At 38.4% G+C, this 142,157-nt stretch overlaps 13 protein-coding genes across 26 annotated transcripts in view; 6 read left to right on the top strand and 7 right to left on the bottom strand.

The window, feature by feature from the left end:
• LOC129723023 (homeobox protein six1b) overlaps window positions 1–11,867 on the bottom strand; it is a 17,611-nt gene extending 5,744 nt beyond the window's left edge. The window contains exon 1 of the mRNA XM_055676954.1: window positions 11,539–11,867. Coding sequence (XP_055532929.1) covers window positions 11,539–11,653 — 115 coding nt within the window. The 5' untranslated portion in view covers window positions 11,654–11,867. The remainder of the gene's footprint in view (window positions 1–11,538) is intronic.
• A 35,705-nt stretch (window positions 11,868–47,572) lies between these two features.
• Window positions 47,573–49,741, top strand: LOC129721770 (uncharacterized). Its single transcript, XM_055674701.1, has 7 exons — window positions 47,573–47,741; window positions 47,814–47,911; window positions 48,088–48,213; window positions 48,286–48,399; window positions 48,458–48,652; window positions 48,717–48,925; window positions 48,983–49,741. The coding sequence occupies exons 1-7, from the start codon at window positions 47,714–47,716 to the stop codon at window positions 49,023–49,025; spliced, it is 813 nt and encodes a 270-aa protein (XP_055530676.1). The 5' UTR covers window positions 47,573–47,713; the 3' UTR covers window positions 49,026–49,741.
• A 9,379-nt stretch (window positions 49,742–59,120) lies between these two features.
• Window positions 59,121–60,825, top strand: LOC129720582 (uncharacterized). Its single transcript, XM_055672070.1, has 4 exons — window positions 59,121–59,199; window positions 60,026–60,240; window positions 60,302–60,510; window positions 60,569–60,825. The coding sequence occupies exons 1-4, from the start codon at window positions 59,121–59,123 to the stop codon at window positions 60,609–60,611; spliced, it is 546 nt and encodes a 181-aa protein (XP_055528045.1). The 3' UTR covers window positions 60,612–60,825.
• A 1,164-nt stretch (window positions 60,826–61,989) lies between these two features.
• On the bottom strand, window positions 61,990–92,537 carry LOC129723000 (uncharacterized). Of its 2 annotated transcripts, none has more exons than XM_055676914.1 (4): window positions 89,945–92,537; window positions 64,806–66,366; window positions 64,592–64,745; window positions 61,990–64,257 (listed from the first exon to the last, which is right to left on the bottom strand). In XM_055676914.1, the coding sequence occupies exons 1-4, from the start codon at window positions 91,976–91,978 to the stop codon at window positions 64,104–64,106; spliced, it is 3,903 nt and encodes a 1,300-aa protein (XP_055532889.1). In that variant the 5' UTR covers window positions 91,979–92,537; the 3' UTR covers window positions 61,990–64,103. The 2 variants fall into 2 exon arrangements, with proteins under 2 accessions (XP_055532889.1, XP_055532890.1); XM_055676915.1 differs by having other exon boundaries at window positions 64,114–64,257; window positions 64,608–64,745.
• A 3,503-nt stretch (window positions 92,538–96,040) lies between these two features.
• Window positions 96,041–97,001, top strand: LOC129724598 (40S ribosomal protein S12). Its single transcript, XM_055679599.1, has 4 exons — window positions 96,041–96,156; window positions 96,396–96,415; window positions 96,473–96,806; window positions 96,868–97,001. Exons 2-4 carry the CDS (start codon window positions 96,399–96,401, stop codon window positions 96,937–96,939), a joined length of 423 nt encoding a protein of 140 aa, XP_055535574.1. The 5' UTR covers window positions 96,041–96,156; window positions 96,396–96,398; the 3' UTR covers window positions 96,940–97,001.
• LOC129724597 (zinc finger MYND domain-containing protein 10 homolog) lies at window positions 96,951–100,852 on the bottom strand. 2 transcript variants are annotated; one of them, XM_055679598.1, is made up of 6 exons: window positions 99,718–100,852; window positions 99,133–99,663; window positions 98,423–99,077; window positions 97,331–98,362; window positions 97,131–97,271; window positions 96,951–97,072 (listed from the first exon to the last, which is right to left on the bottom strand). In XM_055679598.1, exons 3-6 carry the CDS (start codon window positions 98,512–98,514, stop codon window positions 97,009–97,011), a joined length of 1,329 nt encoding a protein of 442 aa, XP_055535573.1. In that variant the 5' UTR covers window positions 98,515–99,077; window positions 99,133–99,663; window positions 99,718–100,852; the 3' UTR covers window positions 96,951–97,008. The 2 variants fall into 2 exon arrangements, with proteins under 2 accessions (XP_055535573.1, XP_055535572.1); XM_055679597.1 differs by having other exon boundaries at window positions 98,423–99,663; window positions 99,718–100,851.
• A 238-nt stretch (window positions 100,853–101,090) lies between these two features.
• LOC129722564 (uncharacterized) lies at window positions 101,091–103,125 on the bottom strand. Its single transcript, XM_055676137.1, has 2 exons — window positions 101,834–103,125; window positions 101,091–101,769 (listed from the first exon to the last, which is right to left on the bottom strand). Exons 1-2 carry the CDS (start codon window positions 102,653–102,655, stop codon window positions 101,176–101,178), a joined length of 1,416 nt encoding a protein of 471 aa, XP_055532112.1. The 5' UTR covers window positions 102,656–103,125; the 3' UTR covers window positions 101,091–101,175.
• Window positions 103,126–103,652: 527 nt separating this feature from the next.
• LOC129724338 (uncharacterized) lies at window positions 103,653–105,122 on the bottom strand. The gene is made up of 3 exons (XM_055679101.1): window positions 104,569–105,122; window positions 104,087–104,508; window positions 103,653–104,028 (listed from the first exon to the last, which is right to left on the bottom strand). The coding sequence occupies exons 1-3, from the start codon at window positions 104,912–104,914 to the stop codon at window positions 103,813–103,815; spliced, it is 984 nt and encodes a 327-aa protein (XP_055535076.1). The 5' UTR covers window positions 104,915–105,122; the 3' UTR covers window positions 103,653–103,812.
• Window positions 105,123–105,603: 481 nt separating this feature from the next.
• Window positions 105,604–106,278, top strand: LOC129724339 (protein anon-73B1). Its single transcript, XM_055679102.1, has 2 exons — window positions 105,604–105,864; window positions 105,925–106,278. The coding sequence occupies exons 1-2, from the start codon at window positions 105,706–105,708 to the stop codon at window positions 106,027–106,029; spliced, it is 264 nt and encodes an 87-aa protein (XP_055535077.1). The 5' UTR covers window positions 105,604–105,705; the 3' UTR covers window positions 106,030–106,278.
• Window positions 106,266–108,831, bottom strand: LOC129724336 (porphobilinogen deaminase). Its single transcript, XM_055679100.1, has 3 exons — window positions 108,259–108,831; window positions 107,918–107,990; window positions 106,266–107,857 (listed from the first exon to the last, which is right to left on the bottom strand). The coding sequence occupies exons 1-3, from the start codon at window positions 108,313–108,315 to the stop codon at window positions 106,395–106,397; spliced, it is 1,593 nt and encodes a 530-aa protein (XP_055535075.1). The 5' UTR covers window positions 108,316–108,831; the 3' UTR covers window positions 106,266–106,394.
• Window positions 108,832–113,898: 5,067 nt separating this feature from the next.
• On the bottom strand, window positions 113,899–116,581 carry LOC129721802 (uncharacterized). Of its 5 annotated transcripts, none has more exons than XM_055674801.1 (7): window positions 116,441–116,581; window positions 115,831–116,096; window positions 115,483–115,770; window positions 115,390–115,407; window positions 114,779–115,258; window positions 114,482–114,723; window positions 113,899–114,427 (listed from the first exon to the last, which is right to left on the bottom strand). In XM_055674801.1, the coding sequence occupies exons 2-7, from the start codon at window positions 116,080–116,082 to the stop codon at window positions 114,076–114,078; spliced, it is 1,632 nt and encodes a 543-aa protein (XP_055530776.1). In that variant the 5' UTR covers window positions 116,083–116,096; window positions 116,441–116,581; the 3' UTR covers window positions 113,899–114,075. The 5 variants fall into 5 exon arrangements, with proteins under 5 accessions (XP_055530776.1, XP_055530779.1, XP_055530778.1 ...); XM_055674804.1 differs by having other exon boundaries at window positions 116,497–116,574; XM_055674803.1 differs by lacking the exon at window positions 116,441–116,581 and adding an exon at window positions 116,270–116,434.
• A 4,503-nt stretch (window positions 116,582–121,084) lies between these two features.
• On the top strand, window positions 121,085–124,026 carry LOC129721768 (probable ATP-dependent RNA helicase DDX27). Its single transcript, XM_055674694.1, has 5 exons — window positions 121,085–121,303; window positions 121,365–122,219; window positions 122,417–123,252; window positions 123,318–123,746; window positions 123,807–124,026. The coding sequence occupies exons 1-5, from the start codon at window positions 121,163–121,165 to the stop codon at window positions 123,964–123,966; spliced, it is 2,421 nt and encodes an 806-aa protein (XP_055530669.1). The 5' UTR covers window positions 121,085–121,162; the 3' UTR covers window positions 123,967–124,026.
• A 9,224-nt stretch (window positions 124,027–133,250) lies between these two features.
• Window positions 133,251–141,389, top strand: LOC129722843 (heat shock factor protein). 8 transcript variants are annotated; one of them, XR_008727663.1, is made up of 12 exons: window positions 133,262–133,508; window positions 134,216–134,324; window positions 134,380–134,717; window positions 134,794–134,910; window positions 134,971–135,062; window positions 135,571–135,651; window positions 136,060–137,106; window positions 137,164–137,269; window positions 138,756–138,833; window positions 139,057–139,192; window positions 139,982–140,124; window positions 140,432–140,568. XR_008727663.1 is itself a non-coding variant. In XM_055676629.1 (11 exons), exons 1-11 carry the CDS (start codon window positions 133,404–133,406, stop codon window positions 140,584–140,586), a joined length of 2,364 nt encoding a protein of 787 aa, XP_055532604.1. In that variant the 5' UTR covers window positions 133,251–133,403; the 3' UTR covers window positions 140,587–141,389. The 8 variants fall into 8 exon arrangements, 6 of the variants coding, with proteins under 6 accessions (XP_055532604.1, XP_055532606.1, XP_055532609.1 ...); XM_055676629.1 differs by lacking the exon at window positions 139,982–140,124 and having other exon boundaries at window positions 133,251–133,508; window positions 140,432–141,389; XR_008727664.1 differs by lacking the exon at window positions 138,756–138,833.
• Window positions 141,390–142,157: the final 768 nt, after the last annotated feature.

The raw sequence follows: 142,157 nt of genomic DNA, 5'->3' as shown, positions 1-142,157 counted from the left end.
TTGTGATTAATCCACTAAACAGTGAGAACCGAATTTTTCTTGTTTCATTTTTGCATATAAAAATTTACTTTGTTCGGCAAAGTTGTAGTACATTCTGTAAACAACAACTTTGTCAAAGACACCATACTTCTATCTGCCTAATCCAATAAACGTTTGTGGGGTTTCAATCAATTTTTTCAATTTAACCTCAAGTAGTGATTTTCCACACAATTTTTCAATGTTCTACAAATTTTGCTATAATGAAGCAAACAATTCCGTCAATGAAAGTATATTTTTATGTTTTATATTTCTTTAGTTGTTGACGATATTTTTGACGTAGAATATGTCTTCCGGCAACATATACAGGGACCCAACTTCAATACAGAGAACCAATTTCAAAACCGAAAACAACGAGAGCGTCACGTTAATTGTCCAATTTCAAACGTTTCAAACTCAGTCAGTTTCCAACCGATTTCTGTCATTTTTGCAGCAATCGATTGGAGAATCATTTAAGCAGCCGTCCATATGAAGAAAATTGTAATCTGATTGTTCGAATTATTGTACTATTGAAATATATTGAACATTGTCGAAACGCAAATGTCGACTTTTGATTGGTCGCTCGCTGCCTTTCCCTAAAAAGGACGACAGAATGGAGTACCTAGTTAGCCGGGAATGCATTCTTTGGGCTATATAAGAGACTGTTTCTCCTCAAGTAAATCAGTTTACTAGCAGCAGGCAGCAGCAGCGGACATCAACACCGATGGCAGTAGGCGAAGACAGCGTGGATCAATTCATATATCGTTGGGTGCACATAACGTGTGTGAATATCTATAGCGTGCGTGGCTTGTTATATAGCGTGTGGCTAGCGTGCGTGGATTGATGTATAGCGTGTGTGGCATGCTATATAGCTTGCGTGGCTTGCTATATAGCGTGTGTTGCTTGATATATAGCGTGTGTTGCTTGCTATATAGCGTGTGTGGCTAGTAGTATAACGATTAAAATTTTCGTTTATAATCGCAAATGGCTTAGACAAACACAACTAACCTTTTTTGACTTCAGCCAAGCCTCAAAGTTTATCTGAAGAATTTTGGAGCTAGTGAGCTTGAATCAAATTATTTTTCGCTCAACTATTTGCAGCAATCAGTTTTTAACTTTTTAGCTTACTATTTGCAGCAATCAGTTTTTAAATTATCTACGCTAAAATTGTTATTTGAACTGTTATACTATTGATAAGGAATGCACTATTTGCCCTCGTCTATAGCCTCTTCGTAGCCACTGCCTAAATTAAGATATCTGAGTGTAACTTGATACAAAAGACAGCCTCAAAACAATTCAATTTCATTCTTGTTTTGAATACGGCAGCAAGTGAAACCGCAAAGCTGCACATAACTTCTGCTGTTGTTCATTGTCGTTACCGAGCAGAGCAGAGAGTCCATTAAATTAATTAACCCCAATTGAGTGTATCCCCAAACCTATTCCAAGAAATGCATTGACATAAGACAGGCTGTCGTATTCTACGTTAACTCTGCGGTAGTGCCTTAAAAACAACCTCTTCAACTTTTTTGAAACAATGCACTAATTTACTAACAGATATCTTTATAAGCTGCAAATAGCTGCAGACAAGTAGAACATCATTCAATCCAGTTATGAGCATTTGTCTCTTTTGTCGCTGTCTCTTGTGTAAATATCTGTAAGTTAATAAGTGCAACAATAACTAAACAAATATTAGAGATAAAAATAAACTTTCTTAGGTGAACTTATGTGTTTTATTACAGAAAACAACATTGTAGAACATTGAAAAACTTTAGAAAATCACTATAAAAGGTTATAATTAAAAAAATGATTTTAATGAGCATTCTCAAGATAACACCATAATAGTTTATTAAAATTGGTAAATAGAACTGCGGTGTCTTGGACAAAGTTGTTTTTCATAAAATGTGCAACAACTTTACCAAGCAAACTTTCATAAAATGAAAACTAATAAAAAAAACTTTACTGAAGACACTATGGCTACAAAATCAATATATTTTGAGTAAAATGTAATTAGTGTAAATTAGTGCATTATTTAGGTAAAAATGTCAATAGCCAAAAAATATGTGAGATGGAAATAAACTATCTTCGAAGAAATTGTTAGTTTCATTATAGCAAACAACATTGTAGAACATTGAAATTGTAGAAAATCACTGTAAGAAGTTAAATTGAAAACAATTGATTTTAGGGGTGATCTTTAGAAAACTCCACAAAAGTCCATTCTAATAGGTATATAGAAAGATGATGTCTCCAACAATGTTGTTTCTTTTAAATATTGCTACAACTTTGCCGAACAAAGGGGATTTTTATGTTTGAAAATAAGATAAATAAAATTAGTTTCTCACTGTTAAGTGGTTAAATCACAAAATTGCAACTTCTCTAACATGGAGAATAAGTAATGGAACAACTTTGCTGAAGACACTGCGGCTCTAAAATAAATATTTTTGGGTCAAAATAATTTCGATCACGTTTTGCTGCTTTGGAAACAGTATGCGCCGTGAGCGGCGAGTCATGAATAAACGGTTTCTACATGTTAGGTAAAAGTCTGTCATAAGGCAGTAGTTTTTAAATCAATACTTCATTGGAAAACTGGAAGACATTAAAAAATCAGAAGAATTGTGTAACGTAGAACTACATAAGGCTGTTTGTTACATTACTTTTTCCAAGTTACATATGATATGTTTTTTTTTCAAATGTAATGCGAATGTAATGAAAATTAACCCTCTAGTGCCCAAATTAATTTTTAAACGGACTTCGATAAAATCATTATAAACCATTATAAACACTTTTTAAGTATTTATCAAAGCTTTTCGGACATATACGAATATAATACGAATACGAGCACGTACGCTAAGGTAAATTAAAATAACTTAATTATAATTATCTAAATCAACTTAACTCTAAGGTGTAATACGTAAAGCAAATATTATAAGTTATTCACCGAAAAAATCACTTACGGAAAAAGACTAGACGTCAATTTCGCCTAATAATCGTTAACCTCAATTAGTATTGAATTTGTAACCAAGAGATATTATAAAACTTACAGGAAAATAATAATCTCCCTTATGAGTAAATCCCAACTCACAGTCGTTTTATTTGAGATTATTCCGGAATTTGTCCCAACTGTTGGCCATTTCCAACAGTTTTTTTTTTCATGTCGGATGGAAGCAGGTAGAATGGGGGTCCAGCACTGTCAACCACGCAACAGTTGATTACGCTTTTGTGTATTGCATATTACACTCAAGCGCCTGAGGGACAAAATTCTGTTCGTGTGACATAGCCCTTTCCGACCGAGCCCACACAATTGTGTAGGTAAAAAATGACGGATAACAAAACCTAAATCGAAACAATTCCTATATAAAAACATTTGCTTGCTCTGGTTTTTTTATTTCTCGCAGCAGCTGCGATGTTGACACTAACGTTTTGAACAATGAAACAATGAATAGGACGTTCAGAAAGCGAGAGAGAAGGTTTTGTTTATGTCACTTTCTACCTACGCAAAACTATGGGCCCGGTCGGAAAGGGATAAAAATAGATAGCAAAGCTGTCCACGTGATATGTGGATGGCCCCTTACCAAAAGTAGATTGAATTGAACTGCGGATGCTGCCCTATTGATAAATATAGACCTCGAAATGTAGTCCCCCAAAATATTGAATACTCCTTTGATGTTTGTTTGAACAGTGAAAGAAATATTTATTTTTGATCTAAAATTCACTGAATTAAAAGGCAGGGGCGAAGTGGAATCGAACCGAAAACTTCAAAGTACGATGCAAGTTCGGGCCGGACTGTAACGGAGCTATCTGGACCAGGTAATGCTTTCAGGATCCGAAAAAGTCCTGTATGAAATCAAACTCGACGTGATTTAAAGATGCCGTCGAAGTTAATGGTTCTAAAATGACGAGTCAAACGACGGGGCAACATAATCTAAGATCACCATGTCCTAGAACAGAATTTTTTCATTTTTCGTAAGAACGTATTCTACGCTTGCATGTAGGGTTTTTTGACCATTTCCGTTGACAAAAAATAGCGACCATTCGTTTTTTTATTCGAAAGAATGACTGAAATAAAAGGATAAATAAAAAACTAATGAAGTTGTTGACAAAGTTCTACATACGCGTTTTTGGTATTCAATAACCTTAAAAAAATTTGGTTGCAAAATAATAAAAATTTGGAGCAGTGGTTCCCAACCGGTGGTCCGGGCCGGCAAGGGGGCCGCGAGACCCATCTAGGTGGGGAGGGAGGGGGGTGTGGGGCGAAGTTCTTGGTAGATTTGACATGTATTTAAAAATTTTTCTAGATATCTCTGTGAAAGCAGATTTTTAACGCTTCTGCAAATTAGGACCATGATGTGAAACAACTGAGACTCGCAGGACTATATGAGACTGAGAAACGCAGGCTCGTATTGTGAAATTTGTATCTGAAATTCTTTTGTGGGGCCGCGAAACTCTCTGTGCTTCGCAGGGGGCCGCGGAGCTTTTTGTGCTTAGCGAAAGTGGCGTGGAGCCAAAAAGGTTAGGAACGACTGATTTAGAGTGTTAAAAAAATCGTGGAATCCGCATAAAAAATATTATTTGTAAAAAGTTGTTAATCATGTCTGCCAAACACTTTCGGGTTTAAAACGAAAAACCATTGAATATGTTTTCCAAAATATATGTTCGTCAAAGCAGCGCAGTGTGCTAGAAAAATATTTCTATTTTTCCAATGAAAAGCTAATAATAATCTCTTGGAACGTTTAAAATTTTAAAAAATAACGTCAAAACTTCATTAAATATAGATATGTAGAGTGTCTTGCCATTTCTTTAATATAAAGTTTTCTCTAACCGCCAGCTTCGTCTTCGCCTTAAACCGCTCTGTCGAAAAGTGTCATAATTTAATTACAGTATATTATTGCTAAAACAACACCAGACGTAAAGGAACATTTTTGAACAGTGCTTCATAACTTTTCTTCGATTGGGGTTCAGATTACGCTATGGAAGAATGCGAATAATTAGTACTGGAATGCTGCTGAGGAAATATCCCTCCCTCTAAAATGGCATTATGAACAGAAAAAACTATCGGTGCAGCTGGCGACGGAGAAACCAGTTGTCAACAGCGGACCCGGTGGTGATGTTAGAGGCAGGGGTGTGTTCAGACGTCCTTCTATTAGATGGCCGACGAAGCAAACTTTCAAATGTTTTACCTTAGTAAACAGAGCAATGGTGGAGGGATAGAAAACACATATTTTCCATATTTTCAACTATACTGCTACGAACAATAAATATTTTTCTAACTGCATAGACAAATCTTCTTTAACTTCTTTTTCACATAATATTGATAGCCTTTTTGCCTTTCTCCTAGAAAGGTATAGCAATCACTGGAAAAACCAAAGGTATAGAAGTGGTCCCAATGGCCGAATGTCATATACCACTCGACCCCTTTCGACGAACTGAGCATTTTCTGTATGTATGTATGTGTGTATGTGTGTATGTGTGTGTGTATGTGCAACTTTTTTTTCTCACTCACTTTTCTCAGAGATGGCTGGACCGATTTTCATAAAATTAATCGCAAATGAAAGGTTTAGTTACGCCATAGGTTGCTATTGAATTTCATTGTAATCGGATTTTTAGTTTAGAGGTTATGTATCAAAATGTAAAAATCACAAAACATCAATATCTCAGAAACCACATAACCGATTTCAATAAAACTGGTTTCAAATGATCGGGCTGTCTCCAAAACCCTTAACTTTTAAATTTTGTAATGATTTAACATGTGGTTCAAAAGTTATGTGAAGAAAAGTTATCCTGAGGTTGTTTAAACTCACTCATTTTTCTCAGAGATGGCTGAACCGATTTCCACAAAATTAGTGTTAAATTAAAGGTCTAGTTGCCCCATCGGTTGCTATTGAATTTCATTGTAATCGGATTGTAACTTTGTCCGTTGTTTATAAAAATGTGAAATCGCATAATGAAACCAAACATATTGACTTTCTCCTAACGATCACTGGCTAATTAAAAGGTAGAAAAGTGACCCAAATGGCCGAATAGCATATACTACTCGACTCAGTTCGACGAATCAAGCATTTTCTGCATGTATGCATGTATAGGTGTACATGTGTGTGTGGGTTTGGGTGTGTACGTGTGTTTGTGCACCTTTTTTTTCCCACTCACTTGTCTCAGAGATGGTCTGACCCAGAGTTGCCAATGTTCCAGTTTAAACTGGATTCTTCCAGTTTTTTCCAAGTGATCCAGTCAAACAGTTGAATCCCAAAATCTTCCAGTTTTTTCTTATATTTGCCAGTTTCATTCAGATTTTTTATTCACTTAAGCTCTAGTTCGTTTTAGAAAAAAAATTCAGAAACGTAAATTTTTTATATTCTTAACGGCATTCTCAGTATTTTTCTTCTCGCACGAAACACGGCCAAATTAAGGACTGCATGGCGGGGTTGAGATAAAAACAAACTAATAGTTTTACCAGATCATGAAAAAAAAATCTTCAATTTATTTTCTGTTGTGTAGCAGTTTAAAAATTGTTAGAAGAATTGGATAGCAAGCGAGAGCGAACTCAACAATAATTAAAATTGTTGCAACAATTCTTTTATTAAAAGTGACAGTAATTAAAAAAAGTTTTTTTTTCTTTATTTGAGATAGATTGATTGCGTAATTTTAAATTTTGCTGCTGTTAACGCATTTTTTTCAGTTCATAATTTTTATAAAATGTAAGCTCGAAAATAAAAACAGACTCTGGATTTAATCACAGAAAAGCTCTTTGGAATCCAGTTTTCTCCAGTTTTTTCTTCAGCATTCTTCCAGTTTAATCAAAAATTTTATTGGCAACTCTGGTCTGACCGATTCTTTCTATCTTGGTGTCAAATGAAGGGTCTATTTGCCGCTTAGGTTTCTGTTGAATTTCATTGTAATCAAACTTTTAGTTTTGGCGCTGCGTCGAAATGTGAAAATCGCTCTTATATCTCAGAAGCTATGAAAATAATTGAATTCGAATTAATGGGTTTTTAAACCCTTAAACAATGAATTTCATAATGTTTGAACATGTGGTTTGAAAGTTATAGAAAGAATCGTAACCCGCAGACTGTTTAAAACTACAGCTACGATCAAAATATGTGGCCTCGACATCATTTAAATTTGATATTGTACCAAAAAGGGCCGAATGTCGTTTATCACTCGACTCAGTTCGTCGAGCTGAGCTTTTTCTGTATATGTGTGTGTATGTGTGTGTGTGTGTGTATGTGTGTGTAACGTCCTCCCAATCTCACTGGATTTTCTCAGAGATGGCTGGGCCGATTTCAATGAAATTAATTGCAAATTAAAGGTCTGTTTGCCCCACAAGACCCTATTGAATTTTATTGTAATCGGATTTTTAGTTTAGAGGTTATGTATCAAAATGTAAAAATCACGAAACAACAATATCTCAGAAACTACGCAACCGATTTGAACAAAATTAATTTCAAATGAACGGGCTACCTAAAAAAACCTTAACTTTTGAATTTTATGAATATTGAACTTGTGGTTCAGAAGCTATGGAAAGAAACGTGGTCTGGAGACTATTTAATCTCACTCATGTTTCCCAGAGATGGCTGGACCGATTTTCACAAAATTAGTGTCATATGGAAGGACTTGTTGCCCCATAAGACCCTATTGATTTTTTGCAAACGGATTATTACTTTGGCTGTTATGTTTGAAAATGTGAAATCCAGCCATGAAAAGAAACATATTCCGAAGACTACTTGGACTCACTCACTTTTCTCAGAGATGGTTGAACCGATTTCCACAAAATTAGTGTCAAATGAAAGGTTAAGCTGCCTCATAACACCCTATTGAATTTTGCTGTAATCGAACTGTAACTTCGTCTGTAATGTATCGAAATGTGAAAATCACGAAACTTCATTATCTCAGAAACTACACAACCGATTTGAACAATATTGATATCAGATGAACGGGCTAGTTAAGGGTTAACTGACGAGTTATGATTGAACACGTGGTTTCAAAGTTTGACTGCCCTATACGTTCTCTATTCATTTGATTGTAATCAAACTTAGGCAACCGTTATGTATTAAATTGTTAGAACAACGAAAGTCTATTATCTCAAGTATTACACGACTTGTTTGAACATAACTAGTGTCATACAAACGAGTCATCTCTCAAACTTACAAATAACAAACTTCATAACAATTTGATATGCTGTTCAAAAGTTTGAAGTGAATATACCTCTATTGGATTTAAGCATTCATGTAAATCTATTTTTACAAATAATAAGTTTGAATGAGAAAGGCTGAGTCTGACCGCTAGGTGGATAAATTTAGGTTTTGTAAACAAATTGCAAATTGCAAGAGCCGGCAAAAAGAATTCAGTACTCGTTAAAAAATTAAAACAAATCGGTATGTTTTTTTTTTAAATAGGTGCTGTCTATTTATAGCATCCTTCTTCATAATGTGCAGTTTTCTACATAGACTGACAATATGAAAATTAACAACACTTTAATGAAAAACTTTTGGCAAACAGTGTATGTGAGTTCTCCTCATGCAACCATTATATTTCAATGTGGTTTTGGTTTTGTACGTGATTCCTTGTAACCGACAAAGGGTTAACAGTTCAAATTGGTTTCCGAAACCCACATTCCTAGACTAGTGAGTCCACAAAGACCTTAACAACATGCGACGAGTTTTTCTACATGTTGTTCACACCTCCGCACAAGATTTTTTTTAAGGACAATGACATTACTTTAATATGAATATCATTCAATGGGATTCGAAAATAGTTTCTTCAAAGAACGCCATTGGTTGCTCTTACGATACTCAGAAATATTGAACAACCATTTCATTTGTTGCAATTTTGGGCAAACTGATTCAAAATGCACATTTTATAATACCTTGACTTACAATTACAATATCAAAAATTAACAGTGCAGGAAAAATGCTAAAAAAGTCAAAAAATCTAATATCAGGATTAAAGTCTCTTATAGTTAAATTTCCAATATAGAATTGTTTTTCTTTATTAATACCTGGAAAAAGCCGTAAGGTGCCGCCACACGGACACTAATACACCACTGCAATAGTTTCTAAGTCATAGTTGATCGTACAAAGCTTTTTTTTTATCACGGAATAGTAGGCTATGAACTATTCGGTCCTGACGGATTAGTTTAGAGTCTCTATGTTATTGCTTTTGACAGTACCAGAGTTGCCAATAAAATTTTTGATTAAACTGGAAGAATGCTGAAGAAAAAACTGGAGAAAACTGGATTCCAAAGAGCTTTTCTGTGATTAAATCCAGAGTCTGTTTTGTTTTGTTCGAGCTTACATTTTATGAAAATTATAAACTGAAAAAAATGCGTTAACAGCAGCAAAATTTAAAATTACGCAATCAGTCTATCTCAAATAAAGAAAAAAAAAACATTTTTCAATTACTGTCACTTTTAATAAAAGAATTGTTGAAACAATTTTAATTATTGTTGAGTTCGCTCTCGCTTGCTATCCAATTCTTCTAACAATTTTTAAACTGCTGCACAACAGAAAATAAATTGAAGATTTTTTTTCATGATCTGGTAAAACTATTAGTTTGTTTTTATCTCAACCCCGCCATGCAGTCCTTAATTTGGCCGTGTTTCGTGCGAGAAGAAAAATACTGAAAATGCCGTTAAGTATATAAAAAATTTACGTTTCTGATTTTTTTTTCTAAAACGAACTGGAGCTTAAGTGAATAAAAAATCTGGATGAAACTGGCAAATATAAGAAAAAACTGGAAGATTTTGGGATTCAACTGTTTGACTGGATCACTGGAAAAAACTGGAAGAATCCAGTTTAAACTGGAACATTGGCAACTCTGGACAGTACAATCCCGCGCTATACCGTTATTATGCATACTTTTGAGCAATAGGTATCATGGGAAACTATGCCATAGTTTTCGTGCTTCGTGTGGCAGCACCTTTAGTATCATTTTCATAGAGAATGATCTAAAACATGAAAATTAAATGTTTGGATTCTCGATTTGAAAAAAATAAAAGTAACTGTAACTGTCGAGTGGAATCTTACTAGCTGTAACCAGAATGATAAGAAACACGTTAAAAAATCATAACTCATAAACCAAATAACATCAAATCATGGTGAATTCGAATGAAAACATTCTTTGAATAAACCTTGAATAAAAATTTTCAAAACCAAACTTTTTTTTCCAAAATTAAGCATTTGGAAATGCTCAGTATGAACTATTCAGTATGAACTATTGTTTGTTATTATCCAATTATCAGTAACTACTAAATCAATTCAATTCAGAAACGATCCTCTTTTTGTTATTTCAGAATGTATTCATATATTTTCACTGTTATCGGCACAAATTTGCCGTGAAATGTTTATCATTCTAACGCAAAAAATTAAGCATGAAGGCCCAAGCACAATGGATACGTTTGCGTTGCGTTGACGTTAATTTGACAGAAAATGTATGGGATAACTGTCAAATTGCCGCAAACGCAGCCGCAACGTATCAATTGTGTTTAAACCTTGAGGCTTATTTTGAACTGGCTATTGTTGAGCGTTTTAAACGCATATTATATAGGATAACCGCTCCTATATTTATCTCATCACTCTTATTCGTCCAATTTACCGTCAAATTTTACTATTTTTTTCAAAGTAGAAGTAGTTTCAATTTTTCCTCCCGGAAGTTTTACCTTGGAAAAAATAGTCAAATCTGACGATAAATTGGACTAATAAGAACGATGAAATGAATATAGGTGTTAAAATGAGTATGGAAGCATTTGCAGTGCTCAATCGTAGTAAATATCTTAGAGGACTTGCTATACTAGAACTTGTCTTCGGAAAAGTTATAGAGAAGTAATGTACAAAATTCTACAAAATAGAAATAAAAAAGGTCAATTGATAAATTAAAATGAGTTCAAATTGCATTTAGTAACAAGATCTGGAGCAAGCTTCAATCACCGGCGGGTGCGAAAATATTTTTGCAAAAGAAAAATCGTCACTACCAATTTAATTTTATATTTTCAACTGAGTGATAGTTTAATGTGGTCAGATTATTTCTTTTAAGTTCAACCAGCTTGGCAATTACATTACAGTGCTCCTGTCCAGGGTAACGAAAAAGCTTAATAAATTAAATTTACTGACATTTCGTAAAATACGTAATTAATTATGCTTATATTTTGAAATAGACATCGGGTAGCCAAAGAAAAATGCGCGAAATGCTTTCAATACATATATCAAAATTAGGTAAAATTTGTTGATCTCATCAAATCTGTTATTTTTTAACAATCAAAAACATCACAGGGTAATGAAAAATTCAAAGGAAGAAAAAATCCAACGGCGCCGTATTTTTCGTTCGAAATACACGACACTAATCAAATTTATGCAAAATAACACTGAAAACATCAAAAGGCGAATCAATCGGGTAACGATTTTATTTTATTTTCAAACACTAATTAGCGTCTCAAAACGCAAACCTATTTCAAAAGATCAAAAACCAGATCAATCATCACTCAACTGTCACCGAATCAACTATCATACACAAAACTAGACAGGCTTGTTCAATTACCATTCGGCGCCACATACAAGTTAGAACCGAAATGGTTCAACGAGGAGTTCACACCATCCGATCCGCCGGAGTTGGAATCCAAATCAGCTAACGGCGATAATCCTGTACTATCCATTCGGTCCGGCGTAAATCGTGTATCCAGCGGTTTCTTTTTTTTTTTTTGTTTTCCTGCTTCACTTAATCCAAACCCAAATCACTACACAGCAAGAATAAGAACCCCCGTAGTGGTTATCACTGAAATATCACTCAAGGTTGCCCGGAAGCCGAACCGATCCGTACATCTGCCCTACTCGAATATTAAAGTAAAACTAAACTGCTTCAAACGATATCTTCATTCATGAATTTTCACTTTTCCCGCTCCGTGTCTGCATAAAGCTTCCTGTGCCATGCCACCTCCTTTTGGTTGGCTCCAATCGAATGGCACGGTCGCCAATACATACGTTTTAGGGTACTGTATGTGTGTGTGTGCAAATGCAAAAATAAAGGGTCTCAATCGAAGAGTAGAGCGGAGAGAGAGCAGAAACAGTATAATGAAATTGTAGAATACAGGATAAACAGAAGCGTGCAAGATAAACAAGCAAAGCTGTAAAACAGGAGTTGTGGTCCGGGCCGTAATGCTGCGCATTGCACATATTTATGCTGTTGTCAAGGGTAACGAGGCGCGCAATCTACGAGACAGAGAGACGATATGCTCCTCCTACTGTTTGTTTAGTCCTCGCGCTAGCGAAAATATGCTTACAAGCATGTTTGAGATTCATGAAACGGTAGATTTATGTGAACAAAGCCGTGCTAAAATTTACACATAAAACTGAAAACAAATCTTTCGAATGTGTCATTCGCTGCTTGAACGGAAACATGAGTAAAACGACACTCATAATTCTGGATATCAATTTCATCGTGTTGATATTTATTTGCTGAACGCTACAATAAGAAGGATGCCGAGTGCGATCGATAAAAATGAATGACAATCATTTGTTTATCGTAATTACTGACTTAATGCGATATTTGCATGCCACTGATTGTTGTATTTTTTGCATCGAATCAGAACTACACATGCAATCGGCATTATTTATAAACAAAGCTCAGATTCTAAGAATAATCTAAGGCAGCGCTTGATCCACTTCTGTTGCTTGTTGCAATATTTCAATAGACGAAAAACGGTACAGTACGGTACGAAAGACAACAAATTCTCTACAGCCAGTGCACAACATGCGTGCTATCTTTGTTCGTTTCTCCTCACGTGCTACCATTGGCTGTTTCCCGCTGCACAGCAGAGGCGTGGCTTCGTATCCTCGCTCGCTCATATCCTTAGCTGCGATGTTCGGAAACATGCGTAGAGCAACAACAATAATTCAATAACAACAGTTATGCTAATCCCCACAAACAAATCGAGAAGTGTCATAAGTAGGTTCGTTTTAGGAAAATTCATTTAAACTCATTTAGTGTTACCTGAGCTAGATTTTATCCTCAAGCTGACATTGGCTGGCACTATGTCTGCTGGGTGTTGTAACCCGATCCGCATACACTTACCGTTATTCGTACAAGTTCTCCATAGGAAAGGAAACTCGCTTATACCAGCGAAAACCCCTTCGGAAGCCAACAATAGTAGAGGAATAATACTGATTGTGACACGATACCCGTGAAAATAAATGCCGCGTCCTACATAACTTCCCAGTCACTGGCTGACGTCGCAATAATATTCTTTTTATTTCATTGTGCTGCGGGAGCACAACCGTTTCATGGTCAAATAAATGCAAAGTTGGAGTTCAATTTTATTCCTTTCGAACGGAACATAGATTTGGGCTAGCTGCTACTGCGCAGCGGAAATTTATCGTTATATAAACAAAACTAATTCCGTCGTAAGAAGCATAATGGAATGAAATAATATAATCAATTTGCACGCTACAATAATGTTACGGAATTATGTAAAAAAAATAGCTAGATTATTGCTGGGGAATCAGCAATAATTGAAAAAAAAGGAATTTTGTTTAATACGGTCTATATCCGCAATAATCTGGACACCCACAGCTTGTAATAGAACAGTCACAAAGCTTTGAAGTTCTGAAGTAACTATTTTTTATTTATTCACTGGTCTTCGACAGTATCGTTACTTTCAAAATATTCTAGATTTAAAAGTAGGTAGTTCTAGTTATATCGACGTCATAGTAATCTGACAAAACATTAAATACACGACAGCACATATCGCCTGGATTGTTCCGGCCAAATTAGGTTTGGTGCATTGAAAGAACTAAACGTCGATTAAAGATCGTTTATAATCGATTTTGTTCTAGGAGCTTTGAGTTATCAACATTGTTTCCCAGAAGATCGAAGATAAACAAGCGTTGTAGTAGACTCCTTTTGTTAGTAAGAGATGGCATCTATATAAGAATGCAGCAATGTTTATAGGAAGGCAGACCAATTGGATCGTCCCATGGCAGTATTCGCGAAGGGTAGGCCGAACGAAATTACGCTGGATTCGTTTAATTTGGTTAATTTGAACAGCGCAGTGAGGTGATCATACGATTACTCCGTGCTAATAAACATCAGTAAACTGCTACGTGTTCCTTTTGATGAAGCCGAGTACAGATTAAGGTTTACCAGTAGTGCTGCAATGGCTGAGCAAAACACAGTTTGCTGTCCAGCAGGACGCTCAAATCTTTTACGGAATTCCTTCAAGTAATGCTGACTGTTTCCATCCTGTAGTTGAGGCGATTTGCTTGTTTCTGCAGAAAAAGATGATATTAAGCTTTATGATTTGAAATTACCACTAGAATTATTTTAGATTCTTAGACAATTTTCTCAAGTCTAGTCTAGTCTAGTCTAGTCTACACTCCAGTACTTGAACGGATCCTGGAAAATGATGTCCACCATATGATTTCCATACATTTTTCTTGTCGACGGCCAGGCCTACTGTGTAGCGCAATATAATACAATATAATCTAAAGCAGGTTTTAGACGAAGCGAATATTTGCTATTTTTGGTACGATTTTTATTTGCACAAAATAAAATCCGTACTAAAAATAGCAAATATTTGCTTCGTGTAATACCTGCTTAAGAACGGGGACAATCCGTACCAACCGATCCTTATGTAAGAAGTAATATACACTAAGGTCGCTTTTTACGCGGTTTTTCACGCGGATTTCGGAATTTACGCGGTATTTTTTAAATCTGCCCGGCTCTTACCTAAACCCGGCTATGGTCGATTGGCCATCACAATGCAAGTTGAGCCTGGCTCGTGTGTGTTGCCGCAGGTCTGCTAGATGGTGTAACCATCTCCGTACGTATGAACCGATACTCCCTTCCAGCAAAGCTCCTGCAGCGTTACAATGTCGAACTTGCAGACCCTCAAAAAGTCGGAAGAGCAATTCCACAAAAAAAAAAACGGGCAACCAATTTGATCGACATTGCATTGTTTAGATAATCTTTTATAGTTTTTATAAGAAAATAGATTTTTAAAACATAAGCTTTTTTAGATAATTATTTTTATTTTTTATTTTAACTTTTTTTTTTCAAAAAAAAAATATTTTTTTGAGCGTGTATATTTTTTTGGAAAGACAAAATTATTATAACTTTGCTCAAGACGTCACACCAATCAAACAAACCGTTTTGGCCCTAAAAATTTTTGTTATCATCAATACCTTTCTAAAATAACATTTTTCAATAGCTTCTTGAAAATAAGTCGTGTCCCGAAAAAATAAACCAATAGCACAAAATGACACCTTTTGCCTATATAAACGTCTATGCAAAGTTTCAGCCAAATCAAAAATGACAATATAAAAATTAAACTGGGACTACGCGGAAAGAAAGTCCAAAAAGTTAAGCTTGTAGTGTGTAGAAGCCACAAGGAAGCCACCACGTGGTTGACTACGAATTTTCATTGGCATAAGACTCGGAAATAGGTTATGCGACAGTCATGAATAACTGTCTTATGTTTTTATAACCATAACAAACATAAGGATATGTTTTCAAATGTTACGCATTACCTATTACCGAGTGGTATGTCGCTGAAAACTCTAAGTCGACCACGTGGTGACTCGAAGTCGGCAATTTGTGGCTTCAACACACTTTCACCTTAAGAGACTCGCAGTTCCATGATCTGAGTTTTCAGTCATTAGGGGACGAACCATTAATGATGTCGCGCAAAATTTGGTAAAAGTTAAGTCCCCCCTCCTCCTTGTCACAAACTGTCATAACTTTCTTGAACCCTCCCTTAATTACGTCACGTTTTTATATCCCTCCTCCCCCTCCTTTGGTAATAATTGATTGAAAATCGAGAAATTCGTTAGGAATGCATTTTATCTTATTAAGAACGATTTTACTAAAAGAAAAACTGAAACTAAAAGGAAAAGAAGATTATAGAAGATAACTAGAAATTTGATTTTGATTTTTGGAAGACCATCAATATTTAGTTCTTCTTCTTCAATCAATTCGCAATCCAAATCTTCTCCACATGTTACAATAGCCAAGCAATTTACGTCTTGTCATTTTTGACGCAAAATAATGAAATTGCGCTGTCATTCAAAAACGAACATGCACGGTAAAACAGAATTAACGAACATTATGCTTTTTTAACGAGAAAAAAATTATCAAGCAAATCTTAAGCAAAAAAAGGGATCGTAGAACTATGAATGAATGATGCAGATATCATAAATAGTTCTGAGTTGAACTCTGTGGTTAGGTATGCGACTTATTTATTTATTTATTTATTTATTTTTTGAGTTGAAATGTGATGTCACACTCAAGCTAAAGACCCCCTCCCCCCCTCCCATGTGTGACAAAATGTCATAATAATTGACGTTTGTCTCGAATTCGGCCGGTACAAGACGTGAAGGCGCGCAACGAGCAAGTTAATTGGTCCAAGTGAAGCAAGATCTCGAAAATGTAGGACGTTCAGAAACTGGAAACAAGCTGCCATGGACCAAATGCGTTGGCGTAGCATTGTGACGCAGGTGAAATCCTGAGGGATGTTTCACCTGGAAAGTAAATAAGTAGGAGATATTATACCGATCAAACAAACCACATTGGCTCTGAAGATATTCATTTTTTACATAGCACTTCTACGCAGCTTCCCGAAAAAGAGTCGTGATTGAAAAGAAATGTAAAAACAAATTGGCATCTATTGCCCATGACACCATCTGTGAAAAGTTTCAGTCAAATAAAAAATGTCAATAAAAAAATGTTAAAACTGGTACAGTTTTTGTGGAATTACTCATACGATTCCATCATTTAGTCTACTATTATGGTTATGGTCACGTGGAAAACTTAGGGAAGGGGTAGGGACTAGATTACCCTTGCCCGTTTTTGGATGTTTTTTTTTGTTTCAACCTTTTTTGGATCACATTTCATGTTAAGCTATTTCCGGATTATTTCCTCTCCGACATTTGCTTGATTTTAGAGATGATTTTCAGCAAATACTTTTGTATGCTTTATTTATATTTTTTGTAGCTTTTGGCCTCTTCCTGACCTAAGGTAAATTTTAGCCTAATGTTTTCCTGTCTTTCTGAGAACCGACAATTTTAAATTTTAATGCATCATGCAGAGCTGTTTAAAACGTTCAATTTGAGGTGCAGAAACAATTATGTTAACCACGTTTTTTTGTGAGAAAGCATCAAAAAACGTTTAAAACTGTACTACTTTTGAAAATTTTTGTTTCAAAATGTTATTTTTTACATTTATTTAGACTCAAATTACTCTAAGTGGTATACATTGTGAGTTAGAGCCGTTTTAGGGAAGAGTATTCAAGAAACTTAAAAGTTGAATAACTGTGGATAGATTAACGTTAGGGCATATGCGTAGAAGTTTTTTTTTCGTCAAATGTGTGTGTGTGTGTGTGGAACCTCTCTAGAACCCACTGTCTGGCAGTGATATAGTGAAAAAAAGACAGTTGCAATTATATTTCAATTCTGCAACTATCTTAGTTTCGGGTTCTAGAAGGTGTTAGCTCTACCGACCTTCCAAAGACCCTTTACAGAATGACTGAGTACTTGCAGTACATTCCGGAGTAATTTTCCAATCGGTAAGCCCCGCCTCAAAATAATATTAGAATCTTACAGATTTTTTTAATATTTTCAGACTTTCAATTCGTTTGATACATTTATATCAAAAAAATTGACCCGTATTTAATAGCATGTTATATTTAGTGCCAATTAGTAAAATGAATAAATTTTACCATTTATACGTACCAAAATATAACCTATGTATGTACCAAAATATTACCTAAAAGCTGATGACAAATTGCTAAACTTGTAATAAATAATGTGTCAATCGGTCGCCTACGCAATTGCTACAATAAGAACTTAAAATAATAATGATAAATTAAGAAATATAAACAAAAAAAGACATTTATTTGCAATGCATTTGCTTCATTTATGGTGGAAACCGCAGCACTGTGTCCACTCGGACCTGCACACAAGCTTGCATGCAAGCCTTAATGTGGAAAGCAAGCGACGCTCGTTCCAATTGTCACTTTCTATGCATAAACAATTTTGAAAGTAACAAAAATATCACTTTTAAACTACCTCCCGCATGTTCACTATACTTATCTTCAGCCGCATCGTTTTAATGTTCACTTCCTCTATCACACGGGATTCGGTAGTCCCAATTGCACCACTAAAATTAGTTTTTTTCTACGACCCGATACAGGATCGACTCTACACTTCTCAAAGCAGTGTTCATCAATCCATTCATTCGTAATACCCTTTAAACACACTGGACTCTGAACGAAGGCTTCTCGACTATGACTACAACACGAATTACACTTTCCACGTATTATGAATCACGACAAAACGCGACAACTTCGGACGCAATAAACGAAGACAAAACCCGCTGCAAACGACCGTGGCGCCAATCCCATATGCTAATTCAGCTATTTCATCGAATAATCTTCACGGCACGGCATCAAGTAAAAGTTTCGCAGCACACACAACATCACAAACATTCCTGAAAAAACTCACTTCGCGATATTAAACAAATTTTCTTTCGAAAAATCGCACGAACGAAAATTTTGACGTCCGAATCCGGCCATGGCCTGCTTCTCCCCAGTTTTTTTTTCGTCAAATGTGGCAGTAGTCTGCTCCTCGTGCGAGTCGACGAGTACACCTGGTGCAGAGAAATGCCAAGTCTGGGAACAATTATGTTAACCACGTTTTTTTGTGAGAAAGCATCAAAAAACGTTTAAAACTGTACTACTTTTGAAAATTTTTGTTTCAAAATGTTATTTTTTACATTTATTTAGACTCAAATTACTCTAAGTGGTATACATTGTGAGTTAGAGCCGTTTTAGGGAAGAGTATTCAAGAAACTTAAAAGTTGAATAACTGTGGATAGATTAACGTTGGGGCATATGCGTAGAAGAGTTTTTTTTTCGTCAAATGTGGCCCTTTATTAGCCCTTGAAATACTTCCGACTTTTTCGACTTTTTTAGTTCAACCTAGAAGATTCTTTTTTTTTTTTTTTTTCAAAAAACCTTTCCAAGCTGAATTCAGGATTATATAAAGATATTTTTTCTCGGCCTTTTTATTCTTTTGAGTCGAATTCGTTTTTTTTAATTTATCGTTTTCAAACTTTTAATGATGAGTATTAAGCATCTTCAGCCAAGTTGTTAGTTGTTGTTTTAGCTTTCTAAGTTGAGTGTTGAACAGGCGTGTATTAGGAATCAATCAAAGAAATAGTTATCGGTTTCCGTTATACTCTACTAAATTTTTTGGAAATAAATATTGAAATTCAGTCCGCAAATATATATTTCGACTGTGACGTACAGTCTTCCTCAGTGCTTATGTGGACTTAAAGAACTGAGGAAGACTGTACGTCACAGTCGAAATATATATTTGCGGACTGAATTTCAATATTTATTTCCAAAAAATTTAGTAGAGTATAACGGAAACCGATAACTATTTCTTTGATTGATCTCAATCACTCTGCTAAGACGCTCGTTATAGATTTTCTAGATTTGTGTATTAGGAAGTTGATGAAAGTATGAGTTGGACATTCGACTTTGGTTGCTAAGTTTGTTTATTCATTATTATCATTTCAGATTTTGGTTGCTGTCTAAATTTTTGGTCGTTTCCACCTGCATTTAAAATCTGTTTTTTGACGTAGAATACGTCTTACGGCAACAATTACAGGGACCCAATTTCAATACAGGGATCCAATTTCAAAACCGAAAACATCGAGAGCGTCACAAAAATTGTCCAATTTCAAACGTTTTAAACCCAGTCAGTTTCCAACCGATTTCTGTCATTTTTGCAGCAATCGATTGGAAAATCATTTAAGCACCCGTTCAAATGCAGAAAATTGTAATCTAATTGTTCAAACTATTGTAATATTGAAAATTGTTGAACAATGTCGAGACGCAAATGTCGGTTTTTGATTGGTCGCTTGCTGCCTTTCCCTTTTCAGTTGACTAGCAGCAGGCAGCAGCATCGGACATCAACACCGATGGCAGTAGGCGAAGGCAGTGTGGATCAGCAGCGAGTAACAGCGGCGGTGGTAGTGGTTAGCTGCAGTCCTACCTCTTTCAGTTCGGCTCCCCTTCGATCTGAATTGGACCCCACCAGCGGTAATCCGATTCAGATATCGTTGGGCAAATACAACCCGAAACTGAAAGAGACTCGCACCGCCAAGTGGTTTGAGAAGCCACCATCATCCAGCGTATGTATATACAGGGTGTATGCACATAACGTGTGTGAATATTTGAAGCGTGTGTCCCTAATATATAAGGTGTGTGGCTAGCGTGTGTGGCTTGCTTTAAAGCGTGTGTGTATGTTTATGGCGTGTATGCATGCCTGTAGCGCGTGTGTGCATGTTTAGAGCGCGTGCGGCAGAGCCACCACCACCGCCACCACCATCGCCACCGCCACCACCACCGCTGACGCCGCCACCACCGCCACCACCACCACCGCTACCGCCGCCACCGCCGCCACCACCGCCACCACCGCCACCGCCGCCACCACCACCACCACCAGCTATATAAGAGACTGTTTCTCCTCAAGCAAAACAGTTTACTAGCAGCAGGCAACAACAGTGAACATCAACACCGATGGCAGTAGGCGATGGGATCAGAAGCGGGCAACAGCGGCGGTGGTAGTGGTAAGCTGCAGCTCTTACCTCTTTCAGTTCGGCTCCCTTTCGATCTGAGTTGGACCCCACCAGCGGTAATCCGATTCAGATATCGTTGGGCAAATACAACCCGAAACTGAAAGTGCGGCGCCGCCACCACCACCGCCATCGCCACCACCGCCACTATCGCCACCATCACCACCACCACCTATATAAGAGACTGTTTCTCCTCAAGCAAAACATAGGGACGAATGACCCTTCAAAAGAAATCAATCAATCAAGCAAAACAGTTTACTAGCAGCAGGCAACAACAGCGAACATCAACACCGATGGCAGTAGGCGATGGGATCAGAAGGGGGCAACAGCGGCGGTGGTAGTGGTAAGCTGCAGTTCTTACCTCTTTCAGTTCGGCTCCCCTTCGAACTGAGTTGGACCCCACCAGCGGTAATCCGATTCAGATATCGTTGGGCAAATACAACCCGAAACTGAAAGAGACTCGCACCGCCAGGTGGTTTGAGAAGCCACCATCATCCAGCGTATGTATATACAGGGTGTATGCACATAACGTGTGTGAATATTTGAAGCGTGTGTCCCTAATATATAAGGTGTGTGGCTAGCGTGTGTGTATGTTTATGGCATGTATGCATGCCTGTAGCGCGTGTGTGCATGTTTAAAGCGCGTGTGGCTTGCTATATAGCGTACGTGGCTAGCAGTATAGCGGTTGAAATTTTCATATATACACTACCCGTCTTAAGTTTGGAATCGCTTTACTGAGTATTGCAGCACCCAGTTTGAATATTGCAACACCCCGAAAAGTTTAGTATCACTCAAAATGGGCAAATTTCTGTAACTGTAACTGTAATATGCTTGACCAGAACTGGTGGCACAAGCCGAACACCGTAACTTTGTGGGTAGTAATGATCACGCGATAAGTTGAAGTCTAAATATGAAAAACTCATGCACCCTAGCGCCGCAAAGCGGGGTAATTCAGTATTAAATTGTCTACCATGTAGAAGCCTTTAGCCTTCTGAACAAGTTTGCTGAACACCGCAACTTTCTGGCAGGTCGGAATCGTGAGATTAGTTAAGTTCAAAGTACGACTCATTGTGTGCCCACTAGCACCACATAGCGGTAAAATTTCACACTGAATTGGCCACCATACCTTCGGAACAAGTTTGCTGAAAACCGCAACTTTCTAGGTTGTCAAAAACACGAGATATCCGCCGATTCCAGGTGATGCTAAACTTTTCGGGAGGCGTTGCAATATTCAAACTGGGTGTTGCAATACTCAGTGAAGCGATTCAGAACTTATGACGGGTAGTGTAATTGCTAACAAATCACCTCATGATTATCACTGTGAATCATTCAAAACTAAATAAAAAAATTGCCATGTTGAAAAAATATTCACTTGTTAATAAATGGCATTGACAAACACAATTAACCTCAAAGTTTATCTGAAGAATTAACCCCAATTCAGTGTATTCCCAAACCTATTCCAAGAAATACATTGGCATAAGACAGGCTGTCGTATTCTACGTTACCTCTGCGGTCGTGTCTTATAAAGAACCTCTTCAACTTTTTTTGTGGGCCTCTGAATATATTTTTCCCATTTTTTGACTCTATTTGTCACATTTTTCGTCCATCTTTTCTAACGTTTAGAACTATTCCAAACCATTTTGAGGTAAATTTATGATTCCTTTTTTATTGTATTTTGATGCCTTTAAAGCGGTTTTTAGCCAGCTTGAGCAATTTAAGTTAATTTTGAAGCCTTATTATATTTATCGTTGCTTTTCGAAATGTTTTTAAACATTCAAAGCCTCAAATGGAATTATTTTTTCCGATTTCTTCTGACATTTTGGAGTTTTTTATTGATTTTCAATGCAAAAGACTACAGATATATCCCTTTCCGATCGAGGTCACATTATTGTGAATGAAGAAGGTGACTTAAACCTTCTCCCACACTCTTTCAATGTAAAATTCATTGTTTTGTCATCTTCACTGTTTTCATACGCTAGTGTCAACATCGCAACTACCACGAAAAATAAAAAACTGGACCAAACAAGTGTATTTATACAGGAATTACTTTGATCTAGCTTTTGTTTTCCGTCTTTTTTACCTACACAACTGTGTAGGCTCAGTCTATTTTTTTCTACAACAAAATTTTTCCACATTTTTATTTTGGTTGATCTACAAATATAAGTTGGAGATTTGATTTTTTGCTATTCGCTTTGGAAACCCGTAATATTATCAATTGATACTGCACTTGCCATGAGGCAGAACAAATTACCAGACCAGTCGAAGCTTGTAAAATATTAATCGTTTTACATTTAAATAATTGTTCAATTATTTTTGTGCTTACGTTTAATAATAACATACGTAACGGTCACATTTGTAGTATTTTACGTGGGATATTCAGATAATTTAGATCACTAATGATAATATGTTATGTAACGTCAAAGCATGGTAAGGTATGGTTATGATGTGGTAGGATACAATATGGAATATTCCATTGATTCGGCTTCTTCGCCCTAAGATACATACAATTTAAAAATTAATAAAATTTTGTGTTGTATCTTGATATTTACACAAAACACTCAGGCTCTAGAGGGTCTAAAATGACCGCAGTAATCCTTCTAGTAGTGAAGATTTCCATCGATTGAATAGTTAAAATGTGTGTCTTCATTAGGGTAGATAAACTTAATCGATTTGCCAGAATAAAGTTTGTTGTTCCAATTCGGGTCCCTAAATATTTAAGATCTTCTGCAATTGATTGCATATGACACGAAGACTTCTTCCGTTTTCGGAAATGTGTCATCACAGAACAAAAATTTTGTGCATTCTGAAGGTAAATCAGGAAGACTTGATTGTAACTAACAACACCTGAAATTGGCTATTTCAAGTTATTTGAGGTCATTACGATTTTATGCGTCTCTGTACTTTGTTTCAAACCAGCTTTTCCATTTACTTTGTTGAAAACATGTAACATTTAATATTTTATTATTTCGCCACTCGAAAAAATCTCAGTTTATTTTATCGTACCACGTTTCGTTATTGTACGAACAGTAAAAATCGCTAAACTATCCGGCAAACAATCAACATCGCACATTTCATGCGTTACATGACACTGGGCAAAAATTAAATCCGATTTTAATTAAACTGTTTTCTTCCCTCCGGCTCAAATATCCTCATTTTTTCCTACTTCTGTCTCGCACTCTCTAAAACGCTCGATGAAAATTCAGTCGAGAGAATACATCAAAGAGGTCGTTGAAGGATAATGCTGAAATATGCTACGCATCTCGAAGGGTAGACCGTGTCTCTATGCGACGACGAGCGAACTTCTCCTCGTTGTGTTTTTCTCCTGTACATACAGTTCGCAGCAGTTTGGGGTCGATGATGTAGCCAGATTCGTCAAATTAGAGATCCAGATAGAAGAAGTTCATAGAAGAGATTTATGGGTGAGATCGTGTTACATTGGAATATACCTGACACCAACCGGAAAATTGGCTTTTCCCGCTTCGCCTGGCAATTCAGCTGACAAGGTATGGCGAACCATCAAACACAAACCTGGTGGTGATGGAGTGTGGAGAGTAGAGAGAAATAGAGCATGCAGCAACGTTTGTAACTAATAAGATTATCAGCAACACGTACAGTCGGGGTGTGAGCTGCAATTATTGCTAAAACAACAAATTTAGTTTTCAACTTCTAATTGATTTAATTGGCTGCTTCGTTATTTTGTCCAAGCAGCAGTGCTTTTTTCGACGATATCACAGCAGTCATGGTGATTATTTCCCCGTGCGGAGTTTGCATTTAGGGTTAATTTTGTGGAAAACCCTCAAGAGACCTAATTTAGCTGTGTTATCGGATTTGCGTTGCATATGGGAGAGAACATGCTGTAAAAATGATTTACAGTGATATCGGATGCAGGACATAAAGGAATATAAAATTAAATTAATAGTGTACAAGCTGTAATTGAGCCCAAACTGAGAGTCGCTGATGAGGATAATTTCGGACGGTAAAGTCCGTAATTACCTACAGGAATAAGACCATGGTTAAAAAAGTCCCTATGGATATGTCGTAGGTTGCTGTAGTTCAGTATTTAACTCTCTGTAAAAATACTATTGAATAAACGTTGGTAACACTTCCAGAAGATCTTCTGTCGACTATCTGCAATTATTCTGAAATCACAACGGAAAAATACTGTTATTGTATAAATATAAACGTAAGTTAAGCCTACAATTAACTTACGTTTATAATCCGTTGTGATTTCAGAATGATTGCAGTTTGTCGACAGAAGATCTTCCGGAAATATAACGGATTTCGGGAATAAGTTAAGCATGGAAAGCTAATGTTAAGAAGTGTGCTTTCCACTGAAAGAATATTTATAACGAAAAATATTTTTTGATTTTTACTGGAAGTCAATAATTATTCTATAACTTGAAATTTTACGTTTTAATTCAAAAGTAATATGATTTGAACACGGATGTTGCACGATACTAGACATTATAGTCTACAAAGCTTCTACGTTTACCTCAACTGTCAATTCCCTGCCCAAAGCTCACCACATGTGTCTACAGTTACTGAAAGTATCCCCCTTTGACCTTAACAGCTTCGATTGCACTTTTTGGCAATGACTCCTGCTGTTACCCTCCAGAACCTCTCTGTCATCGATAAACTTACCAGTACCACTGTTTAAGGGCAATTGAATGTAATCTCCGATTAGAAGGCGATAATCTGAAAATTACGACACTACATGGCACCGTATCTGTTCCCACCCGTCGTGACATATTATTATTATTCATACAGAAGCATTTGCTTCTGGTGGTGCAATGTTTTCTATATTCGCTACAAATGATTGCACCCTCATGAATGGAAATCTTTTTATAGACTTGCTCTTTTTGGCCACCGTAGAGCGAACACAAATAACAGGAAACTGCATGCCGACGCAACAATCATCAATGTGGGTTATTCTTGCAAAACCCTCTTCAAATATTGGTTTTACCTTCTTATTTCGAGGTAAATATAGCAACAAAAACGCACGCAGAAAGACAATCGTGAAGGACCTTTTCGGATAGTACCATAAACATAATCGGAAAAAGGTGTCAACATGATTTTACCTTCATCCTAAAGGTATTTGCGCCAGTGAAGAGGATTAAATGCACTTCTATATCGCAAGCAAGATCTTTCGGATGATCACTCAAATGGTAAAAGGACATAAATGTGCAGTGGCCTGTGTACAAGTCACCTTCCACTTTCCACACCATACTGCTCTAGATTTGTGTATATTTTCGACATTTCTTTGGCTTACACAGATAGCTGCTCACGGATGATAACTATCGGACGACAAATTCTTCGGAAGCACGCTATCCTCACTTAAAAATCTCACCCAACTTTGAGACAGAAAGAAAAACCATACCAACTCTTCATCGGAGTTCGTGTAAGATTTAACAGCTTAGCTCAATTTTCAAAACACACTATCAATTTAGTTTTATCTTGTGCCCAGAGTGGAAGCAAGCGTAAATATGCACACTGTTCTTAATTTCAATGTTTACCTCAAAAGTTCCGTTCTGTTAAAGGGTCTATCATTATTTACTCAAACGATAGCATCTGGCCAACAAATTTAAATCGGTGGGCGAATATTATTTGTGCGCCTATCATTGTTTGGGTACTGCTATGCTAATATTTCGTATTCAAATTGTTGAACAAGCCTTTTTGTTTGTCGCTTTTCTGACAAAAACTACAAACAAAAAATGTACAATTCAATAGAAATCATCGAACGGATGAATTTTTTAATTTTACCTAACAGTAATCGTCAACGCTTGAATGGTATGCCGATTTGCTCAATTTTTTTTTTAGCGCAACACCACGTATTTCCTGTAGGTTTATTGGTCCAATCCCCATCACACTTATAAAACACACTCCTACTTCAAGTTACTGATATGAAAATAATCGGTTTTATCTCATGTTCCAAAGATCACAATACATTTGTAGCAAATTGTTGAATATCTTTTTTTCCGTAATGTCGATAATTTGGGTTATGTTAAGCTAACGTCGCTAGCGTACGTTTCAAATTTTTATATTATTTGTTTTTATATTAACCAAGGGATGCGGAGAAAATCATTTTTGATCGGAAGGGTTGGTAGATATTTTTTACCTTTGTTATACTAAACAAAGGTTATAAAATCGGTCGAAAAACGCAAAATAGATCCATGATCCGGAGGGCCGAATCGTATATACCATTCGACTCAGCTCGACGAACTGAGCAATGTCTGTTCGTGTGTATGTGTGTGTGTGTGTGTGTGTGTGTGTGTGTGTGTGTGTATGTATGTTGTCTGTATGTATGTGCCGCAAAATACTAACGCACCTTTCTTACAGAACGCAATATCCTATTTTAATGATCTTATACGCAAACGAAAGCTACTGTGCTCCCCAAGAATGCTACCGAGTGGATTTTCGATTAGTGGCTTAGATTTTAAAATGTTGATCAAAAAGTATTTTTTATATAAGAAATTTAATTTTTAAGGCAAAATTAATGGCACGGAGAGCCATGTGTTGTATACCAATTTACTCAGATCGACGAATCGAAAAATTTATGTATGTTTGTGCATGTATGCCTGTACGTATGTATGTGTAAATATGTAGTTTATATGTGTAGTATATCAAAATCGACCCAAAAAAGAAAAATAACAAAAAAAAAAACTCTCTTTACAGAACGCTTATTCCGATTTTGATGTTCGCATGCTCAAATGAAAGCCCCAGAGATCTTTGAAAATCATACTGAGTGCGATTTTTTATTGGTTGCTTTTTTTTTTCTTCATCTATAGTTTATTTGACACGGCACAAATACAATTCAATGTTTAACGGCGCCAATTATATCTGGTAGCTTACTTTCTAAAGTATCTTAATAACTAAAAGCAAATTTTTTATCCTCGCTGCCGACTACGAGCTGAAACTAAATCTAACTTAAAGCTAGAATATTTTGCATTAAAAGCACAGGTTTGCTGTTTGATGGTTTTCATTGCCATAGGTAAGCAGCATATTAAATTTGTTCCGCTGCTGGGCCAAGATATTACGGACTGGCATATTGGGTTGTTTCCATCGGGCCTTGAGAGTATCGTGCGGGTCTGATTGCTGTTTCCGGATCCGGGGTCTTAACGTGTTCTTGTCGTTTGGTTGGATGTAGGCGAAAGGGGATAGGACTAAACTGGGGCGTGGATGGATTTCAGGAAAACGTATATAAGGGACATGTAGGATAGGTCACGGCTCGCCAAGACATCACGAACAGCAACAGCCGGCTGCCTACCTTCGGCCTGCAGGGAAGCTATTAATCTAGACCTGGCGTCACGGTGTACAGGGCATGACCAAACAACGTGCTCTATGTCGTGATAACCTTCACCACAGGCACAGATACCACTCTCCCCGAGCCCAACACGACGGAGATGCGCGTCAAATCTATAGTGATTGGACATAAGCCGGGACATCACGCAAATGAAATCCCGACTTACATCCAACCTCTTGAACCACGGGTTCGTCGATACCTTGGGGATTATGGAGTGTAACCACCTTCCCAGTTCCCCTTTAGTCCATGAATTTTGCCAACTGATGATCGTATTCTGACATACAAATGCGAAAAATTCATTGTAAGCAATTGGTCTTTCATAAATATCGCCGTTTATTGCACCCACCTTAGCCAAAGAGTCCGCTTTCTCATTGCCCGGTATCGAGCACGCTAAGGTAATCTGAAACGATTTTTCGGATAAAGCACTCAAATGTTCCCGTATTTTCCCCAGGAAATACGGAGAGTGCTTAACATCTTTCATCGATCGGAGAGCCTCAATGGAACTGAGACTGTCCGTAAAGATGAAATAATGGTCCGTGGGCATTTTTTCGATAATCCCTAGGGTGTACTGAATTGCAGCTAATTCTGCGACGTAAACAGAAGCAGAATTATCGAGCTTATGGGAGACGGTTAAATTGTTATTGAAGATACCGAAGCCAGTGGACCCATCAAGAAGTGATCCGTCAGTGTAGTACATATTGTCGCAGTTGATGTTTCGATATTTATTGGAAAATTTTTTAGGGATCTGCTGCACGCGTAAATGATCCGGGATTCCACGAGTTTCTTCTATCATGGATGTATCGAAAAACACAGTAGAATCAGAAGTATTTGATAAGTCGACACGATTTGGAATATTCGAAGAAGGGTTAATATTTTGGGACATGTGATTGAAATACAATGTCATAAAACGGGTTTGAGAATTAAGTTCGATTAACCTTTCAAAATTTTCAATCACAGGACGGTTCAAGACCTCACATTTGATAAGAATGCGAGAAGACAGGCTCCAGAAGCGGTTTTTCAATGGTAGTACTCCAGCTAAGATCTCCAAACTCATCGTATGGGTCGATTGCATGCAACCCAAGGCGATACGCAAACAACGATATTGTATTCGCTCCAGTTTGATCAAATGTGTGTTTGCTGCGGTGCGGAAGCAGAAACACCCATACTCAATAACAGACAGTATCGTTGTTTGGTAAAGCCTTATAAGGTCTCCTGGGTGGGCACCCCACCATTGTCCGGTTATTGTACGAAGGAAATTCACTCTTTGTTGACATTTTTTCATCAGATACCTCACGTGACAACCCCAGGTGCCTTTAGAGTCGAACCAGACACCAAGATATTTGTGTTCCAAAACCTGAGAAATCGTTTTACCCATTAATTGTGTTTGAAGCTGAGCAGGTTCATGCTTCCTAGAAAAAACTACTATCTCAGTCTTCTCCGGAGAGAATTCGATACCTAGCTGTAAAGCCCAAGCGGACAAATTGTCCAAGGTATCTTGCAAAGGTCCTTGCAAATCGGCAGCTTTGGCTCCTGTAACAGAGATTACACTGTCGTCTGCAAGTTGTCTTATCGTGCATGAATTTGACAGACATTCGTCGATGTCATTTACATAAAAGTTGTAAAGAAGGGGGCTTAAACATGAGCCCTGGGGAAGACCCATGTAGCTAATGCGAAAAGTTGCCAAATCGCCGTGCGTAAAATGCATGTGCTTTTCGGACAACAAATTGTGCAAAAAATTGTTCAAAATTGGAGAAAATCCTTGTCGGTGAAGTTTACCCGAAAGAATGTCAATAGAAACGGAATCAAAAGCCCCCTTAATTTCCAAGAACGCAGACGCCATTTGTTCTTTGCGAGCATACAATATCTGTTGAAAGCAACGCAAGACAATCATTCGTCCCTTTGGCGCGGCGGAAGCAGTATCTGATAGTAGACCATTTGATTCGACCCAATGGTCTAAACGACGGAGTATCATTTTTTCCATCAATTTCCGGATACAGGATAGCATTGCAATCGGCCTATAAGAGTTGTGATCAGAAGCTGGTTTCCCTGGTTTTTGGATGGCGATCACCTTCACTTGCCTCCAATCCTGCGGTACAATGTTTTGCTCCAGGAACTTATTGAACAAGTTCAACAAGCGCCTCTTGGCATTGCCGGGTAGATTCTTCAACAAGTTGAATTTGATTCTATCTAACCCAGGCGCGTTATTGTTACAGGAGGGCAACTGAAAATTCTGCCATCGTAAAAGGTGATTCTATCGCGTCGTGGCCCGGAGACGCATCGCGAACAATGTTTTGCTCAGGAACAGAGTCCGGACATACTTTCCTGGCAAAACCAAATATCCACCGACTTGAAGACTCCTCGCTTTCGTTGACCGTTACGCGATTCCGCATTCTTCGGGCTGTGTTCCAAAGAGTGCTCATCGATGTCTCCCTCGACGTCTCGTTCACGAACCGACGCCAATATCCGCGTTTCTTTGCTTTAGCCAGGCTTTTAAGCTTGGTATTAAGCTCCGAATACCGTATATAGTCGTCGGGTATACCTCCCTTCTGGAAGGCCAAAAACGCGTCGGATCTTTGCGTGTAGACATCGGAGCACTCTTTGTCCCACCACGGAGTTGGAGGCCGCTCTTTGATCGTTACGCCGGGATATTTCTTCGTTTGGGCTTGCAACGCGGCGTCGAGGATTAAGCCCGCGAGGAGGTTGTATTCTTCAAGTGGTGGGTGATGTTGAATCGACTCGACCGCTTTTGAAATCATTTCCTCGTATAACTTCCAATCGACATTCCGTGTGAGGTCATACGGAATGTCAATTGGTCGCATGCGAGTTGACCCGTTTGTAATTGAAATAAGAATAGGCAGATGGTCGCTACCGTGAGGATCGAGGATTACCTTCCATGTGCAATCCAACCGTAGCGACGTCGAACATAAGGATAGATCCAGAGCGCTTGGGCGCGCTGGAGGTTTCGGGATACTTGTTATTTCACCGTTGTTTAAAATAGTCATGTCGAAGTCATCGCAAAGGTTATAGATTAAAGAGGAGCGGTTATCATTGTAAGGGGAACCCCAAGCCACACCATGAGAGTTGAAGTCTCCCAAAATCAAACGTGGCGAGGGAAGAAGTTCTAATAATTCAAAGAGCAGCCGTTGCCCAACCTGTGCTCTGGGAGGAATATATATTGAAGCAATACAAAGCTCTTTACCTTGTATTGTCATTTGACATGCGACAACTTCGATGCCTGGAATCGAGGGGAGGTTAATACGATAGAAAGAATAGCACTTTTTAATCCCTAAAAGTACTCCTCCATATGGGGTGTCTCGATCAAGGCGAATAATATTAAAATCATGGAAGTTGAGATCAATATTTGAAGTAAGCCAAGTTTCACAAAGGGAAAATGCATCGCATTTGTTTTTATTTATCAAAACTTTAAATGAATCAATTTTTGGTAAAATACTTCTACAATTCCACTGTAAGACAGAGATAGAATCCTTCATATACGCAGTTGAATTAGGCATCGAAGGATACAATCGCTGCAAGGAGAGGCCATTGGGCAGTCAACTGCTTCAAAAATGATCTAACTGTTGGGAGGAATGCTGTAAGAAAAATTTTAATTGGATCAGGTACATTGAAATTTTCAAAAATCCAGTCCACAATGTCAGAAAATTTCACTAATCCAGAGTTTGTTTCATCAACTGGATGTGCAAAAGGAACAACTGGGGTTTTAGATGTTCCTGGCAGTGCTGGGAACTCCTTCTGGGACTTTAAATTTGCAAGCCCAGGAGGAGTTTTGCTTCGGTTTTTCCGCAGCACTGTTTGGTTTGTTCGTACTTTTCATTACACTTTGGGAAATCTTAGGACCTTTACGGGGAAGTTTAGGAGAAGAAACATTTTTCCTCTTCCTAGACTCCCCAGTATTGGCATAAGATGTTCCCGCTGATGAATCATCAGAATCGGTTTCATCAGAGGACAACAGATCAAAGGGGTTCGATGTTATGGTAGGAGTGGTCACGGTCTTCTTCAGCATCTCAGCATAAGAACGCTTTGAACGCTCCTTAAGTGACCGCTTGATTTTATCTCTGCGCTGCATGTACACCGGGCATGTGGAGAGCTCATGCTGGTTTTCCCCACAGTGAATACATTTTTCAGTATTTACACTGCAAGAATCTTCCGCATGAGTCTCCCCACACTTGCTACATCGTGCCTTATTGCAGCAGTAGGCGGCTGTGTGGCCTAACTGCTTGCAATTGGTGCAATTCATAACACGGGGTACATACAATCGCACAGGCAGACGAACCCGGTCGATCGAGACGTGGCTAGGGAGTGCAGATCCGGCAAACGTAACGCGAAACGAGTCTGACGGAGTGTAAACTTTTTTACCGCCGACGAGAGACATGGACCGCAATTGCTTACAATCCAAAATCTTCGCCTGTGTTTCGGTATTTTTCGACAGACAGACTCGAATCGGTTACGACACCGTCGATCTCCACGTCTCGTGCGGGTATGTAAACGCGATACTCGCGTGTGAAGAGCTCAGAGCAAGCGATAGCATTGGCCTGTGCCAGATCACTGACCACGACACGGAGCTTGTTAAGTCGGACCTTGGAAATTTCGGTCACGGCCTTGTACCCCTTCGTCAGGTCTTTAGAAATTTGCAGTATGTTTAATCGCTTTGAATTCACTCCTGCCTTTGGACGAAAATAAACAGTATAGCTGCCCTGTTGAGATCCGTCCGGGTAAAGCCTGGGGCGAGGGGGGACTGGAGAATGAACAGGGGAGGGGGTAACAGAAGGGTCAGGGTCAAGGGGGTTCGGGGATGGTGTCACGGGAGGCGAGGGATCTATATCCATCGCGCTAAATGTAGCGCACTAGCGCACTAGCGCCGACAAGAACACGTACCTATTTACTTCTTCCTTCCAGCAGTGGTTGTCCGATCGTTCGAAGCTGCACCCAAAGCAGCCAGCAGCACCAGTACAGCAGCACCAATACAGCCACCAGCAGTGAGCCGGGTGTGAGATCACTCAGCACAGCGACACGACTCGACTGTCAAATGATGGCCTTGAATTAGAAAGATCTATTCACTGTGCACAGATCAAAACTGCAGCTGGTATTTTGCACCAATACAGCCAAAGTTGCGAGCCGGGTACAGAACGTATCGACACAACTCACAATCTAGTTGGCCTTTAGCGCGAATAATACACTCTTTTGTTTGGCTATTCGTACACACGGACCGGATTGTAATAGAACGACCACTTTGCACGTCCGTTTCTGTCGAGTGTTCGACGCGGAATGATTTATTGGTTGCTTGAACTGTAGAGTTTTGACCAAAGTATATTTTAGACATGAAATATATTACTTTCTGGATAATTTTTCTCTCTCACTGCTCTTTCCTTTTCTCTATCCCTCTTTTTTCGTATCGCTATTTATCAACAATCATGGACAACTTAACATAATCTTTACACTCTTCGTAGTGCATCTTAACTGGTGTAAATAAATTTCCCTTTTTCTTGGAAATTTGAACCAGATTTTATAAGAAACTTCAATGCTTACTTAGCTCCTTTTCTTCCGAAGCTCCCGTTCTCACTTATTATAAAATATGTACTAAATTGTACGTTGAACCTAGATTTGCGAAGAGTAAGAAACATTTACAGCTTTTGGGAGCCAAGCATTGTAGCAAAATCTGATCCCACAGTTTGCACAAGAGAAAAACCTAAATTAATCCACCTAGCGGTCAGACCAAGCCTATCTCATTCAAACTTATTATTTGTAAAAATTGATTTACATGAACGCTTCAATCCAATAAATGTGTATTCACTTATTGGGTTCTAAAATAATGATGTTGTAATAGAAGTATAAAATATGAAACTTGACGTAATGTAAATGCTCAAGAAATAGCGAAATAGAAAAAATGACTCTTAATTTCGAACAATTCAATCACGAGCGATACCGGGAACATTCAAATGGTACGATATCACATTTAAATTATATTGTGGCCACATATATTGATCAAAGCAAGTATAGTTTTAAATAGCCTTTGAATTTCTTTTCTTTCCATAACTTTTGAACCACATATCAAATTGTTATGAAGTTTGTTATTTGTAAGTTTGAGAGATGACTCGTTCGTATGACACTAGTTATGTTCAAATAAGTCGTGTAATCTTTGAGATAATAGAATTTCGTTGTTTTATTAACAATTTAATACATAACGGTTGCTTAGTTCGATTATAATCAAATGAAATGGGAACGTATAGGGCGGCCAAACTTTGAAACCACGTGTTCAATGATAATTCATCAGTTAACCCTTAACTAGCCCGTTCATCTGATAATACTATTGATCAAATCGGTTGTGTACTTTCTGAGATAATGAAGTTTCGTGATTTTCACAATTCGGTACATTACAGACGAAGTTACAGTTCGATCACAGTAAAATTCAATAGGGTGTTATGAGTCAGCTAGACCTTTCATTTGACACTAATTTCGTGAAAATCGGTTCAGCCATCTCTGAGAAAAGTGAGTGAGTTTATGTATTCTTCGGAATATGTTTCTTTTCATAGCTAGATTTCACATTTTTAAACATAACAGGCAAAGTAATAGACCGATTGCAAATAAATCAATAGGGTCTTATGGGATAACTAGACCTTTCATATGACACTGATTTTGTGGAAATCGGTTCAGCCATCTCTGAGAAACATGAGTGAAATTAAACAGTCTTCAGAAGACGATTCTTTTCATAACTTTTGAACCACATGTTCAATCTATATAAAATTCAAAAGATCAGGGTTTTTAAGATAGCCCGTTCATTTGATACCAATTTTATTGAAATCGGTTGTGTGGTTTCAGAGATATTGATGTTTCGTGATTTTTACATTTTCGGACATAACCTCTAAAATAAAAATCCAATTACAATGAAATTTAATAGGGTGTTATGGGGCAACTAGAACTTTCATTTGCATATAATTTCATGGAGTTCGGTCCAGCCATCTCTGAGAAAAGTGAGTGAAAATAAAAATCTGCACATACACACACACACACATACAGAAAATGCTCAGCTCGTCGAACTGAGTCGAGTGATATATGCCATTCGGCCCTTTGGAGCACTTTCATATCTTCGGTTTTGCAAGTGATTGCTATACCTTTCCAGGAGAAAGGCAAAAAGTTGAAAAAATTATTAATTAGGAGTAAAATATTCGTGCTGAAGAAATAGCGAAATAAAAGAAATTACTTTGAATTTCGTACACTTCAATCACGAGCAATACCGAGAACGTACGAATAGCTCAATACCAAATTTAAATTTTGTTGGGGCCAAAATAGTCTTTGAATTTCGTGTCTTTTCATAACTTTTGAACCACATATCAAATTGCTATGAAATTTCTTACCTGTTAGTTTGGTCAAATTTTCTTTGGTTAACTCTCTGAAAACTATCTTTCAAATCCATTTCATTCATTATTGAAATTGGACTTATGATGGTATAAGATTTGTAAGTGACTGGCCCAATATGTATAAAGTAATAGTTAGTATAACAAAGGTTTCTGCACCACTAGGTGGATTAATTTAAGTTTTTATTTTAAAACTGAATTTGTATTAATCAGCAAATGCAGCCAATTTAATTTTAAATTTGATAGATGTAGTATTCCTCAGAGAATTTTTTATAACCGTTTTGATTCAGACATTGAAAAATAAATACGATTGTTCGATTAAAACTGAGAGATTTGAAACTGTTTCCGTAAAAATGTTATTTCTCGAGATTGACTTATATTACCCGAGGGAGATAACGTGAAGAACGCGATTAACCTATCATATTAAAAACATTATTTTCACATATTTTCTTGTATTATTCGGGCGTCTTATGCCTATGTATTGTAAAAAAAAGAAGTCGTGTTCAAGTGGTACAATATGCTGTAGAATTGATAATTCGATCATACGTAATGCCCTACTCACGGCAATTAATGGGCCTTCAGGCCTCTGAGCGTCATTCTGGCTCAAGAAACACTCATATTTGAAATCGGAGGATTCAATCTTTTTTTTTCTGTGTGGACTCATCACTGCGACCAGAAATTAGATCTATTGTGATATTGCCCAGGTGTTTTCTGTACTCCGCACTTCCTATCATTGTCAGTAACACTATTGAAGTAAGTGATACGCTTATCATTCATATCCGTGCTTGTGTATAAGTTTTACCTTTCCGTTTCAAGCTTACTACTCTACTATACCGAGATTCTGTCCCTCCTAACAATATCGCCTAGTTATAATTCCCTGGAGAAAACTTTCATACGTTACTCACACCAGTTTTATTATAACAGGGACTGATTTTTGTTAGAAGGAGAGTCAACAGAGGTACTGTAGAATTCAGATTGAAGGAAAGGTACTTGGAGGGAAGCCTGAGAATAAACCGATGCTTAAGTCCTTTGGCAACCTAAATGGCCTGATTCTACTAAGATTCGAACCCACGACCACCCGCTTACCAAGGCGGACTCTGTAACCTTGCGACTACGGAGCTCCCTTCCATCTTAGTAAGCCCATTCCTGGCACTTAACTGAGCTTCACTCGGCCCGGCACGCTGGTGCCCCTGCCCATTTTGATAGCTGATCTGGCTTTTCCTATCGCCTTCCATGTCGACGGTTTTTTCCTCGTCGTCGTCATCGGAATCATCGAAGATGTAGGTACTACTTCATTACTTTCATTACTTTCTACACTGTTGATATTCTCGGGGCGATCGAGATTTTCCTTCGTAAGCTTGCCAGGCTTGATTGCCTCCGGAGATTGCTTCGAAGTACTTGCTTGGACGTCTTGGCATCCAGGTTTCTAATTTTTAGCCTTCGACTTTTCCTGGTCTTTCTTTTTTTCCATACGCCTTTTCAGCTCGAAGATCTTCTCGCGATGCTCGCCTTCATTTGCTCGAAGTGCATTTGTTTTTCCCGCAATTGCGTTTCGAATAGCGTACGTTTTTCCTCCATTTCCATTTTGCGAAAGTCCCTGGCGGCTTCCAGCTGCTGTTCGTGTAAGATCCGCTCTAGGCGCATTTGCTTCTCCTTCAGTGCATTGTATAAGAACGTATAAGGTAAAAGAGGGCAAGTGAAATGATGATGTCATTAGCTTTTCTTAAAGTTTAGCTCAAGTACCCAAAACTGTTATAAGTTCCATTTGTCCCAAACTACCCAATCTTTATTCTATACTTTGTTAAAGTTATTGAAAAAATAAGCTAAAATATGATATAACTTTTTTGGGAAAAGTCCTGGAGATGTGTGGTCTCCAACAAAAACGTGTGTTTTGTATGCTTGAATGCTTCTTTAGAGAAACGTTTTATTGTAAAATGTAACTTACAAAAGTTGAGAACAAAAAACTAACTTTTAAGTAACTTGTATATAAAAAAAAACTCTGTAACTCTGTACCCAATGAAGATAGGAATTTTGTTTGTTCAACAAAATTTCATAATTTTGTACGTTCTAAAACTTTGCCGAATAAACCATTCCTCTATCTCTTAACGCGAAAAAGTTGGTGTTTTTAATATGTGAAAACATAGGTACTGTAACATATGTACGCCGTACTCTAATATGGGTGGATTGAGACAAATGGAACCTACAAAAGCTAATAGTACTTCAGCATAACTTCAAGAAAAAGTATTGACATCATGAATCCACTTGCCCCTTTTTAACCTATACGTTCTTGAAGTTATCGAAAAAATAATCTAAAAAATGATATAACTTTGTAAGAAAAAGCCCTGGAGATGCATAGTATTTGGAAGAAATGTGTGTATTATGTGTTCTAACAATTCCTCCGAACAACACTTTCGTGTAAAATGCCAAGTTTAGTACAAAAAACTGAATTTTGAATAAGTTCCATATAGGGTAAGGAACGGCTTAAGCAGTAGCGCCTATTTTAACCAGTCGAAGAAAACAGGCCTAAAACTCCTGCATTTTGATGGAAACGAAAACTTCGATTGTCTAGCTGTCTTACGAATATAAGAAATACCGTTAATCACAAAGAAATCTGTGAACAAAGATCATTCGAAACCAATCGACCTATATTGCAGCCATTCAGGAGCCACTTCGGGTGCTAAAAAAAAACCCTGCAAAACAGATGGAAACTGCTTAAAATAGGTTTGGGGTGATTGGAATAGTGTTCCTCGATTGGTAACTCTAATTGATTATCGGTAAAGTTTGCTAACTTGGTTTTACAATTTTGGAAACAAATTCTGACACACAAAACGATAGAGAACATATTGATATACTACTGTTTGAATTTCACCCCACACATTTCGAGTATTTCATCTGAATACACAGGCGGTTCCTAAAGCTGCTTAAAATATGTTCCCTACCCTAATATACTTTATAACTTTGTACCGAATGAAGATGGAATTTTTCATTTGTTCAATAAAGTTTCATATTTTTGAAACTCCTACAACTTTCCTGAATAAATCATTCCTCTATCTCTTAACACAAAAAAGTTAGTTTTTTTATTTTCAGTATAGTGTAATTTTTATAATTTTTGCCAATTTGCGATTATGCGGGTCATTCATACAAACAATTATCCTGAAGACACTATTAAGCTAGGATGAAGGTGAAAGGCGCTATGGAATTAAGTTCCAGTTTTTACCTTATTGGACCACTGTGCAGCAGTCGCAGTTATCACAGGCAATCATAGCCTCTTTCTCTGTCGAAAGTTGCCCACATTATTCGCAGGGGGTAGCAGTCAAATCCAGGGACTTGCTACTCATCGTGGTTGAGGCCTCCGGAATCTCGTTATTTGATTTTTGAGAATCTTCGGATGACTAAATATTTCGTAGCTGCACTTTTAAAGTGGCTCAAAAACTAGAATATGCATTTTATTTAACATTTTGTTTGCGTTTTCACATGATCATTACTTACTCAAATAGTCTCCTTCTTCCTTACGATACTTGTCCTTCCTGAACTCTTTCTACTGTATACTCCTTTCTCGCTTATTTTTCCTACCCTTTAATGCATTTATTATTAATTTTACTTGTTTATTCCTTCTCTTTACAGATACCAGCAATCACCGTACCAGTCTACGTGACGTTACGGTACTACTCTGGATGGTCAATCGCTGTGGTTCAATCTAGTTAAGTATTTTCATAATATATTTTAGCATTTCATCACTATATTCACTTTCTTTTATTCTTACTTACAGGTCCTCAATCAAAGGAGATTTATACTATTTTCTACTACGGTCCGGTTCTTCGTTTAAAGTGTGCTACGAATCTGGTAAGTTTTTAATTTGTATAAATGATATGTTTACACTACTAACATTATTTTTTTGCTAACAGGTGCCGAGACTAACTAGGATCACCAAAATTTTCACCTCTTCACTCATAACACTTATTATTAATCCCGAAAGTTAATAATCAATAGTTTTAAATGAATCACGTTAGCTCAATTTTGCGAAAACTTTGTTTTTGTTCTTCTTTGTTCTCTTCTTCTGCTAGTCAGTTTCCGCTGTCGATCCATCTATGACAGATGACCGTGTTGGCATATTTTTCATTCGTGTTGTTTTATTTTTGTTTCGTTCGAAACGGTACTCGCCAATTTCACTGTCTACGGTTGATGCCCGGTGATGCGAACAACAATCAATATTCCCAAAAATAAAAAGGTATGTAACCGCTTAACTTTTTTCTACATCTGTTCAATAAAGTAGGGCTACGTTATATGGAAAAAATCAAACTTAATAGCCAGGGCCGGATTTAGACGGTGGGAGGCCCGGGGCAAATTTGTTTGTGAGGCCCTCTTTTCTTGAAACATTTTCAGGTAAATTTCTGGAAGTGACGAGCAAAAAAAAAAGGTCGCCCCAGGACTAGGAGGCCCCTTGAATCGGGAGGCCCAGGGCCTTTGCCCCCTTTGCCCCCCCTTAAATCCGGGCCTGTTAATAGCACAATTTATTTGTTTCTTGAAAAAGGGCCCCAAACAATCCTAAATTTATCGGAAGTCGATTGGTTTTCTCTCCGCTTAGTGAATCTGAAAAAACCCACTTGTTTGCATTTTCCTTTTTCAGAGAGCTAAGAATGTCTGTTTTACATTGATTCAAGACCAAAAATGAAGGTTTTTAGATGCTTAACGATTTTGCCGAACACCACCAGTGTATGAACGTCAATTAGATTCCCATCAGAAATAACCTCTGCAAGATGTTGCAGATCCTACCTACGCCTAGAATATTTAGCACCATTTATTTACTTAACCCTCTAGTGTCCAATGCCGCCATTTGGCGGGCTTCAGTCGAAGTTCCGAAATGCTTCAATAAACACTTAAAAAATGTTTATAATGGTTTATAGTGATTTTATCGAAGTCCGTTTAGAAATTAATTTGGGCACTAGAGGGTTAATTGGGTTTTTCAGCTATATCCGTTTTTTTATATCATCTGAAAAAGCTGCATTTTCTAAGCAAAACGTGATTTTCAAAAATTTTCTATCGTTTTCATTAAATTTTCAAATCACGAATTAAAACTGCTTGAAGTCGCTACAATGACACTTCGCCCATATACCAACTGTCATTGTAGCGATTTGGAGCGATTTTTATTTTTCAATTAGAAATCGAAGGACAATGATCTAAAATTTTAAAAAATCACGTTTTGCTCAGAAAATCAAATCTTTCACCTGATAGGGTATCGAACATCTTCGTCAGTGGTTTCCTTCGGCAGTTTTTTTGCAGCAATCTTATGCAAAAGGGGGCCAAAGAAAACCACTGACGAAGACGTTCGATACCCTATATAAAAATCAGAAATCCGTGAATGGCTAAACAACATAATTTAGCTGAATGTCTAAACTCAATACGATGGAAATCCTACTGAGCGTACCGACGCGGTTTTCAGCATTTAAACTGACATAAATACTCAACTTTGAATAACAACAACATTTTTAGGAACATTCAGTGTCATCGTTTAAATTGTTAAGCATCTAAAACACTTTGCTTTCACGTAATTTAGTGCATTAATAAGGCATCACGTAGCTCTCTTGGAAAAGCAAAGCAAAGCCTTGGTGCTACATTCCGTATCGGAACTCGACCTTCTGTTTATTATACACAGACTTCGCAGTCAACTGTTAAGTGTACAGGACAATTGCGGAGCTAGCGCTACGATCCTACTGACACTAACAGTCTCTCCCGTCCCGAGCTGAGACTCGAACCTACGACGACTGGCTTGTTAGGCCAGCATCGTACTTCGAAACCAGCTGGGAGGAGCTCTCTTGGAAGAGAAATGCAAAAAATGCCCCGGGCCTCCCTGATAAGGAGAGCCTTTAGCTAATTCGTAAGTGCGTGAAGTCTTCATAGACTCAAATGTAGTTTGCCCGTAAGTAAATGTAGGAGCGACGAACCTGGCGAGCAATTACTCTGCGGTGTTTTGACGTACTTCTATCTTTGCTAGAGGCACCAAAATTCACGGTTAAAAAGCTATAATCTTACATTTTTTCCCAGTTTGAGCTCTGCAAAACCTGTGTTGATCAGTAGTATAACCCATGATGCTACGTCACTGCTTACATTTTTGCTTTATATTTCACACACACATGTAAGCGGTCTGTTTTGAAGACTTGATAAGGGTGCTCTACGTAGTTTTAATATTCAAGAAAAATTTTCTTTGCTAGGGGCACCAAAATTCACAGGAATAGTTAAAAAGCTATTATTGTTCAAAACTTGTATTTTCCAGTATTATGATTTGAGTTTTAGAAGTACTGGGGGAAATATTCCCATTTTTGCAAATAAAAAGAAAACACAACTTTCCTGCAATCTACTGCAAATGACACGAAGATTTTTCCTTCTACGGAAACGCTTGTATCATCACAGAACAATGACTTTGTGCAGAGGTAAATCAGGATGTATCTCCCAGTTGGTCTGGAGGTACGATGCTGGCCTAACAAGCCAGTCGTCGTATGTTCGAGTCCCGGCTCGGGAGAGACTGTTAGTGTCAGTAAGATCGTAGCGCTAGCCCCGCAATTGTCCTGTACACTTAACAGTCGGCTGCGAAGTCTGTGCATAGTAAAACAGAAGGTCGAATTCCGATACGGAATGTAACGCCAAGGGAAAAAAATCAGGATGTAAATATAATGTACAGAACTGGACCCAAGACTGAACCTTGAGGCACACCTACTCTGCCAGGCAATCTATCAGATTTTGAATTCTGGTAGACAATTCACAGAGTTCGATTAGTGAGATTATTTCTTAAAATTTTAATTATAAAAATTGGAGTATTGAAAGTAAACAATTTGGCAATCAAACTCTTATGAGACAAATCGCGCGAAATGACCGATGGTCGAATATCGACCATTTTTGATTTGAGTGAAACTTTGCACACGTATTTGGCTTAGCAAACTGAGCATTTTTCACAGGTGGAGAGATTTTTTACACCCATGAGTTACATTTTAAAAGGGCGTATGTCTTTTGGCACAGGTTTTTTTCGAAGCATTGTAGCCCAGAAACCGTTGGTTGTATTGAAAAACTGTCTGAAAATGAGTTGTAGCGAATCAAAAATGCATCATAAAAAAATATCCACTGTACAAAAAAATTTTTTTTGACCAACAAAAATTAAAAAAAAACATTAAATTCCAATTTAAAAAAAAAAGAGTTTAATTCTTATTTTATTTTTTTTCAAAGAAACTTGACGTTAATACGCAACTTTTAAAAAAAAGTCCAGGATGGAGAAATGAAAAAAAAAAATTTATGGTAGATTAATTTTTTTATGAAAATTCTAATTTAAACATTTTTCAAAATATTTGTATTCTGATGATTTTGAAAGATGCAGAGAGTTATTTTGAATCAAAAAGCTCTTGGTAGTAAACATTCTAATGGCATCGGTTTTCGAGTTATTTTAAATTTAAGCTCGTAAAATTATTAATATTTCGGAAAATACACGTTTTTCTTAATTTGTCCATGGTTCTCCAGCAAAAACCATACGTTCATTGGAATGCTTGATCAAAAATATACAATTCATTCTTTGACAACAAAACGATTGGATAAATAAAACAAGCGCTAAACCTTAGCCTATCTACACGTTCCCCCTTGTCGAATGTTTTATAAAAAAATATGTTTGTCGTGCAACACTACCTACTTGTTTACTAATAATAGCTGTTTGTAAAGTACGCAACCAATAACTACTGGGTTACCTATAATATCTGTTTTCGTATATAAATATGATTGCACTACTCCAGATGTGTTAGTGACAGTTTTCGTTTTGTGAAGATGAATAAAGTGAAAATGGAATACACCAAGCCCAAATGCTGTAAACCCTTTCCTGATCATCGGTGCTCATCAAGCTTACGCAAATTAAACGAAAACGTTATTACAAAATTAAAAATATTGAACAGTCAAGCTCATTTTAATACGTCTTTATCAATTCGTGATTCGTGTAGTTATTGGAATGATAGTCAAGCCACCATTCATCCCTCCGTTGTTTACTATTCAGAATCTGGAACACTTAAGAATATCAGCTTCATCATAATATCGGAAGTACTCCATCATGATACTGTTGCGGTTCAGGTGTTCATTGTCAAATTAATGAGTTTTTTGAAAACAATAATAAAGTTGAAAAAAGCGATATTAATGTCTGATGGAGCTGCCTCACAATATAAAAATAGAAAAAACTTTGCAAGTCTTTGCAAGTTCAAAACAAAATATAACGTCGATGCAGGGTGGCATTTTTTTGCGACTTCTCATGGTAAAGGCCCATGCGATGCAATTGGTTGCATATTAAAACGAATGGCAGGAAATGCAAGTTTAGCTAAAGAACATGAGCATCCCATTACAAGCGCAAAAGAATTGTATGATTGGTCTAATCAGCAAAATAATAAAAATTCATCAAAAATGGCATTTAGTTGGGTATCATATGAAGAATATGAACAAGGAGTAACAGAATGGAGCATTATTTTCAAAAAATCTATAATAATAGCTGCCACACAAAAGTATTACTCTTTTGTTCCGATTATAGAAAATAAGATACAAACGAAGCTGTTTTCAAAAGATGACGAATCATTTACTTATGATGTATATAAAATATAAGGTGGAACTGGTTCTGTAAAGTATCTATTTCATAAAAAAATATGTTCCTAAGATAATAAAACTCGAAAATAAATATTTGAATCTTATATATATTTATATCACTTAGAACATCTAACTCTTTTCTTGAGAACCGTTCGCCCAATCGTTTTGTTGTCAAAGAATGAATTGTATATTTTAGATCAAGCATTCCAATAAACGTATGGTTTTTGCTGGAGAACCATGGACAAATTAGGAAAAAAGTGTATTTTCCTAAATAATTATAATTTTTCGAGCTTAAATTAGAAATAACTCGAAAACCAATGCCTTTAGAATGTTTACTACCAAGAGCTTTTTGATTCAAAATAACTCTCTGCATCTTTTAAAATCATCAGAACACAAATATTTTGAAAAATGTTTAAATTAGAATTTTCATAAAAAAATTAATCTACCATAAAAAACATATTTTTCATTTCTCCATCCTGGACTTTTTTTTAAAAGTTGCGTAATAACGTCAAGTTTCTTTAAAAAAAATAAAACAAGAATTCAACTCTTTATTTTAAATTGAAATTTAATGTTTGTTTTTAATTTTTTTTTGGTAAAAAAATTTTTTTTGTACAGTATATATTTTTTATGGTGCATTCTTAATTCCCTACCACTCATTCTCAGACAGTTTCGCTATACAACCAACGGTTTCTGGGCTACAATGCTTCGAATAAAACCTGTTCCAAAAGGCATACGCCCTTTTATAATGTAACTCATGGGTTGCTCAGATGCTCAGTTTGCTAAGCCAAATACGTGTGCAAAGTTTCATTCAAATCAAAAATGGTCGATTAAATTTTCGCGTTTTTCCAGGCGATTTGAAATGATTTTGCTCTTATGCCTAACACTGTCTTTCTATGTCTAGAAGAGCAGCTCCAGTGGAATAACCTTTAGATTTGTTAGCTCGTACCATTTTAGTAAATCTTAGCATGATGAAAATAGGTTTGGAACATCCATGTCCATCTGCAAATACTAAATATTTATTGATGTGTGACTTTATTCTGTTCAGAATAACTCTTTCAAACAGTTTACATGTCGAAGAAAGCAAATTTCTTTTACTAAAAATTACATTCTGCTCTCAGGAAGATGTTGAATTAATACGAAAAATATTCCATTGTCACCAAAAAAATTCAGATTGTTGAAGTTTCATCTACAATTCAACTCACAAAATTTAAACTCGAATTATGAACACCCTCAAACTGCTGAGCAAGGCTTTAAAAATGATATCCATCATTAATTACTGGAATATGCCTTAAATTTTTTTTTCAAGCATTTTTGAAGGCTTTCGATAGGGTTCCGAATATATGTTTAATATCTTTCTGTAATTTTTTGTAAATAGGCTTACGAGATCGTTGATACTGACATCTGGCTACATTTTTCAAACGAGTAAGGAACTGAAGGTTTTCGTTGATTATTGGCACCTCTGACCTCAGTTTACCAATCTAACACAATATTCGGATTACTCATATAATTTAACATTCAATATAATCTTAAGTCTTTTTCAATTAGCCTTTTAATAATTAAATACAGAGCTAATACTGTTTGAAACTGATTCATGTTATATAAAAAGGTACCTATGGGAATCAGTTTAGCGTTAAAATCACCGATTATAGAAAGAATAGCGATTTATGTTGAATTTTTGGAAATTATCTTTGAAATCATGTGTGTGCTTTTTTAATCATATTTTTATTTGTTATTTGGTTTGAGTAAAATTACAGTAATAGGTAATTTCAATGTGAACTTTAATGACTGCTAGAAAATTTAAAAGCTCATGCTCATTGGCTTTCAATTCAAAATTTCGATTGATTTTTCTACAATAATTCTTGAATTTCAATTTTGGGAGGGGGAAAGCTCATCATAACTTCCGGCCCTCTCCGTAGCACATACTACGGAGAGCCATGTGAACACCCACCAATTACCTGTCGATCTTCCTAACTGGAAGACATCTGCAAACTATCTCTGATAATAATATTTCGTCCACTGTATCACAAGCAATTGCGAATAGATGGGCGATGGAGAGATATTGAGTGCATTGGGAACAGGGCCAAGTAACCCCCCTGGGTGGCGCTAAACGATGAGACAACGGAAAGGTGTGCTGGATTGGTGATACTCTGCTGCTTCTTCACAAATCGATCATCAAATCAACCAACTTTTTTATTTTTTAATTTAATTTTTTATTTTTTTTATTTATTTTTTTTAATTTTTTTTTAATTTTTTTTATTATTTTATTTTTTTTTATTTTATATATATTTTTTTATTTTATAGTTTTTTTAAATTTTATTTTTTTAATTATTTTTATTTTTTTATTTTTTATTATTATTATTTTTTTTTCTTTTTTTCATTTTGTTTTTTTTTATTTTTTTTTTATTTTATTTTTTTTATTTATTAATTTTTTTATTTTTTTTTTATTTATTTATTTATTCATTTATTTTTAATTTTTTTTTCTCTACCCGTTACTAACACTTCAATTCCATTCCTTTCCTTCTTCTCGTTTCCGCACCCATCATAATTTGAAACACACCCGAGCACATGCACATGACAACAAATAACAGGGAACAACGGAGACGACACCAATGGCAGGCACATCGCGCACCGAAGGAAGAACAGCTTTCACAAGCATTTCCACGATCCCCACCAATACACGTTAGAATAAAAAGAGAGATAGAGACACAGGAATCGAGCATCTGATTCGCAAACAGATGAGCCAATTATTATTTATTATCTATACTTCTTTGAAATCTATAATTATAATTATTATCGTAAGTATTATTGATCGTTACCATAAACTCGTAACGATCAATCATATTTTGAACATTACTATTTTATCATTATATTATCTTATCTTTAACATCTTTGAATAACTAAAACAAAATGGGAATCGGGTTAGTAAGTTAATGTACCAGAACCTGGCCGGACATTGCGCCTACCCAGGGGAGGACCCGGATACGACCACCCATGTGAGTCTAGAGTATCGCACATGCCGACACGTGCAACGGGAAGGATTACAATAGGTGTATAGACCAGGGGGTTAGTCCCTAGATATGCTGACTTAGCGGAAAGCACGGGCTATACACTTAACAATGACAATAATTCTTGAATTTCAGTTTTAAAACAGTGTTCATGATAAAGTTGGTTCCAATTTTGATTATTTAATTGTTGAAAAACTACCGTATTAATAGCGTAGAATGAGCTGGAGATTAGAACAGAACGAATGTAAAACCATAACCAAAAACACTAGTGAAACATTTCGAAATCGCTTGTTTCATGTTTACTATATCCCGCCTCGCCGATTGCATGAGATTGTACGCAATGAAATATTTCAAGCAAGAAAAATTTCCACCTGAGATCCGAAAGCTTCCTCTAATACATTTAATAAAAGTTAGTTATTTATATTTAGTATATTATTTAGTATAATAACAGCTGTATGCCACTGATATTTATGTGAATTATAAACATTAAATTACATTGCAGGCATTACATCGTCAACTAACGGAACATTTAAAGCGCAGCGGAACATTTCCGTGATGCCAGTGCGCAAGTTTCGTGTGTGGATGAAGGCGAAAGCTTCTCCCCTCGAAGGATCCACACTCTGGCACACATCGACACGAGAGAGCTTGGAGTGTACAAGAAAGAGGGAAGAAAATTTTCATTCAAGGATACTGCTCTCATGTGACTGCAGCTGAAGTTCTCGCCTCCAAGATAGTTGTGGAAGAATATAATTTGTGGAAAAATTTAGCTGTTCAATCCCGTTCCCGTAGTGGGCGCAAAGTTGTTGGAAATGGTGCTGATACAGGCGCTGATTTTCGGTAAGCTTGAGGCTGGATTAACTACATGTTTGCCTTTGAACAACTGAAGATATTTTCTGTCTGTCCACCTAGGCGTATTCCTTACAGTTGCATCGGCTCTGCAACTGGAAGGTCTTTCCACCAAAAAACCTAGAATCACAAAATATACCCTCAAACCGACCACCAATTCTGTAAGTAGATTAGTTTTTCTCAGTCGCATTTAACACTCGAAATGCGGAATCGATTCGAATTTATGAATGAAAGTTTCCACTGGACAGATTATTGATTTTTGTTTTCTTTATCATTTTTTCCGTAAAACTTGTCACGCGTGCATTGCATAAAACGGTTTTCTTTGTGATGGCACTAGGCAACTACGACACCGTCTTCGCTGTCACTGTACAGGTTGAATGGCAGCAGCGGGGCAACTTGCATTTTAATACAAACCGATGGTCTTCTCAGCATCCAGTATCGTGATAAATATGGTGAAGATAAGGTATGGGTAGTGCGATGTTGCACAGCAGACTGTCTCTGGTAGAGAATTGATTTTTTTTTGTTCTTCCAACAGGAAGCTGATACCTTTATGCCAGATCAGATGGACATTTCCGGCGAGTGCTGGGAAGATGAGTCACGGGTTACACTTGGTTGGAAGGGGTTCATTTTAAACATGTATTTCTCGAAGGTAGGTACAAAGCACCATCCGATTTGTCACTTGTATTAAAATACAAACCTTTGAGTAGACTCCCGGCGGTGAGCGATGGTACGTAAACAACGTCGATCTCTCGTATTCATCTTCCAACCATATATTCGAGCATATCGATCGTCCCGGTTTGGATGTTAAGCTCTCAACACCCCCGGGCACGTTGCTCTTCCCAACTCCAGTTGGAAAATCCTACACCTGTGATCAAGAACTTATCATAACCATGTTTTCGCAGGTAAGTTAATCGATCGGGCATGTCTTATGCTAACTTTAAATACTGTGTAACTTGATTCTACTAGGATGAAAATGATAAAGCGGGACATTTAGCAAAACTGTATCTTAGAGAACTTAGAATGCAAAGCTTCATGTACAAGTCTTCAAATACGTGGGGACCCCCGTTTCAGTGCAGTGCTACCGGAACATATCGCGATGAAACTGCACCAATCGCTGTTGGATCTACACTTGCAGTCGCTACCGTCTGTACCGTAGTCGGTTACGGTTTGTGGAGGTACTTAATCTACGACATTGCGAATGTTATCATACTAATGTTTGAAATTCCCTCTAGATACTTCAAGGTCAAAAAGTTCCAGTATGGAACCATGGCTTAAACTGGCTTCTGAAAAATTGAAGAAAAACGTTCAAAGGTGGCCAAAACAGTACCAGCTGGTTCCGAATGGTTGAGACATCTTGCTAGCAACATTTCAAATTAACACGTACTGGATGGAACTGGTTAACTGTCCGTAACATATCGAACTATTAACTAATTACAATGCATACAAAAACTCGTTCGCGTCACTCTAATACGAACTCGTACACACAATGGCCAGTTGCGCAGTAAGAGATTCTCAAATATTTACCCATTTAGAACACTAACCGTCGTAACGACTCGAAACCTTACAAGAGTAAATTGCAAAAAATAAGATAAAAAGTCTTCCATTTTTATTTAAATGATGTTATTAAGCGATTAACGATAATGAAATTCTCTAGTATAGTCCTGCTTTAGCGTGAACGAAAGGTGTAAAAGTTACAAATTATATACGCACGGACCTGAAATGGTGCGGTTCGTGATACTGTTAGAAGGATTGTATATACATACTACGTAATTGCAATATCTACTAAACTGTATTATTATGACCTTCAAATTTCGATTTTAAAGCACATCAGAAAATCTCTCACACACACACTCATAGAAATGGTTTTGAATTATCACAAACTATTTTTGCTGTTTTCCACGTTTTTACGTGTGATGTATTCTCGCAGTCAGACTACGTAGTGTTTGTAATAAAGTTAAACGATGTTAGCTTAGGTCAGATCATTACCCCAACCGTGGTGTTTTTATTTTGTTGATGTCCCTGGAAGCGTCAAATCAGCGGAAATGGACGTTTACTCAACGGCAAAATGATGAATTGCCAGCACAAACCAACTCTGTTAATTTTACGAATAAAGCATTTTTCTGCTGTTTTTTAATCTCTGGGTATATGATCTGCGTTGTTTTCCCACAACACACAACTTGTCTAGATTCCACTTCTGGGGCCATGCCTTCTGCTTCATACGTAAAAGACCTGGATGAAGTCGTCTTATCACGCGTCGGCGGCTTAACAAAATTAATTGAAATTGCAGATCAGAACGATTCAAGCGGAAGTTCTCAGATTGGAAATTAAACGGATAAAGCTCATGCTAGATTAGCTCCAGCCCAGCATTAAACTTCATGCGTTTTGAAAAAAATAAGATAATTTCAATAACTTAAGAAGGTAAAGCAAGAAGAACCGGCTGCGGGTCGAGCCAGTTTCAGGTAAAAATTAACAGCTTCTTGCTCTTTCAAAAAAGTATCTTAATCAATTTGTTATTTTTGTTACAAAAAATCAACCGTAAAAGAGTTTCTGATCAGGTGATGCCAGAACCTCGATAATATGATAAGAGATGACTGATATACAAAAGATTTGCTGAACATTGATGGGTGTCTGATCATGCAGGAACAAAATACAAAATAAATTAAATGTTCGAAAAATAAAACGAAACGTTTTTTTAAGGCCGAAGGGATTGTTTGATTGGTGGTATCAGTTAGATGCATGTGTTTTTTATGCTTCCGGGAAATCTAACTTCGGCAGTTTTTCCTAGTCCGGCATACTTTCCTATCAAAATTAAAAATCCACTGACTTTAATACTCTTCGCTAATGTAATTATTAGATTTCGCGTTCTGTGGGCTTTACTTATCGACGTCGACCCCAACTCCCGCATTTGTTTATTTTTTTTTAACCAAGTATGTAGTCCCCGTGGTTCTGTGGTTAGCAATGTCGATCGGCTAGCTCTCCCACACGGTTGTGATATCGGGTTCGATTCCCGATCAGGTCGAGGATCTTTTCGAACTGGAAATTTTCACGACTCAGCACTGGGGCACGGGTGTCCAGACCGCATTAGCCCGATCCAGACCGCATTAGCCCTCAGGCTAGCGTGCGATATTGTTTATTGTATTGTTTTAACCAAGTCGGTTCTGCCTGTATCCATAGTTTCCGGGGGAGCTGGGGAGAGGAATTAGAAGCCCACCCAGGCGTTTGCGTTACACCCCCTCCCTACATGCAATTTTCTCCTGTATGTGATTGATACTGGATAAAAAAAAGACCTGGAATATAAGCAAGTACATAGTTTGTAGGTACTGCTTCCAATTTTTTCTTTATTTTAACGATATCAGTAAATTTTTCTACACTTTGCATTCTAGTAATTCATTAAATCTCAAGAGAACCGTGTTCAGGTTCGAACAATCAAAACGTTTGTGCTCATATGCCAAAAAAGAATAGATTATTCAATCTTTTGGTGAGCCCGCCTGATTCGTGTCGAAGCTAAAACTGACGATCAGCATAGTTTCGTTCCAGATATCCGGTCCAGCGTGTCGGAGGGAAAAATACGGAGTGATTTTTTTGAGTGTCATTTTAATGGAAGAACCAATCATAATTCATTATGTGTAATTATATCACAACAATACAGAACAAATTTTGCTATGAAATTTTACCAGTTTTCCCAGAAGTTTTTATTTATCACTTATTGATTTTTTGGATTAACCGTTCTGTGCTCGACAAAAAAACACTCTTATATGCCCGACGGGATACCCGGGTACCCACAAATTGAAACTCTCGTAACTTTGACAATTTTCATTCGATTTTAATAGTTTTAGTACAAAAAGATTAAAAAACTTATCTACTTTTAAATTAGTGCCAGTGGTGCGCCGGAAGAATTTTCTCATTTCCGAAAATTCGGTTTTTTCGGAGATATGTTCCGGAACAGAGGATATTTATGAATATTTGGTAATAATACTGGTCTAGTTACAATTGATACCTCATATGAGTACTTCCGGAATCGAGATGATGTCCATAGACCTGCAAACGACCTTATTGGCCATTTTGAATGTCAAAATGGCGACTTACGGTTTCTGGAAATGAATCAAAATTGGCCGAATGCTATCGAATATGGGTATTTCCGGGATCAGGATTAGACCCACAAAACCCGGAATCAACTTCAGACGCCATTTTGAAATTCAAGATGGTGACTTCCGGTTTTTGTAAAACAGCTGAAATTGACCAAATACCACCTCATATGAGTAGTTCCGGAATCAAAATGATGTCGAGAGACCGGAAACCAACCGCAGGTGCCATTGTGAGTACTTTCGGAATCGAAATGATGTCCAGAGCTGACAACGACCCCAGCGGCCATTTTGAATATCAAAAAATGGCGACTTCCGGTTTCAGGAAAATATAAAAAATGGCCGAACACCACTCAAAATGGGTATTTCCGGGATCGGGATGATTCCTATAGACCATAATTCAGTTTCACACGCCATTCCGAAGTTCATGATGGTGACTTCCGGTACGTCTTGTCTCGTTTTGGGGTCTCTGGGTAGCATCTCGATTACGAAAATACCCATCTTCGGTGGTGTTCGGCCATTTTTCCATCTTTTCCAGAAACCGGAAGTCGCCATTTTTTAATATTCAAAATGGCCGCTAGGGTCGTTGGACATCATTTCGATTCCGAAAGTACTCATATATTTTTGTTCCTTTTTCGCTATTTTCCGGAAACCGGAAGTCACCACCTCAGTATTCAAAATGGCGTCTGGAGTCGATTTCCTATCTCTGGACATCATCTCGATTCCGGAAATACCCATCACGATAGCATTCGGTCAATATTGTTTTTTTTTCATAAACCGGAAATCGCCATTTTGGAATTGAAAATAGCCTTTGTGGTCATCCTCAGGTCTCTGGACATCGTTCTAATTCTGAAACTACTTATCTGAGGTGGTTTCCGGTCAACTTTATCTATCACCTCAAATTCCAAAATGGCGTCTGAAATTGTTTTCTGGTCTTTTGGCGTCATCCCGATTCCGGAAATATCCATATTCGATGGTATTCGGTCAATTTTGGTTCTCTTTCAGATACCAGAAGTCGCCATTTTGGAATTCGAAATGACGTCGAAGGTCGTTTTACAGCTTTTAGATATCATCCCGGTTCTGAAAATACCTTATTGGAGGGTATGTGACGTTGTGTTATTTAACTTTTTCCTATGGTCACTAGAAGCCCCAGTGGAATCTGTTCCGGAAGTGATTTTATGGACCTTGAACCAATAGTTGTAAGATTCTGTAGAAATATTCATGAAATTCCTTAGTATCGGAACATATCCCCGAAAAACCGGATTTCCGGCAAGGAAAAAGTTCTTTCGAGGCACCGCTGATTCTGACTTCAAAGTAGAGAAGTTACTGAATCTTTTGGTGCTAAAAGTATCGAAATCGGATAAAAATTGTCACCCGTCAAGCACATAACGGTTAAACAAATTGAGAGTAAAAAAGTAACACGCATGATTATTTTTTATTTTCAAATGTTAAATTTTCATCCCGTATTCTCACAGAAACCTGCAATATTAATGTGTTGCTTGTGATTTATTTCATGTTCAGTTAAATTTATTTTAGCTGGACTTTACCATACCCAGTAGGGTGGGGCAAATTGATCGATTTACCAGAACCAAGTTTTTTTGTTTTTTTTTTGGGACCCCAAACAACCCTAAAATTACCGGAAGTCAATTGGTTTTGTCTCCGCTTGGCGCATGGCATTTCAAATTGATTGAAATTTTGAAATTCAAGATGGCGACTTCCGCTTTCTGAAAAACAGCCAAAATTGGCCGATTTCCATCCAATATGAGATGCTTTGATACCAGAATGATACACAGGAGCTAGAATCGACACCAGACACCATTTCGAAAATGACTAAATAACACCTATTATGGGTGTTTCTTAAACCAGAATGACGCTCAGGGGCCAGAAATTGTCTCCAAATGTCATTTTTAAATCCAGGATGGTGACTTCCGGTTTCTGAAAAATAGCCTAAAAAGACCAAATACCACCCAATATGAGTGTTTCTTTAACCAAAAGGAGGCATGGAGTTAAAAATTGACCTCAGACACCATTTTAAATTGTAAGATGGCAACTCCTGGGGAACAGCGGAATACTACTACATATGAATATTTCCGTAATCGAAATAATGTATAGAAGCCTGGCATTGACCCTGGACACCATCTTGAATACCACTTTCAGTTTCTGGAAAACAACGAAAATAACTGAATACCACCCAATATGAATATTTCCGGAATAGAGGTGATGTACTAAAGGCAAAAGTCGAGGATGTTGTCATCCCGATAAAACCAATAATTTCAAACGATACAAACAAATCGCAAGAAATCAATGAATTTGGAATGTTGAAAACTATTAAATTAAACACAAAAATAGGCGGGACGAAGTTTGCCGGGTCAGCTAGTGTTTATCATAAATACTTAAGCTACTAACAAATCCCCCCTTTAAAAAAAAAGCAATATTAACAAAAACAACCCGAATATTTGAAAAAAATCAAAATTATAGAACAAATAAAGGAAAAAAATACATAAAAATCATTCTTTAATTTTTATAACTGAAACAGAAAAAAGTAGCAAAAAAATCTTAGCATAGTTAATCAAAATGACTATCTAAGTACTTTTGTCGACTTTGAATTGAGAATAACCTTCAATTTTAAACTCTGAACAGTACATTTATTAGGATTTTTGGGATATACAGAAGATTTGTAAAAAATAAGTCAGCGACGTGATTGAGGAGAGAAGTGTAAAATACTGTTTTAGAAATTCTGTTCATATGATTTACACCTAGAAAAAATATTTATGAAGAACCTGCCGTGTAAATATACTATGTCATATACCACAATCTGCAACCACGCGAGTAGAGTTGCGGGTTAAGACTGGTATATAAATATAAAACAAAGCTGATAAACCAGAAATGATTGAGTCTTCAAGAATATGTACTTACTTACCAATCAGCTCCATGTCGAAGTGTCCATTGGAAAAAGTCGTCTCCACTCAACTCGGCCCATGGCTGCAACTCACCAGCCACGTTGTTTGCGCAGCCCCACAAGTCGTCTTCCTCTTCATTGAGCCGCCTTGTTGATTGTGTGGCTCGTCGTCCCGTTCTAGTCGGGCCGTTATTATGAACCAATTTCACTTCTCTGGAACCTCTCCCTATCATGTGCCAAACTAATCCGTCCAGCTTCAGCCTTCACTCTGATGTACATCTCCGTCATCTTCTCAAGTCTTCGTGCTACGTTGTCGATATCATCAGCGAAACCAGAGAGCTGAACAGACCTCCTGTACATCGTATCACTCGTGTCGATACTTTGCCTACGTACCTTGAACTTTTTTTCTTCAACAGAACTTGGTTGCCCTCAACTCAGCCAGCCAAAACTCATAAAATGTTTCTAAATAGTGGAAATAAACTATTTTCCATCATCAAACTGTTTGTAGCAGCAGCGGTAGGTCTAAGGGGGGAGAGGGTGACTTGGGTTTTTTCTGCCCCAACTTCCACAAAATAGAATACTTCTTACTTTTTAAAAACTTGACCGATTTTCGATTGGCCTGTCAAAAGATAATAGAATCTATTTACTTTTAGAACCTAGGACCGACAGAAACCTGTGATCACATCTGGTTCTTGTAAACCAGGATCTTCGGGAGCATGTTCCGTTGAAACAATTGACAATAAAATCGAACGTTCTTGAAAAGGCCATACCAAAGCAGAGCCCCGGCCATCTCGGAGACAACTCATCAGATGGACTTAAAATGGATGTAAATCAACTCCTGAAGTGATTTAATGAATTTTGACATACATATTGTTAAGGCTTTAATAAAGCATGCTTGTGGTCATATAGGGCCCACTGGAACCTGCTTTAGAGTAGCCATTTTAAGGACAACTCGACAGATGGAGTCAGAATGGATTGAAGTCAACTCCTAGAGTGATTTCATAGGCTCTAGCTGCTTTGTTACTTTTCAACCTACTCTTCTTTTGGCTCCTAGAGATCAGAGGCTGAAGTCTTGTCTTCATTCGCGCGAAAAACTAAATCTGTTGTCACTTCGTGGTCGTTTTCTACTATATCGCCAGTACTGCTACCACTTATCAATCACCCCACACTTGTTCATGAGAAAGTGAAGTGACACGGAGCTTTTGCTTTCCATAAAAATTGCGTGTATCATTTGCACAGTACAGTTCCTCCATCGCTTCGCAATCCCGATCTTCCTGCTAGCGCTTCTTCTTCCGGAGAACATAGTTTTTCATGTTCCATGCGTTCGGTAGCTCTCGTTAGGTGTCGCAGTCGCAGCATTCTTACTTACCTGGGTAGACGTTTGTGAACTCAATTCATGAATGAAATTTTGACAAAAAGCTCGGAACCGCTGACATAACGCACGTAAAAGCAGCATCAATATCAGCAGGATCCGTGACACCTGTCAGTTCGTGAAATGGTCTATCAGTCTCTTTGTAAGCGGAAGTTACTCCAATTTAATTTCAGTAATCACTCAGTTAATTTAGTCAGTTTGTTCCTTTTTTTTCTTCGCACGTTTTTACTGCCCATGCGAGTTGTGGGTAAGGGTAAGCTGCTCATTTTCGCCTGTGCATAATTTAGCACATGTTTAATGTTCCGAAGAGCACACTATGTTTACATACCATTTTTTACTTGCATGCATATTTTCATAAAAAATTGGGTCATAGTTTGAAATGCTCAAAACTAATACTACTACTGCTTTGCTACTTCCAAAACAAACAAGCGATGTGGTCATCACACACTTATTTTGATATTTCTCTTTTTTTTCAACGGTTGCGTGCACTCCGAATAGGACGTCTCGCATATGTCTTGCGCGCGGCTGAAAGAACAAAAGAAAAATTTCCGAAAATATGCGTAATAAAATGTTTTTTCAGAAATACTGATCTCGTGTGACTGCAGCTGAAGTTCTTTAGGTAAATTTGTGAAGGAAATCTAGTTGTTCAATCCCGTTCCCAAGTGGCCACCAAATTACTGGAAATGGTGCTAATACAGGCACTATTCTTCGGTAAACATCGACCGAATTAGTTAAATGTTAGCCTTTGTATCATTGAAAATGTTTTGTTTCCATCTAGGTGTATTCCTTACAGTTGCATCGGCTCTGCAACCGGTAGGTCTTCAAACCGACTATGTAAGTAAACGAAATGCGAAGTCAATTCGCGTTTTCAATCCCCTGCTGCGATAAAATAAAATTCGCGTTTTTAAATGTGTTTTTCTTTATTCTTTCTTCACACGTTAATTGCGTAAAACGTCACTAGGTAATTGGACTGTACAGGGTAAACGGAAACAGCGGAGCAACTTGCATTTCAATGCAAGCCGATTGACTTCTCAGCATCCAATATCGTGACCGACAAACTGACATGAATGCTTGAACAAAAATGTACGATTATTCTGCTCAAAAATTCAAATCTAAATACGTTACAACACTAGCGCCACACATACTTGGGTTCGCGCAACAACTTTACCGTACTACAGATGACCAGAGATGCCAGATGTGAAGGTTTGTCTCTATTTGGAAGACATTTGAGCTCGTATGAAGACGTGAAAGCCTGATAGTCGGCGGATTAGTTGAACACAGTTTAGTGTGTTTACAGAGATGTTTGGTAACTGTAGAAATTTCAGTAAAGATGTGTTCACATATTAATAATGTGTGATGACATGTTGCGTGATGCGTGATGAAATTTGAAAAATGACCTGGCATCCCTGTAGATGACTAATCAGCATTCCGTCATATCAAACGTCACGTCGGTTGACATCCAATTTTGACATAAGCGATCGCTGCATTTTCCATATTAGATTGATTTTTTTATTAAAAATTCAAATTTTGGTATCAAAAATTCAAAAAGTTGGGAAAATATCTCCCTAAAGGGCAATTAAAGGGCTAAAATTACGTCGTAGTGTTTTTATGTAGGGTAGGTGAGCCAGTTATGGCAAGTGCACCAGTTATGGTTATATCACATAAGCGCAATGGTACCAGTCTTGGCAATACACCATATAAACTCCATAGGCCATAACTGGTTCATGCCATAACTGGTACATTTGTTAGGTATTGTCATAACTGGTACTTCTCCCCTATATCATTGTTCATTTATATTCCCATCTTTTGTTATGTTTGAGGATCCAGTAGTCATCAGCGAAACTGAGGATAGTATATATAATATAAAATATTTAATAATAATGAATTATTCTAAAATCATAATTTAAAATTTCAATTATAAATTTGATTCAAATAAGTACGGTGTCAGTAAAGTTAGTTTCTGGCGAAGCGAATATAGTAAACCAGTAAAAACTGTCAAAATGTGAACCAGCCGATTATGTACCAAATTTCGCAGTTGGAAAACTGCGATCATGTAGTATTGAAATAGATATCATTTTTGGCTCAATTAATACATCGCATTAATTTAGGAACCAAAATGTTAAATACGTTAAACTAAAATACCTGAGTAGAAAACAAAGAAATATTCATTTATATAAAATCAATGTTGTGTGTTATTAGCTTTAAAAAAATCCACTGCCATTGATTAACTGTTCTGTCTTTTTTTCACGCTATACTGTTTTAAGAAAAATGTGTGTTCGAAACGAACTATTCAGTATATTATATGTTGAAATATGCAAAATGGTCCCAACTTAATAGATTTAGAAAACTTGAGTCTAAGTAGAAATTTGTAGTTTAACATGGTCAAAAGGGGCCAGTTTTATGTGTTTTTATTCTAGTAAAAATACAGTGTCTATATACGATAGTGCATAATTTGTGACATGTCACCATCGTATTATAGTAATCAGGGATACAAGATATGCAAATTTATCTGAAAATGAAGATTTTTAGAGTCCGTGTGCAGACTTTTATTGGTTGAACTTAAATTTCATAATAAATTTTCGGAGTACAATTAAATGGAAATATTACCTATTCTCAATATTTGAAAACAGGTAACATCGATCAGCTCAACAGCGTCAAACAGCGAATTCAAAAAGAATTTCTGGTCAAACTTGGTCTACATGTCGACAAACCGCACGCTGGCATCGGCAATAGCAATAACGGTGTTACAGCAATACGTTTTTTCCAATGCAGAATTTTCTTTGGAGATAACAGGAGTCGATTTAAATATAATCCAGCGATTTCAGACGCCGCTAGCAACGATTTCGAGTGGCGATAGAATTGATGCATCAAAATTCAGGTCCAACGCTACCGTTCATTATTACGTGAAATTGTATGGATGTTCAACAACAGTACACAAATTACTAATTCAAGGATGTGAAATAATCGTTTAATCTTCGAATTCCATTGGCAAACTTTCGGAAGGAGCCCAAGTAAGCATGAATAAAGCAATCCGGAAAAAAGAGAAAATAAATGCCTGGAAAGGATCACGTGAAAGAACTATCGGTGACATGTTTCGTGAGCTGCTAATTGCGTCAGATCCGGTAGTTACGAGTTTTAGACACAACAACATATCGAAAAGCACTTTCACATAAAGGGTGGAAGATTCATTAATTTTCAGTCATGATGATACTGACGATGACGAGTAAAATGTTGAAACCTAATGCATTGGTTCGAAAAATGAATATTCATGTAAATTTAATATAATCATATGTGTTCTTTTACCTTGTTTTCACATCTGAACGTAAAACGATGATGTTCTTCTAGAACAATTGAATTAAACTACTAACTACTACTGTAAAACAACGTAACTTTCACAAATCACCATGCGCCTTCACTCACACTATTTTATTTTCAATAGAAATTTTTGTCCAGCGGGGCAGAAAGGGGCAAAACGGGACCTTAATATTCGAAAAGTAGAGAAAATTTCCTATGAAATGCATACTATGCGACCTGTGGCAACCGATGGGTGAGATCGTACAGCATACATTTGCGCAAAAAAAGAGTTTTTTCAGACCACTCAATAGGTATTTCAAACATTTTACAAAAGTTATGATGAAAATCATAAAAACATTCAACACGAAATACAATTCTGATTATTTATCTTCAAAATGCAACTTATAGCATTGAATTCGAATAAGAATTAGGTGAGTATTTACTAGTTAAGGTAAACCTCAATATGTGCTTTCTGAGCAAAAACAATTATTGAAATAACATGACTTAACAACGTTCAAATTGCTCTCAAAAATTCAAATTTAATCCAATTCTTGATATTTGGAAAACACGTTTCTCAATACAGTAGAACTTTAAAAAAAATATAAAATATCAATAATTAGAACTTGAGTTTTGTCCGGCTTCCGGCCACTGTGCGGTGGTGAGCGATGGTACATAAACAACGTCGATCTCTCGTATTCATCTTCCAACCATATATTCGAGCTCATCGATCGTCCCGGTTTGGATGTTAAACTGTCAACACCCCCGGGCACAATGCTGTTTTCGACTACAGTCGGCAAATCCTACACCTATGATCAGGAAGTTAACATAACCATGTTTTCGCAGGTTAATTGTACGATCTCGGATATAGGATGGTGTTTAAAATAAAATGACTTGATTCTTCCAGGATGAAAATGATAACGCGGGCCATTCAGCGACACTATTCCTCAGAGAGCTTAGAGTGCAGAGTTTTATGGACAAGTCATTAAACGCATGGGTACCCCCGTTAGCGTGCGGTGTTACTGAAACATATCGCGATGACACTGTGTGGAATGTTGTTGGATATACACTTGCAGTTGCAACCGTCTGTAGCGTAGTCGGTTATGGTTTGTGGAGGTAATTCACCTACGACATCGCAAATTTTTTTGCACCTCATGTAGGATTTTTTCTCTAGGTACTTCAAGGTCAAAAAGTCCCAGTATGGAAACGTGGTTTAAACTGGCTACAGCTTTGTTAAAGTATTATGAAAAAAAAAACGTACGAAGGTGGCCGAAACAGTCGCAGCTAGTTCTAAATGGACGTCTTGCTAGCAACATTTAAAACAACAACGTACAGCAGACAATTTAGTTCATATTAAAAACCGTACTCAAAAAAATACCGCAGTTAAAAACGATCACCAAAATTTTTTTTCAAGTCGGTTATTTTCTAAACTCTCAGGGAATAAATAAACATTAATCAATATTTTTGCAACATTGGTTCATTCAACCTCCACCCCTAGACACCAATGACTTAACGCTACCCATCAAATCCTGTGCAACACTTGGGTCATCCACTCTTTCTACATACCCTGTTAGTTTTTGAAGACTCTGTTCTCTGCCCTTCATACTCGCTAAGAATTTTTCCATTGGCCGAAGTTCTGGTGAGTTTGGCGAATTTGACTCCTTCGGCACAAAAACAACACCGTTGGCTTCGTACCACTCTATTACCAGTTTCACGTAATGGCTCGATGCCAAATCCGGCCAAACGAGTGTCACCTTCTCCATTAAACCGGAGACCCTTTGAAGGCGTTCTTGTTTATATATTTGGCCGGAGATGTGCTGATTGTTATGTACGACTTGCTGAATTTTCCGCAGTCATAGTTCGCTTGCCATACCAAGTAATTCTTAGCAAATTTGTCGACTTCTTCTTCCGGAACGTCTCCGCAACATCCAGCCGGCAAAACTTCAGGCCGGGGCTCTGAAGTAATTCCTGGCCTTCACCGGGTTTACACGCTCTTAATATGCTACGACAAAGAGAAAATATGTTATTAAATTCAAAATACAGATTGAAATGTGGCATCCCCGGCTGCTATCCTGCCATATGATATGTAACCGTCAATGGTGGCTTTGATCTAATTACTCCCATAGCTACAATTGTATAGTTTGAAACGAAATTTCGTTATCTCTCGTTCACACCTTTCCATTGCATTGACACCAGAGTGCACAAAATCACCTGGCGATGAAGGTTTATGTGGACATAATTTATTTCGGAAACCCTCAGCAGATTTCTGGTGGGTAAGGAAGACTATGAACCATCAGATGTAACGAAGACATTTTAAGCTCCTACTCGAAGGGTGTACCAACGATCTTATGCCAAGGAAAAGTTTGGTACTCACGTGGGGTTCGTCGTATTCATCCAAAGAGAAACACACTCGCAGGATTAATCAAGTTGCTCTCGACAGTCAAATGGAAGAAAAAACACGATCATCTCAATGGCACTTTCCTCTCCGATGCTCGCTTCCACATATTGTACCTCCTTTCTGCTGAGAACTGATCACACAGGCCATTTCGGATCACAATAAGCAGCCACCTTGTTTCACTTTCTTTGAAAATAACAATTTTGGAATAGAACTGTTTACAACAATCCTTTGACAAACAATTGTCTGCATGATATTCGTACACTTCATATAAACAAATCTTATTTGCATATACACTAATAATTAGTTAATCTACCTGACATTATTTCAACGAAAAAAATAATTTCTGCTGCTAAAATAATTGAATCCTAGTAATCTATCAGTTAACTTAGTCAGTTCGTTTCATTTTTTTTCTTTCGTACAAAGTTTCGCACAATTTACACTCTATTTTTCAGTATGCAGCGCGTGGGCTAAAGCAAATAGTTACGGATTGCGACGGTATATGTTTGTCCACACAATTACAGCGAAGAACAAATTTTAAATAAGCTTTCATTGCAGCAACTCGATTTTAACAGTAAAGCATCGATTGTTAGAGTATGTGCTTGTTCTAAATCAGGAGGGAAATCTAAAAGAGTACCACAGTATAATGCCACTTTAAAGTGTGTTGTATGACTTATCAAAATAACAAGTTTAAAAATTACTTATCAGTAATGCATATTATTCTGATGATAACAAACGTAAGCAGCAAGAGTCTTAACTTAACATTCTGAAATCGGGTTATACTGTAGGATGAATTTAGGCAAGCTTTTTTTCTAATTTCATATCTTTCTGCCCTCTAGAAAAACACTTCAAAATTGTTCCATTAACTCGCGCCAGGAAAAACAGGATTCAGAAGCAAAGCGTTTTTGTTTACGATACAAGGTTAAATACAATGTTTTGCGAAGTTTTTTGCAATGATAGAACAAATACACTTCGCAGTCAGAATGCCGTTTTTGTGCCAAACTTATATTTCCTGCATAGAATTCAAACAGTTGCTGATATTTTTTATGATAGTACGTCATATCGCATCAAGAAATTGCGAGTGTTTAACACTTCTCGATGTGGTTGAGGTATAATAAAAAAATAATAGTTTTTCACATTGCTGTAAAACTCATATCTGCAAAAACACAACAGAGGTAAAAAACTGATTGTCCTCAACGAACTCTAATTAGTTTTAGAAAAAAATGTTGGAAAATAATTCTACATAATTTAAAAAAAAAATTTGAGTCGTATGCTCTATTTATTAGGACAAAAAGTTCTATCATTTAGGTTTGTTTTACAATTTTTTTAATTATCGCTTTTTGCTCACAAATTTTGATAAACACTTTGTGATCGAGCTCTTTTCAAGCACTCAGCTGCACAAATTTCGGCCAAAAATCAGGCCGACATTTGGAGCTCTCAAACATTGCACTTCTCCTGAAACTCCTCCTTGTTTTTAGTCACTAGATACATTACGAACGTTGATAGATTACAAGAACAATTATTGGCTACAATCGGAACATCCGAAACGGAGCAATTGGTTTTGACTTTTTACCTCTAATTATCGTCATTTTCTCTTTTTAGAAAATCACTAACTTTTCTATGCACTATGAAGAGCGTTTGGCAATGAAATTTGACCTCATTTCTCTGGACATCCAAAGGGTTATTCTGATTATTTCTGATAAACTGTTATGCACTATTGCGTAACTTGGTCTACGACGGTGGTATGGTTATGTTGATTTATAGTTACATGAGTAAGCTTTCCTCTATGGAAAACGCATGTCACGAAAACGAATAGTAAATAAATGTTGAAATAACATTCAGTTTTTGCCGCGGCTATTTAAACTGGAAACAACACTGCAATAACTACTTGAAAAAATAGGTAGTGGTGTTGTTAGCATATTCTTTCATCGCTTTCAACTGTTACTTTAGGAATTTGCTTCTTGCTTATTATAAACATAAAATTTTCTAGACAACAAGATGATATAGACAACGAGGATGGTTAGCGAGATTGCGCAAGAATACTTTCTGAAAAAAGAGGATGTACATTTGCACTAATTATTTTATAAACTTAAAGAAATATTCAATACGTGACTTGGAAACTTAATTAGTTTTTCCCTTCTTCCGTTATATGAATAAAACATTTAAACCTATATTGCATCCTATCTGGCAAAATGAAATGCGCCTTAACAATGATTGACATGAATTCTGCGATTCAGAAGTAGATTACTGTGGGTAAAATGTTTCAGAAGCTACACTACTGCCATCCTACGACTGTTTCCTCGAATGATACGTTTCACTCGTCATCATAGTCATCGCTTGATTCAACAGTCCAGTGATCGCTAACCTGACTGCCCTGACTGTTACTGTCATCTGGATTACCTGGGTGGAATAATCGTCCTGCTCCACTTCCGACACCACTATGGTATGATTGCGATCTTAATACTGAGCTGGAAGTACACAATTAACAAAAAACTTGAAAATACATTGTAATCATCTGTACGAAAAAATCCTCAAAGTTGCTCAAACCATCGGTGTGCGTATGTGTGGAACATTAAGGCACAGTTTCCGCTTTTCAGCATACTAAAAAATCAAATACCAACAAGCATAGAGCAGAGATATTAAGCTTTGCCATTCCACTCGGCTTTAATTTTTTTGGTTAAAGTGCCTCGGTGACAGAAAACAATTTTATAAAACACACACAACGCCACACTCAGGAGCAAGCGTATAGAAAGGACATTTTTTACAGAAATTGATATTAAAAGCACAAAAAGCGAAGCAAACCTTTCATTGAATTTACTTAAACGTTCCACTTGTTGTTGAGCCTGGCGGCGCGCTTCTTCCTGCTTCTTTTTACCCTCCATGGCGGCTTTCATGGGATCGTAGCTGGCCCGTCTTCGCCACATTTCCAGCTCCTGTTCCTTTGCATTTTTTTGAGCTGAGAATAAATTTCAATTAAATTAACCGAATATTTGAAAATCCTCAATCGAAGTCTCACCATCTTTTTTACCCGCTGTCGCTTTTGGGGTCGCAGATTTAACGCTTCTAGTACTAACTCGGTTCGGTTCGTTTCGGCTCAGCGCTACCGTAGCACTGCTAGGACTTTTCTTCACCTCCGATTTGACCAGATAACTTTTTGATTCATCCTTTTTCAAAAAATTTCCACCGCCTGGTGTTTTATACTTTGAAATATCCAAATATTTCGGTTGAACTTTCTGCTTGCTACTGGCTGCCGCCGGGGTCGATTCCCTTGAGGTAATTTCTTTACTTGCAGATTTGCGCGCTACGTGCATATCCTGTTTCATGCGGTTCAAGCTCGAATCTCGCGGCATTGATGCACGTTCCCGTGCACCGGCACCCACCTGTAGTGATCGCCGAGGCAACTCCGGTGTGTTCGGGCACGCCGCTACCCCATGCTTAACTCCGGCTGCAATCTTTTTATTCTGTTCCATTCGCATTAGGAACGTTTTGTTGTATCGCGTGTTCGTTATAGGCTCTTTGTTTGCTTCAGCCGCTTCGTCATCCTTATCACTAAACTCGGAATTCGAGGAGTATTCTGGACCTAGCTCTAGGTCATCGTCATCGTTTATGTAAAACTCGTCTTCATCGTCGTTATAGTTGGCAACTATTTTTTTAAAACTAGTGCTACTAGCTGACTTTTGAATTTTCGTTCCCCCACCGGCCGATTTTAGGCCTACTTTTGGTGTCATTGTTGGGGTAATTGGCTTCATAGCCTTCACGGAGAAAGAACTTGATCGCTTTATCGGAGAAGACATTTGAACCGGCGTTGGTTTGTTGGTCGAAGCCCTAGTTGCGACACTTTGTGTTGCTTTTGCGTGCATAGGAGGATTCCTGTTTGGTTGAGTTTTGGAGAATTGCTTGACCGATGGGATGTTACTGTTTTTTGTGGCTAGCGACAAGTTGTCAAAACCTGTTGTAACGACAATTAACTGCTCATCATCATCATCGTCGTCATCCTCGTCCTCAACATTATATTTCATTTCGTTGCGATTATCGTTGGCTTGCGTGTTATAAAAGGTAGTTGGCTGGTCATAGGTTTGAAAACATTTCATCGGTTTAGGCGGCAGCGCCGCCATTCCTTCAAAAGAATTGTGCCTTGTATGTTGCTTCTTAAAATCTAATATTGCATTTATGTTATCTGTGTGGAAACTGTTGCTCATTTGGTTTCCGAAATTCACTTGCGAGAGCGCATTCCCGTACGACTCTGATCCGTCAAGCGAGAGATTCCGTTTGTGATTCAAAATGTTCTGCTGCTGCTGCTGATGCTTCAAGTGGCGTATCTGCTGATGCTGCGGTGAGTAAACTTGACTATCGATGTGATGCTTATCCTGATAAAAGTTATGTACTGGTGATTGGAGCGAGTTCATCGGCGACATTTTCGGAGATATTCGACGGGACGCCGGACTAAGGGGACTGGACTGTGAAGAGTTCTGCACAGAAGAACCACGCATCGAGTTCCGCCTGTGCAGATTCTGTAACGTTGAGATAGCCGCAGCAGTCTTTTGAAGATACATTTCAGTCTCATTGGTGGACAAATCCTGGAATGAAATGAGAAAAAAAAAACAGTTGAAATAGTAAAACTTGCTATTTGACGCACTATGATTTCTTTGTTTCATGTTATTTTGTATTTTGTTTTTCGTCGATGTTGATATTTGAGTTCAGTTTAGGATCATTTTGTTTTTGGACCTCTAGCATTAATGGTGAGTCAGATTTCAATGTAGGATTATTTCCTATTTTTGGCTTTTCTGGCCCTTAATAGCCATTTCTGCATTTAAGCAGGGATTAATGTATACTGTTTTCTTAGCTTAATTAGAAACTATTTCCTGTTATTGCCTTTTCTGATGTTTGGATTTTCTGTAAACAATTATGTATCGGTGATTCTGAGCTCAATTCGAAATCCCTTCCTATTTTCACTGCCCATAACCACATAATTGTAACATTTGCAAAATTGGTTGTTCGAGCAAATAACACTTTTATATTTTGACCTTAAATTTATTGTTCCCAATATATTTTTGCAAATAGACAGTTCAACTAAACTTAGTATCATGAAGAAAGCACTACTTTACACTATGTAATCATTGAACACTACTTTTGAAGTCAAATTGGTTGAAATTTTTGCAATGATACTTTTATGCCGTTACTTTCAAGCTACTTTTGGAATATGGAAATGAAGTTTTTCTTGTATTCAACAAGCATGAGCTGAACATCAGAAACGGATCACTGGTGGTTGGTTACCGAACCAGAATAACTCCCGAGTTCCAAAGGATGCAGATGTGGATTTGGATGGAAGCTATTATGACAAAAGAGTTGAAAAGGATAAGTAGTGTGACAACTATGCGGTTATTTACGCTTTGTGACAAAAAAAACTTGGTATTTTTGAAGTAGAGTACTTCTCTCAGTAAGTTCGGCTACATAGGGATGTGAAATGAAAATCTAAAACCGAAAAAAGGGAAAAATATGTCCAATTTCAAATGCTAATAAATCGGTTAGAATTCGATGGATTTCCTTCGTTCTTGCAGCAATAGACTGGAAAATCTTCTAAGATTCTTCCCAAAATAAGATAATTGTAATTTTATTATTCAAACTATTGTACTATTCAAAATAGTCAAGCCTTGTCAAAACGAAAAATTCGACCTCTGATTGGTCGTTTTATGCTTGCTTCCCAAGCATGGTCGACAGGATCATATACCTTGCATTTGGAAACATGCTATTTGACCTATATAAGAGCCTGTTTCAGCTGGAGCCACTCATAATAGTTCTAGACAGCGACAACAGCAGTCGTCCTTCCTTAGCAGCAGCACTAGCCCTGTGGTTGGTCACCACGTCTCAGGAGCAGCGCGGTTTTCCTCAGCGTGTGTCGCCAGACAGCCATTATTCCCCCCGTGTTGGGGCAACATGAAGATTGCCATCGGAAATCCAATGTTGGAAATCAAAATGCCTTTTTCAAGGCAAATGAACAAGTCATTGAAAGTTAATAATTTTTGTCAACGCAAGCAAGCATTCTGTGTTGCATCCTAGCAATTTAAATCTGTAGCACCCGTCAAATTTACTGACTGTAAAATAGCTTCCACAGTGCATGTTCACCGTGTATCTTAATTCCCCCAATGTAAGGGCAGCTCCAAAGTTGTAATCAGTAACCGATTTTGTACCGCAAAATGCTTTTTTCAAGGCAAATAAATAAATAACACTGTGCTATGAATGAAAAAAAAAGGCAAGAACTTCTGAAGTGACCTAGTGTAGGTTGTAGGTCTTGTTGAGTGTAACATTCGCTCATACTAGAAATTTTCCAAACACCTTCAAAATCTGAAGTTATGGTCAAAATTCGGTTTTTTGGACCTCAGCGAATATAATTTTTTTTAACTAAGTCTTTTGTCAACAGATTTTCAATATTAAAGCAGTTTTAGAAAGAGGACAAATAGAGCTTTCAAAATATATACAGGTTTGTTCTAATTTCAATAAAACATGTTAAGTTATTTGAGTTTATATCCAATTTTATAGACTTTTTCACGCAATTTTTCAATTTAATTTTGAATTTGCCGTCTATTTTTGTAAGAAACATACCACAAATACACTATAATTTCGAAAGTATATTCAATTCCGAATCAAATAAAAGCATTTTTGTGGTAATCGGTTGATATTTTGCTAAGTTATATATTTTATAAAGAAAACCAAAATTTTTGGCTTCTATCGCACATTTATTTCACGGTGCTACAAATGATGAAAAAATGCAAAAACTTTCGATGTGACTTAGTGTGGGTTGTAGCTTTAGTCAAAAGTTACTTGCGCATTTACTTGAAGTTTTTCAAATACCCCAAAAATTATTAGTTATGGTCAGAACCCTGTTTTTACCTTAGCTCACATTTTTATGTTTAATACGGTTATTTTTCAACCGATTTTTTATATTAAGGCTGTTTTGGAAAGGCGAAAAATAGAACTCTTGGAACATATAAATATGTCTAAAGAGTGTACCTATATGTGATGAATAGTTTTAAATAAAATAAGATGATTTATATTCAACAAAATAAGATAGTTTTTTTTTCAAATTTTACCTATATGTGATGAATAGTTTTAAAATAAATAAAATACCGCACCGCAATCAAATTCTGTTGTAGTTGTTCTTATTTTTACTTTTACTTTATTTAGTAAACTCCCCACTGTAGGGGCAGCGTAAAGGCTGCGATCAGCATGACCAACTTTGAATAACAAACTGCCCTGTTAGACCGCATTCACAAAGACAGTTAGTTCGACTATGCAGAGCTAATATGAAGTCGATTCAATCAATCAGCAGTAACAGAATTTCGACGTCACTCAGTTGCCAAGTTGCAACATGATGCAACACGCAACAGCGAGCAAACGAAATCGCTTGATGTTACAAACCGCAATAAGATACGGGTTAAAACCGTTGCGTGTGTGACAGCACCATCGGTGTTTATTCGCTGGATACAAAAATCAAATGCGAATTGTGGAATAATTCGTCTAAAGAACATAAGGAAATGGTAAACCTGAACTGGAAGGCGTGGCCTATTACGTAGCACCCTTCGGCTATAAAAATGTGTTTCTGGGAAAACTAGCTACATTCATTAGTCGGAAGGTGAACTGGATGGACCGTCCACAACGTTGACAGCAGTAACAGCAGATATCGGCACTCAGCAGTAACAGACCATAGCAGCGGGTCGCGCCTATGGCTGCCTTCAAATTAAACAAATCACTTGCCCTGTGGTTGGTCACCACGTCTCAGGCCTCTGCCAGGCTGAACGCCAACGCGAGTGATCGGGCGAGATTTTTGCGGTACATCAGCCGGCACTTCCTCTAATGGAAAAGTAGGATCATTTTGCTTAGAAGAATATTACTGTCGGTAATATTACAGAGATGCGATCATATCCGATATGGAATTGAACAATTGTTCTTTTGAGGACAAATAAAACACTTAATTTGAAGATCTAATAGCTTTGGGTACCAGTAGCAGTATGGTAACAACCTCAGCGGTAGGTGCAGCCGGTTCTTCCCTAAGGCCGATGTAATAAGAAAGTAAATGGAAGCGGCACGGCGAAACAGTTCGGGTGTTCTTAGACGCGCGTCATTTTTCGTACGATAGCGGCGGTATTAGCGGTAGATGCATTTGCCAACACTTACTCCAGTAAAGCCGTGTCTAATTTTCAATGCGAAAACACCTTTCTATTGTGTTGGCCGTGCGCATTAGGCCTCTGCCAGGCTAAACGCGATAACCGGCGCGAACCGATACGCCGGCCGTAGGTTAATTTACAGCCGTAAGTAGAGCTGTGTAGAAGTATTCTACTTCAATCTTGCGGTCGTGGCTTTGCACACAACCCTCCTGTGATTTTTTTACAACTTTTTTCAAACAAACATAAGCATATTTTTTTAGATGTAAAAAGTACATACTATTTCAAGCATTTCCCAACAAAAAGCGCAAAATCCATTAAATGTCGAATGTTACAATTATGCGATCACAGGCAGTTCACCTCTTCGGACCTTTTAATGCATTTTCGGCCATATTGAACATAACGGAATGATTTTATTTTATTTTTTTCCTCTTGATCATTTCTTGTTTTGATCTTTCGTGGCCTTTAGATGCGTTTTTCTTGATTCTGACATTTTCTGAACTTTTAAAACGTCTTTCGACGATTCTGACCACAACTCAGAATTATTTTTTATTCCAGCATTTTCCGACCTTTGGAAGCGTTTTCTAGGTTTAATTTGGGATAGGCGATTCTAAATTCATTTAGAGATTATTTCAACCGCGGCTCTTTGGAGGCTCAAACGTCGGCTCAGATCACCATCTCGTGGTAGAAACGATTCGTGTCCGGCTGACCAACGTCAAGCATTTCGAAGAGACTGACGAAGTTGTTGCTGAGTACACTCGGAAAGTTTTTGGGGGTTGGTGAACTAATCGGAGACCTGAACGATAAGTGGAGGCACATCTGCGATCATCGGCAATACAGCACGAGATGTGTTGAGTACGACCGTAGGAACCACACGCAACACGTGGTTCGATGCGGATTGTTAAGAGGTGACGGGCGAGAAAACCCGGGCCCGTGCTCGCACGATGGTAACAGGAAATCGTGTAACAGAGTTATCGGGAGGCTAGAGCGGCCGAAAAGAAACTCCATCAATACAAGAAACGCGAAAACTACGAACGATCGTTGCGGAGGCGGAGGTTAAACGGTGAAGAGGATAGAGTCGTCGACAGAAAAAGGAGAGAACTAAAGGAGAATAAACAAGCTGTGGGTCTTTCAAGCTTGAACGAGGCCGGAAAGATTTAAAAAAACACAACACAACTAGAAAGGGCGGCCTTTCAAACGAGGGATTGAGCATTTTTTGCGTGCAACCCATCGGCTCAACTCAAATGTTTGACCAAAGACAAACTTCCAGCGGACTAGTTGGACAAGCTCATTTACCCAGTCTATAAAAAGGGCCATCGACTAATAATTTTCTTGAGGAGCGTTCTGCTCTGTTCTGCGTACAAGGTTCCATAGACTAAGGCCATTGCAGGAAGCCTTCATTGGAGAGTACCAATGCGGTTTCCGAAAAGGGCGATCTAAAGCGGACCAAGTGTTCACCTTGCGTCAAATCCTTGACCAGTGATGGAAATGAGACGAATATGACGCAATCGTCGTTTTATCTTGATCTACACAACTCAGGATGTGTAACAGATTGCGACTAAACCTGAATCCTTTGTTTGTCTCTCCAGGAAGAAAGGATAGCTACAGGAGAATATCACGTCGACTGAGTAGCAGTAGAGGTGCGGTACAGTAAGAGGGAGTGTGGTGGAAGAGACTACTTCAGCTGCGGTTAAGTTGAGCGAGAGTAGGAGAGATACACTGTCATTTACTTTCTTGTTCAACAAAAGAACCTTGATCATTAGTCAAATGAGTATGAATAGATGAGAACTTCATATGCCGAGTTGTGCACATCGAGAACCACGTGTTGTGGTGTACACAACACCGATACATATTTATTCGCATACGACGATGTCAGCGCATCTTAGGCTTGATTTATATGTGCTAAAAATCGCTAGAAGTGATTCGGTTGTTCGACATTTCTGGCGTGCTAAGAAGCGATACCACTTTCTCGATGTTCCTTTGCCTTGCGAATAATATTGATATCAACCGCAGAGCAAAAGAAGAGGCATTAGTGCCATTGAGGAGTGAAGAAGCGAGAATTACCATCAACTCTACCAAATCAAAGACATGGTAACTGGTAGATAGCGTGGAGGTTCGTTGATTATTGGCACTGAGTGAGATTGTGATAGATGGGGTGCCTATGAAGTAGTCGACGAATTTGTGTATCTTGGTACTCTCATGACGTGACATCGATGTTAGGCGACATCCATAAATTACGTTACGCAAAAACAAACCCAATTTGGACTCCCACCCCCCATATGTAACTAAACACCTACTCCCCATAAAAATTACGTAACGTTGCAGAAGGATGTGCTGTTTTTGGACAGTCTCTCCAGATTTTTGGTTATGTAACGCTGAATTCACTTACCCCTATGAGCGTTACGTAATTTATAGATACCGCCTTAACCACGAAGTAGAGAAACGAATAGCAGCTGCAAAAAGGACCTTTTGTGGTTTTCATAGCCAGCTAAGATCCCGCTGCATCTCCAGGACACTGATTCTTCCTGTAGTACTCTACCGCCATGAGTATTGGTCGTGGAGGCCGATCGTAGTACAGGTATGTACCTGATGTCTTCAAGCGTAGGATCCTACGTTCGATACTTGGCGGAAAACTGAAGAATAGAGTGTGGCGCAAGCGCATGAGCCACAAAGTGTAAAAAGCATACAAACATACGGACATTATTAAACTGGTAAAATACGGCAGGCTACGTGATTAATAAGCATTAGCCCAAGATCAAGTGATATGGAGACGTGTTTTGGATTCGGCAGTGGGTTGAAGTAAGTCTTGTTTTAACCTTTCTTATTTCTGTGTTGCCCTTTTCTGACATTTCGAAGCTTTTGTTTTTCAGACTAGAAAGCTCTGGTAAATGTGAAGGTTGCTGTTATCCATGAGTAGATCCTATTGGGAACACTTTATTTCATGCTGGTGCTGATAGCAGGGCTCGAAGCGGTTAGGCAATGCAATAATAGTGACTTTACTGACCAAAATATCAAAAATAGTGACCAAATAGTGACTACGAAGTCATCAAACAGTTAGCATGAAATGCTAATTATTACGTTTTTTTTATAAAAGAGCCAGATTTCAAATGGAACTTTGGTTTGTTTGATTGCTACATTCATATTTTAAAAAGCCAGATTGAACACGAGAAAAATTGCTTTGTCCGCCATTACTGATTTATCTTTCGCGTACCCCCTGAAGGCTTTCGAGTACCCCCAGGGGTACGCGTACCCCAGGTTGAGAACCGCTGACATAGACCATATCGTGTTTTTAAATGGCTTCTTTAATACGAGCATGAGCTTCCAAAAACAATCTGGATTATATAAAAATTTAAAACAAAAATATTTTTATTTATGATGATAATGTACATCATGAATGAAAAAAATTTCACGCTTATCGAAACATACTTTTCCACAGTTCGCCTTTTCTCGTCCTCCTCCTTGCGAAGAATCCTTAGTTCTTTCTCCTGTCCTTCAATTATTTTCAGATTTTTTGATTACTGCTTTTTTCATCCATTTCTTATCACTTAACGGAACTTCTTTTATCTTTTAAAATAATCGGTAACGTTCCGTAGTAAAAAACCGCGAGCTTGCAAATTCATCTGCATCAATAAAACGACGCAAGAACACTTTTGAAACCACGAAAATGCGAGCAGAGATGTCAGATGTTTTTGAAGAGCGTTTTAAACTGTGCGAAAACCCGCAAACTGTTTGAAATCTGAAATAAATTTTATATAAATATTTTTTTTTAGTTGTATAGAAAATTTGATTAACCCTTAAATGCGCAATGTTGCTTTGAAACAACACTACTAAAAACGTTTTAAAATATACGTATTTTAGTATTTTTTAGAAATAAAATTCATTAGAACAACTCTCTAGACTCTAACGAAAAAAACTTAACAGCTGGAAGTACTGTATTTGAATGTTTTGTTTTTATTTTTGGTGTCAAAATCTCGGAAACGAAAAAAAACATGTCGAGATTCCCGAAAATAAATTTTAAAATAAGGTTAGTGGTTAGTGAAAATGTTTGAATTATCAGTAATTATACTAAAAAAGGTCAATTTTAAAGATGCTGTTAACAAAAGTAATTGTTTCGACTTTATTCTGCGATAAAGTCACAGTGTTGTTTAAAAACAACATGATAATATTTGCACATTAAAAAGTAAATCTTTCAATTTTTTTATGCATATTGGTTAGTTTTAGAGCAGTTAACCTGTTGAACAAAGATTTTATGTTTTAAGATGATTTTTTAACATCGTGCGCATTTAAGGGTTAAATTGGTTTATTTTTGTTCTATTTTAGTTTAATGTACGGATTTGTTTATTGCAGCGTAAAGGAATTCTATCTTGGCCTTCTTTTTCATCTAAATATTGGGTTATTTAGAGTGCCTGTATGAGCAGACTTAATCAAAGTCTCCCAGAAACTGTCACTAATTCTGGTTAATTTTAATGGAGTCTCGTGTACACTATTTATTTAAAGAATTCGATGAAGTTTAGTTTTGTTTTAAGCAGTGCTGGGATGTATGTGTACATAAACCACACATACTTGGCCTGCCCTACTTTCATTCCTACTTACACTTTTTTGAAAATTTAATTCGAGCGTAGATTCTGGTCTAAAAGCCTCTTTAACTTACTATATGTCAACGTTTATGGAATTATTATCCCATCAATTTACCTACTGGACAATAACAAAAAACTATGTCACTTCTTTTCATCTGAAATGTTAGTATCATACTTTAGCCTATGGATAGTCCGTCACAGTCGCAGGATCAGTTCAGACACCCTGTTTGTTTCAGCTTCAAAGGTATACTAGACACAATATACTACGTTTTACTGCAGTACTATCGAGGAAAAAGTAGTAAAGTGATTAGTATTTGCAGCAAAAAAAAATACTTTCGTTATGAAATGCTATGCATTTGCCGCATTCCATTAAGTCAATGGGTATGTAACCCCCTTTTAAAATATTACTATTAAGGGGTAATATCTACAAAAAAATTTTTTCTTATAATTTTTTTAAAGGGTTAAATCATGCTAAAACTATCCTAGAATCAAAATCTACATCGCCCAAGTACGGATCTATACTCAAAATTCGTTTGAAACAATTTTTACCGAACAACTTTCATGCTTCAAAATAACATTTTTCGTTTATTTTGGCGATGCTCGTTTTTTTTTTATTTCGAGGCCTTGTAAACTAACAGAAGTTACCTATGATCATTATAGTGATTCAAATTTGAAGTATAAAGGTCGCTGCATTGAGTTTCGACCGTTATAGCGTCTCTACAGCACGTGTTTACTCACAATTTCCCTTTGTTTAATCGATCAGCCGTTCTCGTTGTGTACGTTTTTTGTTTGAGTTTTTCTATACTTTTTACTGTGAGTTATATTCAAAAGTCCTTAAATGCGAGTGACAAGTTTGAGTTTTGCGTGGGATCGGACGGCGAGCAGTAGAACTGAAAAAGTTTACATCCGATTGACTTGAAATTTTAACTGTAGCTTCTTCATTAGATTATCTAGTGAAGTACACACGACTTTGGCGATTGATTAACAACAACAAAAGTTATAAACAATTAGTCGATTTTTTTGTCGAAAAAAAAATTTTTTTTAAGCCGTTGCCATTTTGCGAAGAAAAATTCTAAAAATATACTCATGTGTACTTCACTAGAGACACTTATGTAGATAATGAAAAAAAAATTGTTTTGGTTATAGGTGGCGTTGGACACGACTTCTACTGCTCGCCGCAGAAGAACTTTTAAAAAAAGCAATTCACGACAATTGCTGCACAGCCGCCATTTTGTACAAAAACAGCAATAATTTTTTTTCTATTCTCCAAGAGCTGCTCAATCCAATGATATATTATTTACTGTGTTGGAATTGTCAGCGAAATATCACTTTCAAATGCGATACGTTTTCGCCTCTGAAATTTCTGTCGCTCGTTTCACACGCTGATGAATCCCGATTGAACTTCGAGGTGTGTGAAAACGAACTTGCATGAACTTGATTTGGCGCAACTCACCGATGCGAGGATACGGAAACAATCAGATCGTTTTTTCTTTTTATCTCTGTACATCACATTCGCTCATGATATACCCAGAGCACATATCGTAGATGAAATATCATGAAATGATTCGTGATATTTTTTTTTTTTTTTTTCTTCACATAACATTTATTTGACACGGCACAAATACAATTTAATGTTTAACGGCGCCAATTATATCTGATGACTTAAAAACTAAAGCAAATTTTTTATCCTCGCTGCCGACTACGAGCTGAAATTAAGTCTAACTTAAAACTAGCATGGGATTTCCAATCAGTGTTTTGTTGTTCAATGGTCGTCTGATAATCGTCGAATGGCATGTATGGATTCGTTCTGCTGAGCCACGATGTCGTGAGTTGGGACAGAGGCTCGTAGTCCTTGGGTCCTGGTTCTATTGTGCGGGGTCTGGTTGCTGGTTTTGTGCTTAAGGTTCAAACGTGTTCTTGTCGTTTTGTTGGGTGTAGACGGAGGGGAACGGGACTAGACTGGGGCATGGATGGATTTCAGGAAAACGTATATAAGGGACATGTAGGATAGGTCACGGCTCGCCAAGACATCACGAACAGGAACAGCCGGCTGTCTACCCTCGGCCTGCAGGGAAGCTATCAATTTAGACCTGGCGTCACGGTGTACAGGGCATGACCAAACCACATGCTCTATGTCGTGATAACCTTCACCACAGGCACAGATACCACTTTCCCCGAGCCCAACACGACGGAGGAGCGCGTCAAATCTATAGTGATTGGACATAAGCCGGGACATCACGCAAATGAAATCCCGACCTACATCCAACCCCTTGAACCACGGGTTCGTCGATACTTTGGGGATTATGGAATGTAACCACCTTCCCAATTCCCCTCTGGTCCAAGCATTTTGCCAACTGATGATCGTATTCTGACGTACAAGTGCGAAAAATTCATTAAAGGCAATTGGTCTTTCATAAATATCACCGTTTGTTGCGCCCACCTTAGCCAAAGAGTCCGCTTTCTCATTACCCGGTATCGAGCAGTGAGAAGGGACCCACGCTAAGGTAATCTGAGTAGATTTTTCGGATAAAACACTCAGATGCTCCCGTATTTTCCCCAGGAAATACGGAGAGTGCTTAACATCTTTCATCGATCGGAGAGCCTCAATGGAACTGAGACTGTCCGTAAAGATGAAATAATGGTCCGTGGGCATTTTTTCGATAATCCCTAGGGTGTACTGAATTGCAGCTAATTCTGCGACGTAAACAGAAGCAGGATTATCGAGCTTATGGGAGACGGTTAAATTGTTATTGAAGATACCGAAGCCAGTGGACCCATCAAGAAGTGATCCGTCAGTGTAGTACATATTGTCGCAGTTGATGTTTCGATATTTATTGGAAAAAATTTTAGGGATCTGCTGCACGCGTAAATGATCCGGGATTCCACGAGTTTCTTCTATCATGGATGTATCGAAAAACACAGTAGAATCAGAAGTATTTGATAAGTCGACACGATTTGGAATATTCGAAGAAGGGTTAATATTTTGGGACATGTGATTGAAATACAATGTCATAAAACGGGTTTGAGAATTAAGTTCGATTAACCTTTCAAAATTTTCAATCACGGGACGGTTCAAGACCTCACATTTGATTAGAATACGAGAAGACAGGCTCCAGAAGCGGTTTTTCAATGGTAGTACTCCAGCTAAAACCTCCAAACTCATCGTATGGGTCGACTGCATGCAACCTAAGGCGATACGCAAACAACGATATTGTATTCGCTCCAGTTTGATCAAATGTGTGTTTGCTGCGGAGCGGAAGCAGAAACACCCGTATTCAATAACAGACAATATCGTTGTTTGGTAAAGCCTTATGAGGTCTCCTGGATGGGCTCCCCACCATTGTCCGGTTATTGTACGAAGAAAATTCACTCTTTGTTGACATTTTTTCATCAGATACCTCACGTGACAACCCCAGGTGCCTTTAGAGTCGAACCAGACACCAAGATATTTGTGTACCAAAACCTGAGAAATCGTTTTACCCATTAATTGTGTTTGAAGCTGAGCAGGTTCATGCTTCCTAGAAAAAACTACTATCTCAGTCTTCTCCGGAGAGAATTCGATACCTAGCTGTAAAGCCCAAGCAGACAAATTGTCCAAGGTATCTTGCAATGGTCCTTGCAAATCGGCAGCTTTGGCTCCTGTAACAGAGATTACACTGTCGTCTGCAAGTTGTCTTATCGTGCATGAATTTGCCAGACATTCGTCGATGTCATTTACATAAAAGTTGTAAAGAAGGGGGCTTAAACATGAGCCCTGGGGAAGACCCATGTAGCTAATGCGAAAAGTTGCCAAATCGCCATGCGTAAAATGCATGTGCTTTTCGGACAACAAATTGTGCAAAAAATTGTTCAAAATTGGAGAAAATCCTTGTCGGTGAAGTTTACCCGAAAGAATGTCAATAGAAACGGAATCAAAAGCCCCCTTAATGTCCAAGAACGCAGACGCCATTTGTTCTTTACGAGCATACGCCAGCTGAATATCTGTTGAAAGCAACGCAAGACAATCATTCGTCCCTTTGGCACGGCGGAAGCCAAATTGAGTTTCTGATAGTAGACCATTTGATTCGACCCAGTGGTCTAAACGACGGAGTATCATTTTTTCCATCAATTTCCGGATACAGGATAGCATTGCAATCGGCCTATAAGAGTTGTGATTAGAAGCTGGTTTCCCTGGTTTTTGGATGGCGATCACCTTCACTTGCCTCCAATCCTGCGGTACAATGTTTTGCTCCAGGAACTTATTGAACAAGTTCAACAAGCGCCTCTTGGCATTGCCGGGTAGATTCTTCAACAAGTTGAATTTGATTCTATCTAATCCAGGCGCGTTATTGTTACAGGACAGGAGGGCAACTGAAAATTCTGCCATCGTAAAAGGTGATTCTATCGCGTCGTGGCCCGGAGACGCATCGCGAACAATATTTTGCTCAGGAACAGAGTCCGGACATACTTTCCTGGCAAAATCAAATATCCACCTACTTGAAGACTCCTCGCTTTCGTTGACCGTTACGCGATTCCGCATTCTTCGGGCTGTGTTCCAAAGAGTGCTCATCGATGTCTCCCTCGACGTCTCGTTCACGAACCGACGCCAATATCCACGTTTCTTTGCTTTAGCCAAGCTTTTAAGCTTGGTATCAAGCTCCGAATACCGTAAATAGTCGCCAGGTATACCTCCCGTCTGGTAGGCCTTAAACGCGTCGGATCTTTGCGTGTAGACATCGGAGCACTCTTGGTCCCACCACGGAGTGGGAGGCCGTTCTTTGATCGTTACGCCGGGATATTTCTTCGTTTGGGCTTGCAACGCGGCGTCGAGAATCAAGCCCGCGAGGAGGTTGTATTCTTCAAGTGGTGAATGATGTTGAATCGACTCGACCGCTTTTGAAATCATTTCCTCGTATAACTTCCAATCGACATTTCGTGTGAGGTCATACGGAATGTCAATTGGTCGCATGCGAGTTGACCCGTTAGTAAATGAAATAAGAATAGGCAGATGGTCGCTACCGTGAGGATCGAGGATTACCTTCCATGTGCAATCCAACCGTAGCGACGTCGAACATAAGGATAGATCCAAAGCGCTTGGGCGCGCTGGAGGTTTCGGGATACGTGTCATTTCACCGTTGTTTAAAATAGTCATGTCGAAGTCATCGCAAAAGTTATAGATTAAAGAGGAGCGGTTATCATTGTATGGGGAACCCCAAGCCACGCCATGAGAGTTGAAGTCTCCCAAAATCAAACGTGGCGAGGGAAGAAGTTCTATTAAATCAAAGAGCAGCCGTTGCCCAACCTGTGCTCTGGGGGGAATATATATTGAGGCAATACAAAGCTCTTTACCTTGTATTGTCATTTGACATGCGACAACTTCGATGCCTGGAATCGAGGGGAGGTTAATACGATAGAAAGAATAGCACTTTTTAATCCCTAGAAGTACTCCTCCATATGGGGTGTCTCGATCAAGGCGAATAATATTGAAATCATGGAAGTTGAGATCAATATTTGAAGTAAGCCAAGTTTCACAAAGGGAAAATGCATCGCATTTGTTTTTATTTATCAAAACTTTAAACGAATCAATTTTTGGTAAAATACTTCTACAATTCCACTGTAAGACAGAGATAGAATCCTTCATATACGCAGTTGAATTAGGCATCGAAGGATACAATCGCTGCAAGGAGAGGCCATTGGGCAGTCAACTGCTTCAAAAATGATCTAACTGTTGGGAGGAATGCTGTAAGAAAAATTTTAATTGGATCGGGTACATTGAAAGTTTCAAAAATCCAGTCCACAATGTCAGAAAATTTCACTAATCCAGAGTTTGTTTCATCAACTGGGAGTGTAAAAGGAGCAACTGGGGTTTTAGATGTTCCTGGCAGTGCTGGGAACTCCTTCTGGGACTTTAAATTTGCCAGCCCAGGAGGAGTTTGCTTCGGTTTTTCCGCAGCACTGTTTGGTTTGTTTGTAACTTTCATTTCACTTTGAGAAATCTTAGGACCTTTTCTGGGAAGTTTAGGAGAGGAAATATTTTTCCTCTTTCTAGACTCCCCAGGATTGGCGTAAGACGCTCCCGCTGGTGAATCGTCAGAATCGGTTTCATCAGAGGACAACAGATCGAAGGGGTTCGAAGTAACGGGAGAAGTGGTAACGGTCTTCTTCAGCATGTCAGCGTAGGAACGCTTTGAACGCTCTTTGAGAGACCGTTTTATTTTATCCCTGCGCTGCATGTACACCGCACATGTCGAGAGCTCATGCAGATTTTCTCCGCAGTGAATACACTTTTCAGCGTTAACACTGCAAGAATCTTCCGCATGAGACTCCCCACACTTGCCACAACGTGCCTTATTGCAGCAGTAGGCGGCTGTATGGCCTAACTGCTTGCAATTCAGGCAGTTCATGACGCGGGGCACGTAGAGCCTCACAGGGAGACGAACCCGGTGGATCGAGACGTGGCTTGGTAGTGCAGACCCGGCGAACGTAACTCGAAACGAGTCTGACGGAGTGTATACTGTTTTGCCACCGATGATCGATGCTGACCGCAATTGCTTGCAGTCGAGCACCTTTACTTCGGGACACGTTTTGTTCTTAAAGCACCCTTTGGCACTTTGCAGTATACACTCGACGGACAGACTCGAATCGGTTATGACACCGTCGATCTCCACGTCTCGTGCGGGTATGTAAACGCGATACTCGCGTGTGAAGAGCTCAGAGCAAGCTATATCGTTGGCCTCTTTCAGGTTACCGACCACGACACGGAGCTTGTTAGGCCGGACCTTGGAAATTTCGGTCACGCCCTTGTACTCCTTCGTCAGGTCTTTAGAAATCTGCAAGAGGTTCAACTTTTTCGATTTCGGTCCTGCCTTTGGCCGAAAATAAACAGTATAGCTGCCCTGGGCTCCGTCTGGGTAAAGCCTGGGGCGAGGGGGGACTGAAGAATGAACAGGGGAGGGGGTAACAGAAGGGTCAGGGTCAGAGGGGTTCGGGGATGGTGGCGCGGGAGGCGAGGGATCTACATCCATTGCGCTAAGTCTAGCGCACTAGCGCTGACAAGAACACGTACCTTTTTATTTCTCCCTTCCAGTAAGGTTGGTTGTCCGATCGTTCGAAGTAGCAGCCGTTACAGCCAGCAGCACCAATACAGCAGCACCAATACAGCAGCACCAAACAGCCACCAGCAGCGAGCCAGGTGTGAGATCACTCCACACAGCGATACAACTCGCTGACACTGATGGCTTCTTCTTTTTCCTCGTTTGTGTCTCGTCCACTGCTGTAGCACAATCCAGCCAGCAGCCAAATCGGCTTGCGCACCAGCTGGCAGTCACGATGCGAAACAGTTGCACAAAGGCACGACCTTGAACCCGGATTTATTTCACTCGACCAGGCAAACAATGCCAACACTTGTTCACACGTCTTTTGTTTTATACTCTATCGGACCGATCACCAAACACGTCCAGTACTGATGCGTGTTCGGCACAGAATGATTCGTGATATTGGTCGACGAAATATCGATCTTTACTCGCTCTTCAGCCAGATGGCTGATTATACATGTCATTTACGACAAGTGCAATGAAGGTGAAGGTGGTTCTAATGTAGGGCTTTCTAGTCATTGCATATGACAGCCTAAGCAGGTAGCGAATTTCTTCATTCCACTGCATCAGGGCAAATCTGTCGAGGAATAAAGAAACGACACTGCGATTTACGACGCAAGTAAGAAAAAGATTCCAAATAATTGTTTACGAATTAAGCACGTTCGGTGCTAGGTTGAAGCTGACAAATTTCACAATGCACTTTGGGCATCACGCCAGGTCAATACTGAGTCAAGATCGAGCGAAAAAAGAATGGTTTTGAAAGCAATTAGGTTGTTTTCAGGTCAAAACGAGGTGAGTTGGTAGAATAAACACGGCTCATTTTTGAGAAGCTATTTTGAAAATGCTATTTTTGGAATTATTTAATCAATGGTGTCAAATGTGCATATAGTAATAAAAGTTCGAAAGTAATTTTTGTTCGCTGGAATAGGGTTAATTATCTAACAAACAGATGAAAAGAATAAATGTATTTTTCTAGCAAAGCATGCATATGCTATAACAACAGCAGCTAAAAAAGGTTAATGAAACGCACGGCAATTCAATGGCATGAGTTATCATTCTTTTCTACAACTTTTTCGATTTTAAACCGTTTACATTGATTTCGGTTATCATCGATCCCTCAAAAACTCGCATCCAATTGCTGTCACAGCCGTAAATGCACGTCGAGTCTGTAAGACTTCCAAATAACTACTAACAAAATTCTCACCCGAGCCGCTCGGGCTGGGCGGTTGAGTGAAACGAAAAATATCAAAACCGAATACCGATTCCGGAATTTACGCGGATTTCGGAATTTACGCGGTTTTTTTTTGCGCGGATTTCGGTTCCTCTTCACTCGGATTGCATAATTTACGCAGGTTTTTTTACGCGGATTCCAGAATTTACGCGGTTTTTTTACGCGGATTCCGGAGTTTACGCGGATTCCGGAATTTACGCGGTTTTTTTCACGCGGCACGTATCCCCCGCGTAAAAAGCGACTTTAGTGTATCAATATGAGTTCGCGCGTTCGTTGGTATAGGGTGAATTAACCTATAGTGGACCACTTTATTTTATTAACCTATAGTGGACCACCTGCCGGATTAACTGCATTTCTCTTAACATAAATCGAAACTCATAAATGTGTGTGATGCAGATTGACTGGTTGAGTTGTTTCTCATTAAAATTTGGTTGAAAATCCCTCGAGTTTTCGTATAATTTCATTTAATCTGGCTGGTGGTCCACTATAGGAAAGGGGTCCACTATAGGTTAATTTACCCTAGGCTACCTATTCTCAACGGAGAAAAAGCACGAAGGCAACACGATGTTCGAATCTCGAGTACGTTCCGCTCGCATGTGAGATGGAGACAAAAATATCCTCTACGATGCCAGCTGAAACTGATTCTCGTATGGTGTTTTCATGAACTTTTATATCGAATATCCTTGATGATCTTCTTGTGCGAAGTTCTCCGGCGATTTTTCTTTGCATTGAGTGGTGAGTGAACTTTTTTTATCATGATTATTCCAACACTGATTATTTATATACCTTACATCTCAAATGTCCTTTTAAAAAACATGAAAAAAGCCTTGTTTTTTTGAGCATTTGGTGGATATTACTATTTGGTGGATATTACTAATGATGGATGTGAAGGTGTCCAGGAACGGTTCAGGTCCAAAAAACTTCTATGCAGACATGTTCATTTCCCTCCATTCCGCTGTGATACCTTCCTTAAGTAGCATATTTTTGTTGAGACGAGAAAGTCCCCTGAGTTTTGCAATGCACTCTCCGACTAGCCTGGAAACACATGTGATAGACTGTAGGAATGCCAACTGTGCAGCCTGCCTGCCTGAGAACATTCCGATTTTGGCATGTCTATAGTTGCGCTTCGGGCATACCATAGCACAGATGAAATTGCGTATACCTCTACTTGAAAGATGGTTGGCCACTTATCCTTATTGATCCCATTGGTATGCCCCATAGAGGGGTAAAAAAGGTCGTTGGACCTCTCAAGAAGAAAGATTCGAGAATAGAGTTTGTCATAAACTCTGTCAAAAACGAAGTACATGGTGGCTGGAGGAGAGCGTGGTTATTGATGTGGAAACATTTGGAGTATTCGACGAGTATATCTACCTAGCAACATTTGTGACGTGCGACAATAGGTTTAGCCGTGAAAAAAGGGTAATGAATTGTGTAACAAGCTGGGATTCCGCATCCTGCAAACCCGTACAAAGCTCGCACTCTAAAAATCACTGATTCTCGCGGTGACTCTTAATTGCCATAAAGCAGTGGTTCCCAAATGGGGGTTCGCGGCCGGCAAGATGATCGTGGAGCTCTTGGTAAATTTGACTGGCAATTGAATTTTCTTCCTAGATACCTCTGTAAAAGTGAATTTCCAACTCTTCTGTGTATTAGGACCAAGATGTGAAACAAATTAGACTTGCAGATTGACTTGAAACTGAAAAACGCAGCCTCGTACTGCAAAACTTGTATTTGAAATTATTTTAGGGGGGCCGCGAAGCACTCTGTACTTCGCGGAGGGGGCCGCGGAGCTCTTTGTGTTTGGCGAAAGGAGCCGCGGAGCCAAAAAGGTTGGAAACCACTGCCATAAAGCATAGACACTGAAACAGGATGTCGAAAACCTGAAAAATCAGGGAATGTCAGGAAATTCGTTTTTCTATCAGGGAAGCCAAGCTGCCAAAACTGATTTTCTCGGTTTCATATCGATTGAATACATTTTCCACTGGGATTACAGAGTTGCGTTCATCTACGTTGCACTTTTTTGTGCCAAACGCTGAAAAATATCAGGGAAAATCAGGGAATTTGGTTTTAAAATTTTTTCGCCACCCTGCTGAGAGAAACAGATTGGTGAGCTTCCGGTGTTTTTGAAGGAAGAATCCTTCGTTCAATTCTTGGTGAAAAACTGAAAAATGATGTTTAGCGGAGACTTAAGAATTATGTAGTATACCAAGTACGGAGAAACGACTAACACAAGCTATATTTAACAGGAAACTCGATAGAGGCCGTCGACTAAACCCCGTATTCGTTGGATGTGTGCTCTGTGCTGTAGACGAGGATCAATTTGGGATCATTGCCTCGCGAAATGTTCTTCGAAAATTCTGAGCGAAATGTGGGGTTTTATTTAATTTTTGCCGTTCCTCAAAAACGTTTTCGAGGATTCCGATCTCAATCTGTTATTATGTCTTGTCCAGGGCCGGCGGTTGATGTGGGTAGTATGGGTAGTAGTACCCACTCGGAAATTATCTCTGTGGGTACTTACCCACACGGAATTGTCGGACAAAACCAAAAAAATGTGATGTTTCCTATGTTCGACAATTTCTGGAATATCGTTGAGCAGGAGGTTATAAAGCTACAGATTTACATACAGTTTCTGAGGAAAAAGGATTTTTTTCAATCGTTTCCGAATTCGTTTGTTTTCTCTGATTAGTCATGACAATACCAGGCTTGTTATAACGAAAAAAAATTTTTGGTGATTTGCGCCGAATCAAAAAATATAAAAAACAGCAATTGTTTAGAATCGGCTCAATCACATGGCGATTCAACATTCATTTCCAGCTTCTCCAAAATGGAGACTGTTTTCGGGAAGACAAAACATTCGAGCCCTACTACTGAACGAAATTCGAAGGTATCAGTAGCACCCCCCCCCCACCCCTGGCTATGCCTGTCACCTATGAACACCCCTCCCCTTTACTACCCACTCGGGAAAATAGTGTGACGCCGGCCCCGGTCTTGTCTTACTCTGAAGACCAAGTATCGAGTGTTCCAGGCGATTCTAAGCCAAATTTGAAATCATTTTCCAAACACGTTTTTACCCTTTAGAAGCGTAATTTTCCGAATTTAGTTCAGTTTTTATTACATTCAAAACTTGCAAACTAGCAAACTGAGCATTTTTCACAGATGGAGAGATTTTTTTCACCCATGAGTTACATTCTAAAAGGGCATATGCCTTTTGGCATAGGTTTGATTCGAAGCATTGTAGCCCAGAAACCGTTGGTTGTATAGAAAAACTGTCTAAGAATGAGTTGTAGGGAATTAAAAATGCACCATAAAAAAATATACACTGTACAAAAAAAAAATTTTGACCAAAAAAATTTAAAATAAACATTAAATTTCAATTTAAAAAAAAAAAGAGTTGAATTTTTTTTTTATTTTTTTCATGGAAACTTGACGTTAATACGCAACTTTTAAAAAAAGTCCAGGATGGAGAAATGAAAAATAATTTTTTTATGGTAGATTATTTTTTTTATAAAAATTCTAATTCAAACATTTTTCAAAATATTTGTATTCTGATGATTTTAAAAGATGCAGAGAGTCATTTTGAATCAAAAAGCTCTTGGTAGTAAACATTCTAAAAGCATCGGTTTTCGAGTTATTTTAAATTTAAGCTCGAAAAATTATTAATATTTCGGAGAATACACGTTTTTCTTATTTTTGTCCATGGTTCTCCAGCAAAAACCATACGTTCATTGGAATGCTTGATCAAAAATATACAATTCATTCTTTGACAACAAAACGATTGGATAAATAAATCAAGCGCTAAACCTTAGCCTACCTACACGTTCCCCCTTGCCGAATGTTTTATAAAAAAAAATGTTTGTCGTGCAACACTACCTACTTGTTTACTAATAATAACTGTTTGTAAAGTACGCAACCAATAACTACTGGGTTACCTATAATATCTGTTTTCGTATATAAAAACGATTGCACTACTCCAGATGTGTTAGTAACAGTTTGCATTTTGTGAAGATGAATAAAGTGAAAATGGAATACACCAAGCCCAAATGCTGTGAACCCTTTCCTGATCATCGGTGCTCATCAAGCTTACGCAAATTAAACGAAAACGTTATTGCAAAATTAAAAATATTGAACAGTCAAGCTCATTTTAATACGTCTTTATCAATTCGTGATTCGTGTAGTTATTGGAATGATAGTCAAGCCACCATTCATCCCTTCGTTGTTTACTATTCAGAATCTGGATCACTTAAGAATATCAGCTTCATCATAATATCGGAAGTACTCCATCATGATACTGTTGCGGTTCAGGTGTTCATTGCCAAATTAATGAGTTTTTTGAAAACAACAATTGAGTTGAAGAAAGCGATATTAATGTCTGATGGAGCTGCCTCACAATATAAAAATAGAAAAAACTTTGCAAGTCTGTGCAAGTTCAAAACAAAATATAACGTCGATGCAGAGTGGCATTTTTGCGACTTCTCATGGTAAAGGCCCATGCGATACAATTAGTGGCATATTAAAACGAATGGCAAGAAATGCAAGTTTAACTAAAGAACATGAACATCCCATTACAAGCGCAAAAGAATTGTATGATTAATCTAATCAGAAAAGTAATAAAAATTCATCAAAAATGTCATTTAGTTGGGTATCATATGAAGAATATGAACAAGGAGTAACAGAATGGAGCAATATTTTCAAAAAATCTATAATAATAGCTGCCACACAAAAGTATTACTCTTTTGTTCCGATTTCAGAAAATAAGATACAAACGAAGCTGTTTTCAAAAGATGACGAATCATTTACTTATGATGTATATCAAATATAAGGTGAAACTAGTTCTGTAAAGTATCTATGTCATAAAAAAATATGTTCCTAAGATAATAAAACTCGAAAATAAATATTTGATTCTCATATATATTTATATCACTTAGAACATTAAACTCTTTTCTTGAGAACCGTTCGTTCAATCGTTTTGTTGTCAAAGAATGAATTTTATATTTTTGATCAAGCATTCCAATGAACGTATGGTTTTTGCTGGAGAACCATGGACAAATTAAGAAAAAACGTGTATTTTCCTAAATAATTATAATTTTTCGAGCTTAAATTAGAAATAACTCGAAAAGCAATGCCTTTAGAATGTTTACTACCAAGAGCTTTTTGATTCAAAATGACTCTCTGCATCTTTTAAAATCATCAGAATACAAATATTTTGAAAAATGTTTGAATTAGAATTTTCATAAGAAAAATTAATCTACCATAAAAAAATTATTTTTCATTTCTCCATCCTGGACTTTTTTTTAAAAGTTGCGTATTAACGTCAAGTGTCTTTAAAAAAAAATAAAAAAAATCAACTCTTTTTTTTTAATTGAAATTCAATGTTTTTTTTTAATTTTTGTTGGTCAAAAAAAAATTTTTTGTACAGTGGATATTTTTTTATGATGCATTTTTGATTCGCTACAACTCATTTTCAGACAGTTTTTCTATACAACCAACGGTTTCTGGGCTACAATGCCTCGGATAAAACCTATGCCAAAAGGCATACGCCCTTTTAGAATGTAACTCATGGGTGTAAAAAATCTTTCCACTTGTGAAAAATGCTCAGTTTGCTAAGCCAAATACGTGTGCAAAGTTTCATTCAAATCAGAAATGGTCGATTAAATTTTCGCGTATTTCCAGGCGATTTGAAATGATTTTGCTCTAATGCAAGCCGTAAATTCACGCTTCAGGTGAATTGCGGTGCTCTTGAAGTATTTCAAACGTTCTACAGGAAAAAAAGGCATTTATATTTAAGACAGTCTGTTAAGACAGTGCCGAAGTCTGTAAAACTTTGAACAATGTTGTGTCATTCTATAAAAAACGTCGTTATGATCTGTTTTGATTATAGTGAAATCAAATGACTAAAATTCAAACGCGCCTGCCGCATTAGATATGGCAAATACCTATGTGGCTGCATTCTATAAATATTCGCATATAAATATCACGAAACCACCTTCATATTTATGCCAAAAATCTTATATTTCATTGGCTTGAAAAAAAAACAAATTTTCACCGAAACCAAACCGTCCACGTGTTTGTGCGTGAAATGCGCAGAAGGTGGAGACATTTCTGCGCAAGTGGTAGACTGTATGTCTGTCTCAATATAGCGCGGAGTTTTGGAACTCGTCGTGATGTCTATTTCTCTACTCTAGTGTATCCGTTCTAAATTGATCGCAAACGAGTCTATTTTAGGTCGCCCTCCTTCGTGGTGCCGCTTACGCTAATCTTGATCTTGAGAACAAGATCAGCTAGTTTATTACTAGTATTCAGCCGCTGAAAGGTCATGGATGCGAGTTTATAACTTATGCTTTCGAGATAATTAAAAAAAAACTGTAAGACCAATTTTTCACATTTTTTTTTTCGTCAATTGCATACAATTTGAATGTAAAGGCCTAACAATAGAAGAGCAATAAACCAAAACTAGCCAGTGATAAATAAACACATCCAAAGACAGTCTAGAGCCATTTGCTAACCCACTTGCCGACTGACGGTAAAAAGAAAACACTCAAAATATGGTGTTCTGTTAATATTTTCCTTAGATTTCACTATGCCAAAACGGAATTTTTACGTTTACCTAACTATACCAAACTAAAAACCAAACGCGTAGCCAAACTCTAGCGTAGGTACATAGATGATCTCATCTGCCCAGGCAGCGCACATAGGCAATATTGTTTTCCACTCCATATACAGCCTACCTGCCTGCGGTACGAATCTTGAAGTGCTCTCTTGTTTTAATGTTGAACACGGAATTAAATCTGATTACTACAGCGGAGCACTCAGGTGTGCACAAAAAACAGCATATCACACAGGGAACAGTCGATCATATAGCAAAAAGAAAAGTGAAAATTCGCGGCCGTTAGCTCTTGGAACAAAGCGCACCAAAAGCCGAATGAAGAGAAGAGAAAAAAAAGAACTAATAACAGCAACTTGTCCATTTTTGAAACGCAGGTTGTTTTTTCGTTTCTGTCAAAATATTTGCTAGAAATGAAAGTTTTTTATGTTTTTTATGATAGATACTTTTTACATTGGCGTTGAATAATGTAGGGCTTTAGATATTTTCGCTAGAATTAACCAACAAGACTTACCGAATTGCTACCCTGCAGACTTCGGTTCCTGCTGACGCTTCTGGCTCGACCAACGGAACCGATCGGTGACGGAATTTTACTCGGACTCATGGGCGGTTTCGCTGTATTTGGTGCGGTGTACTGCCGAATGCTGCCACGGCGCGTAAACTCGTTGTAACCCACTTCGGCGCCACAGGCTTGCTTAAGCGATGGGTCACTGCTGCTGCTGCTGGTGTGATTCAACAATCGCTCCAACTGCTTCCGGTGCAAATGCTGCCGGTCCAAATTATCCCCAAACTCGTCGTACTTTTTGGCGTCATAGTAGTCACTCTTAGTCATATCGATATCGAAATCGTACCCAAACTGGTTTCGATTATCACAATTAAAACTTCGCGTCATTTGAGTGTCTACATTCACGTTGCTGCAGTTGGGCGTTGGCTTCTTAGAATATTCTCGTGCGTTTTTAGCCCATTCCTGAATCCAGTCTTTTTTACTTACGACCGAGCTGATAGCGGAAGCATCCGAATTCGTCTGATGTCGTGTGCTGTCCTGGTGGGCATTGTAGTCGGACAACACATTCGCTTTCTCCGAATCGGTGTAACAATTTAGAATTTTATCCTCTTTTGTTTTGTGGATGTTAAGTTTTGCCACTCCTTGGACGTATTCAGAACTATCAATGTGCGACTTTGTCAAACTGTTTCGCCTAAGTACTAGCGGCTGATTTTGCAAGGTTGGCTTAATACTTAGTATGCCACTAGTTGTTACCGAAGTGAAAGTACCCTGGTCGGGCGAATTCATGTGCTGTGTCTGTATGTTCTTATCGGGGGATTTCGATCTATGGGTTATATTTTTCATTCTCGACTTAATTTTCTCAAGATATGATTGTTTCGATTTTACTGGAGGTGCACAGGTTGGCTCGTGGAAAAAGGCAACCTCAAGAATGTTATTCTTACGTCGTTCGTTCATTTTACCGGAGCTAGGGCGCTCTAAGTCTATAACTTCCAATTCTTCTTGAAAGCATGTTGGCCGCTTAGGAGGATTTACTATACTAGGTCCCGATGTGAAAAGCACATTCGACTCTTGTGAAACTGTTGGCATTCGATCTATGTTCATCCGTTCTTTTTGTTCTTCGGTATAATTATCTCCATCCAAAGTGTACGTTCCGGCTTCACTCACGCTATCGTCGTTATCTTCGGTTTTAAAGTTCTCCAACGGTGGCCCGATACAATGTAAACCTATCGAAGAATCCAAACTTTCGGCGTTAAACTCGGAACTAGAACAGGAATCTTTCATCGCGTTCTGCTGCTCGAAAGCCGTCTGTAACGCAGCTGACTTCGGTAAAAATTTGCCAGCATTTCGCATCTGTCTTGTCGGATCCCTCACGGCGTTTTCCGTCATACTTGTTCGTGGACTCCAGCTGTGCCGTTTACCAGCAGATTCTTTCATCGCTTTGCTCTTATCTCGAAGCTTTACTTCTGTATTAGAATTATCCGACGTTGTGAACTTATTCCTACGCGGAAGATTAACACTCTGGGGAGTTTTCATTTTGCCCGCAGCTGTGACAGAATCTCCTTCCAACTTTGACAGAGAAACACCTCTCTTGTGGCGGTTCTGGAAGCGTTCGAGCATTTTCTCATGCCGCTGGGTATCCACTGATTTACGACCATCGCCGAAATCAATCGTAAAAGCTAATGCGTTTCGTACTTCTAAATCTTCACTCGCACTCCGTTCGTTCCTTTTAATTTCATGCATCGACACACTTTTATTAACACTGCCCTCCCCAGTTCTACTAGTTAAACAACAGTTATCTTGCAACATTTTCTTCCTATCCAGACATTCCTGTGCCACTGTTGGACAACCTGTTTCATCGGTGTCCAACGGGGAACTATCACTTTTCTTAGAATTTTCCGGACTCAAATCGCCCTTCTCCGGCTCCACTTCACAGTCCATAGCTGATTTTCTCGCTGAATTGGTGGCTTCTATATTGCACTGCGGCTTCCCCACGGAATCCATTCCACACATCAAAATTGATGTACTGTTATTTGCGTATAACATTCCATTATACAAAATTTTCTCATATTGATGAATGATGTTGAAGCTGATGTCATTATTTTTTGTTTCGTACCCATGTAACTTGCGCTCTCTTTTTCACTACATTGTCTAGTGTGCAGGTCGACAGCAAAACTCTTACATATACAATCTGCTCCGCACGATATCCTCGTCATCCATTGTTTCAACCTCGAGCAAATTTTCGCTTTATTTTTGGCACCTTCTGATCGTGAGCACCGTCACCTTCAATTCACAAAGAAACACGAACACACCAGTAATATGTAGAATTTCTTGACCTCAACTTTTTTTTCTCCACTAACAAGAGTTTAGCGAAGGATTACCACATATAAACACTACAATTTCGACGCTGCGACTGAGCACTTTTGAGCGAATTCACCTCATTTTACACCCGCTTCCACTTGTTATCTGCAACGATCAAGCTATGGACGATGAATGGCAATAAAGTGATCTTCAAAAGATACACTTTTCAATGGATGGTTCGTTTCTCAATTTCCATTTTCGTCTTCCTCCTCCTTGAACTACAATCACACACAAGCCTGTCGTTTTCGTCTTGTCAGTGAGTGTCATATATGAAACGTCAGCTGACCACTTCAACCAGTGTTGTCAGCAAGTTGCGATGTTTTTCTCATTTTAAAACATCGCTTTCAACTGAACAAGAGAAAAAGGTTGCAGTATCGAAATGCGAGCAATGTGTAAATCGCTTAAGAACCAGATCAAAATCAATCAAATTTTAGACGCGAGCTTGCTCACTTTTACATGGAGTGTTCAATCATTTATTCCAATCTGTCACAAGCAATATGTCAAAATATGAATTTTTGTCAAAAAAAACGTATATCATAAGTATGTGCTTCAATATTCTACGTGTGACATACAAAATACAAAAATACTGTACTTGAGTTTGTAATTCATATTTAAGGAAGCAGCAATTTATCCAAAAAGTAGCAGTACTGTTTAGCAAGCCAACTAATCTACATTGTTGTTGAAAATTAGTTTTTAGCTTCATCATTGTTTTAAAAATAAGTTCGACATAATTTGAATATTTTGTTTCCTGATACATTGGTATATGAAGTTACCGAAATTAATTCCCCAAAAAAGATCTCCCAGATTACCCCCTGATTCTCAAATAGTTCTAAATTCAGGAACGTTCGGGAACATTCTACAACAAACATTATTTCTGAATTTAAATAACATCAAGTTAAATAACGCTCCTTTAATAAAACATTAGATAAATAACAAACAACAAATATATGTCAAAACAAACTATAGATATATAATGGCGTGACTTCGGGAACATATGCCTCAAAGCGGTCAAAGTTTCAAGCAGACAGACATCCAAGCTGACTTCCAAACTTGTGTAAAGTTTTGAGTACTAGCAATACGTAACCAGATAGCGCTACTAGTGACGCCAGTTTCGTGCACCAGCGAAAAAATTTATTGTAGCAATAAGGTCACCATGCGACGCTGTATACAAACGGTTCATGACACATTTATCTTTGAAAATTTACAGAGAATTTTCGTTCAATGTTACTTTTACTTGAACGTCTGTCTGTGTTTAAACTTTTTGACCGACGCGCAGGTAGTAGTTCATGAAATTATCGATATCGTTTTTTATGCCAAATGTCTTAGAAATTCATAAAACGTCGAGATCTGGCGATAACTCGAAAAAAAAACGATGGGACTGAGCGATTTCCCGGCTCAAAAATTTTGAGGTCCAAGAAAGTTGATTTTTTTTAGATACCAGAGATCTAATGCCTTAGATTTTTAATGCATTAGGTGTTTTTAAGACATTTGACACAAAAATATCTATAACGATAATTTCATTAACCATCACAGTGATGATTCGCTCGTTGGATGTTCGTTAGTTGAGTGTTCGTTAGTTGGGCTGTCACCCAACTAAAAAGCACTCTAATGTCAGAATTCAACGTCATTCAAATGCTTTTCAGGGGTCCGAAAAGTGAAAAAATATTACTAAATAAAATTATATTATTTATTGTAAAAAAATTGTAAACATGTTTAGTTATTATGCTTAATCCATTCAGCATTGATAAGTTTGTTTCTCAGCGCTATAAACTGGACACTTCATGCAGATCATCTCTGGCTTAATCAATCGCGTAATTTGAAAAGTACATGTTATAAATTTACAACATTTTGTGGGTAATTTAGAGGCTTACTGTTAGGTTGTTTGTTCTTTTATTTCTTCAACGTCTTCACCGGAAATCCAGCGTAGCGATCCTCCATTTTTTAGGCAAGAAGCAGAGTGATGTGCTTGCGCTTTATCATTTTACTTCTCGTTGGACTTTTTGTATGAAAAAGTATTGACCAAATACATAAAATATTTACTACAGCAGCAAGACAGATGAGCAAAGTTCATTTTCTTTGGCATAGTTTTACCGCAATGAAATTAGGAAATTTTCCAAAGCAGGAAGAAAACAAACAATCGGCGCTCCCCTTTGGAAAATTTGCTCAGTTGTCAGTTCATCCAACTAACGAACACGATCACCTGTGCCTAGGGACTAGACAACTTTATTTTCATGAAAAATATTGCGGCAATATTATACGGTATCGGTTGATATGTTTTGCTATTTATCTTTTACCTGTCACATTGATATCACACCAACGATAAAGTGACGTCAAGGAGTTAAGATATAGATAGAGGGATGCCTAAAAATGCAACGATTAATACTTTGTAATATTAAAAATTGGAAATATTATCAATTGTATCTTGCCTTTAGACCTGTGCTTTTCTTCATCAGTCGAAAAAGTGAAACTTTAACCGCTTTGAGGCACTACTTCCCAAAGTCCGATTGAGCTTAAATTTAGCATGAACATGAATGCATTTTTCGCGAAGACGAAACCGACGAAACTTTTGAGCCCTACTGCTAAGCGATATTCGAAGGTCATTTTTTTCCATACATCCCTTTGGCTCCCTAATACAGTCGCCGTTCGATAACTTCAAGTCTTTTAACTGCAACGCTTTTTAACTGCAAGACCGATAACTGCAACAACTTTGCAGTTATCGGACCGCAATCCGTCAAATCTGAAGTCAAAGTCATATTTGACATTGAAGTGACAAATCTCGCGGGGGGATTCTAAATGCATTCGAAAATAAAAATTGCTGAATCTCTAGAAACATTTCAAAAGGACTTTTTATTTTTATCGATTTTTTTCGATTCCGTTTACTTGTTGTCTCTGCATTCTAGATGGGAGATTATAGATCTCCACTATTAATCAATGAAGCCAAATCACCATGTTATGTGGTTCACTTTCCGTAATTACTATAAGAGAAAAAAAAATTCCTTGTGCATTGTTTGGATAGCTTTCACGTCACGGATCCTGCTGACATTGATGTTGCTTTTACTTGCGTTATGTCAGCGGTTCCGAGCTTTCTGTCAAAATTTCATTCATGAATTGAGTTTAGAAACGTTTCGTAAAATGGTCTTCTGTAGTAATGAACTTTATCTTCGCCTACATATTGGTTATGTAAAGTAGTTACTAAAACGCAATAAATTATGATGCGGAAATATGAAATTGATTAATCAAAAAGCTTACCTATTTTAGTTTTCTGCTATTTTTTACTACTATGTACTTCATTAAAAAAATACATTTCGACATCATTGAAAACAAAAATGGTAGTGACGGACCCCCCTCTAAATTTTGGCATGTGTCAAGTGTTGCATGTTATCGAACGGTATTCGATAACTGCAATGTAAACATGTTGTAGTTAGCGAACGACGACTGTATACACTCAATATGCGAATCGGGAGGTCGTAACTCGTAAATAACAAAAGTGCTTGTTCGATTATTTCTCTCGTTTTAAAAACATTAAAAAAAGGGTTTAATAGATAAGAACATAATATAGAAGTTTTTTCAAGAGCATAAGTTACATGGTTAGATTCTTCCAACTCAGCTTAATATATTTTACATAGTATATGAATTGTCGGCGATGTTATTAAGATTTTTTTTCCAACGCTCATGCTTACAATCCCACTGTTCACTACCGTCTGGAAAATAAACGCTGTAGATAAATTTTCTTGTCAGCAGATGCTTACGTCAAAAGCAGTAATCAACTTCCGCCTGCTGTCTGTCTAAAGTTTTTGTCGCTCTTTTTCCGTCATCCTGCCGCTGTGATCGAAACACATTTCGTTGTGTACAGAAATCTTTTCGTAAGTTTTGAGCTATTTTGAACCGAAAAACCTACAGCAATCATATAATTCGTCCCAGTAAAATGTGCGGAGTTTACTATAGTCAAAATTGGAGTAGATTACGTGTGATTCAACGAGAATTTAATCGATCAATTCTCCGTAACCTTTTTCGTGATGGCGATGTTTTGATGATTGCTTTTTTGACGTTGTAGTATAGAATATGGCTTTTAACACTCTATTTGTTAAATTTTTCGTTACAGATAATGTCGGATATTGAAGTGTAAGTATAGATTAAATTATTATGTTCGGTTTAGTGAATGTTATTTTGTTCTAATAGTGAAACTCCAGTCGCTCCCATCGACGGAACGATGGATGTCAACACGGCTCTACAGGAAGTGTTGAAAAAATCTTTGATTGCTGATGGTCTGGTGCATGGTATTCATGAAGCTTGCAAAGCCTTGGATAAACGCCAAGCCGTGCTCTGCATCTTGGCGGAAAGTTGTGACGAACCCCAGTATAAGAAACTGATCACGGCTCTGTGCAACGAACACCAGATTCCACTTATCCGGGTTGATTCCAACAAGAAGCTTGGCGAATGGTCGGGTCTCTGCAAGATCGACAAAGAGGGTAAGCCACGAAAAATTTCTGGAGCTTCCTGTGTGGTATTGAAGGTAATGGAAAACTGATTGTTGTAATTAAGTAATATTGTAATGTTTATTTTCTGTTTCTTAGGCGTACGGTGAGGAAACTCCTGCCCATGATGTCATCAAGGAGCATTTGAAACAACTGCGACAGTCGAGTTAAATTATGAAGGTGTTTATTCTACACAAACCAATATAAGAAATTTAATTCTCGGTAAACAGTGATTAGTGACTAGAGTGCTTTCAGCTGATGACACAATTCCTTGTGCTGTGGCCAATCTGCAACTTGGCAGTCACTGGAACATGGAGGTATGATTGTTTAGTAGGTTTTTGGTGTTTATTTTACATACTTACCGCGAACAGTAATAAACAGAGCTGCATCTAGAACACTTCTTTTCGGCTGGTTGTTTGCAGGTCGAACAATGTTGGCCATCAGTATCAGTTTTACTATCGGAGATTTTCTCCAGCAAATGGGTGTTATACGTTGTATTCAATCTAAAATAATATGCCAACAATTTTTACAAATTTCAACGTTGTAAGTTTTGTGGTTTTACCTCTTCGCAATGTCGGCTATTTCTTGCTGTGTTAAATCGACAAATATTTTTCTATGTTTTCTAACAATTTTTTTCCAGCCATACAACTTTGCAGCTGTCATCAAATTGTCTTCGATTTCCGGCACCTCTTCTAGCAACAGATTCGAGCGATACGTAGGTTTCGGTCCTGTTTTCATTTGAATTGAACACAGAACCTGCTTCAAATGAACAAGTACTGGGATCTGGTCAACGGTTTGCTCGGTTAGAAGGCCTACGCATTTACAGATCTCTCTCTGCCGGAATTCGTTGATTTCGTACTCACCCATCAAAACTTGGTTGGTTAGCAAGCCAAAGAGACAAAACCAAGCCTGAGCTTCACTTTTAACTATTTTGAAAACGTCGGACCCATGAACAGATTCCCAACGGTCGTTAGTAAATTTTTCAAAGCCTTTACGTTTTCTCAGCCAAGGTTTTAAGTGTAAAATGTTAGATATCAGACAGGGAACATCGTGGGTTTTGACCAATCGGCTGCTCACACTTAGCGGAAGCGCTGATAAGTTTTCTATCACGTAGTTCAAAATAGTTATACATTTTAAACCTATTCTGAAGTGCATATCTTTCCTCAAACGATCTAGCTCTTCTTGAGCTGTTTCCGTTAGCAGTGATTGTGTGTCCTGTTGTATACTATCATCGTTAGAGAGGCCAATAAGTAGTCCAACTGCTTGTGCACAATAATCCACTAAATCCAGAATACTGTCTCCCAAAGCTTCGGAACTATTTGAGTAGAATAGAACCGTTTCTAGTAGGGCAACAATATTCATTTCATAGTACAGCACACTGTACGGAACGAAGGAAGCTTTTAGATTGTTTCCATCCACCAACTCTGGCAGAACTTTGATCCTCCAAATTCTGACGCAAAATATTTCATGTACCAGCAGGGGAAGTTTTCCCTCGACGATAATCTGTTCTTTGATCACTTCTTCCTGCTGGGTGCTAGCTTCGATGTAAGCTTGTTGTGTTAGTTTCAAAACATTTTCGTATTGTTCAAACCAGCTGGTAAAAACAGGTGTTATCAAATAAGATTCACGTAAAATAGACGTGGCTCAACTATACCTTTGGTTGCCTATATCTACAACCTGGAATTGGCGCAAACTTTGTACGAGAAAATCAATCTCTTCTGGGAGTATGACGTTCGGAAAAGACATGTTTACTGACTGTGGCCGAATCACAGGACGAAATCAATCAGCTTTCAAACAAACTGAGGTTACCATAACAACCACCAGGCTTTTGAAGAGTCTATATGAATGGTCAACTCGTGGATTATTGCCACTCACCACACAGGTTACGGTTATTTTGGTATTTTTTTTTTTTTTTGGGTTTTAAAAGTTTTTCTGTTTTGTTCTTTTCTGTTCAAGTCGCATAACTCCAAATTGAGAAACTTGCAGGAGGATTCTAGTCATGAAAATAACATTAGAGATTGCTTTCCTTTGATAGAAAAAAAAAATGAACAGTAGAAGCACAAGGATAAATTTTATATTTTTTCTAAATAATCAATAATTCTTTAAACTTTCAAGTAAGTATAACTTTGTCTTTGGCGGCATTTTAAGCAGATTTGTAACGTTCAAGTTATGATTTCTTCTACAATATGTTAGTGACTAGAAATGCTTGTGAATGTTTTGACTAATTTTAATAATAAATGTATTTCGCATTACTAAGTTATTAGTTATATAAGATCCAGTTTTGGGATTGTAGTTTGCCTTTTAAATTTCTAAAACGAAAATACGCATCACTTCCCGATACAAGTAATAATCACACATCTCTACCGTGCAGTTGGGTAGGGCAAGTGCTGCTGCTGGAAGGTACCTCTTCACGAAGCCACTCTCTCGGAATCCGAGATATTGCAAGCAAGGCATAACCTTTGCCAAGGTTGCCCACTGGTTGGTTTCGAACTTACATCTGTTGAGCCGCAGCCGTCGAATATTTGTGGTGGGTAGGTTCAAAATCGATAACTCGACGTTAGTTAGATTAAGTTCTTCCAAACGGTGCAGTTGCAGCAGTTGATTGAAACCTTCCATCGGCAGCGGGCTGCGGTCGGAACGATCGTTTACCGTAAGGGTTTGCAGTCGTAAGAAGCTGTAGCAGATTTGATTTAAAACGTCTTCATCCATGCCAAACCTGTCACTACCTATCTTAACCTTAAGCGTATGGATGTTCGGCAGTCGTTTTCCTAAATATTCAATTACAGAGATACTCGGGTTGTTCTGCAGCTGTAGACAAAGTGTGTCGACAGTCGGCAAAGGCTTGTGCGAAACTTTTACATCTTGCAATAAGTCGTCGAATCGTACTCGAAGAACCTATTTGAGGTCAAATTAGCGCTATACATTTAGACATTTGATATTCCAAAATACCTTAAGTTCAGTTAGTTCATCCAGAACGGAAAGTCCAGTGATTTCCAGTTTGAAGGTACAAAAAAATAGCATTCTCAGGTGCTTACAGTTTTTAGCGATACTTTCAAATATTTGGGGCGATATTGTGAAGAAAAAATATTTGGGGCGATATTGGAAAACGTATCAACACTGTTTGGAGCTCAGTAGCAACCGAGAAGAACTGCTGCAAGGTAGCCTCGGTGTAGCCGTCGTACCCGTTTAATCCACCTAAATCAATATATGTTAGCTTTGGTGCATATCTATACAACACTTCAAGCGATTGTCAGAGAAAACTGCGAGAGCGCCATTCCAGGGTCAGTCTAGATATATTTGGCGTTAAGAGTTGAAACTCGATCCCCATTTTATCAGATGTATTATAGTGTATAGTGAACTCTTCCACATCATTCCATCTCGGCAAAGTTTCCGCTATAAAAATCAGTTCCCTACAAGACACTTCCAACGTCAGCTGCTTCAAATTTTGTGTTCTCTGATATAGATCCCAGAGCTGCGGTGTCGTGTAGAAATTAACATGCAAACTATACAGTTGAGGTTCAAACTTATCAAGTACCGACAGTATCACGGATCAATCTCTTCTGATCGTTCTACAAAACTGTATATGCCGATAGACTCGAACGCTTTTGCATACAGCTTCGGACTGGTCGGAGAACACTCGAATTAGGATTCGATTCAGAAAACGCGTCGAAAATACCTCCTCGTTCCACCTTTGGCAAACCAGAGAAGCCACTTTCCGTTCGCCAAAGGACAGGTAATCCAGAATTCGCCCAACTATATCCGACGGAAGGTCATCAATGTGGCGTTCCGCTGTCATGGTGAGCCACGGTTCTTTGAGCGCACCAAAACTGGTTGTCCGCAGTTAGATTATTCAGTCCTCATAGATAAGTAATGTCGCTAGTTCGTCCATCGTGTTTGAGGCAAGTCATGTTGCACAAAAGATACCGAGCTCTAGAGTCGATTTGTCGCGATTTGATTTGGAAACTGAGACTGCTGAGATACCAGATGTTTTTGACAAATGTCTGCAACTGCTCGAAAAATCGAAAAAATCTACTCGAAATAGCTTGAAATCTGAAAAAACCTATCCGTGATTTGGAAAAAAATGCGCTCGTACTTGCAAGTCTACAAAAATATGCACACATTTTGAAAAAGTCTGCGCAAATATAAGGAGACTGACCTGTGATTTGAGACTATGGGAAATCTGCAAATATCTGCACATCTGGTATCCCCTACCTCTATTTTGAGCCTTGGTATTTTGATTAAATTTGTAATAATTCCAATAATTCAAGCTATGATTTCTTTCAACAATATGTGAGTGACTGGAAATGCATGTCATTGTTATTACTAATTTTAATAATGAATGCATTTTGAATTATAAAGTTATTAGTATACTGTTCATATGAGGTCCAGTTCCAGGAATGATCTCGTTTAAATTTCCAAAAAGAAAATACGCATCACTTTCCGATACAAATAATAATCACACATCTCTACCGTACAGTTGGGTAGTGCTAGTGCTGCTGCTGAAAGGTGCCCCTTCACGAAGCCACTCTCTCGAAATCCGAGATATTGCAAGCAAGGCATGACTTTCGCCAAGTTTGCCCACTGGTTGGTTTCGAACTTACATCTGTTGAGTCGCAGTCGTCGAATATTTGTGGTGGGTAGTTTCGAAATCGATAACTCAACGTTAGTTAGATTAAGTTCTTCCAAACGGTGCAGATGCCGCAGTTGATTGAAACCTTCCATCGGTAGAGGGTTAAGGTAGGAACGATCGTTTACCGTGAGAGTTTTCAGTCGTCGGAAGCTGTAACAGATTTGGTTTAGAACATCTACGCCCATGCTAAACCTGCTGCTACCTATCATAACTTTGAGCGTATGGATGTTTGGCAGTCGTTTTCCTAAATATTCGATTGCAGAGATACTCGGGTTGTGATCCAGCTGTAGGCAAAGTGTGTCGACATTCGGCAGAGGCTTGTGCGAAACTTTTGCGATTTGTAATAATTCCTTGCTTCGTATTCGAAGAACCTATTTGAAATTGAATTAGTGTTATATAACGAACAGAACAAGAAATGTAATGTTTCCAAAATACCTTAAGTTCAGTTAGTTCATCCAGAACGGAAAGATCACTCGTCTTCAGTAGATCAGTACAGAAAAATAACATTCTCAGGTGCTTACAACTTTTAGCAATAGTTTTGAATATTTGAGGAGATATTTGAAAACGTATCAACGCTGTTTGGAGCTCAGTGGCAACCGAAAAGAACTGCTGCAAGCTATCTTCGTCAAGTTCGTCATACCCGGGTTTTATTTCGCCCAAATCAAGATATGTTAGCTTTCGTGCATATCTTTGCAACACGTCAAGTGATTCTCCGAGAAAACTCTCAGAGCGCCATTCCATGGTTAGTCTAGATATATTTGGTGTTAGAAATTGAAACTCGATCCCCATTTCATCTGATGTGTTATAATTTAAGGTAAACTCTTCCACATCATCCCATCTCGGCAAAAACTCTTCTTCAAAAATTAATTCCTTGCAGGACACTTCCAGTGTCAGCTGCTTCAAATGTTGCGTCCTCCGGTAAAGTTCCCAAAGCTGCGGTGTTGTGTAGAAATTAACATGTAGACTATACAGCTGAGGCCCGAACTTATCAAGCACCGACAATATCGCGGACCAATCTCTTCTGATCATTTTACAGAACTGCATATGCCGATAGATTCGAACGCTCTTGCAAACAACTGCAGACTGATCAGGGAACACTCGAAATAGGACACGATCAAGAAAGCACGTCGAAAATACCTCCTCGTTCCACCGTTGACAGACCAGAGCAGCCACTTTCCGTTCGCCAAAGGACAGATAATCCAGAATTCTTCCAACCATTTCCGATGGAAGGTCGTTAATGTGCCGTTCCGTTGCCATGATGATCCCGAGAAGCACGATCACTATACAAAAACTGCGTGATTCTACAATGGACGGGAAAGATTCCTGATGCGTTTCTTTCGTGTCCTTCCACTAATCAGGGTTGCCGACAAGATTCGAATAAAATCAGACAAAATATTAATAAAACAGCCTGGCGCGCGATCGGGAATATGGCAAATTTAGATTTTTCTAGCCTAGTGGCAACCTTGCTAATAACTGAGCTGAATACGAGAATTATTGAAAAACAAAGATAAAAGGATTAGAACAAGAAAAAAGGGATTAGGTAGACACAAATTTTAGCTGTACACTATTCGCGTTGACGGTGTTGCTGATATTTGTTTGGTTTTTGCATGCGAAAAAGAAGGAAGGAAATATTTTTGCTTTTGTCATCACGCACATTTTGACAATTGCATATGAGAGTTCACGTAGGTGCGAACAGCCTTCGAAATCTCTTTCAACGCGAATAACCCGAATTGTTGTTTACTCAAAGTGCGGTGAAATGCGGGCGCAGATTATTGTGACGATTGTGACCGATGACATACTGCGTAGGCTCGAGCAGCGCGATAGCGCATGCAGCGCTTAAACGTCGGAGTTATGTTATATGATATCGACAACATACCTATATGTATTACCTTTTCAAATTTCCCGTCGTTGTTGATCACATTATCGTTGTTATTGAAAACATTAATGTTGCTCCTATTGTTTCTATAAAAAAGATATTTACTCTGTTGCTTTTACCGCTTCGTTCTACGCGTAACTTTATAATCACACCACTCATCGATTGCCGAATGGTCAAATCAAAGCATAAAATTCACGGCAGCTTATTTTACTTTTTGTATCGAAATAATGGCACGTTTCCCTCTTTTTGTTAGAAATCATCTTGAAATCATAAGATATCAACGTTAACAGTAAAAACACGACGTGTGCGCCGAACGTCGGCGGCTGTGACACGTCACACCATTGAAATATAAGCAAACAAATTTCTTGTTTTTTTTTTTTATAAGAATATATATTTGACTAAAAGCATACATAAATTTTTCACAATGAAATCATGGCACACGACATATTTACACCACTAACAAACACAATATCGTAAACACCTACTTAACTTACCATTACAAACTAATATCGTTCAACAATATTTAAATCAAATGTTTTCACCCATATTCCGATTGAATGGTGAGCGAAAATTCGCCCTTGTAAATAAATGTACCGTGATACCAGAGCCGAGTGTCCACTAGAAGAGCATCTCCCGGTTCAACATAAAAACTGAAGCTGCGACATTCGTTGTCGCATTCAGGCGTGGGGGCCAAAATCCAGCTTTTATTGCCCCGCAACTGGGCTTGCCACATCAACCGTGGGATGTAATCAATCTAAAACCGTAGCAACTTATTATTTGAATCGTAAATAAAAATAGACCTTCCAACATACGTGCATTACAGCGCCCTGCTCGTAGCCAAGGAAAACAAAATCCGTGTTAGGCATCTCAGCATCCTCAGGTAGAAAGTGCGGCTTCGGATACAGCTTACGCAACTCTGCCAGAATAACCGGGTTACAGTTGCTCCAACCTACGTACCAGGGCTTGCTGCCCTTTCGAAAATCCTCCGACATGTGAAAAACGTCCTTTAGCGTTTGAAAGCTGGATTTGAAGTGCAAATACTGACAGTCCTCATGAAAACTATCCAAAGCAGCTTGATGCCTATAGTACAGATCCTTTAGAAAGGTGAAGTTGAGCAGTTTCGCAGCTGGCCAATGGGATATAGCGTTTTTAATGATAATCGGTCTCGAGGAATACGCGTAGGGTTTGAAATCCTCCCGGGACAAATTAGCCAGAATAATTGGTCCCTGAACTCCTGCTCGAAAGAAAAAAAGCATTTTAAATCAAACACCTTCGAATGACAACCAAAACCTACCTCGGCAAAAGTCACAATCGGACAACGGACGGGTAGCTTCCCAAACCAGATAATTATTTGGCACTATACAACGGGTTCCCAGGATGACTTCGATCAACGAGGCCAGAAACGGAGTCAGAATGAAGAGTGCTATCAGAAAAATTACACTGTACAAAATGGAAAGTGTCCCATCGTTCCACTGGGTCCACGATAGACGGCTGGGTCGGTAACCGATGGACTGCTTAAATGCTTCCTCCATTTCTCGTTCCGACAGTCCGGCTCGGGCGACTGCGTTGTTCAATAGATTCAACTTGTGAAGTAGAATTTGGTCGCACAGCTTCACCCGTACGTTGCTTAATCTAGCCATGGTTTATTGAAATTTTCTATCTAATCATGAAGTCGTTTCAAGTTTATTCACTCGTCGATCTTATTATTACTCTGCTGCTTATACAAAACTTAAACATTTAAAAACTAATACTGGAATACAATTTACAGATATTGTACATCACTGATTTTGAAACTTTTATTTTAAGCACTTTTCCCAGTGCTGTCATAACAATAAAAGCGCCAATGTCGTTGTTAAGGTTGGGTTACAGTGAACCAGTAAAAGTAATCGTAAACCGAGGCGAGTTTGTATTTCACGTAATTTTATAAATATTTTTACCACGGGCTTTATAAGGAAAAACCTTTGACCATCTTTCATTTTTATCTAAATGAGCTTAGTTTTCAATTAAAGTGGCGATCGGATCTATTTTACTGTGTTTGCTTCTTTACTCAAAGTGCATTCTGATAGGCTCTTCAAGCATCTGATAACGAAATTTGTTACCTGGGCATGTTCTGCGTTCCAGATACGGAGGACTTTAAATGGCTCATAACAAAGATATGTAATCGGTGATACCAACAATTGAGGATTTAGTTAGACAAAATGTAATGGTGATAATTTTCTTACCCTCTGAACAAGGAACAAATTCAATGGAAAGCATAGACCCTGGTTCTTTGCTATCGCTTTGAGAACCCTGACGCTATCTGTCAAATCCTGTTGTTTTTGCTGTAGCATTTGCGTATGCGCAGTCCAGCTTGTCTGAAAAGCTTGAGAATCGATTTATTTACGGGAAAAACATCTATCATAAGCTGCTGCTAAAAAACACCACAGATGAAATGAGTGCTACAATCGTGAACATTGCCGAAGAAGATTTCTTCGGAACAGTGATACGGTACGGACTTTACGTCGGGGCTATATTCCAAATGATATGTTTGGCTGCATGCATTGTACTACCAGATTCGTCAGGTGGAATTGACGGTGCGAACGGATTGAAGGTACTGTGGTATACATTTGTTTAAATCTTGTAATTGTTCTTTTTTTTTTCGCTTGTAAAGGGTAACGATAGTGATGACTCCAGTTCGGAACATTCCTCGCCACAAAATACTCCCAGACGGCCGTATCATCGCAGCCGAAAGCAAGACAAAAAGAAGAGACGTTGAATAATGATTGTTCATTATACAGTTTCCATCTGTGTATTAAGCTATATGCTCGTTTTGTTTCGTAAGCATAAGTTATTTTAAAATATTATTCATGTTAAACACAACACATTATTTAACACAATAAGACCCTTTGTCGTACAAAAACTGCGGTCAGAAAACATGTCCAACATACAATAAAAATAATGCTTCAGTTGATCTCGAAAGATTTTCACAAATAAAATTAATGTACCACAATCTTCAAAAAATGAACTATATTTTTCTTAGAAAATTTTGCACTAACACCGATGCAACAGAACGATAGTAAACAATAGAAACATAAACCGGCGCCAAAATGAAGAAAGTAAGAAAAAAAAATAGTACGATTATTAGGCAATCTTCGAATGAATCTCGTTTTGAGCACATTTCATTACGTCTAACGCTCCTTTGGAAATCAATTCCTGAGCCAACCGTTGTCCTAACCTTTCTGCCGAAGTAAATAACTCTCTTGGCACAGTCTTGTGGCAAAACATTCCACAAAACAGCGTATTACTGCTGTCCTCTAGTTTAGGCGCTACAATCTTCCTGTCTAGATTCTCGTTATAATCTAGGATTCTAGCCTGCTGAGCCAGAAAAGGACATTTTTCAGCACTGGTCTCTATCACAGGTCGTTGCTCTTCCAGAAACTTCCCACTAACCGGGCACTGGAGGCCGGTTTGGTCCACTTTTTGTTCGATGCTGACGTACGGACAATCGCCCATAAAATCAACCCCCACTGGAAATGCACTGCTGGGACAAATCGGTTCCTTTGCGTCGCCCTGGCCCTGCTCGACGATTTGATTCGGTTTAAGAGCACCTTCTTTCGATGATGAGTAGGAACATTTTGTAAACATATCGCCATGAGCTTCGATGTATTTTGCTAAATCTAATTTCTGATCACTCTTGGAACAACTGGGCTTTGAATCGTCTACGATTTCCGGACTCAGGCGTGGAGGGGAACTATTGGTAACTCCATTGTTTTCAACATCTATCTCGAGGCGACTCTTCTTAGCTGGGAGCAGATTGCCATTATCGGTGTCTAGTTGAGACTCTTTAATACTCAGATTGCATCCCTCTTCAGCACGTAGTTCTGTTCGCCCGTCTAGACTCCAAACTGCACCCGTAATATTTAGTACAGCCGTTTCCGCTTTTCGCTTCAAATTTGTACAAACTGCAACTGGCGCACTGCAGCCTCCACCAAGCGTTTTTAGAAAACTGCGTTCTGCTAGAATTTTACACTGAGTGTCCACGTGACATAATTTGGACAGCATATCCAATATGTACTCATCATTGGAACGACACTCGACGGCCAGGGCACCCTGCCCAACTGCGTAGAGAATCTCCGAAGGTTCGATGGTTTGATCAATCCGTTTCTGCCAGCCCATTCTCGTGAGGCCCGCTTGAGCTAGTATAATACCGGCGAATTTGGAATTCGCAATGTCCAGCTTCGCTAAGCGGGTGTTCAGATTGCCACGTATATCACAAACCGTGAGGTGAGTATGCGTTCTAGCGAGCTGAGCCGACCGCCGCAATGAGGAGGTTCCAATGACCGAACCCTGAGGTAGCGTGGTTAGTGTCTTTCCGCGATGTTTTTCGTTTAGGACCAAAGCATCGCGGGGATCTTCCCGTTCTAGTACGGCACCGATTGCCATCCCCACTGGTAGGGCAGTGGGAAGATCTTTCAGGGAGTGTACCACAAACTCGACACCTCCGGTGCGAAGGGCGTCCTCGAGGTCCTTGGTGAATAGTGATTTCTCGCCGATCTTCGGTAGGGACTTATTGAGCACCCGATCGCCGACAGTTGTCATAGTATCTGTAAAAGACAAATGGTTGTGAAACATGATGGTTTATCCGGTTTAGTTATAGAACCTACGTATTTCAAACTGAACACCTGGATTCAATTTCTGCAGGCAGGAAATGACATATTTCGTCTGAATAAGAGCCAACTGAAACAATATTCGGTAGAGGCGTTAAAACTTCTAGGATATCAGATTACAAACTTTGTTGTATGGTTTCAATGTTTATTATTAAAGCGATTTAAAGACAATATTTCTGGTATCGATTTGTTGGTACTATGATAATGAACATTAGAATACACAATGGGACGCTCTACCTTGTCTGTAGAACGCTTCAAGAAAGTCAATTAATTCAAGAACCCCTACATCATGCGCGTGAACGACATTCGGATGACATAACATTAATTTATCTACCTACCTCACTTTTCCTCGACCCGACACGAATGATCTTTTGCTCCTTCTCTTTGCCAGTCATGGCTCTAACTCAATAACCAACCAGGTTACCTTCACCGTCAATTAGATAAGAATTGTATCACCTTTATGACCCGCGGACGCAATCGATTGTCAACCAATATCTTTGGCCTAAGGGGTAATAATGAACGGGGTTTGTTCATGTAGCAATTCACTATACTTTATTGTGTAAGTACAAGTATCCGCCCGATGATCCGGACAGTATTAGTAGTCCTAAACGACTAAAGCACTTTTTCACCACACTTGTAGTGGTGTTAAGCTTAAGCACCTTTTTATGCTGCTTGAAGCATGATATACTTTATAAAGCACGTATAACAACAACAAAAGTAACTGTTAACATGCAATTCACTATTTTTTTGTCACGCAATCTTCCTATAACGCGGAGGAAGCTGAAAAGATCCAACACGATAGACTAACGTCAAAAGGAAGCATGCGACTGACTGCACTCGCCCCGCACTGAGGTAACCGAAGTAACATACTCTATTGACATGTTTTTGACTTACGTGTATACATATAAGAAAAACATAAAACCACACTGACCTGACCACCGCCGCTATATACTAGCACAAGGGGTGCAATGGAATATAGGTACGGAGATGGTTTGAGTCTCGGGTTTAAAGGGCTCCTTTTTTGTTAACAGTGATGACGTAGAAGTCGAAAAACAATGCCCAAAATTCAATGTTCGGTACATTTTTTTCCAGAAATTTTTACAAGTTATGACAGTTTACGGCTGAGAATGCCTGTCTGCGTCGTCAAACAATGCGGAACACAATTCCAAATGGCATTTTCTTGTTTTTGGAGTTCTACGTCACAACCCCAACACGTGCTTCTATTTACCTCTTTTTCGTTACTAATACAGACAAATGTCTTCTTCTTCCTCATCTTTGTATACCTCATTGCAAGGGGTGGGCCTTAGAAATGTATATACCGTCGGTATCGATATTTCGTCGATCTGTACTGAACACCGAGTTCGGGCCAAGACGGGCAAGAGGAGATGTATGAGAAAAAGCTCAAACTTTGTTTTTGAAAACTAAATCTTAAGTTCTGTAGTGTTTTTAGTAATTAGTTCCTACTATTCTATAAACGTATTTTCTTGCATGCAATAACATGAAAAAATGAGAATAGTTTATTATAATTATTTAATAAATGTTTTGGCTCAGTTTTTTGTTGTCAACTTAAAATTCTAGTATAAAAAATTTGGACACCGAAAAGCAAAGTGCCGAAGCAACACATCACTTTGATGAATATTTCGGAAAAATGCCACTTTTGCTTTGATTTGTTATTTTCCGTAATCGAATTTTTGTCAGATATATTTTCACAATCTCCGTCAACGAGCGAGTGCCATTTGGAATGATATTATGAATTAAGTTGAAAATTGGAGTTGTCGACTAGCGACATTCGATTTTACTCTCATACCGTACATTATACTTAACGTCGGAAGTAGTGCGCTGTATATAGCGCATCTGATTTGCTATACAGCGCATTACTTCCGACGTTAGGTATAATGTACGGTATGAGAGAAAAATCGAATGTCGCTAGTCGACAACTCCAATTTTCAACTTAATGCATAATATTATGCATTAATGCCTTCAAAAACATTAAAATTTGTGGAAAAATTTACCGAATTTTTTTTTTCACAATGTTTTTTGAGGTCCTGCTTAAAGCCCTAGAGTTAAAATTTGGCCGACAATTTTGATGGTTTGTTTTCAAATCACACGCGTCTATTTGTCTACACTTTAGCAACTCAGAAAAAAGCGAAGTACTTTAAAATTTTCCGACAATAATGTTGACATTTTCGCCAAAGGAGATTTAAGAGCTTTCGGGTTTGTAATTTACTAAATTTTATCGAAATATTTTGCTTGTTCTTGTTCTTCCGCGGTGTATTATTTCCGTGTAGCCAGTTTATTAGAATTACTACAATTATCACGAAAATCACTCTTTTCTTCCCTCTTACACGCAAATAATAACTCTAAAATGAGTAACATTTGACGCATTTTCGTAAAAAGTGGAACAACTCTGAAACTGAGTAACTCCACAAATACTCAAAACTGAGCAGCGCTAGGCGTCTTTGAAACTGAGTCTTTATTACTCAAAATTTGCGTACGATATTAGGAACCATTCAAATATTACATAACGCGGAATTTGGCAATTTTCAATACCTACCCACCCCCACGTAACGCAATTTAACATGTTTGCCACACGCAATGTAACGCTTCGCTGAATACCCCCCCACCCCTGAGCGCGTTATGTATTATTTTAATGAGCCCTTACTCATTTTTGGGAACAGCTCAGTTTCATTCACTCGAATATAATCCGGCATGACCAATGGACGACACCACATAATCATAAATAATTATACACTAAAGTCGCTTTTTACGCGGGGGATACGTGCCGCGTAAAAAAAACGCGTAAATTCCGGAATCCTCTTAAAAAACGCGTAAACTCTGGAATCCGCGTAAAAAAACGCGTAAATTTCGGAATCCGCGTAAAAAAAACAGCGTTAATTCTGCATTCCGAGTGAAGGGAAACCGAAAAAAAATACCGCGTAAAAAAAACCGCGTAAATTCCGGAATCCGCGTAAATTTTGGAATTCGCGAAAAAAAAACCAGCGTTAATTCTGCTTTCCGAGTGAACGGAAACCGAAATCCACGCAAAAAAAAACACCGCGTGAATTCCGGAATCCGCGTAAAAAAAAAACGCGTAAATTCCGGAATCCATGAAAAAAAACCCGCGTGAAAAAAGCGACCTTAGTGTACCTGCGGTTGAATTCCGAGTACACATTTCTTCGAAGAGAAGAAAATTTTTTCATAAAGACATTTCTGCTTGGAATTTACTCACTGATGATACAAATTACACACTTAGTTTCTTTTACCGAACTCAGCAATCTTTTTAACGAGTTCTCAACAGCTGAGCCATCAGCAATCTGTTCAGCAATTTATTTGCTTGACGAGTGCTCGGTAATTTTTCATTCTCGCTGAAACGTCAAACATAGAAGATAGCTCAGTAAAAATTTACGAAGCGTTCATCAAAAATTGCTGCATGATTCGGTATTTACAAAGCTGGCTATTCGTCACGAATTACCGAGCGTTCTGTAAATTTACAAAGCTGACGTTTCGTCACAAATCACCGAGCATTCTGTAAACGTAAAGTTTTTTCATGGTTACGAGAGAAATATGAACCATTGTGAAAGTTGCTATTGCAACTGTTGAATAATTTTAGAAAGGAATTTCGGATTGTTTAGATCGATTATACTGGTGTTCCCAGCACATTCGAGTTAAAACTTGATACGTTTAATGTTATGATGAATACAGGTTTTTTGTTGCAGGCTTCAAGTAAACTGCTCTCCTGTGGTGGAAAAATTTCCATATGCTGACTGAATAGATCGTGTACCTCCACGTCGTTTTCTTGTAGATTTGAAAGTAAGATATCCATTTTTTTTAAATCACACGCGAAACACTTAAAAACTCAGCTTCGGAACTCTGAATATTTGAAAATGGCGGACATTTGATGTTTCGTTTTGACAGATGCAGAAAAACTGCCGAACAGTATAGTAAAGAACAACAAGAGTTCAGTTAAACAATTGAAGATTTTTCAGCAACACCTAGGAAGATGCTGACAGATCGTCAAATATTTACTGAACTTTATGAAAGTGCAGAGCATACTTTAGTTTACAGAAAAGGTCAGTAATGTTTTTTGCTGAGCTCGTCAAGTGCCTTTTGCATAACGGTAATTCGGTAAAAACTTCAACCGACATCAGTTATTTTGGAGAAAATTACAAAATGATCAGTATTTTTTCAAATTTACTGAACATGACCGTAATAAAAATTACTGAACAATTAAAACGAGAATAAGTGTGTAACAATTATAATGCCTTCTATGGCGTATACAATTTAAAAAAAAATTACAAACTGGAGCACATCATAATCACATCCAAAATGGGCGTCGTTATATGCGACGTTACTCAGAAAGAAGTTATATGAATGGAACCCAAAAAGAGAGTGAAAGTTACTCTAAATCAAGAAGGACTTGTACTTATTTTTTGACGTCTACGAACATCGTTTTAAAATGAGTAAGTTGCTTATTTCATGAATTATTATTTACGACCTTACCTTTCCAATCAGACGACAGCCGTGGTGGCTTCCGAGGCGTCTCACCACCAGCAACTAGCAAGTCTCCTTCGATCAAATTGAGCCATCTTGCACGCTGCTCCTCTCTATTTCTGGTCCCGGTAGGATTGCTGAAGACGTGACCGGCCCTCGTCAGGTGTGTAATGGGGTTTTCTCTAAGCAGCGCATTCATGCGCCTTTGTCATTCTCCGTCGTCCGTCTGTACTTCACCGCGTTGTAGTCTCGATTCCTTTAAAGACTACGGTTTTTGGTCGGGCGTAAGTTTTCTCCACCGTCGCAAAGTTGATGATGTCAAAGCCATTCGCGAAGTCCAGAGAATGTTCTGACCGTGTAAAAACTGATGGATGCCCACCCTATGGACCGTGTGAAAATCGATCGATGCCCACCCTATGGGTTACAGTCTTGAGGACAATGTTGGATAACAAACAGATCACCTTGTCTTAACTTCTCTAGGGTCTGTTGGTCTTGTGATCAATCGCGTCAGTTTATCCATGCTGTTGTTGACCGATTGTATCATAGGCCGTCGTGAAGTCAATGAAGATGTGATACGTGGGCACATTGTATTTGTGACATTCCTGTAGGATCTGCCGGATTAAAAAGGTCTAGCTCGTCATGACGAGGGCTCCCGTAGATCTCGCTTGGTACTGCCATGGCCAGTTAAAGATAATAGATGACGAAAGAGGATCTACGACAGTATTTTGTGGGTGGCATTGATGCCTAAGATACCGCGGTAGTTGCGGCACTCCAGCTTGTCGCCCTTTATGTACATACATTCACCCGTCTGGCAGCACTTCCTCCTCCCAAATCCTGGATATGACCCAGTGCAGCACGCTAGCCAGCGACTCTCTACTATGCTTTAAGAGCCCACTCGGCAGTCCGTTTATGAGTAATGATCCGCTAAAAAACCTTTGGTGGCAGGTTTCAGAAGTTCAACGTGCAAATTTTATAATCTTTTTAAAGACTCAAAGCAGCGTACGACTCAGTTAACCGAAATGAGTTGTGGCAGGAAATTGCTTGAGAACGTTTTTGTTTTTCATCTTCAACTGATTCGAAACACGCCAAAGTTCGCAATTCCTACATTTACTCGTTAACGTTAGCGTCGAAAATGCGTTATGGAAAACAAACATTCCATTAAACGGATTGGTTGTGCAGGTAACATCGTGATCGGCACCACGCTGTGCAAGGGGATTTTGAGAGAAAAGTGGCATGCTTTTCATCATATACACTGTCACAATAAGGTACACGAGGACTGGCAGGGAACGTTGCTGGTGATTGGTTAAGTTGTAGACCCTTCCGGTGGTCCTCTACAAAAGTAACGAGTGCTTTTCTATTATTCGAGTTACCATGTATCCAGCCTCTTACGAACAATCAAGGCTGGGGTAGTAGACATACCCCATTGAACCAACTGTCGACTCGACTTGGGGCTTCTTCAAACAATTCAAATGGGTACACTGTTCAAATGCTTTGCAATAACAAATGCCGTAGAGCTATTTTCTCGGTTGAGTAGAGTAAAAATATATAGACTAAGTACAACATATAAGTATTTCCTTATTTTTCTTCCATAGTACAATTAGGTACTAAACAAGCAACCAAAAACATTACTCGATGCTAGAAAGCACTGGGTGAATGGCAGCAGACTACGACGTTGAGTTGTTGTAATTCGGGCGCCCTCCCAGCTCCAACAGGTACCTGTCCGGGTGATCCATCCAGTCTGCGGCTGTCATCTTGACCGTCCGTTGCCGTTCAGCTTCCTTGATTTGCCACTTTTTAATATCCAACTGAACTTCGCGCTGATGTGGATCGCCACAACCCCACACTTCGATCGATAATATCTTGTGCTGCAATCCGCGGTGCTCGAGCTTTTCGAAATGCTCGTCCACGATAATAATCGGCTTTCGGGGGTCCGAGCCAGCCCGAAGACCTTTCGGGTAGCCACGGATGTGCGTATTTAAGTACAAACTTTTGGGTTTTTTCTCCAACATCACGAATCTGCAAAAGGAAATGTAAAAAACGCTGGACAAATCTGGATGACTAAAGCCTTACTTGGGTAGCAATTGCAGGCAACAACTATCCTCGACACCAAAGTATAAATGGGTTTCACGCCATTCTACTGGGTTTGCTACGCAAAACAGAAGCTCATCGTCACAGCGAAACAGTACAAGATTTGGTCCGCGGTAGCCCAGAACGTGATGTAGGAATCGATTCGTTCCAGCGCCATCCTGCCGTGAGTCGTACAGCAAAGTCCAATGGGACGGAACCATCGACAGCAATTTTGCCATAAACATCTGCCGAATTGTAAACGCATCAGATAGATGTAATATTATTCAAAATTTACCTTACCTGAGAGGCCAAGTTAGTTGAAGTAGAATTGAGAGGAGCCTGTACTGACTGGGGTTTCGAATAGAGCGGTGGTAAAGCACCTGCCAATAGCCATGCTTCCGAAATCGGCAACAAGGGTTGTTGATTACTCAATTTCTCACGGTCTTCCTGAGACAGTGGCTTTCCTGATCCAGCGCCAATGGTGGAACCGCTGTTGAAGCAAGGACTTCCTTTTTCCAGAATGGGTGTTTGTAGCTCCAATCCGTAGCTTGCTTCTCCCGCAGTGATTGCACTGATCGATACCACCGTGTCGCTATTGTTTTTCATGCTGCTGTCGATAATCATCCTATGAGAGGTACTCAAGGCATGCACGCAGTACTTGTGCAACGGTGGCACCAAGCGGGGACCGTGGTTCTCCAACCACCGACAAATGTATCCGGCGCTTAGTGACTCTTTCGAAAAGAAGCAAGACTTCACCACCGAATTCAGTGTACGATCGAGCTGCAAAATGAATGTTTGATTTTAGATGCAGTTATCCAGAGGCAGTAACAGAGAATCGTTCATATTTTTCATTTGTGTAAATCATGAAATAGCTCTGAACGATTCTTTAATTGAAATTAAAAGTAAATTACCGATTCTTCGTCGTCGTCCTTTATCAATATTTTGCAGCAGTTTTCAAAAGGTATTTTAATACAAAGAGATAATGCATACAAACAAACACTTACCAGCAGGCACGTTTGAGGTCCATCTTGGTAATGGGCCATTGCCAGGCTATAGCAGGTTCGCAACAAATCCTTGAAATTATCCGGCTTGATAAGATCCGTTTCACTCAGGTCACCAAACATCCGGACGTAATTTTCCAGTATAACGGAATCATCTAGAATCCCGAGGAATTTTTCACATTGCTGTCTGAACGCAGTCACACCCATGTGATCGGTTTTTGCGTGGCTGTTGTGACGTAGCAATTGGAATAATTTTCTGCCCATGTCTGGGAACTTAGGGAATACGTATCTCTAGCGGGGCGGAAGTTGAAACAATGAGTAGCAAATGACACCTTTTTTAAGAATACTCACTGCAAAAATATCGACGGTGATACCGTTTATTCCTCGTTCCTCTTCGCTTTTTTTAGCTAGTATTTTGCCAAGCTTTTCCACCGGATGATATTGTGCCTGGGAGCGGTCCTGCAAATCCGCTCCACTCGCAGTTCGTGATATAATTTTGCCTCCTACATTATTGCCAGAGCCTGCCGGGTTTAATTGAACTTCATTCCTTGGCGCATTAACTGGACTTGTCGGGCTGCTTTTAGTACTATGCGAATTCCCCATTGTTTAGGGTTTGTCTGCAAAAACAAATTATGTGTAACTAATCTAGAAGATTATCACAACTTGACCATCAATCAATTGCCCATTTCAGTGTTTTCATTTGTGTCATCGCAGTTACAGATACAGGTATTATGAGCTCAAGCGAGTATCAGTGCGTCGGAAATTGGCACTACAAGTATAGCTTCCGTACCTTTATTCAATAAAGTTTTACCTCAGTTCCTATGCCGCTTTCGTGCAACACCTGCACATCGCAAACTTCGTGGTGTTTGCTATTTTGCTTGTGTCAACAGAACACTGTACTAACACTTCAAAACTAACGAAACTGCGAAAATGTACTTATCTAAACTGTAACGTTGCTTACCGTAATTAGAAAAGCACCTCGCGTGTTTTAAGCGTTTTAAGCAACATTAATTTTACCTTCGATTTAAATAGGGTAATCCAAAGGAATTTGAAGAAGTTTACCACTAGCACCAGAATGACGAGTTGAGGCTAGTGATGGGAAACTTATCGATACTTATCGATAATATCGATAAGTGCTGGTCATCGATATTATCGTTAATTTTTTGACGTTAACGATAATTATCGATATTATAAGGGTGAGCACAAGTCAGTGCGGCTGGTTACTGGAGGAGACCCAAAAGAAGGAGACCTCACCTACCCTACCCCAGGAGTTGCTTTTGCCGCTAGGTATTTGTTGGGTGCTGCTATTCGGCAAGATTTATCATTGTTGGGGATGGTGTAACGGTTCGCCCCGGTTGTCACTGAGTTTCTGAGATATATGGGTAACTAAAAAGGTATTGATAGTTTTTAGTTTCCTAAGAACAGATGAATTCGACAACTTATTACTGGAGAACTTTGAAAAAATATCCAAACTTTTTGCACTATCTCATAAAAAGCAATGATACGAAATTGTAATAAAATGCATTTTCTTTGGCTCGCCAACTCTTATAATATGATGGACATGCATAGCGGCAGTCTATTGGTAATTGTTTAGTTTAGCTTGGAACTGTTTAAGTTTAAAGTATCTGTTACCCAACAAACAACTTTTAGTTCCACTAAAAATTCAAATCAACGAAATTGTTGCGCCAAAAAAGTATCCTGATGTATAGGAGGTAGACAAAATAATTGAGATAAATAGAATTCTCTCGGATTTTAAATGGCCAGAGCTTTACGAAAAATGAATCAATTTTGATAACTGGTTTCATTTCACTGGAAAACAGTATTATATTAGTATTACTTGGGAACTTGGTGTGACCTACCTACACCGAAAATGTCTCGGATTTCAAGAGTGTGTGTCAAAGTGTACATTTTTGCAACGCATAGAGCGTTTTAGGCAACTAAATTGTCTATCTAAAATACTTCATTCAAAAAAATCTGAGATCACCGATATTTTCTAAAATCCTTTTTTGTTCTTAAAATTATATTTTTTTCAGAGTAGGATCTTAAACTCATTTTTTTATATTTTCGAAGGAAAGTTCAGATAATTTTTACTAAGATATATTGATTCATAAGAAAAAGGTTCAAATACAGTTAGGTTTTCTTACGCGGGGGATACATGCCTCGTGAAAAAACCATGTTAATTCAAAAATCCGCTTGATAAACCGCTTTAATTCAAAAATTCGCGTAAAAACCACGTTAATTTGAAAATCTGCATAAATAACCTTTTAGAGAAAATCCGTGTGAAAATAATCTGATCTATTTAAATGTTAATCCAGATAAATTGCTCTATGACCTACACACCCACAATGTTCGATTGAATTCTGCTAGAGTGCTGCAAGCTCAAAGAAAATTAGTACCCACCAGGGAAAAAAACGCCAAAATCAACACCCATACTTAATAAATTCATACCTCGATGATTCCTTGGCGAATTCCCAATCTTTGGCTACCAATGAACCCGAAATAAATTCTTATTTATTAACAACATATAAACCTAAGTGAAACAGAATATCATAAAAAGTTCTACGCGTTGCAAAAATGTACACTTTGGCACACACTCCGGAAATCCGAAACATTTCCAGTGAACCTTGGTCACGTCCAGTTCTCAAGTAACACTAGGAAACTAGGACAGTTTTCCAGTAAAATGAAACCTGTTTTGTCAGAATTGATTCATTTTTCGTGTAGTTTTGGCCACTTAAAAATTGACAGAATTTTGCCTGCTTCAATTATTTCCCTTATTATACAACCTTCAAAATAAACTTCGGCTTGAAACAACTCCGTAGAAAGCACTCTCGGCGTGAAACCCGAAGACTTTCCAAAACAAACTGTTTAACTCGTCCGGTTGTTTGATTTCATTTGCAGTATCGTAAGATTTGTCATTCAAGGCCTTAACACAATGGATACGTTGCGGCTGCGTTTGCGGCAATTTGACAGTTAGCCCATACATTTACTGTCACATTGACGTCAACGCAACGCAACGTATCCATTCTGTTTGGGCCATCACTGTCTCTGTTTTTAACAAATTTATATAGCAAAATTGCATTTGTCGAATAACGTTTGCGGTAAAAAAAAAATCAATCATAGTAACCCATGAGTTAGCAAAAAAAAATTGACAGCCCTATCAGTCAAACTCTAACTGTGATGGCGTAAAAAGTGAAGCTACTCCGTTCAGAAGTGTGCGCGTTCAAAGAACGGTACCCCGCCGCGTCAAAAACGGGCATCGTGCGGCACTTTGTGGACCCCGGGTATGTCGGTTTTGGCATCTACAACATCTTGACACTATTGGACAACGATCAGAGCATCGAAAGAAAGCCCGATTCGGGACGGCCAACGACCCTGAGCGACAAGAAGCTTCCAAGGATGCTGAAGAGGAAGACCGAGGGAAAAGTGGCTAAATCGCTGCGTGCACTTGGCAGAGAGATTGGTGCGTGCTCTAAAACAGTGAAAAAGCATCTGGAGAACATGGACATACATGTAGGAAGCGGCAGTGGACTCCACTGGTCTTGGAGCTGCAGGCAATGACGCAGCGACAGCGGTTGAAGATGGTCAAGTCAATTTTCCCGGCGAATCGCGACGCGGCAGTGGTATTGGACGACTAGACCTATCTCACCCTGGATGGCAACGACTAGCAGGGCTCTCCGTATTTTTCCCCCCCCACGAAGGAAGTAAGCATCGAGGTAAGGTTTATTTCACAGACCAAGTTCCCCAAGAAGGTGCGGCTGTTGCTGTCAATCAGCGAGAAAGGGATGTCAAAATTGCTCTTCTTTCGCTCCGGGCTGGCCGTGAACGGGGAAATTTATAGTACGAACAGGGTTGCCACATTTAAATCTGTGTTGTTTTAACATAAAAAACTTTGTATTTTTTGAGTTTTTCTGGTACATAAACGAAATTTTTAGCTTAAAACGTGTGAGGAGTTGAAAATATGTTCAATTTGCTCAATATTTAATGAAATAAAATTTGGATTGTTTTTTAAAATTAATATCAATTTCGAAAAATCTTTAAATCTGTACTTTTCGACGAAAATCTGTACTTTTCAACGAAAATCTGTATATCTGTATATACAGATTCTGTACCGTTACTTGGGCCAAAAATCTGTAAAATACAGATTAATCTGTAAATGTGGCATCCCTGAGTACGAAGTGCCTGACAGAAGTTACGTCGTTCATCTATCTATCTATCTGTCAAACTATCTGTCAAACATCGTGTAACCAACATATTCGGCAACATGGCGTTTGTTTTGGTTTTCGTTCTTTTTGTTAATGAAATTGATCGATGTGAAAAATTATAAAACCGGAACGTTTTTAAATCAAAACTCGCAAAACCGCGAAAAACTTTCATGAATGTGTTATGTAGTGATTTTTCCCCCATTATTGTTCATAGTTACAAACGTCATGGACCAACAAACGTCATGGACCAGAGTTGATCTGCGATAATGCACACATACATGAAATTTGACAGCAGTGAATCCCCTCTGAGAAATACCATAAGCGCGAAGACACGGTGTTCTGGCCAGATTTGACGTCGGCCAACTATTCGTAGCGATCGTTGGAGAAGATGGAGCGGCTGAATATTGATGTGGTACCGAAGTCGGCGAATCCGCTCAATGTCCCCCAGCTGCTTCCCATCGAGAATTTCTGGGCAAGTTTGAAGCGCAAGATCTATTCCAACAATTTTGTCTCGAAAACGGAGGAGGAATTAAAAAAAACGAAGAGAGCTTAAAACATGGGTACACGCACGTTTTCGTCCGCCATTGCGAATGTTCCGGTTAACTGTCGAAAGGCTGCACGCAAGGACGTAATATTTTTTGTGAGGAAGCTAACATGACAACCTTCCATGGGAAATTTATCCAACTCAATTATCTATCATAGTTTTTTTTCACCGCCATCTGAAATCGTTGTTTTTCATCATCTGAAAAAAAATTTTTCACCGCAAACGTTAGCTGTCAAATTATCGATACTTATCGATAATATCGATAAAAGTCCCGGAATTATCGATTGTTATCGATGTCCGTTCTGGGCGATATTTCCCATCACTTTGAGGCTGAGCTGACACTCGTTTGCTTTGCGAGAACGGAGAGAGAAGTGAAAGTGACGTTTGTAAGGGCTGTGTAGGAATAATGGAAAGGAATAATGGAAAAATACGTGCAATATTTTTTCATATTTTTTCGAAAGAAATACCATCACTCCGCGCATCTAGCCGCGCATAGTTATTACAGGAAATAATCTTGCCGCCAAACATTAGCTTAGAAATATTGTTGCCATTGATTCAAACAATGCCTGTTATTCCAATCGTTGAAGAATTTGTCGATCAATTGATACATTTCCAATTTATTGCAAAAGAATGGCATATCTTACCAGAAACAAACATATAAAATGTTTTGTAACATGCTATATTTTGGATATAGCTGTTACTTCTGTTATTTCAAACTTTTAAAGATGTTGTCTTGAAAGTTCCAACTTTTTTACAGTTGACGTAATATATCACTAACCCATGGAATATTTTTAAATGCTGGCAGTCTATGAGTGTGTGAGTCACTATGCTGTCACCATCTAGATTCAAGGTTGGTTCGACTTCGTTGTGTTCCTGATAGTAAATACACGTGTTGTACAGTTTTAGGTTGATTTTTTAGTTATACTCGGCCAAAAACATGAAGAAGGACAAAAAGGTAACCAAAAAACAAGTCGCTATGACCGCTGAAGTCGTCGATAAAAAGTACGATCTAATCAAAACCATAAACGAGGACGAAGACGTTGAGAATTTATCGGCTGAATCTGATGTCGAAGTGGAGGTAAACAATGCTCGTACCGTAACATCGCGCTTGCTTGATTTCACTTCGCCTTTTATTTCAGTATCAGCCAACTAAACTAAAAAATCAGAAAAAGGGTGATTTCGACGGTAACTTTAAGTTCGTTTCGTCCGTAAGCGAATACAACCACGACACTTGGGATGACCTGATGAAATTTGTTAAGAAAAAGAACCGCGGCAAGGTAGACGATAAAATCGCACACGTTATAAAAGGACGTTCCAAGGAGAAAGCCGATATACTTAATGGGGGAGATGATGATCTAGATCCCAGTTCGTACAACAATGAAGTCGACTTGTCGGACGATGAACTTAAGCATGACGTTATGAGGGTGAAACCGAAAAAGGGCAAAAAACGAGAAATTGAAAATGGAAATAATGAAGTCGAAATTGAAGATGACGATGAGGAGCAAAAAGATTTTTTCGAGGAAGTTAAAAACCACGACGAAATATCGTCCTTCTATCAGATGAATTTATCTCGTCCGCTGATGAAGGCTATCGGAGTTCTTGGTTACATTTATCCTACACCGATTCAAGCTGCTACAATTCCTATAGGTTTACTGGGCAGAGACATCTGTGGTTGCGCGGCGACTGGTACTGGAAAAACAGCTGCGTACATGCTGCCGACTCTAGAGCGTTTACTGTACAAACCGGCATCAGCACAGGCGGTAACCAGGGTGCTTGTTCTAGTGCCAACGCGTGAATTGGGCGCACAAGTATATCAGGTTTCCAAACAGTTAACTCAGTTCACAAATATTGAAGTTGGAATCGCTATCGGTGGGTTGGATGTAAAAGCGCAGGAAGCGGTACTTAGAACGAATCCCGATATTGTCATCGCAACACCGGGTCGATTGATTGATCACATAAAAAATACGCCTAGCTTTTCGTTGGATTCTATAGAGGTCAGTATCGGAGGAGGTTTGAACATATTAATTAGTCCAACATGATGAATATTATCCTTGCGCTCTGAGTTATTGTCAGGATGAGCAAAAACAACGATAAAAATTGCTGAGCAATTTTACATCGATACTGAATAATTGGGCTTCTACTATGTCACCGAGAGTAAGAGAGCATCTAACGGACTTTTTCCCAATTTTAGGTGCTAATATTGGACGAAGCTGATCGTATGTTGGATGAATATTTTGCCGAACAGATGAAAGAAATTATTCAGAGTTGCAGTAAAACACGACAAACTATGTTATTCTCTGCAACCATGACGGATCAGGTGAAAGATTTGGTAGCAGTTTCACTGTCGAAACCGGTCAAAGTTTTCGTCAACAACAACCAAACGGTAGCGTTCAATCTCCGACAGGAGTTTATAAGAATTCGTGAAGGGCGTGAATCTGACCGTGAACCATTATTGGCCGCGTTGCTGTGCCGTACCTTCCACGATCATTGTATGGTGTTTGTTCAGACGAAAAAAACCGCCCATCGGTTAAGAATTCTAATCGGCTTACTGGGCATTAAAGCGGGTGAATTACATGGCGACCTAACACAATCGCAGCGTTTAGAATCTTTGAAACAGTTCAAAGATGAACAAATCGATGTTCTCGTGGCGACTGATGTGGCTGCTCGTGGGTTGGATATAAGTGGTGTGAAAACTGTTATTAATTTTGTAATGCCCATTACACTTGAACATTACATTCATCGTGTCGGTCGTACTGCTCGTGCGGGTAAAGCCGGTGTTTCTGTCTCCTTGGCGGGAGAACTGGAGAGGAAGATTGTAAAAGATATCATAAAAAATGCTGTCAATCCTGTTAAGAATCGCATTATTCCACCGGAAATTATAGAAAAATATAGGAATAAGGTCCAAGCATTAGAAACGGAAATCGAAAAAGTACTGCAAGAAGAAAGAGCTGAAAAATTGTTGCGTCAAACTGAAGAACAGTTGAACAAAACGGAGCAAAAACTAAAAGGAGTTGTAGGTGGCCCAAGGTAACAAATACTTAACTATTCAAAATATCATTTATAATTATTTTTTTTATTTCATTTTTTTACAGTCGTGAATGGTTCCAGAGTCGGAAGGATCGAAAAGAAGAAAAGGAGCGCCTTTCGTTGAAGTCCGACACGGACAAGGAGAACAAGAAAAAAAGCAAAAAACGAAAGCGGGGTGAAGATAGCGATGACGAGTTCGACCCGGTCAAATTTCAGCAAGCAAAAATGCAAAAAATGGCAAAGAAAAAGGCAGAAGTCAATAAAACTCCCAGCCAACTGGCGAAGGAGCGTGCCCTACAGGAGCTAACGAAGGTGTCCCTGGTACAGGCCAAACTTTCGAAAATTAAAAACCGGCCATCGAGAGTTACTGCCACCGGGGAAGAGCGCATGGGTAAAGGAACGGCTGAAAAGCCTGGCGCTAAACGTAAAGGGCGACTGTCCCGTTTTGAACGAGACCTTACCGATATCAGCAAAAAGGGAGTTAAAAAGCTGAGGTTTGTTTTTTTTTTCTTAAATCGAATCCTGCTGCTTTATTCAAGTATTTTTCCTTGCAGGTATGATGCAACCAAAAAGCAAAGGATGGATAAAAAGGGGAAAGGAAAGCCTGACAAAGCGAAAATTAGCGTCGATAAGTTCCGTAACAAGAAAGGATTGAATAAGCAGAACAAAGGGAAGTCTTTCGGACCGAAACAGTCGAAGAAGGGAAAACGTTAGATTAGAAAACAGTTGTTAATATAAGTATTATTAACAAAAATAAATTGTTTTCACTCCTAAGGTTTTAGTTTTCAAATGATATTTTCCTTTACTATGAGCGACTTTCCTCTAATATACTGTGGTCATTGTCTTTTTTTTTTTTTGACATGGGACTACGCCATTTTTTGTTTACAGTGATGATTCGCTCGTTGGATGTTCGTTAGTTGAAGGTTCGTTAGTTGGGTGTTCGCTAGTTGGGCTGTCACCCAACTAAAAAGCACTCTAATGTCAGAATTCAACGTCATTCAAATGCATTTCAGGGGTCCGAAAAGTGAAAAAAGTTGAAGAGGTTGTTTATAAGACACGACCGCAGAGTTAACGTAGAATACGACAGCCTGTCTTATGTCAATATGGGTATTCATGTCGACCTCGTAAGCAAATACCCAGCCGTAAAAATACTCACCTCCATTGACGAGTAATGGAAGATACACAGTTTACGGCTGGGTATTCGTATACGAGCTCGATGTAAAGACCCCTAATGTATTTCTTGGAATAGGTTTGGGAAAACACACAGTCTCAATACACAGAGTCTCAGTCGAACCACCTTTGAGTTCAGACGCGCTTGTGTAGCGCTCCTGTAAATATTTTTATTCATTTTAACTTTGTTTCAAACAATTCTATTGACCCGCGCGCGCTCTTGTGTCAGTGATTTTAAGTATATATTCAACACCGCGTAGTAATCGATTGCAATTTTTTTTCTATACCGTACCGGCGCGTAACGTACACACTTAAAAAATTTCGCCGAATCTTGGCATTGTTTGTGCCGAGATTTGGACAGCCGAGTGCTCGGCAACCATCTCGGCTGAATCTCTTTTGCCGAGAATCTCGGAAAACCAATATTTGACAGATGTCATTTTATGCCGAGAATCGCGGTACACAGTTGACTGTGCTCTCGGCAAATCCAGCCGAGAAGCGGCAAACCAGTCTAACGACCTTTCGGTTATATAAGCTGAATGTTCGGCACAGTAAAGAGCCGTTTTTTCAGTGGAATCCAATCGCAGAGAATAGTTTTGCTGTGAATCAGGTAGTTTTCTTTCAAAAGATAAATTATAAGCTCGATAAGTTTTAGTAAGTAAAGAAATTTATTCATACTAAATCTTGAATACTTATCTTTATCTTGCTCGCCAGTAGGGCATTGAGCTAAACATCTAATCTAAAATTACGTCTAATGCCTATCCCTAAAACAAATAAAATATTGTATTCACACGATTTGAAACTACACTTTTTAAGTTCCAGCCACTTCCCCCTAAACTGTACTACATTTTTTTCTGCTACCGGATTGTAAACACTTGTAATTTGCACAAATTTCAGCCAAACTTGTATCCGATTCCTGTTTGCTCACCCGTAACACGCATAAATTTGCACTAAGAAAAATGGCGGCAACTCGTTCATGAGAATGACAGCTGTATTGCCGAAACACGGCAACGAGTAAAATTTGTGCCGAGATACCAGTAATGTTTTTGCTGACCTCGGCATCAACAATGTTTAACGATAAATTCGGCAAAAAATAGAGACGAGATTCGTCAAGCTTAGTTTTTTGGACGAAGTCTCGGCAAAATGATCTGACAACTGTCGGCAACCGGCATTTTTTTGCTGAAATACCGGTTGAATCCAAAGTTGCCGAGTGAACTCGGATGTTTTTTTGCCGAGCTCGAGATCCAGTTTTAAGTGTGTAAATATAAAATGCATTGCTGTGTAAAAACATGCAGTATCGGCGACGATCGCTTCCTAAGGAAGTGTGAATTTTGCTCCAAATATTTTCACGCGGCATGTATTGGAGTTCAACGGCACCAGGAGAATTATATCACGCGCTTCATGATACCACTGTGCGAGGAGTGCCAGCATCATCTGAAAGCTGGAATTGATACTAGTAAGGTGCTAAACGATCAAAAGGAGCTGATAATCTCAATCAAAGCCCAAACTGAAGCCAACTCTCAGATTGCTGCTGAACTCAAAAAGCTCAATGCAATGGATGATCTGTTGGTCATATGGAGCACCAGCTGATGGAATCCGTGTCAGCGATAAACCAGAACACAGCAACAAAAGTCGATAGTGCTGTGTCCACATTATCGCTTGACATGGAAACCAGCAAAACCGCGAAGAATTCGGAGCTCATTGAAATTAAAAACCACATCACGAAGCTTCTTGATGTATCAATGGAAGCTACAAGGGACCGAATTGAAGGATATGTCACAGATCTCACAACAGACCTCGTTGCAGATCTAAAGCGAATTAGTGATAATTTAGAAAACCTAGGTAGCCTCCAAGGGACATGAAAGTGCACTGTAACGAAAACAGTTCTGTGCAATCCCGCTCCACAAAGGAGGCTCTAAATAAAGTTAGCGGTGATGTTTTATTTGAAGTAAAATCACTCAGCAATGCGATTTGTAGTCTGGAAGAAAACATTAAAAATACTCGATCGCAATCAGAGTCTCCTCCTAGCTTGATGGAAGAGTTACTTGATCAATCAGCAAAATTAACAGAAGGTTGGCGAATGCTCGGATCAAAAAAAGTGTGGCGTGCTGACTGGACAGATTACGACAAACGTAAGTTGCGCCGCGTTCAGCAGCAAAAGGCTAAAGATAAAGCCATAAAGCAGAGAAAAGCCAATAAAAAGTATTGGAATCTGAATAACAAATCCAACATTACACGTAACCGCACAAGTAATTCGGTTTATTCGCGTTGAAAGAGATTTCGGAGGCTGTTCGCACCTACGTGAACTCTCGTATATAATTGTCAAAATGTGCGTGATGACAAAAGCAAAAATATTTCCTTCTTTCTTTTTCGCACGCAGAAACCAAACGAATATCAGCAACACCGTCAACGCCAATAACAACCGGAATGATCTACCCACACACAGCTATTACAACTACAACACCACCAAAAATATTGACAACAGCAACATAAACCACAACGTACCTTCATGTAGTTACCAAAATTGCGACAGTACGAGTATCAATCAGACCAACCATAAACCTGTAAACAATTCTCTCTCGGATAAAGAGCTACTAGCAGCTGCGAAAACAACATTTTCAAAGCCTCCGGTACAAACACAGCATGGTATTAGGTTCCAACGTGGTGAAGTACTGAATCCATATCCAGCAGATTGTCAACTTCCACAAGTAAACCTGGTTTCTGCGATAGGGCGTTCCGGTACTTCTCCAATTACAACACTCGCCGGCGCTGCTTCAGTATCAACGTGCAACCATTTCGAAAGACCGTTCTTACCCCAGGGATTACGTCATCAACCTCCGCTGCAAACGTAAACAACACATCACGTTCCCCGGCAAACATGTGTCATGTTTCTTCACAACGATCAGCTGGAGGTGAGTGTAACTCTTGCCGCCAACTTCAAGGGCCTAATTTTCTTCTGTATTGACGCGCACCGATAGTGTAAGCGGAAACTTAACGAGTAATTCAAGACGTGGCTCTGAAGAGTTTGTAATTTATTGCCAGAATTTTAACAGAATGAGTAGTTAAAAAAAATTGATATTCTTAGTAAAAAGATTAGTGGTTGTATTTATTCAATCATTATAGGAACGGAAACAAGTTGGTCTGAAAGTATAAAGAGTGAGGAGGTTTTTGGAAACAGTTATCAAGTATTCAGAAGCGATCGTGATATTTTGTTAACTGATAAAAAATCTGGTGGCGGTGTACTAGTAGCCGTTAAGACAAAGTTCGATGCAGAGTTGGTCCCAACGATGAAGTATAAAGAATTTGACGATGTTTGGGTCAAAACTGTATTAAACGGTCAATGCCACATTTTGGCATCAGTATACTTCCCTCCACAATTTGCAAAAAAACAATATTATGAATTAATTTTAGAAACCGCCAACTCAGTAATTTGTAACTCTGACCCGGAAATTAAAATTCATATATACGGCGATTTCAATTAAAAAAGATGCAGACTTCATCAAGGACTGCGATAACGAATCACTGTTGCTTCCTATAGTAGGAGATAACGAGGCACTACAGCAAATTTTCGACACGACCAGTCAGTTAGGATTATATCAAGTAAACGCAATACGAAATGAACTGAACTGTTTTTTAGATCTCTTGTTCACAAACTGCACTGAAGATTTTAGCGTAGATAAAGCCGTTGATCCTCTATGGAAAAATGAGAAATTTAATACAGCCATTGAGTATTCATTGAACATAGATAGCACTAGATCACGTCCCAATGATTTTAAAAAAGCTAATATAACAGAAATCGACCGTAAACTCAGTGTAGTCGACTGGCAATCACTTTTGCGAGGCAAAGAGGATATTGAAAAAGCCGCGAATACGTTTCTCCCTCTATTATACGAAATTATAAATGATACAGTTCCTAGGACGAAAAAACGCACTAACTTTTGTTTCAAAGATCCCGTATGGTACACGCAACAGATCAAAAACTTGAAAAACAAAAAACAGAAAGCCCATAAAATGTACAAACACCATAAATGTGAGACCAATCTGGAACGATACAAGAACATATGCAGCGAACTAGATGCAAAAATCTCATTAGCTTATGAGAATTATAACTCTAGGGTAGAAAGTAATATCAAATCTGATCCAAAGCAGTTTTACCGTTTTGCAAAGGAAAAAATGAAAACTAATAATTTTCCATCACGCATGCATTTTGAAGGTAACGAAAGTACCGAGTCTCAGCTTATTTGCAACCAATTTGCGAAATTTTTCCAGACCGTTTACAAAAACCCGGATGAAAATAGAGATTTTAACTACTTCACGCATTTACCTGAATGTACCAATAGTGTATCAGTTCAAAATATAACTGTTCAAGAAATATTAACATCATTAGAATCCCTAGATGCAACTAAGGGTGCTGGGCCAGATGGAATTCCACCATCTATGCTAAAAACATTTGCTTCTTCTTTTGTAAAACCACTGTTTTGGCTTTTCAATCTTTCAATCAAAACAGGTGAATTTCCTTCCATGTGGAAAAAATCATTTCTCATCCCGATCTTAAAGTCAGGTAAACGCTCTGATATAAAAAATTATCGCGGCATAGCAATCATCTCTTGTATTCCGAAACTATTTGAATCAATCGTTAATAAACGAATTTTCGAACAGGTGAAAAATAGTATTACAATCAACCAACATGGTTTTTTCAAAGGAAGGTCCACAGCTACTAATCTATTAGAATTCGTTAATTTCACACTCGCTGCAATGGATAGAGGTAACTACGTTGAAACATTATATACCGATTATAGTAAAGCTTTCGATAGAGTCGATATAACATTACTGATTTTCAAACGCATTGGACTAGATAACCAACACGTGAAATGGATTGAATCTTATTTGACGAACAGAACACAATTTGTCCGTTTCAAAGGCCATCTCTCTGATCCAGTGAAGGTAACATCTGGAGTTCCGCAAGGATCACATTTAGGACCCTTACTATTCATTTTGTTCGTTAATGATGTAACCCTTTTACTTAACCAGATCAAAATTTTAATCTATGCCGACGATATGAAATTGTATATGGAGATTAAAAACCAGTCTGACCTCGAATTGTTTCAGTTGCAGATCAATACCTTCTATACTTGGTGTCTGAAAAGCTTACTTGATATAAATATTAAGAAATGTAATGACATATCATATACAAGAAAACTTTCAATGCAAACTATGAACTATTACATAGGCCAACAACTTGTAGAGAGATGTACCAAAATGAGAGACTTAGGAGTGATCCTCGATTCGAAACTCACTTTCGTGAATCATTATAACACAATAATCAACAAAGCCAACAGTATGCTTGGTTTTATTAAACGTTTCAGTTATCATTTCAAGGACCCATACACAATAAAAACCTTTTTTTGTGAGCTATGTTCGATCAATATTAGAGTACTGCAGTATAGTTTGGTCCCCATATCAAGAAGTTCATATCAATCGTATTGAATCAGTTCAAAAACAATTTCTGATTTTTGCATTAAGAAAACTCAATTGGGCATCATATCCTCTCCCTTCTTACGAATCTCGCTGCATGCTTATTAATATCGAAACTCTGAAGAAACGACGAGAAACAACCATGATTACCTTTGTAAACGATATGATCTCACAACGTGTTAATTCACCAAATCTGCTGGAAACTCTTAACTTTTATGCTCCTTCTCGTTCTTTAAGAACGCGCAATATTTTTACTATTAATAATTACCGGTCACTGTACGCCAAACATGGACCAATTAACAGCATCATGAACGCATACAACAAACACTGCGAGATTATAGACGTTACCATGTCCCGGAGCGCATTAAAAAGCGCATTACGTGCTAGAACTCGATAGCTTAAGATTAACGTATACATTCGAATTGTAGTCTACATTGATTGACGAAATAAATTTAATGGGAAAATTGGGGTTAATTAATTTAATAGTCTTTTTGCTCCAGATGACGTTTACCTCTGTAGCCGGCACCGCGGTTTCACTTGCTGCCGTATCCAAAACAAGAATGAAATTGAATTGTTTTGTGGCTCTCTTTTGTATCAAGTTGCACTAAGATATCTTAATTCAGGCAGTGGCTACGAAGAGGCTATAGACAAGGGCAAATAGTGCATTCTTCATCTATGATATAACAGTTCAAATAACAATTTTCTTCATTTTACGATAGCGTAGATAATTTTACAACTTATTGCTGCAATTAGTAAGACTTGCGCGAAAAATTACGTGATTCAGGCTCACTAGCTCAGAAATTCTTCAGATAAACTTTGAGGTTAATTGTGTTTGTCAATGCCATTTATTGACATGTGAATATTTCAACATGGCAAATTTTTTATTTAGCTTTTGATGATTTACAGTGATGATTAAATTCTACATGTGGTGATTTATTAGCAATTATGTGTATATGAAAATTTCAATCGCTACACATGCTATGCGCGGCAGTATACTGCTAGCCACACACGCTATATAGCAAGCCACACATATAGCATATATAGCAAGCCACGCACGCTAGCTGCACGTTATATAGCAAGCCAAACACGCTATATAGCAAGCCACGCACGCTATATAGCAAGCCACGCACTCTAGCCACACGCTCCATAGAAAGCCACACACGCTATACAGCAAGCCACGCACGCTAAATACCAAGCCACACAAGCTAAAGACATGCACAGACACGCTAGACATGCACACGCTATACAGCAAACCACGCACGCTATATAGCAAGCCACACGCGCTATAAACATGCACACACGCGCTACAGACATGCATACACGCCATAAACATACATACACGCTATATAGCAAGCCACGCACGCTAACCACACACCTTATATATTAGGGACATACGCTACAGATATTCACACACGTTATGTGCACACGCCCTATATATACATACGCTGGATGATGGTGGCTTCTCAAACCACCTGGCGGTGCGAGCAGGGATGCCACATGTACAGATTAATCTGTATTTTACAGATTTTTGGCCGAAGAAACGGTACAGAATCTGTATATACAGATATACAGATTTTCGTCGAAATGTACAGATTTACAGATTTTTCGAAATTGACATTAATTTTTAAAAACAATCCAAATTTTATTTCATTAAATATTGAGCAAATTGAACATATTTTCAACTCCTCACACGTTTTAAGCTAAAAATTTGGTTTATGTACCATAAAAACTCAAAAAATACAAAGTTCTTTGTGTTTAAACAATACAGATTTTTTTTACAGATATTTTTGTTCCAGATACAGATGTTCAGATTTTTTCAAGGGAAAATACAGATTTAAATGTGGCAACCGCTGGTGGGGTCCAACTCAGATCGAAGGGAAGCCAAACTCAAAGAGGTAGGAACTGCAGCTAACCACTACCACCGCCGCTGTTACCCGCTGCTGATCCACTTCGCCTACTGCCATCGGTGTTGATGTTCGCTGTTGTTGCCTGCTGCTAGTAAACTGTTTTGCTTGAGGAGAAACAGGCTCTTATATAGCCCGAAGAGTGCATTCCCGGCTAACTAGGTACTCCATTCTGTCGTCAGTTTTAGGGGAAGGCAGCAAGCGACCAATCAAAAGTCGACATTTGCGTTTCGACAATGTTCAACAATTTTCAATATTACAATAGTTTGAACAATCAGATTACAATTTTTGGCATTTGGACGGGTGCTTAAATGATTTTCCAATCGATTGCTGCAAAAATGTCAGAAATCGGTTGGAAACTGGGGTGACATTGCGCATCTCGTTTCGAGCAACTCGAACAAAACTTAAATGATCGCGAGGGGGGAGGCGTATTGTTTCTTTTTTCGTGTTTTTTCGACTTTGCGGGTTAGATGAGCCGCAGGACAAATGACAATGACAGCTCCTCTTAAGCTTAAAGCATAACTGGCAGTATGGGACCTACTCGAAAATAGCGAAAATCGTTCGAATCGAGCTGCGCAATGCAACCCCTGATTGGGTTTTAGGGGCCGTTCAATAATTACGTAAGCATATTTTTCCACTTTTTAAAACCCCCCTCCCTCCATTGTAAGACCTCGTAAGATTTTTTTACAAGGTGTTAGAAAATTTTTTCATTCACTGTTCAGTTATAGGAGTGACAATGAATGATACGAGTATGAAAGAGATGGGAAAACTCTCCGCCTATGCGAATTCGTTACTGTAATATTTTAGAAACGCAATTTCCACTTCCGCATTTTTATTCGGGCCAAAATTTTACTATGTAAACAAACCCGCGACAACTGTCAAATCTCTTCTTCGTTTTTTTGTGACGTCATCGTGCAATGATCTATTGCTTTTTTTGCAGTTGTTTTCGAGCAAACATTGACTCGAAAACAAATGCTCGATTTGTCTAGGGGATAGACAACTTTATTTTAGGCTGATTTATTTGATATTTATTGTTAATATGTCACGTTGACATCTCACCGACGCCCAAAAATGCATTGAAATATCGAATATTGGAAATATTTTGCATATCCCAATAGTGTTTTGCCCCTAGAGATTTTTTTGACGTTCATAATAAGATTGCCTTGAGAACCCAATTAAAATCTTCATATGTAAAAATACATTAGAATTTTTTTTTTTCATTTCATTTTGATTAAAAAAACACCAAATTCAAAAAAATCATTATCTATAAATAACAATTTGATCGTTTGATACATTTTTTGTGCGCATCTAATGCGATTCTCCGAAAAAACACAGAACAGCAGATATTAATGTTAATTGATATTTACCAACCCACTGCACATGACCTCCCTGCAGTACTGTTTTGACGTCTCGGATTTTGACAGTTTGATCCCGATTTCACTGCTTTTTGTCAGTCTACGATTTACACCCAAAGAGGATAGTCGACTTTTCATTTCGTTTCTGTTACGATTGTGTATTAGTAGTAGTGTATGAAGATAAAACCAAAACCAAAGCAATTGGAGATTTAAAGTTTTCTTTTTAAAGAGAAATAGTGCTATTCCAGTGATGCATACGTTTAGTGAAACCGGTACCGGTGTTCCTGCGTTCCTGGCCAAGCTTTGGAGACTGGTGGAAGATCCCGAAACGAACGATTTAATCTCCTGGAGTACCGTAAGTTTCTGAGTGAAAAAAGTTGGACTGAGGTTCGTCGCAGTTGTAATTAGAAAATGGCCGACTTGTTTTCTTGCACAGAACAGGTTTTAGAAATTATTAGATTTTTCAGTGTTTTTGACGAAAAAATCACACAAATTGCTGTAGTATCTTTTGTTTGATCGATTCTGCTGCTTTCTGGATAAGCATGAAATATGCTCGACTTGAAAATTTCATAAGTTTAATAGCTCTTTACTGCGACGTCATCACTATGACAATTTCGTTCGTTCGGTGCTGTCTGTATTTGTTTACTTCTGGTTTTTCTATTGAACAGCGACTAAAAAACTGCTGGTAGTAATTATCATCTGAGAAAACAGAGCAGATAGTTGATTGCGGGTATTGCTGTACATTGACCGGTAACCTCGATCTACCGTAAAAAGATTGAGAAATTTTTTTCGAGCGTATTAAAAACTTGATATGGGAGGCCCCCATTGGGAACTGCTGCATATTTTCAGTTTTCTTATTTGCGTATGATGCAATAGAGAGACATATGTTTAAAATGAGCATTGGTTTTATATTATTTTGAAAGTGGACCTTTTTTGCATATTGTTTTTTCAGAATCTTTAAGCTCTCACTTGGGCAGTCGTTTTCTCGTCGTCCTTGTAACTTTTATTATGTAAATTTCGTCGCAATGCTGACTTTCTAAACTAATTCATTTCTATTTTTAGGATGGCCGATCATTTATCATCCAAAATCAGGCTCAGTTCGCTAAGGAACTGCTGCCGCTTAATTACAAACACAATAACATGGCCAGTTTTATTCGACAATTAAACATGTGTAAGTATTTTTGATGTATTTAGAACGGTAGCTCTTTCATGGCATTTTGTTTTAGACGGATTCCACAAGATAACGTCTATAGACAACGGAGGATTGCGCTTCGATAAGGATGAAATGGAATTCACGCACGCTTGTTTCCAAAAGGATCACCCGTACCTGCTGGAGCATATCAAGCGTAAAATTGCAACCTCAAAACAGCAGCCACCGGAGGATAAAGGAGGGTTGAAGGTTGAAGCCGTTAACCGAGTCTTTACGGAGTTAAAAAATATGCGTGGCCGGCAGGATTCGCTGGACACTCGATTTTCTGCCATGAAGCAGGAAAATGAAGCCTTATGGCGTGAGGTGGCTATTTTACGCCAGAAACATCTCAAACAGCAGCAGATCGTCAATAAGGTACGTCAATTGTTGCGTCAAATATGCAGCCGGATTTTGACTGCTTCATAACTAAATTTTATTTCCTCATTGATAGCTTATCCAATTCTTGGTCACAATCGTGCAACCATCACGAAGTGGTCTTAGTTCTATGGGAAATGGCAACAATAAACGTCGGTTCCAGCTTATGATCAACGATGCGCCCCAGTCAAAGGTAGGCTAAGCAATGAACCGTTATTTATTTTTAATTATTAATTTTATTCTGTTTCCGTAGGTGAAGAAAACCGATAACAATGAAGGTGCTACCATTCAAGAGTTGGGTGAGGCACTAGAGGAGGTAGCCTACGAGAACGAGCAAGAGTTAATGTGAGTATAAGTGCAATTACACATTAAATTATTTAAAAAAAAAACTTGATATTTTTGGTTAAATAGCAACGAGGTGAAACCCGGTTGTAAAATACACAGAATTATAATACGCAGTAAAGTCAACTTCTCGCTAGTTACTGCTTCTTTCACCATAAGAAGTGAGCAAAAGTAAAATAGGCGTGATCCACAACCTTCGATTTTGTTGGATCGAGTTAGTGCATAGTTCCAAGCGAAGCAAAATTCGACCCACGTGTGTTAAAAAACGAATATTTCATGATATTTTGCTTCACCTAGAACTCCAAACATAAAATTGAAAAAATAAATCTTACCAGCTTGCTTTCGCCTTTGTTTATTACAGAAGTTTTTTGAAATGTGTTTTTTCACAATTTCGACTTCGTTTTTGATAATTAATGATCAATGAACATTTATTAATGAGTAGAGTGATAGTGGCGTGTACTTTATTGCCTAAATCTCGACGCTAATTTTGTGTATTCGTACATGTTTCCAGCGGCCAGGATAAGAATGAAAGTGAAAAACCTACGTCTAGTATAAGTGTGAGGAAACCGCGTAGTTCGAAAGTTTCGATCAGGTAATTTTTTCACCTTGTTCGATTGGCTTATTTTCTGTTGTAATTGTTTATTATTCTACGATCTAACGTAGTTTGTGTTCTAACCATAGAATCAATTACAGTTTCAAATCCATACTAAGTGACATGTCCTTAGTAGCACATACTTGAACTATGTTTTATTGTTTTGTGGGTACTTTAATGGATTTAAAATGTTTTTTTTTTGTCCTTGAAAATCTTACACAGAGACATATCCTAAACTATTCAGCGTTAATGGTTAATTAGAAAACAATAACTATGATTAGGTAAAGAAGAACTGCAACCCTGTGCCTTTATAGAGGAAAGGTATAAATGCCAAAGGTTGCATTTTTATGCGCGAAACAATATACACTATTTATGCCAACCAAACATTACTCTCATTTGTACAAATAGCGAATATGTCAGTGATATGTTCAACCCGTTCATCCATAACAGGACATCCGAAGAGCCGGAGGTAACTTCTCCAAGTTCTATGAATGATCAGTCGCCTTACCATCCAGACAATGTGGACGACATTGTCGAGGAGATTGTTATCTCACCGACCTACAAACCTCGACAGCGGCCGGTTGGTGTTAAACAGGAGGAACCCGATTGCTCGGCGATCCTATCTGACAGTCTATTGCAACTCACTGATGGGAATGTTGGTGACGGAGAGCAACACGTTGAATATGATAACGATAATTACTTAGTGGATCACGTGGTGGATGAGATCGACCCGAACGACATCCAGCTGTACAACGATACAGACATGCTGAACACGCCACTTGTCATTAAAGAGATACAAAAACAGCAACAACTGAAGCAGAAGCAAAACGGATCCCAACAACAATCAGTACAGCAAAAGTCAATTGGTAAAGGACAAAGTTTGCTGAAAATGAAGAAAAATGGTCTTGCGAATAAAGTGCAACAGAAAAGTTTGCTAAACGCAAGCCGACCGACACAAACGGATTCAAACATGTTAACTCGAAGTGGTAAACGTACGGCCACCAGTGGTAAGCAGATAAACTTACCGACTGATGATACAGGTGCCATAGCTGGTTCCTCTGGATCTGTCACAAACGTCACGACAAATACCGAGTCCTTGCCATCATCGCACGTTGGTTATGGCGTGAATGATTTCATCATTAATGAGGTGCCGGTGGACATTTTTGACGACAGCAGCAACGTGGAAAAGAGCTCTCCCATGATCGGTGCATTCAACTTCGACGGAGGGTTTTATAATCCCAACGTTAACATTAACGAGATCAAGGAACGACAGCAGCAGTCACAGCAGCAGCAGCAGCAACAACAACAGCAACAGCTGACGGAACCAGCGGAAGTGCTTACACCGAATACTCTGTTAGCTGACAACGGTAACCAGCCTAATAATGACGAAGAGTTACCCAATGCTGGTGCACTGGCGCGGTTTTCTAGCAACGAGCTTGATCGGTTGCAATCACTGTAAAGCAATGGTAAGATTGGTTGCGCGGAGAAATGCTAATTTTTTCTATGTTACAGCTCCGAATATGGACAACACATTGATGCCGTTCAGACGGATTTAGATTCGTTGAAGGACTTACTCAAAGGAGAAGGCTACCAGCTGGATGCTAACACGTTGCTTGGGGTAAGTTGGTAGTTGAAGTATTCATTTTTTTGTGTAGTTTTGTAGAATAAGCATTTGAGCAATAACATGAATCTGCCGAGTAGTAGTATGTAGAAGCCGTGAAAACTCGACCATTGATTGCACAAAGTACAAACATTTTTCGCACAATTCAGTATATCCACGTGAAATTTCTTCTAAAATTCGTAAAAATATGAAAATTTAAACATTATTTAACTCGATGTCAGTGTTTCCACTAAGCAGGATGCCAGCTGTTTGAACACCTCCATACCTAGTACGAGTTGGTGCAGTTGAGTCATATTATCTAGATACTACCAATGAGAAAGTAGCGATTCACAATCGTATTTTTTAGGATTATAAAAATAACGTGGAAATCACTTAGCTATTAAATTATGTTATCTTAGGAATAATGCTGTTATAATTAAACATTTTAACACTGATGTCAGAACGGTTCAACGATTTTTCCGTTCATTTTCTTGTTTCATAAATATTTTTCAACTTATTTGGTGCGTACAATTGCATTTATATATGCCTCTTCTTCACTATAGAAAATATTTATATTGACGATTTGTAAGAAGTCTAGCCTTAATCGACAAATTAAAAGATTGTAAATCAATAGCACTTTAAACGGAGATAGTTTTAAAACAATTAACGAATACCAAAATAACTGATGGTACTTCCATCACAACGTAAAATTAATCTTCTCTTTCCCATCGTTTTGAAAAGGTGGGAACGAACCTAAAATTATTCAAGTCCCATCTACAAGTTAGAATTATTGCTTCGAGTGCTGTTTGCAAGTTTTCTAGATGAAAAGGTAAATTAATGCTCTGTTATCCCACACCTTTTATCTTGGTACACACGTTATCTTTCTAAGAAGCTACTTTCGTCAAACTGATCCCAGTAGAACCGTAGAACGAAACCAGGCATTGAATATGAGACTTCAATTCTGGTTTTTCGAGCCAACACGAAGCCAAGAAGATTTACGCATGGTCGATATTTGCCGAATTATGAATTGCTGAATTATTTTAATAAAATAAATCTGCTATCTTGTTAAAAATAACCTGAGAACTGTCTGATGCTCTCGAGTCCCGCGTAGATTTGATTTCTTTTTGCATGCAAACAATAGTGAAGGTTGTCTTTGTGAACTTTGTTTTTTTTGTTTCTAGTTTGCAAAACTTTTCAACGTTCTGGTTTCTAAATCACGAGTTGTAATGCCATGATTACTGGATAGAAATCCTTTTTGGCATAGCATATTGTTTCATTTCAAGTTTCATTGTTAATTCATTTACTTTTTTCTTTTCTTCTTCGTAAATGGTACAAACGCTAAACTAATGAATCTAAAAACATGAAATAAACACGAAAACCTATGCACATTGATGCTACTGCTGATGTTGATGACTACTGAATATATTCACCGAAAAAATAAATCACTATTATGATCTTATAATACAAATAAAAAAAAACCCTAACTTGCGTTCAAACTATTTAGACCTCAAGCGGAAACACAGCACAATATGGCAGAGTATTCTTCTCGCCTACGACACCGTCTACATTCGATATCAATAAGGTTAGCCACTACTCAAAATATTTGCCTGACTGTCGTCGCATTGGATCTCATTCAGAAAAGAAAAATCTGCCATCATATAACACCTCAATTTGTTAAAAAAAAATCCTAAATTAATTGTTGAAAGAAAGAGGTATTATCTGTCGTAAGCAGCTTTCTAAAATCTCAAACTCAAAACAAACTCGCAGTATGTTGATAACTTTTAACTTCCCACCGAATTTTGCAGCTTTTTAGCGGCAATGAAGACATTATGGGGTACGATTTTCCGATGAACCTTCCGGATATGGGCGAAGCACAGCGGAAGGCCGGTGGAGAGAATAGCATGGCGGTTGCTGAAACCAGCGGAAGCAGCAACTCGAACGGTAAGTACACTGTGTAGGTTTAGCAATTTAACGGGGGTTCATGATTTTTGTGAAAGGGATCAGAAACCGGGGTTTCTCTTTTAAGATTGAAGCAGTGAGATTGCTGGAAGAATGGTCTGTTTCAGGAATGGGTGCGATTTGATAAAAAAAATCAAATCAAAGCTTTTAAAATCTTAAAAAATCAGAAGTTTAAATTTTGTGTGTTCTTGTATGAGTAGATGGATGTTGTTCGTATGGGTGAGTTGGAGAATGCAAACTATCGCTAGAGAATTTTAAACCTGCGATGTCTATTGTTCATTGATGTTCGAATCGATTGTTGAAATCGTAAAAATTTGAGCAGCAACTAAAAACATTATATTCTCTCGTAACTGCGGACAGCTTAACCAACAGAATGGTTTACACTATGGAAGATACGCTAAGTGTGTTTTGATTTATAGTCTGTAACCATTCTACAACCATTGGAAATTAAAAAAAAAATGTCTCAATTTCTATCTAAACTGGGTTGCAGTGATATCTACAGTACGAGACAGCACAATCGAACGCATTCTTCCAGCACACGTAAGCATTTCAAGACTCAAGCAATTTTTCTCGTTGCTCCTGCATAGTTAGTTTTTTTCTAACTAAAGTAATCAAAGGCTGAAATTTAGTGCCTCACAAGGAGTGCATGGTTTACTGTTAGTTTCATAGTGGTTTCATTGTGGAAGTAATTGTCGCTAACGTTTCATTGGACCAGAGCTGCTACCCATTTATGAAGTAAACCGAATAATTAACTATAACTTCTCTTCACAGGAATGTCTGTAGCGACGTTAAAAAAATGTGGTTGAAGAATGGTTATTTGTTAATAGGTTGTTAAGCAGGTTTAACAGGCAAACCAAAGATGAATCATGAGTGGGAAACCCGTAGAGGAAAGGCCAGCGAATGAATGTATTCAGGTATCTATCTTTACTTCGTCGGTAATGAAGACGACGGTGGTACTGCTGAATATTCAAACTAGAGAGATATTCTTGAATTGTGATATCTTGATAGCCTTCTGCAGAGCGAATGGGATATAGTGACTCTCAGAGTGGTTGGAAAGTATGCATGCAAAATAGTATGAATGGAAATTTCTGATAAAACGATTCACTTTCTATTAACGTATATTTTTCTTTGGAACCGGCAAGCCTTCGGTGGCAATGTCCGGAAGGCACTCGATAACGAAGTAGCGTATGTTCTTTTGTAATAAACAATCATCTATTTCAGGTCAAATATCACCCACTGCGACAAATGGTTCGTCGAATCGACTCATTACATACAAAGGAGCACCCGGAGGCACCTTAATGGGTGAATATGTAGATCTGAATGAACTGCTTAATTTGGAAGGCGCTGACGAGGAGGAAAATTCTACTGTAATTTAAGCACATACTGAACAACGTTAAATCTTTTTAGTCATAGTGTGTTGTTTCGTTTCACAATTTTGTTAGTTTTTTCTGCTACTAAATATCAGTAACCTGTCCTGATTGGTTGAGTGTGAATGCAATTTCACGATGAATGGATGTTTTCTGTTATAATGTTGAACGTATTATGTCAATAGTGGAGCAGGCTTGTTACAATTAATCACAACAAATATAAAGTCCCTTATACACTTGCAAGTCACATTTAACATCACATCCGATGTAAGACAATTTACTGGCCTTTTAATTTTCAGTGATCCGCTAAGTACAGGATAATTGAAAATAAAGGGCGAACGAACAAATAAACAATTATGGATCCACTTGAATAATGAAGTTTTTGGCACCTTACATGATTTGGAAGAACCAATCTACGATACTATCTTGTTTGAATACTATTATTTAAGTATCATATTGGGTGATTAGTGGATCGGATCTATTCATTTATGATATGTAATCCAACGTATTTCATTTTTGTCAGCATGTCTATGAATCAAAATTTAAGCATTGATATAAAGTTGTACCTGATTAATTTGCGCTGAGAGCGAGAAAAAAACACAGATATATTTTCTGGCCTAATGATGGACATATGTAACGCATTTAGTTTGTAAACCCGATGGCCAAAAAAAAAACTACTAATTGAATGAATTTTGAGAACTGCATTAGAGCGATTGATTTGATTTTATATACGAAAAGCGCAAATTGAGGTATGAGGAACGTTTTTACGCATGATAGGAAACGAATACAACTATGGAATACTCTGTTACTAAGGCAAGTTGTTCTTATTTTGGCGGATAGAACGAAAAGAATTTCCAAGGCCAAAAATGGAAACCATGGCCAGAACAGCAATCAACAGCGTCAGCACAGTAAGAGTTACTGTACGTTTAAAGACAACCAGAAGAAATATAAAATTGCTCACGGCCCATAGAAGATTTGCAGCCCACAGGCGGCAGGGGGGTTCTCCGAAACCAGAAAGTACATCAAACGCAAGTTAAATATGTCATTATATTGTAAGCTGTGATGGGTAAAATGTTAACGGTGATTTTCCCAGCCTGCCCTTTCAGGCAAGTATGCGTCTAATGCAAGACTTCCTCTCGGTGATGATTTCAACTGTTTCAGCCAATCTCCGTCTACAAGCTACTGCAACGATCAATTCGTAAGCTCTGATTGCGACCGATTCTCTAGTGTCAAACCTGTTCTATCGACTCATTCCTGTTCTATTTATTCTGCAACTGGGTCGCGCTGTAGAAAGTATTATGGAAGCTCTCCCAACCCAATCGAGCTATTCGCAGCCTGCGCTCTTTACAGTCGTCCTGTCCTGTAGTTGGCTGTGGTGCTGGAGTCTTCCTATCTGTAACCGCAGGCGAGTACTTCCGTTATTTATGTAACGAACCCTCGGTACCTGGTGCATCATTTTTTAGCCAATTCAACTTGCAGTCAGACGCATGCATTGAGAGATGTTTAGCCGATAACGATGTGCGCATTTACTACCAAATGGTCATGGACCATTGCACAATGGTCCAGAAACCAAATTTAAG

Source organism: Wyeomyia smithii, chromosome 2 (assembly GCF_029784165.1).
Source record: "Wyeomyia smithii strain HCP4-BCI-WySm-NY-G18 chromosome 2, ASM2978416v1, whole genome shotgun sequence".
NCBI lineage: Eukaryota > Metazoa > Arthropoda > Insecta > Diptera > Culicidae > Wyeomyia > Wyeomyia smithii.
The sequence above is the reverse complement of the archived record's forward strand: the minus strand, read 5'-3'. Positions and strand labels throughout refer to the sequence as shown.

Bases quoted from the DNA above. Each gene is read 5' to 3' on its own strand.
- LOC129721770 (XM_055674701.1), top strand. From the start codon at position 47,714: ATGGTGCTGATACAGGCGCTGATTTTCG. The intron at 47,742-47,813 runs GTAAGCTTGAGG...CTGTCCACCTAG, and splicing joins GATACAGGCGCTGATTTTCG to GCGTATTCCTTACAGTTGCA. The intron at 48,653-48,716 runs GTAAGTTAATCG...TGATTCTACTAG, and splicing joins TCATAACCATGTTTTCGCAG to GATGAAAATGATAAAGCGGG.
- LOC129720582 (XM_055672070.1), top strand. From the start codon at position 59,121: ATGAATAAAGCAATCCGGAAAAAAGAGAAAATAAATGCCTGGAAAGGA. The intron at 60,241-60,301 runs GTTAATTGTACG...TGATTCTTCCAG, and splicing joins ACATAACCATGTTTTCGCAG to GATGAAAATGATAACGCGGG. The intron at 60,511-60,568 runs GTAATTCACCTA...TTTTTTCTCTAG, and splicing joins GTCGGTTATGGTTTGTGGAG to GTACTTCAAGGTCAAAAAGT.
- LOC129723000 (XM_055676914.1), bottom strand. From the start codon at position 91,978: ATGTTATACGCAAATAACAGTACATCAATTTTGATGTGTGGAATGGAT. The intron at 66,367-89,944 runs GTAAGTCTTGTT...ATTTCATTCCAG, and splicing joins GTCTGCAGGGTAGCAATTCG to GATTTGTCCACCAATGAGAC. The intron at 64,746-64,805 runs GTGAGACTTCGA...ATTTATTCTCAG, and splicing joins GACAGCGGGTAAAAAAGATG to CTCAAAAAAATGCAAAGGAA.
- LOC129724598 (XM_055679599.1), top strand. The intron at 96,807-96,867 runs GTAATGGAAAAC...TCTGTTTCTTAG, and splicing joins CTTCCTGTGTGGTATTGAAG to GCGTACGGTGAGGAAACTCC.
- LOC129724597 (XM_055679598.1), bottom strand. From the start codon at position 98,514: ATGTCTTTTCCGAACGTCATACTCCCAGAAGAGATTGATTTTCTCGTA. The intron at 97,272-97,330 runs GTAAAACCACAA...ATATTATTTTAG, and splicing joins ATAGCCGACATTGCGAAGAG to ATTGAATACAACGTATAACA. The intron at 97,073-97,130 runs GTAAGTATGTAA...TCCATGTTCCAG, and splicing joins TCTGTTTATTACTGTTCGCG to TGACTGCCAAGTTGCAGATT.
- LOC129722564 (XM_055676137.1), bottom strand. From the start codon at position 102,655: ATGGCAACGGAACGGCACATTAACGACCTTCCATCGGAAATGGTTGGA. The intron at 101,770-101,833 runs GTATTTTGGAAA...AATTTCAAATAG, and splicing joins ATGAACTAACTGAACTTAAG to GTTCTTCGAATACGAAGCAA.
- LOC129724338 (XM_055679101.1), bottom strand. From the start codon at position 104,914: ATGGCTAGATTAAGCAACGTACGGGTGAAGCTGTGCGACCAAATTCTA. The intron at 104,509-104,568 runs GTAGGTTTTGGT...TCTTTCGAGCAG, and splicing joins CGATTGTGACTTTTGCCGAG to GAGTTCAGGGACCAATTATT. The intron at 104,029-104,086 runs GTATGTTGGAAG...CTACGGTTTTAG, and splicing joins AGCAGGGCGCTGTAATGCAC to ATTGATTACATCCCACGGTT.
- LOC129724339 (XM_055679102.1), top strand. From the start codon at position 105,706: ATGAGTGCTACAATCGTGAACATTGCCGAAGAAGATTTCTTCGGAACA. The intron at 105,865-105,924 runs GTACTGTGGTAT...TCGCTTGTAAAG, and splicing joins ACGGTGCGAACGGATTGAAG to GGTAACGATAGTGATGACTC.
- LOC129724336 (XM_055679100.1), bottom strand. From the start codon at position 108,315: ATGACTGGCAAAGAGAAGGAGCAAAAGATCATTCGTGTCGGGTCGAGG. The intron at 107,991-108,258 runs GTAGGTAGATAA...ATATTGTTTCAG, and splicing joins TCGGGTCGAGGAAAAGTGAG to TTGGCTCTTATTCAGACGAA. The intron at 107,858-107,917 runs GTAGGTTCTATA...TGTCTTTTACAG, and splicing joins AGGTGTTCAGTTTGAAATAC to ATACTATGACAACTGTCGGC.
- LOC129721802 (XM_055674801.1), bottom strand. From the start codon at position 116,082: ATGGGGAATTCGCATAGTACTAAAAGCAGCCCGACAAGTCCAGTTAAT. The intron at 115,771-115,830 runs GTGAGTATTCTT...CCGCCCCGCTAG, and splicing joins TCACCGTCGATATTTTTGCA to AGATACGTATTCCCTAAGTT. The intron at 114,724-114,778 runs GTAAGGTAAATT...ACAATTCGGCAG, and splicing joins CAACTAACTTGGCCTCTCAG to ATGTTTATGGCAAAATTGCT.
- LOC129721768 (XM_055674694.1), top strand. From the start codon at position 121,163: ATGAAGAAGGACAAAAAGGTAACCAAAAAACAAGTCGCTATGACCGCT. The intron at 121,304-121,364 runs GTAAACAATGCT...CTTTTATTTCAG, and splicing joins AATCTGATGTCGAAGTGGAG to TATCAGCCAACTAAACTAAA. The intron at 123,253-123,317 runs GTAACAAATACT...ATTTTTTTACAG, and splicing joins GGAGTTGTAGGTGGCCCAAG to TCGTGAATGGTTCCAGAGTC.
- LOC129722843 (XM_055676629.1), top strand. From the start codon at position 133,404: ATGCATACGTTTAGTGAAACCGGTACCGGTGTTCCTGCGTTCCTGGCC. The intron at 133,509-134,215 runs GTAAGTTTCTGA...TTCTATTTTTAG, and splicing joins ATTTAATCTCCTGGAGTACC to GATGGCCGATCATTTATCAT. The intron at 137,107-137,163 runs GTAAAGCAATGG...TCTATGTTACAG, and splicing joins CTTGATCGGTTGCAATCACT to CTCCGAATATGGACAACACA.